At 34.1% G+C, this 144,179-nt stretch overlaps 2 protein-coding genes and 1 long non-coding RNA gene across 6 annotated transcripts in view; all 3 read right to left on the bottom strand.

Annotated features, from left to right (window-relative positions):
• Positions 1 to 13,608, bottom strand: part of LOC111055340 (splicing factor 1) — a 20,040-nt gene extending 6,432 nt beyond the window's left edge. The window contains 3 exon segments of the mRNA XM_039439329.1: positions 2,097 to 2,172; positions 7,849 to 7,983; positions 13,423 to 13,608. Of these exon segments, the coding sequence (XP_039295263.1) occupies positions 2,097 to 2,172; positions 7,849 to 7,983; positions 13,423 to 13,462 (251 nt within the window). The 5' untranslated portion in view covers positions 13,463 to 13,608.
• A 17,791-nt stretch (positions 13,609 to 31,399) lies between these two features.
• Positions 31,400 to 124,520, bottom strand: LOC111055337 (terminal nucleotidyltransferase 5C). Of its 4 annotated transcripts, none has more exons than XM_039439290.1 (2): positions 124,110 to 124,520; positions 31,400 to 37,323 (listed from the first exon to the last, which is right to left on the bottom strand). In XM_039439290.1, the coding sequence occupies exons 1-2, from the start codon at positions 124,257 to 124,259 to the stop codon at positions 36,007 to 36,009; spliced, it is 1,467 nt and encodes a 488-aa protein (XP_039295224.1). In that variant the 5' UTR covers positions 124,260 to 124,520; the 3' UTR covers positions 31,400 to 36,006. The 4 variants fall into 4 exon arrangements, with proteins under 4 accessions (XP_039295224.1, XP_039295246.1, XP_039295228.1 ...); XM_039439312.1 differs by lacking the exon at positions 124,110 to 124,520 and adding an exon at positions 47,254 to 47,563; XM_039439294.1 differs by lacking the exon at positions 124,110 to 124,520 and adding an exon at positions 47,053 to 47,527.
• On the bottom strand, positions 53,287 to 90,469 carry LOC120353889. Its single transcript, XR_005572675.1, has 4 exons — positions 89,144 to 90,469; positions 88,676 to 88,731; positions 73,468 to 73,518; positions 53,287 to 55,972 (listed from the first exon to the last, which is right to left on the bottom strand). It is a non-coding gene; the product is annotated as an uncharacterized LOC120353889 (long non-coding RNA).
• Positions 124,521 to 144,179: the final 19,659 nt, after the last annotated feature.

The raw sequence follows: 144,179 nt of genomic DNA, 5'->3' as shown, positions 1-144,179 counted from the left end.
CTTGGAAGAAATGCATCATTGGAATAAATTATACTAGCAATTATTGACTGATATCTTGCCAATTATGAAGCTAATGAACAAAAAGGATAACATCATATCTCAATAGCAGAACTTCATGGTGATTAATGGCTCATGTTGTTAGTCATAACCGAATAATCTCCCAATGCATAAGCAATACTAGTACTGTACATAAAAATGAAAAATGAATACAGAAGATACATTTCATGCTAACTAAAGATATTTCATCATTAATATTTTTAAAACATCTTTAAAATCATAATTCATTAATGTTCATCATGTACATTTGGTAGGTCAATCCTTCAACATGCAAGTAACAATGTTCTTTTAAATGTTTCCAATAATAAAATAAAATATTCAATGCCTGAGAAAATAAGAAATAAGATTAGTTTGGAACTACAAATAAACACAAAAACTTCATGAAAACTCATTACCAAATAATAACTTGTTGATTTTACAAAGAACAAATTATAATATTCTACACTGATGTCGTTTGATGTAACATTGTACAAGTAATACAACATTACATGAAACATTTGCTCATTGAATGAGAATTATTGATAGAAAAATCAACAACGGGAGCATGAAATGAATTTTTAATTAGTCTGGAATAAATGTTTTCACTAATAATTACTTAGAAGTTTTTTAATTTTGCATCAGTGCTGGAAAAACGAATAATAGTTTATTTTTTTCAAAAAAATACCATCTGCATTACATGGAATATTTCGACTTTATAATTGCAAAACTTTTCTATGAAGAAGTTGAGGGTTGTCTACAAAATAGATTAAACCTTATGACAAGTGTCCAATTTGTTTTGTAATAGAATGCTGTAAAAAAATTGAATAATCGACAATGAGCTGCAAAAAAGTATTCATAAATTCCATTACAGTGGAGGAACAGTAGAATTTAATCAAATTCCAGTGATCAAAACACGAGTGATTAAAATAATATTATCAAGCTAATAAGAATGGAATAAAGAAATACAAATGTAGGCGGAATAAAGATGGACGCAGAGCTATAGATGACATTCTAAATTGCTAATTCACGTTTCAGCATGGACAAAACAGTTGCAATTTCAATTCATCTCAAAATATCAGCTTTCCCAATGAATAGCTGTGAAATCTAAACTAAAAAATTTACTGCATTAATACTTCCAAGTTGATTAGCCTAAATTGGGCTACATTTAGAGGGAATGAATTTCGTAAGAACAACGAACTGGAAGACAAGTAGTTATAAAATCACTTCAGAATTGACTAATCGAGATGAAATATTGATCAAGAAAGTTAAAATTTATTGGAAATTATGACGAGCAAGTGTAATAGAAATCTTCAAGAAAAACAAACTTTGACCAGTTTAACCCCTTCACCTCTTCATACATCTATGATATTCATTTCGAGGTTGCCGTGGGATTTAGCCAGAGCTCGAATGTATCAAATAGTGCAAACGAGTGCGAATAGATGCAGTTTGAACTTTCCTCAGCCACTCGGTTTGACGGTAACTTACTTGGATAAGAAGTTTGTCTCAAAGCAGAATAGAATTTCAATAAGTTGCTACAATTTCTAAGAATTAGACTTAGAATTTTTAAGTCGCTACATACAGATAGGAAATAAGTGAGTTTTCTCGCTTAAAGATTGCCATAGAGTACACCTGGAAAATAATTTGAAGGATTGGCAAAGCCATTAATTGGACATTAAAACATAGAACAAACTTCAAGGTAGTAATAATAATAGTAGTTGAACTGAAACAGATATGAAAAAATACACAGAGCAAGTCAATAGTAGAGTAGGTTTGGAAAACCTTATAGATGCGTGAAAACTGAATGAATTTGTAAGAATATCCTGGAATGATTGAATTGAAGATCTAGGTAAGTATTGAATATCATCAAAAGTACGGTAAGCTGTTTGACTATTGAAAAACGTTGAGTAATAGAAACATGAATTTTGAGAAATTTTGTATGAAAAATATACCGAAATACCATAATTAATTCAGTCTTGAAGAGCTTGCGAACCTAGGATGTAGTTTACTAGAGATGAAATCAAATGAACGATAGATTTAGATAGATTAGTTAGTTATCACACCTGTCCTCAGGATTCGGTGGAATTCCCAATTCTCCAGTCCTAAGCTTCCTGCTCACTTCCTCAATCTGCAGTTGTACTGTAATTGAAACGGGTTAGAGAAGGGCACAAAGCCCAACAATTAATTACAAAGTAATATCAACTGACATTATGATGCTATAACAAGGGTGTAAAATTTTTCAAGTGCAACAAACTATTCATTTTTAAAGATAGGATACACTAATAAATTGCATTAAGTATTGACAACTATTTTTAAGTTAGTGAACAAATGTAAATCTAATAAACACAACAGATCAAGTTTCAAAAATGGACTTATGACAAAATATCAAGTAGTATAATTCGTAATTAGTAATATGTTTTTGTTTATAAAACATCAAAAATATGAATTTTGAGAGATTGATAGTTCTCATAGAATAATAATGATGACACAGTCGAGTATAAAAAATGAGCATTTTTGCCACAATTAGATTTGCGCCATCTTTGCAACTTGCAACTACCTATATCATTCTAAGCTTGATTGCATGAAACGAGATCGATCTCAATCTGTGATTAATTCATGGTAAAGTCGATTGAAGATAAATTGATCACAGTTGATGCAACCCAGCATAAGAAAATGAGCTAAAAAATATATTTTTAGAATTCAAACATGAAAATTTCTAGTAAAGGATACCTAATCCACCATAAGAAGCAGTGATAAGAGGGTTAATGATACTTGAGGTTTTAAAAAACTTGTGTTAATGGAGGACCGAGTAATTGAGAACAATATCAACGATTTGTACTGCAATTATTACCAGGCATAATAAGCTAAAAATTAAATTTTCAGATTTAAACTAACATAGGTTTTATTCTATTCAATTAACATCTAATATGATATTTGAATTGATATTTCAAAAGAAAATCATGAGTTAGTTATCTGCACAAGGATTAACAAGTAGAAGTTGCAATGCAATTTCACAAAATTAGATGCCTATCATTCAATAAGAATAAGGGTCACAGAATTACTCTTTTCAATCATATACTTCAGAGTTACTGCAATTAAAAGTATATTTCAAGGATTTAGTATAGAATTGTGAATTTACAAATTTGGAGATTCACAATTTATAAATATGAGGACACCAGTTCATTTAGACGTGATGGAAATATATGTTATGTCCTTGTCAATGTCAAGAGCAAACCGAAAAGAGGGTCAATGAGAATTAATTGTTGATTGATGAGAATATTTTATATACGGTATGTAACATAACATTCAATTTCATCAACAAAAATATCAATCTTGACTAATAACGTTCTGTAATTTAAAAAACTTGCATATAAATTATTATGCTCAACACTCGTTCCCCATAGCTTGAAAAATTGACAATTATGACCTATTATCATTTTATATGAAGTGAGAGCTTACATAATTATTATCATGATGATTTAGTTCAATTGCATATAATTTAGTTCAATAGTTTAGTTTAGTTCAATAAGATGATTTAGTTTTATTATTTATTTACTATGCGAAAGTTTTGAGATTTCAAGACTTGTGTTGTTGTGTATTATACAGAGGCCACCGTGCTGCAGTGGTTAGTGTGTGTTGTTTACTGCTAAATGCGAATATCTTTTGAATATGGTCTAATTTCAACAAATACATACATAGCACAAAACAAACTTATTATCAACGTGTAGCACGGTCGACACCCTACAGTACAAAAGTGAGGAATATTCACACAAACTCTAGCTATTCAAAAGCAGAACATACCTTACCTTGATGACTGAAAATTAAAATGTAATGTTCAATTTGATTGGGACAAACATATTCTACACTGGAGCGGTTGATATTAGTGGCGGATTGGGTAGGAGTTTAGGATTTAGGATTTTTTGGTTAATTTGTTAAAATTACATACAGGCTATGTATATAATTCAGGATTATATTCAACTGATAAGATAATAAGTTCAACTGACAGACCTTGGAAAGAGAACCCTCCCAAATGAACATCTCTCTGCTCCTTTCACTGTGGATGATGTAAAAAGCGCTCTGAGAGGCTTGAGGCCTGGCAAAGCCCCTGCATTTGATGGCATCCACCCAGAGTTCTTTTTGCTTGCAGGGAAAACTACCAGTTCTATACTGGCTCTACTGAGCCAGTTCTATACTAGCATGCTAATCACTGGGAAAATTCCTCAGGAGTTGAAGAGATCCAGGATTGTTGCCTGGGAAGCCAGGCGACTGTCCTGGTAGCTACTCCCAAACATAGTCTATAAATTGCTAGAAAGACTACTTTTCAGCAGAATAAGCCAAGCAATTCTCAATGTGATCCCATTAGACCAAGCGGGGTTCAGGCCAGAGCGCAGGTGTGAGGACCAGGTCTTGGCTCTCACAACTTACATTAAGGCTGGGTACCAGAGGCAGGAGAAAACATCTATTGCATTTGTTTAAAATGCAAGCCTCTCTCTGGAGAGAGGGGCTCATTTAAATTGCAATAGTCATTCAATATCAACCGATAGACTCATGAACAACGTGCTGAAAAATAGATCATTCCAGGTCTCAATGGGACATAAGATGAGCAGAACTAGAATACGGGATAATAGCCTGCCTCAAGGCTCTGTTCTGGCTCCTCTTTTCTTCAACCTATATTTTTCAGGCCTTCCTTGTTTAAATGGAGACTGAGCACCAGCATGGGAATAACTGAAGTGTCAGCCTTGAATAATAAAATGGCAAATGCCTAGCTGAAGGTGACAATGAGCTGAACTGCGCTACAATAATTTCCCAAAATACCTTGGTGTTACCCTTGATAGAACTCTCTCCTTAAAGCAACATATGAGAAACATGGAAGCCAAGGTGAAGACAAAGAATAATTTAATACAAAAATTATGTGGCTATACTCTGCTGAAGAGTATTTTGCTTCATCCTGGATGAGCAGCTATCACATTAAGTTGTTGAATGTGCAACCAACAACACAATGCGCATTATCACTGGAGCACTGAGAACAACACCAGTACCCTGGCTACCTGTACTTAGTGGCATAACACCGCCCAATCTGCGCAGGTGTCAGGCCCTCCTGCGAATGCACAACATGATATGCTCCAACCAGCTGCTTCTAATTCATCAGGATATCCCAGACCTAGACATGAGGAACCTCAAGTCCAGAAGGCCAACAATAAAGCTGACAGAGCACCTCAAGAGTGAGAATTTTTGTCTGATGGAGAGAGGAGGCATCCCCTACAATTCCAGATGCTCTCAGACAGTGGACCGGGCCACAGGATTTGACCTTCCTCGACACGCATGGGTCGCACTGAACCGAATCCGGACATTACACGGTAGATGCAAACAAAGCATCTCTTTTCTAATGAAACTTGATGAATGAAACTCTCCAGGATGCGATTGTGATCTCCATTGCAGACAATGAAACACATTGTTTATGAATGTGACAGACCTACCTGGATGACAGTAATGACTTTACTGTGACTCAGGCAATTCAGTACATTATTGATTAGGACCTGCACCTGTAACAGTGCGAATTTACAAGGACTTACAAAAAAAGGAAATGCCATACGCTATATATATTTATAAAGGTTTATATTTTCAGGTTTACCAGCGTAACGCGTGCGTGCAAGACTAAGGAACAGCTTTCGATTAATGATAGATATTGTCTTAAAAACGGCTTCGCCAACGAAAAAATAAAAATCAAGGAACAATGTAGTTAGATTTAGTTTATTGATGACAAAATTATATTATTTCTTTACAACAAAAACTATTTTCCGCAGACTCCAAAAAACTGTTAACTTGAAGTGCTCTTAAGGGCCCTATACACCTACGGATTTGGCTCGCGGATTTGGCCTGTGTTGGCTCGTGTCCTTGAACGACTCGGAGCAAAATCACTACACACTAGTAGTAAGCAACGCGAGCCCGGCCTGCCCTACTAACAAAACGCTATCCTCTCCACCAAAATCTAAATCGTCCAATAATGGAGATAGAGGAATTTTGATTTCAGATTTGAATTCAGCGACCTCAAATTCTTTAAAGAGTAAATCCCATTTTCGAAAATACCCGAAAACAAGGAAGTTATGGCTGTTTTTAATATAACTTTCTATTATCACAGTAAAAACGTACTAGGTTAATAAGATAATAGTTTTTTTTTGCTCACAAAAGGAAAGGTTTTTAGAAGTGTTTGAACACTTAAAAGTTTAGGTCTAACATGAACATTTTTAAAACTTTTTTTTTAATTTTAAACTTTGAAAAGATGAATCCAAATATGAAATCAGGAAATCAAAAATCAACTATGATATGAAAAGATTTGAATATGAATTCAACTCTGACCATTTTCACTTCCATTTCCTCCTTATTGTTATCTCATCTGCCACTCTCTACACACACACACTCTCTCTCTCTCTCTCTCTCTCTCTCTCTCTCTCTCTCTCTCTCTGACGGATGTGAATTCATTAAGCTTTTTGAGGTCCGCTGAAGTGCAGTTTCATTAACAGATCTTTCAACGCCACTTAAAAGTAATTGTGCTTCATTTGTAGTTTCTTTTTATATATGTTTTACTTTTATTCTTCATCTCTTCTCCCTGTCCCCTTATTTTTCTCTATTCTCTCTTCCTCCTGGACAGAGCTTTCTGCTATCTTATAATTATAACAATTAATCTGTCATTTTCCAATTATCTACTAATTTATCTTTTTCTTAATTGCATTAATACCACTTTGTTCATGTTACTATCGTTTATTTTGTTTAATTATCTGGATGTATATTTTGTAATGCTGTTTTTGTGCAATGGGTCTGTCGAGACCTAGCACACCATCAATAAAATCAATCAATCAATCTCTCTCTCTCTCTTTCTCACACAGACACACACCAACTCTAAATTCACACAGCGTAGCAGTAGATAGAGAATTGAACCCTCTATACTTAAAATATTGTAAAGTCTCAACCAGCTCCCAATAAGTACGGTATAGAACTCGTTACATCTTATGTAAGATAGTATTTAAAATACTATGGCAATTCATTGATCGAAAAAGGTTGTAATACTCAATATAAACCTGTTGAAAATAGGGACAAAAAAATTGTGATTCATTTTCAGCTTCCTCAATAAAATTTCCCACAAGTAAAAATTGAAATATGTTTGTTTTACAGCTATTTTTTTGGGGGGGAAACACTGGTATTATTATTTTACAGTACTAGTACTTTCTTGCTATAAGTTCAACCAAATTCTTCATAGAAATAGAATTCTTCATTAATAACATTAAAGTGCTCATAGAGTTTTCATTTTCGACTATTTTAGAGCTCCCGCGAACCATTTTACTAATTCGAGGGCGCTGAATCCGAATCTGAAATCAAAATTTTGCTATCTCGATTTTTAGGCGATTTAGATTTTTGGTAACTACACGCGCCCGGCCGGGAGAGCCTACACACTCACGGATTTCGCCCGAGCCGAGCCGCGCCAGTAGCCCTGGACGGATTTGGCTCGGCTCGGCTCGCAATAAAATCGCCTACACACTCACGGATTTCTCCCGAGCCGAGCCAAGACAGGCCAAATCCGCGAGCCAAATCCGTAGGTGTGTAGGGCCCTTTACCCATAATATTATGTTGTTTTGATTGAGAACTGAAAAATAACTCACAGGTGACGCAGAATAAAAAAAGATATCAAGCAGTGAACAAATAATTAAACATCTATAAAACAAATAAAAATAACTTCTAGACTGCATTGTATTCTATTGAGTTGTCCATTTTAAAATGCTATACTGATTTATCATAATATTCAAGAAAAAATCAACTTACAAAGATATGCTTCCTCCTGCTCTTTGCTGAGATTTGTAGGAAGCACAGTTGGCATTCCAAGAATGAAAGCTTTATCTTTCTCATCTCCTCCCCATCTCGATCTCCGTCTTTTTCTCCTTTCCTCTCTATCAGCTGCTGAAAATTATTCAAATGCCAATATAACTAGATTGATTATTCAACAAAAGCTCAATCACATCATTTGGTTAACAGGTTTAACAGAGTAAGAAATTGACTATAAGGTTATCGCAGTTCAAGTAACTTACTCAATTTCTATATTTATAAAAAATGAATAACTTACTCTATTCATGATAATTAAAAAATCTAACTTCACTTTTTAAAATGATGAATTCTTCTCAATCTAGCCTAATATTACCTTATTCAACTAAGGACAGATTCCTAATAGCATAGTGTTTCTTCAAGGACGTAATCCAAAGTTAAATGACAAAATTAATTGCACTACATAGTAATTAAGGTATACATAAGTTTTTTATGATAATTAGTGATGTAAAATTCCCGGGAATTCAAGATTGAGGAAATATTCCCAGGAAATTTAAGGGAAATATTCCCAAAAATCATAAATTCCCGGGAATTTATGGGAACTTAAGGAAAATTATGATTTCTTTCATAAAAAATGACCGAAAAAGACGTTTTTTGTTACACATGGTCTCAATCACCTGTTATACAACAGATTAATGTAAGAAATATAAGGATGAATAATTTATAAATTCTAGTAAGTTCAAAGAAAACAGTAATTTGAAGTTCATAGACTAAAAGGAGAAATGAGCACTCAATAAATCATTTAATTGCACTAATATTATCATGCTACTTTCATGTCTTACAAGTTGAATAAGATTTTTTACTTAGGCCTACTAATAAATGCCTGTAAATAAGGTAAACAAATTGAACAAAGTATTGAGTGTAATAACTTTCATTGCATGATTTTATTCAATTTCTCCGCACAAAAATAATTGACCCCCTCGATAAAGATTAGAGTAGATTATAAATCAAAAAATTTGAAATTATAAAATACAGCAAAATAGGCTAAACTAAAACAAGGAGCATACTCGAGTTTAATTCAATATTAAAAAGGAAATAATTCCACAGCTCACAACCTTTCAAGAGTCATTGAGGCTAACTCAACTTGTAATAAGATATAGTCCAGGCAACGAATGCTTAAAACGATATAGAGGGAAAAGTTTAAAACACAATTTTTGACCTCGCAGTCATTTTAAGGATAGTGAGGGGGTAAGCATATAAAAAGTCCTCACTCCTACCACACTCAACACTAAAACTGCTATAAAAATAGTTGATGGAAAACATAAAATGATGAAATAATACATCACATTGAAGATAATTGAATGCTCTACAACTCACTGTATTTTTAATACTCCTATAGTCCAGTCAATGAAATATTATAGAGGAAAAATTTTGGAACACAATTTTTGACCCCGTAGCTCTTCTTTTAAGGATAGTGAAGGAGTGATCATATTAAAAGTCCTCACTCCTAACCCCTGTGTAAAAAACTACATTTCCTCGATGCATTGTTGTTAATTATTAATAAGCACTGGAAGTGCAACAAGTTGGAAGAATAACTGTCTTTTCAAAGATTTTACACTTTTAAAAGTGAATTTCTCAAAAACTAAAGATGATATCACAAAACTCCACTGTACAAAAAAACTTGTTGGAAATTTATTTAGCTTCATTTTTACATTGTTTCCTAGCTTCATGTGTGTCAGCCCGAAATGAAAAAATACAACTTTTAAACTACCCTCATCCCTTAAGTTCAAGTAGTAAGGATGAGGACTTTTGATAATATGTTCACCTTCTAACTAGTTCAAACAAAGCTGCGAAGTGAAATATTGTGTTCCAAACATTCCCTCCCAACTTCCCTGACAATTGATCTATTGTTGTTAAACTGAAGATTTCACACTCAACACTATAACGGCTGCAACAATCGTAAAATAATGAGACCATAGATGAAATTGAAAAGAATAATAATACTCTATAAGCCCATGATGAGCACGGATTTTTTCAATGAATCGTCAAAAAGTTATAAGACCAAAAAGATGAAAAATTCGGAGCCGGAAGGGTTTTTCTTCAAAATGTGATACCTTAGAGAGCTCATACCTAGAAAACTATGAGAGATATGGAAAAATGTTAGAAATGAAACTTGTAGGATAATTTGTGAGCTTCAATATTATGATTGTGTTCGATAAAAATTTCCGATAGGCGCATATTGTCCGAGATATATGCAAATAACAAAATATGGCACAAACCACCCCCACCACCTTAGCACAGGGGGTAGGAGTGAGGACTTTTGATATGTTTACCCCCTTACTACCCTTGAAAGAGCTACGGGGTCACAAATTGTGTTCCAAAATTTTCCCTCTATAATGTTTCATTGACAGGACTATTATACAAGTAAGGCCCGGTTCCCGAGCTCGGGATTTAGCAGAGTTCTGCACTTACAGAGTCCACCACTCAAATAAGCTCTCGGGTCTAAATTGACTTTCTCAGTCACGATTTTATCTTCTAAACTCCGGAGTCTATCAATTTCTCGACTTATTTGAGTCCAGGACTTTAACGCAGTAGACATGAGGGAAATTCACAATATTTTGCTGTTGTATTGTTGGCATTATAGCAAAACCAAACAGCTGATTGCAGCGGGACAATTCAAATGAGTAAGCTCTCCAAACTATTTTGTAAAAATACGTTTCGATTTCTCTGTAGGCCTATTCAAAGCAAAACCTTTGAAAGGTAAATGAATAAACATTTTATTTTACGTTATGCTTTTATTGATCATTGATCCTAACCAGTGATTTTGGAATAAAAATTCATTAGGCTATTTAGTTTGAAAACGTATTTGTTTTGAAATAACTGGAGTAATAATTAATTATTGTTATTATTAATATGTTGAATATAACATTGATTAATAACATTCAGATTGGAACATAAATTCCAAGGCAATCCTTGTATTATTTTGCTTGAACATTTTTAGGTTATGTCATAAAATGAGGTTAGTTTTTTACGCATGATTCTGATACAATTATATTCCAAAATAAACTTGCAAACTATAAATTATGAATTTAGATTGACTAACACAAATAATTTAGGTATTCCATGACATCTATTTGGCTTTTTATCTACTCTAAAAAAAAATGAATTGTGTTTGCTCAGTTAAGTCTAGAACTTGAATTTAAACCCTACCCCAGTCGAGGGTTTAAAATCACGCAGTTTCAAGTCCTGGACTTTACGATTTTTGATAAATCCTTGACTCGGAAAAAGGCGAGAATCTAATTCAAGTCCTGGACTTAGCCCTTCACTCGGAAAGCGAAATTATAAACTCCAGGGTATAATATGATCTCTAAACTCCAGAGTCTATTTAAGTCCACAACTACGTTAACGCTCTGACTCGGAAAGCCAATTTTCTGACTCCAGAGTTTAAAGCCAGTTAAAGTCTAGAACTTAGCTAAATCCCGAGCTCGGAAACCGGCCCTAAAAGACAGTGAGTGAGTGAGCAAAAACAGGCTCAAAGATTTTTTTTTTTTGAATTTTTGAATTGAATTTATTGCCAAAATTACAAATACATATTTGTACAATATTAATCACAAGAGTATACGATACAAATAGACATTGATTTTAACTTGAGTACAACAATATTATCAATGCAATATTTGGCACTGCCAACATAAGAAAACTTGTGTGTTGGCAGTGAGTTGCAGTTCACTTATTCTGCTTCAAGTACTTTATATACAATTCAAATTTTATAATGTTGAAGAAAGTATTACAGTAATTTACAAAAATCGCAAAAGCTTGAAAAAAAAACAAAACTTAAGAATACTACATATTATATGATAAAGTGATATCCAATTAATTATTGTGACGTCTTGAGGCCATCATGACAGTTAATCTTTCAATAAATACAATAAAACTAATCTCCTGCAAGATACGTGGGACAATTACATACCTGGTTCAAGAACCTCTGAAACCGAAATACCATCGTTCACAGTTTCTAGTAACAATGCTTGTTGGGTACAATACTCTACTTCATACAACTATTTTGAAGAATCTATTCTGCTCAATCCAATATTCTATACTTTTAAGTAAATTACGTGAGATTTTTTTATCTATAAAATCGTTTAGAATCTTATTTATAATGTAGTTACAATAATATGTAAATTGGTGCCTGCATATGGTTAGCTTGATGAGTTCTGTGTTAAATCTATTGTTAGGACGTGTATTATGGGGTGAAATATGTGTAGCAAAATTCGATTTATTCTTATTGATATAGAGTATTATGTTTTTCATATAATTCTGTCTTATTGTCGGGACCTTAAATTCAAGAAAAATTTCCCTACTAGGGTAGAGTCGTGGCTTTCCTAATGCAGCTCTTATAATATGTTTTTGTACTGTGGCCTCTCTGAATGATGATTTATTGATTATATCAATGTAAAATGTAGCTGAGCTTGATCAATATCAAATAGAATGGTGATTTATTGATTATATTGATGTAAAATATAAGTGGGATTGATTAATTTCAATCAATTTTATAAATTCCCTTAAATGCCCATGAATTCCCAAAATTTCTTGGCCTCGGAAATATTCCCGATCCACATCACTAATGATAATAGTTCTAGTATTTGATAATTCCCCTAGCTTGTGGTAACAACCGTCAGTTCTGTATTTTTTAAATTCCTATTTTATTAGGACAGTTGATTAATATTGTTAGACCAGACGGCAGGTTGTGCGCTAAGTGCGTCTAATTTGTGGGGCAGCCAGTTCTTAATTTTTTAGTTTTATGAAAATTGGTCGAGCCATTTTTAAAAAAATGAGTTAGAAAAGATACAAAATTCATTTATTTGAAAATATGATTCAGCTATTTTACCAGAAACTATTGAGAGTATCAATTAGAAAAGAAATTCATAGTAGAGGGAATCTAACTAACCTAAAATTGTCAGAATCCTATACAGTACCTACAGTGCATTAATTATAACTTAGCCTAGCCTATATAGTGCATTTAGACTGGCTTATCAACTATTTTAATTTGGGAGAGGAATAGTTTTGAATTATTTCTGTTATTTCTCTCCTAATAAATGTTTTGATTTTGTGCAGGTTTTAATTAAATGAATAAATAACCAATAAAACATAGCAGTCGAAAGACAGTCTATAGTAGCCTCTTAGATAGTCACTTTAGCGTATATCGTATAATAGCAGTGACAAATAGATTATTACGTTGGTCTAAAGTATAAAACACCTTCCTAGGAAAATGACTGTTCTGTTAATGAAAATAGCAAAATACATTTAATAACATATTAGGACCTGTTCTTTAATCGAACTTAGCTGACATTCACAATCGTAGTACTGTAGCCTACACGGTAACTCTGAATGTTCCGTTCATAATAAAAAATCAGCAACTCAACCCATTACCTGGACAAGTTTCTAAATTATGTATTAATTAAACAAAAATGCGAATAATTACTTACATTTAGTAATAATAATAAATTAAAGCAATTTAAATGGGAATACATTTTTTAAAGTGGTCTGCGTATAACCATAACGTGAAATTATACTTACAGTCGCTCTCTCGTTTATAACTGTCTCTACTTTCAGGCATTTTTATTAAGCACTACACAAAATGAGTATAAGAATCATTAAGCAATAATAACTTCAGAGAAAATATATCATAACTTTTTCACAAAATTACACTCAAACAGAACAGGGTAACAAGCACAAATAGGAAATATCAAAATGGCGTCAATGTCAGTGTTATTTTTGGGGATGGGTATCGATTAATCCGTGTAATCGATACTTTGGAGAACAAAATTGCTAAACAATGTTGAACAGATTCGATTAATCGCATCATCGACTATTTCAGATCGATTAGTCGACTAGTGAGATTTGTAAAATATTGATCCGCTATTATTAACTATAAAAAATATTTATTATTGTGTTATCATTGTTTTAATAGATTAAAATTATTTCATGTTTTTTCATGGTTCTTGGTCTATTGAGAGTTTCCTAAACAATAATTTTTGTTTTCTTTTATTAAACTCTGCTAAAAGTGTTTATTGGAAAATAAAGTTGAATAGTATTGATTTGATTTTTTCCATTGTCAAATGTCAAAATGCCTCGAAAAGACATTGGGAGCAGCGGAGCACTTTGTGGATTAATAGGTAACTAAACTATGGTATTGTTCGATGATGTTTTCTGTACGATTAGTCAACGTATCGATTAATCACTTACAAAAGATGATTGTGCCAATAGTCGATGTTTTTAGTTCGATACCCATTACTCAGTTCGATACTCAGTGAATCAACAAAAAGCCGTTATGCGCATGCGTAGAGTAGTATTTTTGGTTAGCTGCCTTGTTCAGTCAATGCAGGCTGCCATTTTCAAAAAGGTAAATATTGTCCCGCTACATTGGCAAGCGTTTTTGGCGCATCATTTTGAAAAAGCGGATGCAGCTATCACATTTTTGTGGTCGCTTTAAAACACTCTTGCCTAAATCATATCTGTATTATTTGCTGAAATTACAATTCTGTATGATTTCATAAAATTGTTATTCTGTGTCTCATTACAATTTATAACAGGAAAACGAATTACAGAGGATTCACCCATATTACAGGCACATTTTACTTTCCTTGCCCTAGCCCTTTCCTTTTTTTGGTACATGTTGCTTTCCAAAAAAAAATTAAGGTACAATAACTTCTAATTTTCTATACGTTTCTAGGCCCCCTGAGTCCAAAAAAAAATGTTTTTTGGGTATTGGTCTGTTTGTGTGTGTATGTCTGTGTACACGATATGTCATCTCCTAATTAACGGAATGACTTGAAATTTAAAACTTAAGGTCCTTACACTATGAGGATCCGACACGAACAATTTCCATCAAATGCAATTCTAGATGGCGGCTAAAATAGCGAAAATGTCAAAAACAGGGGTTTTCGCGATTTCCTCAAAAAACGGATCCATCGATTTTGATCAAATTCATATCTGAAATAGTTATTGATAAGTTCTACGAACTGCTACAAGTCTAATATCTGTAAAAATTTCAGGAGCTAAAATCTATACCCATCTATACAAAGTTTGATTTTAGATCTCCAATTATCAGGCTTCAGAAACAATTTAAACAATAAAAAATGAATGCAAAAGATTGAGCATGAAAAATGCAAAATACAATTGATAAGCAATAACATTTTTACCTAAAATAAAAAATAAGCTCGAAATCCGAGAAAAAGTAATTGACCGAGCGAAGTGAGGTCTAAGATTCAAGTCGACGGTTTGGCATTTCTCTTAATGTTTAAATGTTTATATGTTGCGCATTTACGGCAAAACGCGGTAACAGATTTTCATAAAATTTGACAGGTATGTTCCTTTTTTAATTCGCATCGACTTATATACAAGGTTTTTGGAAATTTTGCATTTCAAGGATTAATTAAATTAAAAAGGAGCCTCCTTCATATGCCAGTATTAGAGTAAAAATAAGACTATAGAATTATTCATCATGGATCAGCTGACAAGTGATTACACAGATGTGTGGAGAAGCCAGTCTATTGCTGTATTCCCATAAGGTCTATAGTTTCAATCAGGTACTTGTGGATGAAAATACTGCGTGAGGACTACTGTTCACAGAACTACTAGTTATTCAAATGCAAACTTAATGAGAGAGGCAACTGTTGATTATATTTAATCATTCACTGGTAGAAATAGCAGAATAGATCTCCTCAGCTGATCAATTTTTAGACATCAGCCTTCTCAGTAGATAGACAATGCAGCTGAGACTGGAGCACACTATGTCTATTATGAGGTTCCCAGAGTAACTTGGCATCAAGAGTGAACCCCAATAATCGGACCGGCTGCAAATACTCACTGACATCTGATAGAGAGAACAATATACTTTGGGTTTTTGCCTCATTCAGAGACAATCTGTTTAGTGAGAACCGATCACGAGCTTTATCATACAGCTCCATCACATCTGCTTTGGCCTGGGTGACACTCTTATTTGCAGAGAACAAGGAAGTGTCATCCGCATAGAACAGCACATTTCCCTCTATAGTGACATCCACGTTATAATGACAGTATTTGATCTACTTTAGTTTTGCTATCATTGTCTATCATTTGACAAAGCCGGTGGTACTACCCTTTTCTGGGTCCTCAACGATGCCAATTATGTTTTTCATAGTGTAGAAATATAATTAATTAATGCAGAGAATCGGCATCACTATTCTTCTATCTCTCTCCACTGCCATTATAACGTGGACCTCACTATAGATAGTAGTGCAAATCATTATTATTTTATTGCTACAAGAAAGAGTATTGGGCCCAACAATGAGCCCTGTGGCACACCCACCCCGTTTTACCAGAAGAGGAAGTGAGCACTAATCATTCCAATGCACAATCTGTTTTCTCCCAGAAAGGTGAGACTCAAACACCCGAGTTGCACAATCCTGTAAGCCATAATGCTCCAATTTCTTTATTAGAACTGTATGAGGGATAGAGTCAAATGCTCGTGAGAGATCACATAGCATTGAAAAAGTTGATTTCCGCTCCTCAAAAGAATCAGTTGAAAAATTATCAAAAACATACTACAGAATTATTCTGGAAGGTTGCAGTCATTGAAATGATCAATATTTGCTTAACACTAAGAATAATAAGAGAGCGTGTCAGCTACTGGGAGGGGTATCAGCTTCTGGTTCCTTTACTCGTTCACGATGTTTTCAATTTCATCAAAAAAAATTTTTCTCTTTAATCTTTAAACCCTTTTTTGAAGGTTTTGCGAAACTATTACAGCACTACTGGAATATCAGGGATGATATTCTACATCCAATTCTGAGGTTGTTAAATAAGAAATTTGGAAAGGTTTCAATCTTTACACGATTTGGCAACCCTTTAATTTCTTCGTATGGAGGGCCAAGTTTCAACTTATTTTATACAAAACGATGGACCACATAATACCTCATATTCCTTTTTAAATTCCTGAACCCCCATTTAAATATCATAGAGAACTGTTCTCCTTAGTTTTCAGTTTAAAGTTAGCATGTCATTCTATTAATTAGGTATTGTATTTCATTATTTGTAGGCACATGCTGTAAAATCTATTCAGGCTTAGCGGGACCAATTTTTTAAGGAATTTTTATTGAATAAATTGATTGATATATTCAAAGATAACAGATTTTCAGAAAATATTATCATTAGATCAATTAGTTCATGATAACAGATTTATTAATATTACTCTACAATGGTCACTTTTACTAAAGCTTGGGGCTTTCACTCAAGTAATGGGATAATGATGATGATAACCTTAGTTTTAGAATGATTCAAACCACACGTAGCTTATATGTTGAAGATCAAAACTAATAATTAGAGGAACTTGTCTTAACCCCTCCGACTGGAGTAGGCCTACCTACCAAGCGATCATGAGTTTTGAACCAACTACCAACCATTTCTTTTTCAGCTTATACTAATAAAAAGAATGATTTTATAGTATTTGTCTATTGCCAATCAATTATTCCTGTGTGTCTAAAATGAAAAATGAACGTGATTTCTCTCCGTAATCTTCGCTGTACACTGCAGACTGCACTGTCCGATATGCGCTCCCATTTTTTAGAAACTGTACAAAACTAAGAGAAGCCATTCAAAAGAACATAACACTATAATCTCCAAAATGTGTTTGATTTACAGCAATGTAATAGCTTCTTTGTAGTCTCACCCAATTACTCCGAAACACTAGAAAGAAAATGGATATGAATTATTATGAACATGTCTGAAGTGACACAATCTACCTACATTTGGACTATTGTATAAATTAGAATTTGAACCGTTTTGGGCGTAAGCCTGTGGTACTCTTCTGAAAATTCTGTGATTCTGAATGATTAAATAAATAAATACAAACATGGAGAGTTTAAAATTTAAATTACAATCAATCTGATACCACATTTTTTATATTAGATATACTGTATACATTAAAAAGGTCACATCAAACTATTTGACTATTTTTTACGTAAAACGTACTTTTTTAAGTACAGTTGAATGATGATAAATTCAACTAACAGTTTCGGCAAGTTCTACAACTGTACAACATGTCACTTTTGGCAAGAACAAGGATTAAGTGAAGCGACCCATGATGTAATCGCGCATCTCATTTGTTATTCAATTAGCATCCAAACTCGTTCTATCAAGTGCATTGCGAGAAGTCCCCGACGGACATTTAAATCTCCATAATGTAAATATAAGTTTATAACACATACGGTAACTTTCCTACAGTATGGCCATCGAAAGTTCTAATTAGTCCACTTTGGTGGAACATGAGATATTGTTAGTAGGTACCGTACTGTATTTCTCTCGCCTTCATATATTTACTGTCTTCTTGATAAGGAAACATTAATTGGGCCAATTACTGCTTAGGAGCAAAGCAAGAACATATATACAGTACTTGACCGTATTTTTGAATGGCTTCTGATGGTTTTATGAGCTCTTGGAATAGACGTTCAGGTCTTTCTCCATTTAGAAATAATTTCAAGTGTAAAAATAATCAATTAAAGGGACTAATTGTCAAATTCTTTAGTTAACAGAATATTAAGCTCATATTGTGTTAGCACTGCAGTTCAATTTAATACATCTGAGGCATCAGAATCAATTATATAGTGGAATATTGTTTTTTATCAATATTATGGCTATAGCATAAGGTTTAGTTTGAATTCTCTCATGACTGGTGAAGTGATGTTAGATCATTGTTAGAATTATGTATTTTTAAATACCTATATTCTAGTATTGAAAAATTATTAGATTACAGGGCTTAGGTTCAAGTTTCAAGTTTTTATTGGGCCAGTTGAACATAGAAGTTACATATAGCCAAGTCACAATTCACATTTAAGAAACATACAATAAATTGCACAGGTACAATACATACAATAGACAATAATAAATAAAACAGATCAGTTAAAGCAAATTTACAATTGGATCAGATAATTTAGTGGCTTCCTGTACTTGGGTATTAATAGACAAAAAAATCTGGTGTGGCGCACTCACACAACTTTCCTTGCCGTTATGAAAATTGATCACCTGGCGCTAGTGTTCCCGCACATCTCAAGTCTACTATTTGAGCCAGCTGGTGACAGGGCAATAACGCTGGAGACACACATGAGGTCTGCTATCTCTTCATAGTGACTGATTTAATAGAATCAACAATAATTTGCAATTGAATAATCACATTTTCTCGAATTTAAAGCTTATTTTCAATTTTAGGTGAAAATGTTACTGAACATTAATTGTAGAGATTTTCATGCTCAATCTACTGCACTTGATTTTTTTTGTTTAAATTGTTTCTGAAGGCTGATAATTTGGAATATAAAATCGAACTTTGCATTGATGGGGCGGAGCTCCTGAGATTTTTAAAGATATGGGACTTGTGGCAGTTGATAGAGTTTATCGATGACTATTATAGGTATGAATTTGATCAAAATCGTTGGAGCCGTTTCCGAGAAAATCACGAAAAACCCTGTTTTTGACAACATTTTCGCCATTTTAGCCGCCATCTTGAATTGCATTTGATCGAAATTGTTCGTGTCGGAACCTTATAGTGAAAGGACCTTAAGTTCCAAATTTCAAGTCATTCCGTTATTTGGGAGATGAGATATCGTGTACACACACACACACACACACACACACACACACACACACACACACATACAGACCAATACCCAAAAACCACTTTTTTGGACTCAGGGGACCTTGAAACGTATAGAAATTTGGAAATTGGGGTACCTTAATTTTTTTCGGAAAGCAATACTTTCCTTACCTATGGTAATAGGGCAAGGAAAGTAAAAAGCATTATATTAAATTGACTAGTGTGTTGTGATCAGCAGTAATGAATTCCTCTACTGAGTAAAATGGATTCACAATCAACCAGGATCTAAGTACTTGGAGAAAACGTTTATTTGGCAAGGATCTAACTTGAGTTGATAGCAAGTTATGGAATTTGTGGCCTATCACAGGGTAGTTCGACTTGGACTTTTCAAGTCTGCATCTTGGTATATATATATATATATATATATATATATATATATATATATATATATATATATATATATATATATGACATTCACAGTCACTTCACAAGAAACCGTGAGAGTATATATATATACTTTTCAAGTCTAAAATGCAGACTTGAAAAGTATATATACTCTCACGGTTTCTCGTGAAGTGACTGTGAATGTCATTGCTTTTTGGTAGCCTATATCCTGCATCTGATGTATATCCTTCAAACATTGGTGGATGAACTCATTAATGACGGATAGAATGCCATTTTTAGAAAGAATGGGCTTACAGTGATCGAGATAGCCCGCACCAGAAATCACCCGGACCGCTCTCTTCTAAATTAACAGCACTTTAGAAGTGCTAGATGCATGACCCCACAATTTCAAACAATAACTCATCCTCGAATGAAAAAAGCAAAATAGGCCTGTCTGACCACCGAAATTGGCAGTTCAGACATCAGCCTTCTCAGTAGACAATGCTGCTGAGACTGGAGCACACCATGTCTATTATGAGGTTCCCAGAGTAACTTGGCATCAAGAGTGAACCCCAATAATCGGACCGGCTGCAAATACTCACTGACATCTGATAGAGAGAACAATATACTTTGGGTTTTTGCCTGATTCAGAGACAATCTGTTTAGTGAGAGCCGATCACGAGCTTTATCATACAGCTCCATCACATCTGCTTTAGCCTGGGTGACACTCTTATTTGCAGAGAACAAGGAAGTGTCATCCGCATAGAAAAGCACATTTTCCTCTATAGTGAGGTCCACGTTATAATGACAGTATTTGATCTACTTTGGTTTTGCTATCATTGTCTATCATTTGACAAAGCCGGTGGTACTACCCTTTTCTGGGTCCTCAACGATGCCAATTATGTTTTTCATAGTGTAGAAATAGAATTAATTAATGCAGAGAATCGGCATCGCTATTCTTCTATCTTTCTCCACTGCCATTATAACGTGGACCTCACTATAGATAGTAGTGCATCATTATTTATTGCTACAAGAAAGAGTATTGGGCCCAACAATTAGCCCTGTGGCACATCCACCCCGTTTTACCAGAAGAGGAAGTGAGCACTGATCATTCCATTGCACAATCTGTTTTCTCCCATAAAGGTAAGACTCAAACACCCGAATTGCACAATCTTGTAAGCCATAATGCTCCAATTTCTTTATTAGAACTGTTTGAGGGATAGAGTTAAATGCTCGTGAGAGATCACATAGCATTGAAAAAGTTGATTTCCGCTCCTCAAAAGAATTGATAATCGATTCTAACAGTGATTCCACAGCCATGACAGTAGATTTTCCCTTCCTGAAACCAAACTGAGAAGGAGCTAGGAGGTCATGCTCCTCAAGGTATTCATACAGTTGTGCAAATATGATTGCCTCAAATATCTTAGCAAAAACAGGAATTATAGAAATTGGTCTGAAACTTGAGGTGTCACAATAGGGACCCTTCTTGTAGACTGGGACTGCTCTGGAGATTTTGAGTTGTTCAGGGAAAGTACCGCTAGCTAAACTGTTGTTTATACACAATGCTAATATGGGTGCAATAATAACTATCATCTGCTTGAGCAAATTTGGGGTCATGCCATAAATATCCTTACAATTGGAACTCCTGAAACCTAAAACCGCTTCAATTACATCTTGAGCACATACAGGACTCCAGGTGAATTCAGAAACTATGGCAGGCATGTGAGTAAACTGAATAGGTTCACCGTCCTTTGGTATATCATTCACAATCTTCTCAACTGACTCAAGAAAATAGTAATTGTTGAAGTCATCTGCTGTGGCAAATGAGTTGTTGGTCTCTTTTGATGATAGTCTTATTTTGTTTTTAAGGGTCCACGCAGCTTTTATTTTATTACTAGACTCCATAATGAGTTTTGCGTTTGCTTCCAATTTTGTTTCCCTAATTTTATTGCGATACCCATGTCTAAGATTCTTCAATACAATGTTCAGATTAGGGTTTGTTTTACACATGTCACTTACCAACAGAATAAACTCTCTCAGTTCTTCAAGTTCTGGAGTGAACCAATCGCAACTTGGACGGGTTGGACCACCCCCCAGTCGACCAGCATCCCTCCCCAATGATGAGAAAACCCTTTTAGTCTTCACAGGAAACAAAGAATCAAAAAGTTCCTTAAATCTACAAAAGAAAAACTAAAACCCCTCCCTTGCTGACAACGTTGAAATCATATAAAACCAGGGCTCAATTCGATCCTGTAGTGAAGCACAAAAAATCTGAAGACAATTCTCATTAAATGATCGATATTTGATCCTTGATAACATTCACAGTGAAACAATCCGGATCTAAGTTTGTTACAACTGAATCAAGAGCTGAGCATCCTCTTCTTGCCTCACTTATTAAACTTGTCAGCCCAAACCCCTGCAAAATATATATTAAGAAACACCCTGGCATCCCTTGCTGAATAAATTGCATTGACATTATGGTCAGTTCCAATCAACACATAATGACCCACAGACACTGCATAAGAAATACAAAGCTACAACTTATCAAAAAACAGGTTTGCATCCCCTCTAGGAGACCTATACATCGATATCACTATGAGTGATAGCTCAACAATATAAAAACCTGCAAATTCCGCCGAAACTTCCACACAGTAAGTTGACAAGTCAAGTGGTTTAATAGTAAAATTATTTTCATTGTTAAAATATACAGCTACACCGCCCCAAGGTGACTGTCTACAGAAACTGCCAGTAAGTGCCAGCCTATCAATATTCTGGTAGAATGGTAACTCTTGTTCAACCAGCCAATGCTCTTTGATACACAATATGTCAACATTCTGTGATTTACATAAGATTTCAAGTTCATTCAATTTGTTTCTTGAACACTGCACATCTATGGAGCATAAATTCAATTGGAATTTTTTATTATTATTTCTAGACGACTCTAAATAATTAGGGCTTGACTCATTTACATGCATATCAAAACTTAGATCACTCTTAGGGGCGCCAGGTCGAATCCTAAAAAAGGCTGACTCGAATCAGACAATGATTGCTGACCTCCAGAAACATTCAGACAATCCCTTCCATCCTCAAGCAGAGTGTCCACACTTACATGATTCGCCAGATCGAACCCTAGAAAAGGCTGGCTCACATCAGACAGAGAATGCTGATCTCCAAATACATTGAGATGATCCTCCACACCAGGGCACAAGGAACAGCCAACTGCCAAACCATCATCATTTAAACCAGGAGAGACTGAAACACTTGACTGCATTGCCTTGGAAGAAAATGAGGACGTATAGGCCTACATACGGTTTTTTGAAATTTTGCATTTTAAGGATAATACAAAAGGAAAAGGAGTCTCCTTTGAACGCCAATATTACCGTAAAAATCAGATTTTAGAATTATTCATCATAAATCAGCTGTCTAGTGGACTATAATACTACCCGTTCAAAAACATCGAACATCTTGAAAATGTATCTTTCCATCAACGTTGTAGACAGTTATCTGCAGCCAGACCTGATAACAGCGCTCACACTCACATTCCGGGACGACACGTCACAGTACGATAGGACAGAAAGCTCTATCTATGTTTATAGGATTTTTTATAGAAAAAATAAATTGATAAATTATTTATTAATTTTTGAGAAAACATAACAACAGGTCAATGTAACTTACTGAGCGCGAGGTCTACTGTTCACAGAACTACTAGTGTAAATAATTAAATTCTTTATATACAGCTGCTCAACCGTCAAACATTTAATTCATTAAAAATACTGTCACTTGGAAATCGTTTAGGTTTGCTCAGTATAAGGCAAATAAGGCTTTAGTAAAAGGCTTAGTAAAAGGCTTCAGTAAAAGCCTTCAGTAAAAGGCTTTCTGGATGGTGAATATCTATCTATCTTATTGAAGTGATTCGAATAAGATGCACCTCAAATTCTTATACCTTACTGGAGATGAGATTGAATGTAGGCGAAATAAAGGTCACTACTTGTTTTTCAGCAGATACAGGTTATAAAAAATTATTCGATCGAAAACATAAAATTATAGCTGAACACAGCTTCGTATTATGAATATGGCATTCAAATTCCATGAGAAAATGAATTGAGAGCTCCGTTGACAACCTATATTGATTCTGCCCATGGATCCGTATGCAACACCGAATATATAATAATCGCTATTATTATGATACCAAGTACGCTGTTTGAATCCTGTTTTATTTATAAGGAATAGTTTATAGTTATTAATATTATATATTTTTGTACTGACACTACTTCAGCATTGCATCATAAGGTCTTTTACTAATTTACAGAAACAAGTAATGTGGACTCTACCAATTTCTAGCTTCAGATATCATGAACAGGATAGAAATAAAATATTATTAATATGTGTGCATTGTGGAATGTTAGATATCGTATAAGACTGACAAGCTATATGAATGTGAATAGAATATAAATACCTACATTTCTCCTTCTGATAAGGCAGACTATTAAAACGTGCTCAACAATGTAATAGACTAGGCATTCTCTCGAGAAGACAATACAATAGAAATTGAGACCATTGATGTCGCTATCAATCAATAAGAGCGAATTTGTTGGAGCGATAAATGATTCATTGGTCGCCTCAGTAAAATATAGAGTTGGTCGAGCTTCATCAAAGGTATTCCGATGTTTTTATCGTGATATTTCACTTGTTATGAATGATGTAATTTACATCAACTCCAGTATAGTCTTTCCCACTCTTCGCGCAATATTTTTATTTATAAGAGTCGGTCATCAAAAGAAGCTAATAATATTTTATTTATTCCCTTTTTAAGTTGTAATCTCATTATCCATACCGTTGAGATTGACAAAAACATAATAGCAGCAGCCAGCAGGTGAATTATATGAGGAAAAATATTAAGCTTCAAATAATAAAAGTGCAAATGCAAATGGTAAATTATAACAATAGATTTTTATCGATAGGTACTGCTAATTGTTCACTGTTTCCAATGAAAAAGGGAGTACTTCAAAAGTGTGAATCTTCTTGAATCCTTAAGATTTGATGATAAAATTAAGATGTTTTAATGCTAGGCACTTACTTATTTAGAATAGAATTTAATACTGCACTAAATAGCCTTACTTTATTTTGTGTAAAACAAAACCCTCGGAAAAATTCCTTTCATGAGCTAAGCTAGCCCAGTGTAAGTTATAATATTCCTTATTAGTCTTGTTTCATAGACCGTATAGCCAATACAAATCCTGAAACATGATCTAACTATATATCACCATAGAGAAACAATAGCATAGCATAAACAATAGCTATTGTTTCTCTATGATATCACTTAGCTAAATGATCTTATTCACTTTCTCCGGGTGTCTCTATAGGTCTATCATCATAAAGTGATTAGACGTTAAGGGACGTCACAAACAAAATTCTAATTTGTTTCTTCAGTTGGAGATTCCGGTTGCTGGTGTAGATAAAAGGCAATTACGAGCTTCCGAAAGTGCAATAGGGCCTAGACTTAAACAGAATATAGATTACAAGAATAAACCAGAGGCAGTTAACAATAATTAATCTGTTTTGAGAGCTATCTATCATTAGAGAGATTTGGAGACAAAAATACAGCTGTAGGTACAGATTTAATAGAAATGGATGAATCACTTAGGATTTTCTGTCTACTGAGTTCAAGGTTAATGATCATCTTTGATCTTTCATATAGGCTATCCTCTAAAAAAATTTTCTATACGGTAAAGTCACAGATTGAAATTATATATTAGGCTACTGTATTTAAAGTGAGGAATTTTTATTATCAATAAATGAATAATCTATTTTTGTCAAAGAACAATAATTATTACAAAATTGCATTAGACAATGTCAGAGTATTTGAAAGAAACATTACATTAATAAAATGTGGGTGGAGACCCACTCAATACAAATTTATACCATATAGGTAACTCATAATAATAACAAATATAATCTTACTAGCCGTCAGGCTCGCTTCGCTCGCCATATCCGTCTAGCCAGGGGCTCACTCCGCCCCCTGGACCCCCGACTGGATCGTCCAAGAATGAGATCAGCAGGCTCGCGTTCGTTTGAGCATTTTCATCATATGTTAGGACGATCCAGTCGGGGGTCCAGACTAAACATCTGGCTAAACGGATATGGCGAGCGAAGCGAGCCTGACGGCTAGTAATATAATATTCCCAGGAATAGCTCTGATTGAAGTAGCAGTGCCCAATCATTTTTTCCGCGATAAATGCATTTCAATCTTCAACTTGGTGCCAACCTAACAAAGTCAACTCAACTTAATGCCAATTTGACAAAATTATTAATTTAGTTACCAGTTAACAACTGTTTCGAAGAGGTAGATTATAGTTCTATATTAACATATGGTATGGACATTTTTCAAATATAATTAAGAGAATAAGAAGAATATACATGCTAATAGACGAACTTTGAACCCTTAAAAAACCACCCTTAGAGTTAAAATATTGCCAAAAGATTTCTTAGTGCGCCTCTAAAGGGCCAACTGAACATACCTACCAAATTTGAACGTTTTTGGTCCGGTAGATTTTTAGTTCTGCGAGTGAGTGAGTGAGTCAGTCAGTGAGTGTGTGCCATTTCGCTTTTATATATATATATATATATATATATATATATATATATATATTATATATATATATATATATATATATATATATAATATATATATATATAGATACACATATTAGTATAATATACAGTATTTTATAAGACAAACATTAACTGAAGGAGTTTTCATAAAATTCAGTCAAACTATGAAATGGGTTGTCACTTAGGAATTTTGTTTATTGCCTTTTTAAAACTAGTAGTTCTGTGAACAGTAGACCTCGCGCTCAGTAAGTTACATTGACCTGTTGTTATGTTTTCTCAAAAATTAATAAATAATCTATCAATTTGATTGATTTTTTTTTTAATTTATTTTTTCAAGAAAAAATCCTAAATAAACATAGAGCTTTCTCTTTCTGTCCTATCGTACCGTGACGTGTCGTCCAGGAATGTGAGTGTGAGCGCTGTTATCAGGTCTCTGGCTGCAACTGTCTACAACGTTGATGGAAAGATACATTTTCAAGATGTTTGATGTTTTTGAACGGGTAGTATTATAGTCCATTAAACAGCTGATTTATGATGAATAATTCTATAGTCTGATCTTTACTATAATATTGGCGTATGAAGGAGGCTCCTTTTATATTATCCTTGAAATGCAAAATTTCCAAAAACCTCGTATAGGCTATACTTCGACGCGCAATTTAAAAAGGAACATAGGTAGACGCTCCATGGAATCTCTTGCAGTAGCCTGCGGCTGCTCGATGCCATCTTTAGCCTCCTGGACGGATGATGCGTAATACATGCTGAAAAGATCTGGTGAAATCTCAATATTTGTGCGTTTTGATCACTTTTGTTCACCAGAGTCCACGCAGCTTTTGATTTGTTATCCGACTCTTCGATACAGTTGGCATTAACAGGGCTTCGCTCCATTTATTTCCTGTTTATAAATTTGTTTACTCCTTCTATAAGCCAGTTGCGCATCATTGTTCTGTCTTATAAAAAAAATGGAACGGAATGTCGTCCAGAGTCAATGAAGATGTCTCTGATAGTCAATATTTACTGAATAGGCTATTATATTTATTATTTACCATGTTGGAAACAGCTAACAATTGAAATCTGCTTAGGTACCCATACAAAAATAAATATATTCTCAGAAATTACTATATTATTTTATTATATACACATTACTGAGTATTATAGGCTCTAAAAATTAAAAGTTTTGAATGTTAATGGAAGCAACAATAAAGTGGAGGTTTTGTGGTTCTGTCCTTGCAACATTGTAATAGAATCAAAGCAAATGAGAAACATTCATAATGTCCAGAGCTTTCCTCATCTCTATATATATAATCAGGATGAAATTTGAGATCCAGGTTTCTGATAGGTGACCCATGATTAACCCTATTCAACTCCTACGTAATAGCTAAAAACTATAAAAATTTCATAACCAGGAAGACAACTAAGTTGAATCTTCAGTTTAGTGAATAAATATAGTTATAGTTGAGAGTTGTATAGAAAGAGTTTCACAAAGTTATGAGTGAAAATAAGGAGCTATTAAGCGAAATTTCTAGAATCTTTTTGGGGACAGAAAAAACAATTCCAAGATTATAGCTGAGCGATAAGAAGCCAAAAGGTGAATTAGGAGAATCTCGGTCACAGCGCCCCTTCCATCAGACACACATAGGCCTAATACTCATCTCTTCCTACCGCTTGCTTGTTTTCAAAGCCAAGCCAACCAAAGCTAGTCGGTCAACAAAATGTTATTGCATCATAGACACACTTCTACGAATTATCTTACAACAGAAAATAATTGTGTTCCACCTATAATAGCATTTATTGCAAAAAAAAACTAACAAACACTCCTCTTGTAGACCTACATGATTATCAAATGTGTACCAGTATCTGAATTATTCTATTGAATTTGGTTTACAGTAGGTACACATATTTCAAGTACAGCTTCTATTGAAAAGTATCTTCCTGATTGGTGATTGATTGCTAGCTATTAATGAACATAATTTATTTCAAAAATAAAATTTTTACACAAAGTTTTGTGATTTGTAGACGATTGATAATCATGATAATATCTTGATTATTTTATTGATTGATTATCAGTTGAGGCCACAGAAGGCAGGCACAAAATATTTTTAAGTCTTTCTTGTTTACAAAAATATGAATATTAATAATAGTTATTAACAGTAGTAGATGTTATTTAAAAGTATATGACTTGTTTAGGGCTTTAGTTTATACTAAATGTGTATTCTTATCAAGTATCTCTGCCTGATAGGTATATGGTACCGTACCAATCTTTTTGATGGTATTTTGACGTCCAATGAGAAGTTACTAAAACATATATAGGTATTAAAAAAGTTGTAGTTTTCAACTAATTTCCTTTGAGTCGGTAGGCTACTATATGATAAATTTATTCCCAATATTTATAAGTTATTTTATATATTATAACTTATTTTATAAGTTGAACTATCCAAGTTTACATTGAAAAATCGTTGTTACTTTCGATTGAAACGTTTTCGTTTCGTTCTTACATTTGTTTTAGATTGAGGTAAGTTAGGTGGGCTACATACAAAACCTCACTACCCAGATCTAGCACTACCTCAACATTTATTTCTGTTTTCAATAGTGATACAGAATACTACCTATCTGATTAATGAACATTTAGATTGGCAGACCGCTTAGTGATATACATTATGGTAGCTACTGTGTATTTGCTTGTAACTAGTAATATGTAAAAGACTCAAAAAACATGTAAACTTGTTTTCTGAAGAGTGGTAAATAGTTGTTGTTGAGGCATAAGCAATGTGCATTGGCAAGGCATAAGGTTGTCTGGCAGTTGGCAGAGCGAAGTAAACACTCTGTTTTCAACAAGCATCTAGACGTTATCAGTGACTCTATTGATTTTGAAACCTTAAGGGCGCTGAGAAAGACAGAGATTGCTTATGTGAGTGTGGAACGTAAAAAGGCGAAGAATTCTCTTCAAGGTTGCTGTTACGGTATGTTTTTGACGGAGTTTTTTAGCGCCTAGAGCCAGCAGCAGCGGCAGCGGACAGGGAGATTGTGAAAGTAAATGTGTATCCCAAGGTAACTGCGGCCAAGTCGTCACAGGCGGATCCTTCTCCAGTCACGTAGACCAAATAGTCCCAACACACCAATAAAACGAATAAGGAGACTCGCACTTACATTTTCAAGCACAATTTAACATGTCTTTTTTTTATTTCATAATTAGTGTAGGAACTTGCCAAAAACTTGTCAGCTAATAAACGTTTTGGGAAAGTCCTTTGTTCCATTTATTTAGTGTATTATGCGGTGTACATGACAATGACCCTAGGGGAAATTCTAAAGTAAATATTATTAATGTCTAAAGGGCACTGAGTTGCCCTAATAGCAAGGTAAGGAGCGAACCTGCATCAACTTTCTAATTATTTATTTCTCAAATCAGAATTCATACAGATAAATTCACGCTCATAATAATTATGTAAAATTAAAATAGGTACTATAAATGTAGAATAAAATTACTATTTTTTCAATAAATCTGTAGGCCTAATCATAAAATCAACCAACAGAGAATCAGGTCAGTAGTTTGGTCTTGAATATCAAGCTCAGCAACAAAATCTGCGTTCGAGAAGTCCTTGGTACTGGGGAGAAGGCTCTCCATCAAATATAAAAAGCGAAATGAACAAGTAGGCTAGGCCTACTAGAGTATTGAGTACCATGATACTTAATCTCAAATTCAGGAATTTCAATTTCATTACTTGAGAGTGCTCCCAAGTCAACTTCAAATTTGAAACTGATATTGTAAAGACATAATTGAACGAGCCTTAGCGAAGTTCTCACTTTTGACTTACTAGAGCCCAAAGTAGTTTTCTGTCTGTTTGTATGTTCGACAAGAATTTTAGAGAGAATTGATCAATCAGATTCAAATGTTTAACATTCTTCGAACTTTTTTACAGGTGAAGTTCGTTAGACAACAGAAGTGACTCACTCCTTCCTTTTTCAGGATATAAAAATAACATCGAAAGTGCATAAGAAAAAAAATGCAGCTTCATAATGAAGCTGCAGAAAGTTTTTTTTCAATTGGAATAGGATTCCCATGGAACCAACTACTGTAATATCATACTTGTAAAATATATATTTAGCTGTTTCCATAATAATTCTCACCAACTCTGTAGAGATCAATAAAACAGTTCATGAGCGAGTTCTTCAACCCAGGGGGTCTCTAGTCTTATACATTTACCATATACTAGACTCCACTCCCTGCAATAATTTGCAATTTCGCGAGTGATGCAACCCCATTTCGTTCATTGGAAATTGCTAGGGCTTGGGATTAGTTACTACTGTAAGTTATATCTCTTTTATCCGTAGGTCTAATATTATTTATTGTAGGTACCGTACTGTAGAATACTATTCCAACTGGGTAAGTACTAGTCAGGTATATAGTACTTATGGTACAATAATGCTGAAGATCATTATCCTTCTATTCTATTGTGGGTGGAGAGAATTTTATTAATCTCATAATTTCATCCTTACTTTCAACTCAATTCCTGTGTATGGAAGATGAAGCATGAATATGCTAATGTTTTCGTCAACCAAAACCTTCCACAATTTTTTGACAAAGTTAACTAACTTCAGTTAAGTCGATGAAATTGGAGATACTCTATCACGGATTCTACTGTACTCAATTTTAGTAGAAAATTTCAAACGTTCTATGGAACAAAATGGTATCAACTTTTATTGTAATGACTTGGTTGGGGAATTACAAAGACCAAATAGTTTGAGAACTCCACCAATTGTAAAAAATCTTGGAATACTCCATAAGTAAAGCCCGCATTCAGGGGGCAACTGATAAGAAGAATCAAAGAACTTTCTCAAGATATTGAAAACATCAAAGTGCTCAACTCTGATCTCAACTCTTATGCTGATCATTAGGATGAAATTGGGTTTCAAGGTGGAGGAAATAAAAAAAAACAGTTTCATGTTGTTTACATTATTTATTTTGTTTTTAAACAACATTTATAATAATGGTACTTATACATGAGCAGGCCGATTAAAAGTTAAAATGAAGGTCTTCTTCAATACAATCCTTACATTTGGCTCTATGCCTCATAGTATAATAAACTTCCAGGTCGATACTGAAAATAATCTCTTCTTGAGTGGAACAATTATTGCTTCAACACATCTTGAAGCTGGGCTTAATCTGAATGTGGACAAGACCAGCATTGATAAATGAACCTCCAAATCGACCAAATTAAGAAAGGGGATTTATAAATCACGACACAGGCTATGAAAGTGCAGTATTGGTACCTGTGAGATCAATCATAAAAATAAGTATCTGATACGATTCTAAATTATACAACACATAACATAAACTGGAATTTTAAAATTGTTGCAGTAAAGAGAACTGTTTGATAATTAAATGGTCAACTAAATGGTCCTCACAATGGACTCACTCTGTCCCACGTGCTACTGAAAATATTATTTTAATGACTTCAATGTTAACATAAAAAACCTAAATAAGTGAAGCAGTGTATATTTTTTATTCCTTATAGAGAATTCTCAAATGAATGAACTTATCTAACAAGAATTCTTCTATAAAGATACCAATACAAAAGCATTGTTATAGCTGGAAATAACCAAAATCAGGACTAGAATTTGAGTGGATTATATTCCTCGAACAAGGGATCACAGCGAAACAAAATAATTCCTTATGTTGAAAGTTATTAAGTCTAAGACATTAAGCAAGCTACAAAAACATTTTGTTCAACTGCGTTTATTGTATAATTCAATCACAAATATTATTTATAAGCTTCTTGGATGGAGCTCATACAAATGCATAATGTTAAATTTTACGTTCTGGACAAATTTCTGAATATAGAAAAATAAAACTTCAAGCCCATGCTAATCAGCTCACTAATGTACAGTATAGCTTCATTGGCTATCTATTTCTTCTTATATCTATGAACAATAGTAATCTATTCTAAAACTATATTCTTGTCTAAGTTTCCAATTTCACAAAAGGAGCAGTCGATATAAAATTAATTTAATATGACACAATTCCTCATTCTACACAAGAATAATCGGAATCTACATTATTTCATAATGTATAGTTTGGCGAGTGAAATTATAATATAATTATACCTATTGCTTGTCAAGTTCATTAACATAGTTGACAACATATAGCTAGCCTAGGATTTCAATATTTGTAAATATTTCCAAGAGCACAATCTTGGCTACAAATAAATTTTTATCAATTATCTGTAGATTACATCACTTTTTTGTTCATACTACTGTATTACTTACTGTATTTATATGTTACCCCTAAAAAATTTACCTCGGAAGATAATCGAAATGAAGATGTAACAATAAAATTTCTAGTCAGTAAGTCAATTGACATAATTAAATTTAACAAAGTTGTTGGAACATTGACATGTAGGATAACTTTAATTTTTCATTTCTTGATTGATAGTTTGACACAAATGTAGAAAATTACCGTAATTGAACTAGTAAACACATCAAGTTATTGAAAAACGTATAAAATATCAAGAGTAATAATTTATTTATTCAATTTTAATAATTTTGTCATTTTTTTTTAATAACAATGTAATTAAGTCTAATGATTTAATATTTGTGATAAAATCTTTTTTTGAGTTGTAAATTGATGAAAAAATTAAACAGCAAATTCTTTCAAGTCACGTTAAAACAGGAAGTGATTGTCGCTCTTATTCTAATAATATTAATTACTATATCAGACAATAATTTTAATGTGTTTCCTCTGTATAAATGATTTATAATATTATTTAATATTGAATATAAGCAAGTAAGTGTTGAAATTAAGTTGATATTAAACTTTTATTACAGTACATAACAGCAAAAACAGTAGTTATCTACAAATTTCCTAACGATCAGATATTATTTTTGTTGATTATTATTATTATGGTGTTGGTAATTATTTGACTGATCCTCATCAAGAATATAAAAGCAGAATTATTTACGTGTAATAAAAACGCAATGATCAATAACAATACATAATGTAATGCTATAATTTACTGGTCTAGTGCAAAATGTTTACTCCATGATGTTTACCTATATTAAATATTTGTTATATATTTAAGTAAAATATTTCGTTACTAATCAATATAACTGGAAAAATTAGAAATTCATTCATTTTCCAATCAAAATTATTCCATTATAATGTGAATGATTTAAATCAATTATTGATGTTTGATATAGAAAATTCAAATCAATTGATTTTTAATTTTTCGATTCAAATAACAATGATTTTTCTAGTGCATTATGGGATCCAAGTTTCATTTTGTAAATCAAAATTATTATTGAAAATTAAAATATTCGAAAACGTTTCATGATGACCAACTCAATAAAATGAGTTCATGATTGGTTAATGATCATTGAAGTCAGTTTTTGAAAATTATTATTTGATACATTTAACATTCAGCAAGTAATCGCCTACAATACAGTACTTCTGATTTTTCATTGTATAACACATCTTGTAGCACACTTACCAATGCATGTGACTTGAATGATAGAAAAATCTACTGCATTCAATATTATACAATAACGGTTGGCTATTTCAATTGAATGGAAACAAATACCGTATTGTACATTATAAGTGGAAAATACAAAATCTCAGTCTAAATGAATTAAAGAAACAGTCAAACTGCATGCACATTTCCTTGTTGAGCATACGCATCAATTCAATTTCAATTCGAAAAATACAAAACTAAGAACCTAATTTACCTCATAGCACTAATCTTATAAAAGGCAGATAAATAAAATTAACCTGATGTGACTAGCTTAATTAATAACAAAAGTAGTTTCCCAATAATTATTGTGTAAAAATAAATTCGCATTTTTGGAAAAAACTATAACTGAAGCCAATCTTCAACAAATTGTGACTTATCATGTTAATCCGCCTTAAAAATACATATTATAAATTACTGTGAGTTGTTTTGGTATTCTTACAAAATAATAATTTTTCTGATATAAAGCAAAATAACAATAAGATCGAATGGAATTGGAAAATTTGATACGATTACTTATAATTAAAAAGATGGAATTGCGATGAGCTGCTTCTTAAAGTAAAATAAATTAATTATAACACAGGAAACAAGCCTGTTCCAACCCTCCACCTCTTTCGATTTGAATAAATAAATCTAAAACTAAGATAAATGAATGGAATCACTACATTGTGTCATTAATCAAATAGAAATATTTCCACTGTGACCATACTGTAAGGCCTAGAACAAAATTAATTACCATCCGATAATATAGATTGGTAGAAGAATAGTTACATGCTTCCAATATACAATGTTTTATTTTTATTAGGTCTATTTCTGAAAACTTATCCTACTGGTCTTCAGACCGTTTCGGATGCGTAGAATGTACATATATATTTTTCTGATTAAAAAAAATCTAATTGTATTGACTTGGATATTTTTGAAACTTAAAGAAACCAAAATAATATAATTTCTGTACGTTACAATTGAAACGAATTGTAGAGTTGGCAAGACTATCTACTAACACTTTGTGGAAAAATTACATTCTCAATGATGATTTGTATCTAAGCAAACATAATTTTATTTGAATAGTTGGACTTATCAACAGAAAATGATGTCAATTATTACTATTACCGGACTGTTGCAACATTCAGTACAAATATGTATGGATACTCATACACTTCTTATCAAATTGTAAAAAATATCAGTCATTGTATAACAGTTTTATTACAAGTGATGAAATAAAAATGTATCTTGTAAACATACTATCGAACTGTTATATTATATGATCAAATTTGAAATAATGAATCTATTTGAATTGGTAACAATATACAGTAGGCTATCTATAAGTTCAAAAACAACATTAAAAGTCGAGAGATCACAACACTCTGATGATGGTACCTTAAGTTTACCATTTTAACATAAGTCTATTATTACTAGATGAAGAATCAAGTTAGACCCTATTCAGACATGTATTTAATTTGAAATATTACAGTATGGCTAATTGATTAACTCCAACACTGCTCAATATATATATCACAAAATTCGACAGTTTGTATGATTTTATTCACTTTTTACTCTGTCCACAATGCTGCGTTGGTGGCCACAATCCATGAGAGACAATAAATTAATTCATCATAACACATTTTGCATGAAACACAGACTGGTATACAGATAAATAACATATTATCATAGATAAGTGTGATTTATCACGAGTCTAGACGTCTCATTCAAATGTTACCAGTAACTAAATCAACAGAGAGGTTGAAATGATATTTCATTACAGTTGTTTAAAAACTTTCGTACAGTTCTTACTACATATCATTGTCTGAAACAATAACAGCCAATCATGAAGAATAAGATTTATTGATAAACTTGCTGCATGAAAATAAGTTAGCAGATGCACAAATATGATAAATGAGTGTGATTGTTGAGACCAAACGGCAAGTAATTCTAATGTAGAATTAGCATTGGTATATGTGGTAGTGGGGAGGGGGGATTGCAGCCATGAGCAGTGGAATGTGTCGTCAGGGCGTGGGGGGGGGGTTTAGGGCATTAGAGCGATCACGACGAGCAGGTGGTGGTGGTGTAGGCTGATGCAGTGGCACAGGGACAGGCAGCGGCCGCGGCGGGGATGAGCGGCGTGTAGTAATAGCCGCCGCCACTGGTCGTGTAGATGATGGTGGCGGTGGGCTGGTGCTGTGCGTAGAGGCGCTGCTGCTCTTGGTAGAGCACCTGACAGCCGAGCTCCTCAATCAGACTGAGCGTCTGACGTCGCTCGTGGCCCATCAGGCAGACGGTCGACTCCTCGACCACGTGGTGCAGCAGAAGCAGGTACTGGTACTTGAGCGACTCTTCGTCGGCTCCCACAAAGTGGTTCCACAGGTAGTTCTCCAGCTTGGCTCGCTGCTGGTTGATGTCGGGGAAGTCGATGAAGAAGCGCGAGCACATGTAGCGTTCGAGCGTTTTGATGTGGTCTGGCCTCGCCGGCCGGTAGGAGCGCACCAACAGGTTGCAGTACTTGAGCAGTCCTCCACCTCGGATCTCTTCCGGATGCCTGGTGGCGATCAGCTTTTTGTGCAGGTGATACAGTGCTTCCTGAAAGTCGCCATACACAGATTCGCCTACCACAGTCGGATAAAAGGTCTCCTCTATAGAGAGCTTGCTGCACTCGTAGAACAGCAACAAAGAGTCTAGGATTATTTGGAAGGAGTCGACCGAGAACTCGAACGGTCGTTTCATAGAGTCGACGAACTTGAGTTCGACGTTCCTGTGGCCGCGAGAGTTGCCCAACGAGATGAGCGACCAGCGGTCGCCGTCATGGTTGACCTTGACCATCTTGCCGACGTAGGCCTCCTTGAGGCTGCAGGTGGTGATGCGCTTGCGACTGACGCCATCAGGCAGGAGGTCGAGCAGCGAGCCGAGCACAGCCGTCTTGACGCGATCGAAGTCGCGGCCACCGGCGCCTGACAACTCGACGCCGAAGATGAGGTCGAGATCATTGTAGGGCTGCGACGAGGTGGCCAGGACGTGCGACGCTGCGCCTCCGTTCAGGCGGATGTCGCGCACTCGCATGCCGGCACCACCCGCACCCGCTTCCGCCTCCAGCTTGGCCTTGACCACGGTGACCAGGTCTCGCAGGCGCACCTCCAGTGTGGGGAAGTTGCCGCGCCCGTGGATGCTCACAACCTCGTCCATCACATCGTTGAGTCGTCGCACCTGCTCGTAGCTCAACACAGCCAGGCGCTGCTCGCCGCCCCCACTCACCACCCCCTTGTTGCTGCCGCCTCCACCGCCGCCCCCGTCGCCGCCTGCCACCATCAGGCTATCCATCATGGCGACCCGACGACGCCGCTCCTCTCCCACTTCCAACGAACCGCACTGCAACACACAACACACCACAACCACCTTAGTCAATCTCATTTATTGCCAACATACATACATACATACACATACATGCACGAGCAAAAATAAATATAAAATGTTCATAATACTATTACAATTAAAATACACTTAAATTACAATTAAACATCGACAGTTTTTCAAGAATATACGAGATACTGCACAAGCAATAGACATAAATATAAATACTGTGCCATCATAATATGCTGTTTGAAAAGTGAACCATTGCAGGTGCAATTCAATTGAGTTTTGGAAATTGGGAGGGCATCGACTTCCACGAACCAAGTTCGGTTGAGAGTCATGTTATATCTTGCGGCCTCTTTTTGCACGATATATCAATATAACAAGTCAATTATGTCATATTTTTATAAATCAAATCAAATAATTTATTTCGCCATTTAAAAAAAATATTTTTTTCATTTATGGCTATAGGTTGTAGGGTAGCTCTGCAAACTTCTTATATACCTATATGACAAAGTGTTTCGAGAGTCTAGACTAGAAAATAACTACCGAATTCCTTAACATTGAAACTTGGTTTTGAATAATAGTAAATTCAACGTATTCCTCTCCAGTTCGTATGATAAAAAGTATTTTTTCACGTCAATTCTTCCCCTCTTTTCATCAGAACTTTCCTTGAATGATTCTTGCCTCTGTCTCTATTGTTATTTCTCAATAGATTATTTTCTTCTTCTAATCATAAAAAGTGTCAAGTTGCTATCAATAATAATTATTTACAACTAGATTTAAAATCAAAAACATGATAATCCTAAAATTAGAATAGAAAATATTAATGCAAACTGATTGTTTATATAAATGGACTATAAATACGTCATAAAGCATTGGTACGAATGATTGTTTTTGAAAACTGTATTAATTTAGATTATCAGTAACAAGTATTAGATTACTGTATCATATGTAGCACCGTGGGTACGTTCGGATAGAATATAAATCTGTTGATAAAACGAATCCTGACGTCTGTAGCAAAAAAATAATTGATTGCTATCGCAGCGAACCGCTAATAATGTCGCACTCAGTGCCAATAACTGTCTGAAAGAAAATTACTACCTGATTAGTACGGGATCATTAAAAATATATGTTCTCATAATCTCCTGATTTCTTTGCTATTACCGCATTATCAGGTAATTAGAATCGATTGTTGCCAGTGACGTGGAAAATTAGTAATACGGTAATGTGTAATCAAAACGACTATATTGCCGAGAAAAAACAAGGTAAAGAATAAACCGATAACACAAGCTTCTATCGGCATTCTGTTACTCTACATATTAACAAGGTTTTCTGATATATTTTTTAGATAGGCTCATGAAAATAACATTTTACTTTCCTTGCCCTACCATAAGTAATAGAAAACAAGGGTGGTATATCAATATTGTGATCGATTTTTGAAATATGAAACGGTTCAATAAGAATCTAAAATTCGAATAAACATGAGCATGTTAGGAAGTTCCAAGTAAGGTCGTCTGCTTAAAACAAAAGAAAATCATTTCAAGCTACAATATTTCAAATACATTACAGATATTGATTGAATTGCATATTGGTTCATTTATTAATAAAACAGAATAAAACTTGTAGCACCCTTTATTTATTAAAAAACTTAAAAAATTTAAAAGCATTTAATGCTTTTATTTTGTTTTATTAATTTAAAAGCAGCCCATTTCAATAAGTGGTTCATTTATTATATAAATATAACCTTGCATACAATAATAATAGATTTATGGAGAATTTGCAATCGCGAATTGAATTGAAAGTGATTCTTCAAATTACATAGTCTAGCTTTAAAATTAAAGCTCAACAACCATGACAAGATAACTATTTCATCCAAGTAACACACACTCATTCCTTTTCATAGCGTCAAAATCTTTCTTGAGATGTTTTATCATTTCCAGCAAACAGTTTTTAAAAAAAAAGTTGGCAGTGAACAGTAGCAGCGGTATCAGAGTTGAAATTATAAATTGTGAGCGGATTAAATTTCGTCGGCCACATATAGTCAGCCAAGTGGAACATGAAAAGAGGTCCACAAGATGAAAGAAAAAAAACAGCTGTCAATCTGAAGGTCATCAAGCTGTATTTGTCAGAGTGGCTGCTGCGGCGAGTGCAGTGTGCAATAATACTACACAACTTTACGAGGATAAAATGAAAGTAAAAGTGGTCCGCGTTCGTAAACCAGTTTCCCGGGTCGACTTCGAAAAGCGGCATTCCTTGGACTGCCTATTTTCAGTCCTCTCACTCAACAAATCGCCATCGCTGGAAACTAGCAAACCAGCAGACACCATCTCAACAGTTATTATCACTTTCAATGCTATTCAGATTATTAAATAATACTTTCAAGTTTTTTGAGGAGTCCAAACGGTTGATTATTACATCCCAGCATAATCATATGCAAAACAGGATTATCTCAATTTGAAATTGAACGTCTTAATGAATAGGAATTTTAACTGGTTTGATCAAGAACAGTAATGATAATTTATAATACTAGCATTAATTGATTGATAGTATCTCACAGCAATCTCAGGTATCCGATAGGATGACTTGGAAAATATATTTTCATGGGGATTACTCTGCCCGACCAATATTACAAAGTTCAAATAATATTATAGACTATAAGTAGTGATGTGGATCGGGAATATTCCCAGTGGGAAGGAACTTATGATTTGGGAATATTTCCGAGGCCAAGAAATTTCGGGAATTTAAGGGAACTCAAGGGAATTTATAAAATTGTTCTAAAAATGATTGAAATTTTTCTATCCCACTCATATTTTACATCAATTTAATCAATAAATCATCATTCTATGTTTGATATTGATCAAGCTCAGCCACATTTCACATTGATATAATCAATAAATCATCATTCTTTGAACCTGTTTTTGCTCACTCACTCACTCACTGTCTTCACTATACTCGTATAGTCCAGTCAATGAAATATTATAGAGGGAAAATTTTGGAACACAATTTTTGAACCCGTAGCTCTTTTAAGGATAGTAAGGGCTCTATAAGTTAATTTCTATATGATTCCTATATTTTCATGTAATAGACTAGTTGTAAATAAACAAAATGCAGCTTGATTCAAGTTCATAGAACGACTGACTATCCAACATCTTTATTTGAAAACTATTTTTTGTTATAATCTTTAGTAGTTTATGGCTTTTGAACTTTTATTCTGGTATCATAGATTATCATGTCAACTACGGGGGGTAGACGACACTTGTGATGAATAGCGTAATTATCATTACAAGTGACAAGAGATTTCAAGTTGATGTTATGAAGATTCTAAGTACCTACTACGTATCGAAGCTTGATAGGAGATACATATTAGTGAATCCAAGCAATGTTCAGGAAATGACAATACTTGTCACAGAAATAAAACTATTTTCACCAATAAACATGTTTTTATAAATAATTAATCATCACCCAGATATAATTGAGACATTTGGTGTAATATTACACGTCAAACAAGATAATCTATTTCCAACAAAATTCACAGAGTTTTGGAAAACTTTTCTCGTGAATAGAATAGGAAATAAGAATAACTCATTCTTGTCAGGTCAGACAAATGATGTCAGGGGACTTCGATTTTCCGCTCATAAACAATTGAGGAATGAAAGAAGGGGGCAGGAGTTGTGACCGACTATTAAGTTGGCGCGATTAAAGATGAAGACAGCGTTGAGGACAGTCAAGGTGGTTAGTGGCTCATCAAATATTAACGACCACTGCGTTTCGCGTTCGTGTCCCAGTGCTGGAATTTGACACGATTACCGGCTAATTTCCAACGGCGGACCCCGAAATTTTCTGCTCATCGTTTGATAATTCCCGAAATTCGACGAAATTGATTTTGGCCCCCAATAATATATTTAGCCTATCATCTCGTGCATTTTTCAATGGAAGCGCGGCTCTAATGGCCGGGTTCTTGCGGCGTTCGTCCTAACGCCTAATTAACAATGACAAGAGACTGACAGTGAAGAGAGCGATCCAACCCGGTTCACTGATAACAGCAAACAACCATCTGGGCTTTTTAACAGTGAATTACAGCTATTACTGAACGGAAACACAGTTCAACTTGACTGCAGCCTAATTGGTGCATCGGTCAATATTGCTGAAGCTTGGAATATTGTTCACTTATATCGGATTCTATATCAAATAATGTCGATGCATTCATATGGTTTATATGAAATCGATTTTCACAAACAATGATTCAATTTTCATAATTATTCACTCCAAACTCCAAATAAAACGTTCAACACTGTTGATTCCTAAATTTCCTTGGAAATCGATATCACAGAATGTTGTAGGAGTAAGAATACCAGAAATGCAACTGTAAATACTGGTCTGTAATTCAAAAAGGTATTTAATAAGTTTCAAGAGCCCCAAGCTAATTCTAAGCTAAGAGCTAGCGGGCTCAGATGGCAAATAATATTAATCTTAATAATTTCAATTTGAATCTGCAATTTTAATCAACCCATAGTGAGAGAGAATCCACGGTAGAAATAATGACATGAGAACTGACAATAAACTGAAACAGACGGAAACAACTCACCTAACTGTTCTATTCATTATGCTATCAAAATGTATTGTTCATAGCAATAATGAGAGGAGAACTGATAGAGGAAACCAACTGATTTATCTCTAAATTTTATCATTCAAAAATTGAAACTGCAATCTTTATCAGAGTAACTGACTAGAAGATGGAACACGATTGAAATTGAATAAAATATGATCTTCACAGTTAAAATTACAGTGCCTGCAAGAGATAAATTAATAGATTACTGTACATACTTTTGACAAACAAAAGTCGAGCTGTTCTAGAAACTCAACTTACTATAGACCAATAATTATAAAAAGGACCTGGAACAAAAGAAGAGTAAGATCTGTGAAACCATCAGAATTTCAGTCTGAATGTTACAGAGTGATAAAGAATAAACTTATTCGAGGTATGAAAAAAACGGTTTTTTTAATACGTCTTCTTAGGTAAAAATCAGTATTACGACACCCATAATCCGCTTATCACCATAATAAAAAAAACTTAATTCATATAAAAGAGGAGAAGAAAAGGCTGACAACGTAAATTTCTGCTGTTAAAATAAACAAATAATCTAGAATATTTTAGACCATCGTTAAATAGTTCAGAATCTATAAAAAAGTCGTATACTATCTACAATAAACCACAAGTGATAAACAATCGACAGAGTACAATACGAATACTTGATAGAATAGGATTAACACTTGATAGATGAAATACTTGATAGAACAAATGAAGAATAGAAACCACAACAATATGACGAGCATCACTCAAGTTACCCCATGATTGTTAACGTTATCAAACTATGCTTGATAATAATAGCTTGTAATTTAGTGCTACCGACTACCGATTTTCCAAAATATAGTAGTAATCGTTGACTATAAAAATAAGGTAGGCCTAAAGGGACTTAAAGTCGTATCACTATTAAGTGGCAACTTAATTGATTATATAAAAATACTACAGTTCATGGGTTAGAACTGTAGAAGAAGAAAGAAAAAATTACAACGGTACAAGCTGTTATAAAATTTTACGGTTCAGCGTTGTAATAGACGAAAAACCAGCAGTAAACAGGTTTGTAACGGGCATTTGGACTGTACTTAGAGGAGCGTATAGCGTAACAGCTGGATCCTAATAAGGAAGATCTCAAATGGAGCTCAAAGATGCTGTACATTTCTGTATGAGTCATTTGACTGAAGGTAATTTCCTATTCGATTTTCAAGCGTATTTAATATAATGTATGAACGACAGAATTTAAAAGGATTAGAGAGGGAACACATTAATCACAGATGACAGAAAAATTCAATGGCACCAAAAACATGAATTTACAAATTACCTAAAAAAATAAATCTATCTAGTCTCTCCTATTCGGAATAAACATGATCTATAATATAGTTGCATGTTAATCTAGATTAGAAACGAAATAGATGTTTGTGTCATTCATTTGCACAATTCAAGATTATAAGTTTGGTAGAGCCGTGGGTGAAAAGTTGAGTCATCCAACCTCTTCCACTCTTCTACTAGGTAGGCCTACAGAGAAGAAAACAGAAGCCTGGCAAGAGAATGCAACATTACAATGAAAAGATCCTGTCACACGTAAATAGGCTACATGATCCCTAAGTAACTGTATTCAGTCGAAATTAATTAGCCTCAGAAATAGCAAATTAGGTTCGGTGGTTAGCTTCTATGGCGATAGTTTTTTTTCTTTACAACCTTATTCCGAAGAAGACGCAATAAATCCATGCTATAGAGTTGTCTTAGTTGTTTGTAAGTGTTAATAATCATACACGATTGTACTAGTACATAACACTGTCCGTCTGTACACAACCTACGTAATGAGCTCATCGGGCTTTATGAGAGGCACTCTGCCATCAATGGAAGTGCAGCACATGAACAAAATAGACAATAAAGAAGAATGATGAACGCTTTGCAATTGTGGGCTAACTGTTGAAGGTGTAGGTCGCCCGTAGCCTGCGGTACAAGCAAAGCATGAATGAAACTACAAAACGCGACACGTAATTCGCTCGCTCGTTCTGTCATTACAATGTAATGGAGAATAATAGTAACAATTCCAAGTAACAATAGCAAAAGATGAGAAAGGATAGTAGAATATGCAAGACCCCATGCAATAGGAAGGACTGTGAACGCAAGATTTTTGTGATTCAAATAATGCTAATCACTAATACAGTACCGTAATTCAAAACTGGAAATCTAGACTCACGTCCATGGTCGTAAAATAATAAGTGTTACATGAAATTTCATAAACTTATCAATTTAAAATTTAAACTGAATGGATCTATTCATTCTCTTTCCAATCATTTATGATGTATTTTTGTTTCTGTTAAATAAATATTTTATTAATAGAGAAAACAGGTTGAAACTCATTTTGAAATACCTTTCTCTCTCTCAACCCATTATAATGCAGTAAATGTACGAAATAATGATTTGCAGTGTCTTGTTAATAATACATTTTATAAATTTTGGTGGACATACAAAATTAAATGATTTTTTTACTTTTTCAGAAATGCATGCATTGTGTATTTCCTAGATAAGTAAGCTGCGTGACTTTCCATACCTAGATATTTCTTATTCAATGCTACTGTATTGGAATTATAGGCTGTGAGCAGATAAAATCAGATAGAAAGTCTATAGGGACCGTAAAAACTCAAGTTTTTAGTGAACGCAAGAGTATGAGTATTTTTTTATCCAATTCATTACAAAAACTCAAGAACGAGTGAACCAACCCAGTATTCAAAATTCCTTAAAAATGAACTATTTTTGTGAAGACTCTACATTTTTGAGATGATTTTAAAGTAGCAAATGTATTTGTGGAGTAATAGCTCTTATCCGTCTGCTAAAGGTGAAGGGTTGTCTGGCGAGACTAGTACTCATATGAAGATGAATACAAATGAGCGGAGACAGATGCCGAGCGGAGATTGCCCTTTCTTGCTGTGCAGACTATCAGGTTACAACACTCATCATAACAGCGATTATTGGTGCTCTGTGCTCTCACATTGAAGTAAAGTTGAATGAATCAAATTATGATAAAAACAACTAGGCCAATGCAATGCTATGACATTCAATGGAAGTTAACCGGCTACTTTTTGATAAAGCTGAATTTGGTGAAAGAGGAGAATTACATAAATTCGATTTAATGTGAAGTAATATTTCAAATGAATAGAAAATATAGATAAAAATATTATGAAGTAAAAACTGGTGAGATAGACGTAAATTACAATACCGGTATTCTAAAATTCGTAATTGAAATAAATTAATAGACCTAAAAAAGTATATTTATAAAAGAAAATTCAAAAATGCTATAGGTAGAAATTTCTCTTGCGAGGCTATGTCTTCATATTCTATGTTGAATTTTGAGCTACATTGTATTACCAGAGACAAGAAATATATGTTTATGCTTATGCTTATCCTTTATCTACGGTATTACATACAGGTTTAACTTTTTTTCAACTTTGCATTGAGTTAAATGCAAATTTTAATTAAAACTTAATATTTCTTGTTGAATTCGCCTACTGAATAGTAAAAATGAATCTTCAACGCCAGATACATCAGCAATATAAAAAATCATCTCCAACAAATTGAATTCATCAAATCGAAGATAGCTCAAGATACGGTAATTCAAATTCCAGATGGAGTGGCTGATACGTTCAACATGCAGAGTGGCTGATCACATGTTTACATGCATTGTAGTGACGACAAAATTAAGCAACATCATGCAACTAGAAGCTGCTACACCAAAGTAGAAAACAACATAGCACCTCTACGCGTTGTATCGATATTTAGAACCATCAACATTTTTTTATAGCGACATAAAATATTAAATCTTAAACTTGATTAAATAGGCCTGTAACAAGTTATGAGAGTCAATTTGGAGAGTATTAAAAAAATCGCCCAAGCCAAGGCCTATATTATTATATTATTTGCTAAATCAAATAAGTGGATCAGCTAAAATTCATATTTCCAATTTATCTACATTAGTTTTAAGGTAAAACTATTAGCAGTCTAGTAAAAGCCATAAATTGAATTGGCTCATGTCAAGTGGTCAGTAGTGAGTTAAGTAAGGTTTTGATTGACTGAAAAATTATTCATTTCAGTGTTCTTCATCAGCGACGACACATTTATTACATAATTAGCTTATTATTATAAAACAAAACACATGACCTTGACCTCTAATTATATTAATAATCACATTGAAAATAATTATCATCTTCATGAATATTATGAATTATGAACAAGGAGTACCGTAGGCTAAAACAACAGTAATATGGAAAATGAAAAAGCATGATAATACGGTACGAATACAGTAGGTAATCAGAAAAACAATACAGGAGTAATGCGATGACACTTGTTGAATGCCAAGTACTACCAATAAGTAAGAAATTCATTACAACTAAATGTCTTTGGTTGGGCAAAGTTACGGTGACAACCGTAATGTAAAATAATGTATTACGGTATTGTTCTGGCTAAATTTGCTGAACAGGAAATTTTACATAAGGATGTTCAACTAAAGACAGCTATCTGGATTTTAGGCTAGTTAACTTAGCTTTGAAGTACCTAGGATATTTTCTCTATATAAATTTATCAATACTGGGAACAGGAACACCAATAATTAACTAGATTATTATATATTTATATAGCCAAGGCCTAATTGACAATAAAAGAGATCTAGTTTTAGGCCTATTTTAAAATGCAATTTAATAAAAAAACATTAACATCAAACTTGATAACTTTTTGGTTCGAAACTTGAATTGAGAATTTAATAATACTTACGAACTTGAATTTCCAGTCAGAATTTCAAGTGTTCCGTAACATAATTGTTTAATCCTTGAAACTTCAAGATAGTCCTGAAGGCAATATTATCAGTTGTTAGCCCTGATTTATTTTCAAAACTTTTGGGAAGAGCATCATAGATAGGAGCTTGTTTGATGAATGCTCGCCGTTAGAAATTCAAAATTTAACGGTCAAGGTTTCTCCGACCAATCGAATCACGCAAATTAAGTTTATACTGTATATTAGCAAAACAATCTTTGAAAGAATAACACTGTTCAAGTTTTGTTTTCATAAATGAACACAATGAACAGTCATTGCCTGTCAACATACATTGTTTCCAAAAATATAAGAGTAGTTTTTATAACGAAATAGTGATCATTAACTGAACATACGGTTGAGAAAGACAGCGTGTGCTAGCGCATAACGATCCCATTGAACAGCTCAACGAAATACATCAGTCACTTGCATATTATAATATTTTTTGACGAATTTCATAAACTACTGAACAAAACGAATTGTTTCCAAAGATAAGATAAACAGGATAACACACAACACACTATCATCGAAGATAAACAACAACCGTTTGTACCGACCTGATTGACTAGCAACGTGGAAATTGAAAGAGAAGTCGAGATCCAAGTAGCACTAATACTTTTTCAGTTGAATAAAATTATAATTTTTATAAGATGCACTGGTTACAACACCTTGGCAGATTCAATCGTACAAGCACTGCGCGTCACTCTCTGCCAAAACACTCCCTCGATCAAACAACAACCGACCCAACAGAACAACACCGACTGACTGTCAACTGCGACTACTGCGACTGATCGTCCAACACAAGCCAACACTGTTCCAGAACTTTCCAGTCCTGTTCCTGTTGCTACGCTACGGCGACTTGTGAAAGGACTGCGCAGGTTGGTGGCGCTGTCTGGCGGCCAAACTACCAACTAGCATCGCAGCTCTGACGTCATCACAAGGCACAATCCATTCATGAAGTGAGTGGGTGGGCACTTCTCACTATCCAGATGGCAGATGTAGCTTACTGTATTTCAAATTCAAATGATAATGTACTACTGATAATGAATCATTCTCATGTCAAATTCCAACTCTTATCCTTTCATCGTTTCAATCAAATAAAAATTCACTTACAATTTTTTACAGTAATTGTAGCATTATTTTGTTGTTCCAAGAAACAATAACCACTTGTAATTTTATTTTATTTTCATTATTAAAATTGAATTGATTCACATCTTAACGCTTATCGCTCACTTATTTGAGTCAATTTAATATTGATAAGCTGTTTCTTTTTTGATTGGAATCAGCTTGTATTTTTATTTTTTGATAAATTACACCTTTTTATGATATTTTTAATATGATTATGAAGAATATGATATTTTCATAATGATCAAACGTATAATCTATTACAGTAAAATTGTATCGTGTGGAAATTAAATGAACGTGAATGGTAAATGAAAATTGTCTAGGCTTCCGGTTCGATTACAATGTTGATCAATCAAAGAAATCTTCAAGCTGCAGCATTGCAATATGAAATCTTCAACAGTTTAATAATAGTTTATTTATATTCATGTTCCAATTCTGTGCCAGCGAATTTTGAGTCACTATCATGAATCAGAGTCCGAACTGTTAACTTGTGTCCTTACTATATACGTCAGGCAAAATATGACATGATCACTATACCAGAGTCCAGATGTGTATACTATTTTTTTTTCATTTATCAGAATGTTATAATAAAACCTTTATTCTATTTGGCAAGGAACAGTAATTTATTACATGAAAAATTGGCTAATTAGTCCACATTCCTGCTAAATCTTGAAAAATTATCAATATTATTTGTTTAGTAGACCTATCTCATAAAGAAAAAACTTGATGAAATGTCAAGAGGTCAACTTGGTTATCATTGGACAAAACTTTGATAGCCATCATTGTTTATAATTTTTATTCAAAAGTTTCTTCCATTCTTTCTAATTTTCATAATAGACTAATAATTATTCAATCCTAATTATTAATACCGATATTTTAATGAGAAGCTGTGGATAGTAGCCTGATATCTTCTGTTTTTATCTGTAAATTAAGTAGCATGACTATCTCTTTTATCTGTAAATTAAGTCGCATGACTATCTCTTTTATCTGTAAATTAAGTCGCATGACTATCTCTTTGACAAACGAGAATTTGGATCAAACTTCATTTAGAAGAGTTTTCATTTATTTGATTTGCTGGTAAGGTAGCCGATATACCTATAGAAAAAGTATATTTTCTATTTAAACGCCATTTTATCAAATAAATATTGATTTAAGAAATCGATCATAAGTTTCTATAAATATCAGATCTCCAAAAATGTAGGATAGAATATGAAGATTGAATTTAAAAAAAAAATCGATCGTAAGTTACTAATGGTAAGAATCGGATCACCAAAAATGTGGAATAGAATATGACGATCGAATTTTTAGTTCGTATTACGGAACGTTCTCGAGACCAGGTGTTTTGAACAGGTAAACGACAACGTGCTAAAAGACAGCTGTGCCTTTCTTTCTATTGGTTGTTGCCTCACTACCGTTCCGTCAAAGCTCCAGAACTCTCTAGGCCTCGAGTACAATGGTTGCTGAATTCAATTCCAACTTCCTTTAAGACAGATTCGTTTCACAAACAGTTCTCTCACCTAAGAAGACTCAATGGGTTTTTTCGAGAAAAGTAAATGGAGCAACCATTCAAGCCATCCAAAAAACGCGGGGAATATTACACTTCAAAGTGATATTATCTGCCACTAATTTGAGTGCATTATTCTATCAATTACAAATGATTGAGCACAAATTCTAGTAACATTAGTCAAATCTGATAGGTATCATTTTAATTATCTGGAAGTTGATATTTATTGAAGGTTATTATTGATGATTGATCAATCAATATACTGTACAGTAAAAAATTATGTAATTAATCATTGATATTATATATTATGATAAGCTTTTTCTTTTACAGTTTAACTCATTCCAGTTTTTCACATTCTAAAATTATTGAGGTAGAAAAGTAAGCAAGAGTGATTCGATTGACGAGCGATATAAATAAAATGTGCAATAAGGAAATCAGAGAGAGAAATTGTGAGATTCATGGGGGATGCGTCGTAGTAAGCGAGTACAATCACCGTACCTATCACAATAATCGAGCTACGTTGATTTATCAACAAAACAGAGAGCAAGGTCTAAATTTAGAGGTAACGCTCGTAGTGGAACGCGTAGTATTCTAAAAATATGAAGCGCAAAAGTTAGAACAACGCTTGGATGGGGTTGGAGGGTGAAACTGCGTCGTAGCAAATCCGTGGGTGGATATGCGCGGCTCTGGCCTCAGGGATGAAGTCCATTTCACCACCTACCCCTCCACACTACTAGATCCACTCCCCCCCGCAACCACCTGCCCCGGACGACAAAGTTCGTATTGATTTCAACCCGCTACTCCATTCATCGCCCACGCACTCATCTCACACACACTAATTCCAGCATTGAATTTGTGTGAGGTTAGTACTAAAATACAGAAACATCTTTCTCCGGGTCAGTAATGCGCTTCAACCCCACCAAGTGAGGGGGGCGGTCTTCATTACCCACTCACATCCGGCTCCACTTCACATTCGAAATTCAGAGCAACAGATCGGTTAGCATCGCTATCGCCAGAAATTGCGTAACCAACTGTAACCTCAGGAGTTCCTGTGCAGCTGCTCCCCCGCACATTTCCACATTTCATGCCATATATATCATTCTACTTCCATTTGCAACAAGTGTTTGTTGTTTATACACCCACCAATATACGGCGATATGCCACCTAATATAAGTATTAAAATTGATCGTTGTTTGTCATAAATTGCTGAAAGAATGAAATATCTAGTCCACCCACCGACTTCATTAACCATTATCACAGAATTCAGGATCACAGTAATGAAAATCTATATTTAGAATATTTAGAATCGATGAGACCTACCTCTATAAACAGTCATATTTTTTATACTGCATTATCAATGGTCAGTTGGACACATACGTGTAATACAAATAACAAACTTCTTCCAAATAACACAGTCACAAAGCTTCAATCACTCATGTATTTCTCTTTTGATATATTTATTTTTGTAATTCACAATTTTACAATGGAATACATTTCTCTTTTTGTATAGTTGAGAAGTTGATATTGTAGTAATTATTCATATTGGAAAAAAATACCAAGAAATTGTCAAAATCTGTGTAATCTTTTCATTTAATATGAATACATTTCTAATATTGTAGTCTACTTTCTGCTTGTTATCTCATATCTCATATCTCATTATCCACTGTTTCGTTATTATCATAAATTATAATTGCTCCTCATGTTGGGTTCTTGACTAGCACATTCTTATTCTTTAGTTTGTCAAGAATCTTCTGCTTTGAAGCTAGTAATGGTTGACAAGCTCTTGTATCCAGCTTTTATAATCTAGATATAAAGTACAGTTCAGTTTCTGCTCGAACCTTCTGTCATTATGATTGGCGATTTACTTTTCTCAGGTAATTTTATAATAACGTTTGTATGTGTGTGTGCGTGTGTGTATGAGTGGTTTAAATCCTTTGTTTATTACATCAACTATGTATTGATTAGCTCGACTCTTGCCTTCATGTGCCCTGGCTCTTGGTCTTGTCATCATTCTCATGAGTGTAGCTCCAGATGATAGTGCAGCCGCGCCAAGCACAAAGGGCTTGATTGAACAAGCTTTTTCGCCTCATAAGAATTTTTTAAAAATATGTCATGTGAATGCGCAGTCACTGCAGTGTCACATTGATGAATTCCGTGATTTGTTTGGCACACAGATCTGTGATGTGATGTTGGTCTCTGAAACATGGCTGAAGCCTTCAATTTCGTCAAAGGCTATTCAGATTGATAATTTTAGCATATTCAGGAATGATAGGCTTCATAAGAATGGTGGGGGAGTTGCTGTTTTTGCAAAGGAAGATTTGAAAGCCAAAGTTTTATTCCAGTCCGACAATTCCAGACCGAACAGGCCTGAGTTTATGTTTATTGAAATAGTTGCGGCGAATTCCAAAGTGTTGATTGGAGTTTGTTACCGCCCTCCACACATAGGATATATGTGTGAATTCGAGGACGCTCTCCTGCAGTGTATGCCGGCTTACAGTCATGTCATTGTTATGGGTGACTTTAACACAGACTTGCTTGGACGTGACACTTTTGACTTGACACAACTAAAGACAATATTTTTTACTTGCAATATGACAATACTTCCGCTACAGGCTACACACCACACAGCCACTTCCCACACTTTGTTGGATCTTGTCTCTGTTTGTGATGCTGATGCTGTGAAGAGTCATGGACAGGTGCCAGTGCCGGGTCTCTCAGCTCATGATCTGGTTTATTGCATTTATGCTGTGAAAGCCCCCAAGTCACAAGCAAGAATCATAAGATACCGTGATTATAAGAATATTAACTACTCGGAGTTGTTTGCTGACCTTTTCACTGTTCCTTGGCATCATGTTGTCATGGCTGCTACTATTGATGAGAAGCTGGAAGTATTCCAACAAATTATGTGCGAGCTGTTCAATAAACATGTGCCGTTGAGGTGCAAAAAGGTAACTAGGAGACCAGCTCCCTGGATAACACCGGACATACGTCAGCTTATGAACGAGCGTGACAAAAAATTCCGCTTGGCTAAAAGATGTGGGTGCCCAATGATGTTTGCAGAGTACAAAAGGCTTAGGAATCGCTGTAAGCTGAGGATACGAAATTCGAAATCCCATTACTTTCGAGCCCTACTGACAGAAAATCGTTCCTCTGCAAGTGTCTGGAGAACCGTGAAAAGTATGGGGTTGGGTAAAGAGAAGAAACTGCCTAACATTACTCATAGCCTTGAAGAGCTCAACTCTTTTTTCTGCAATGTCCCAGTCAGTGATGAGGGTGCCCGTGCATATGCAGACACTCTCCGAGTAAACGCTCTAGAAAATGAGTTCGAATTTTCTGAAGTTTCGGAACTTCAAGTTTTCCACTGCCTAAACAGGATCAGAAGCAATGCAGTTGGTGAGGACTCTCTTACTGTACAGTAAAAAATTATGTAATTAATCATTGATATTATATTATGATAAGCTTTTTCTTTTACAGTTTAACTCATTCCAGTTTTTCACATTCTAAAATTATTGAGGTAGAAAAGTAAGCAAGAGTGATTCGATTGACGAGCGATATAAATAAAATGTGCAATAAGGAAATCAGAGAGAGAAATTGTGAGATTCATGGGGGATGCGTCGTAGTAAGCGAGTACAATCACCGTACCTATCACAATAATCGAGCTACGTTGATTTATCAACAAAACAGAGAGCAAGGTCTAAATTTAGAGGTAACGCTCGTAGTGGAACGCGTAGTATTCTAAAAATATGAAGCGCAAAAGTTAGAACAACGCTTGGATGGGGTTGGAGGGTGAAACTGCGTCGTAGCAAATCCGTGGGTGGATATGCGCGGCTCTGGCCTCAGGGATGAAGTCCATTTCACCACCTGCCCCTCCACACTACTAGATCCACTCCCCCCCGCAACCACCTGCCCCGGACGACAAAGTTCGTATTGATTTCAACCCGCTACTCCATTCATCGCCCACGCACTCATCTAACACACACTAATTCCAGCATTGAATTTGTGTGAGGTTAGTACTAAAATACAGAAACATCTTTCTCCGGGTCAGTAATGCGCTTCAACCCCACCAAGTGAGGGGGGCGGTCTTCATTACCCACTCACACCCGGCTCCACTTCACATTCGAAATTCAGAGCAACAGATCGGTTAGCATCGCTATCGCCAGAAATTGCGTAACCAACTGTAACCTCAGGAGTTCCTGTGCAGCTGCTCCCCCGCACATTTCCACATTTCATGCCATATATATCATTCTACTTCCATTTGCAACAAGTGTTTGTTGTTTATACACCCACCAATATACGGCGATATGCCACCTAATATAAGTATTAAAATTGATCGTTGTTTGTCATAAATTGCTGAAAGAATGAAATATCTAGTCCACCCACCGACTTCATTAACCATTATCACAGAATTCAGGATCACAGTAATGAAAATCTATATTTAGAATATTTAGAATCGATGAGACCTACCTCTATAAACAGTCATATTTTTTATACTGCATTATCAATGGTCAGTTGGACACATACGTGTAATACAAATAACAAACTTCTTCCAAATAACACAGTCACAAAGCTTCAATCACTCATGTATTTCTCTTTTGATATATTTATTTTTGTAATTCACAATTTTACAATGGAATACATTTCTCTTTTTGAATAGTTGAGAAGTTGATATTGTAGTAATTATTCATATTGAAAAAAAATACCAAGAAATTGTCAAAATCTGTGTAATCTTTTCATTTAATATGAATACATTTCTAATATTGTAGTCTACTTTCTGCTTGTTATCTAATCAAATTCACTCATATCTCTGTTTGGAATTGAACGTCTATTGTGGGAAGAGACTGGTTTTCTCCTGGTTCACCACATACAATAATAAATATTATTCAATAACTATGCGTGGCATGAAGATAGAAAACGGTCGATAACATCAATTCTGGAGTGCTGCATAATAGAAATCTTGTTCGAGATTAGAATCCAGCAATGCACTATGATGAGTTGGGCAGATACTACAAGAAGGTAAGAAGCCAGCATGTTGCTTGCAAGAATAATTGCGGAAATAAATGTGAATGAACTGCTTTATGGCAGAGAGACACTCATGAACTTATTATAGGCCTACAAGGAGTTATGAAGTCTATCACTATTACGATTGTGAAGGAAAGAGCCAATTGTTTGGAATTTGCATACTACGACTAGTATGAGTATTATGAGACTTCATTTGAAGTAAGAGATCATTTCAGATCATTCTTAAAAGGAATTGGAAGATAATATTCCAGCTTGATACGTTTTCCTGTGGGATATCGAAATAGATCGCTGACTGCTTATTGTTTCTTGTATTATTCAATCACATTTTTAGCAGTTTCAAAATAGTTTAGAATTAATTAATTAGTGTGATGATGTAGAATCTGATTCTTCGAGGAGTGAAAGTGAAGATTATTTTGAATGTTTTCAAGATTACAATGAATTGTTAGTGGAATATTATCTGAGACTACAGAATCACGAGCAAAAGCAAAATGAAGACACATGGGTTATGAAATAACGAACAACTACATACAAAATTAGCTTGGGAATCAGTGATTAGCTCAAGCTTCAACGAGCAAGTATGAACCAAGTATGAACTATGAATTTTACTTTTGTAAGTGAACACAAATAAGTAAGTAAAATAAGTGATATTACTAAATAAACCGGCTTCTAGTGAGATATTGGATTTACAAATTACGCATATAAAATAGAATCAAATTATCAATTTAATTTATTTGATAGCTCAAGACACATAGGTTAAATGAAACCGGTCGAGTAATGAAAATAACTGACACACGGACTTCCAACCACTATCGAAATATTTAATTTCCAGTAATAATGAAGTACTGAGCATGTAATACTGATCCTAGTAGCGGAGTCTTCAGTTCACCCCCCCCCCACCCAGCCATTATGGAATAAAGTTTCAAAGATGTTCCTCCTTTCACTTGTTGGGCACATTGCAGATGTAACTAATGTGCGGATCAGAGTTCATTGAGGTCGGGTGTTTATGTAATAAGTAACTCCTCCCATTCAATAAGATTTTTATTATCAATAATTTGCAACATCCTATCAAATTGCAGTAGTTTATGAAATTGTCAGTTTTACAGTTTTTACGAAATTCATAATTTTTGTTCATAATATTGATTTGTTAATGTTTAGGTTGATTTATTTCGAATAATAAATATTGCAGTATGGAGTAGTAGTAGCCTATAGGGAGCAGCATCAGTCACCCATCAAGGGAAGAAGTAAACGGCTTTCGATTGGATAATTATCAATTATCATCATTGTTGAGACCGAGGATCGTAAATGAAGGTTGTGATGCAGTTAGGAACGGTGAAAGGCTAATGTAAAGGCAAAGCAGCGACTGTTCGGTTGTAATTGGCAAAGGACAAAGACGTTGGTCTACCTGTGTATGAAACTAACACGTCTCTCAGTAGACATGTCAGAGTTGAAACGGCTGCAAGCGTGCAGTTGTGCTTGTAGTTATTACTCTGCTGACTAGAACTGGTCGTCGTCTGTCTACCCAGCAGAAGATTTGACGAAATACCATTGGAAAGTTGTTTCTTATCCAGAGCGAAGCGGCTGTAGCTGTAGTAAGCCACCAGCATTAACCCATTAGCAATTGCGCAATCCTAAAATAATAATGGTGATTAGACAAATTCAGACGACATCTTATTGTTAACACGCACAGCTCCACTTCCCTAAACACCCCGTTTCAACATTATGTTTGCTTTACCAAGCGAAAGGCAGGAGATTTGAATAAATCATCGTGAAAGAGCTGAAACTATTCCAAGGTTGAGTACAAAATTGAGAGAACATGAGCATTCTCAAGACTACCAGCATCATAAAAAGATTTGAAATTTTTCCACAGAAGCCAAGCCAGAACAATAATCTGTCACTCTACATATCCACGTTAATCCGTAAATTATAATGCAAGAAGTGCATTTTTTGTTGTCAGTTGTCATGTTAGAGGTACAGTGTTCAGATTGGATGAGACAATAATAAATTGTTCGAAAAATCTTGTATTTAATTTGGCCTATCATTTATAATTCTAAATATTCCAAGTTTCTTTACTATGAAAATTTCAACGAGATATAAGCAGAGAGTATAGAATGTAATACTCTCTGGATATGATTCTTGTAGATGGCAGACTGCATACGATTTGCAACGGTCATGCATGAAAATGCCAATAAGTTGTGTATTCAATCAATCCATAAATCTTTATTGTCATAAAACACAAGGTGTTGCAACAAACGTCAAATATACAATAAAATAAAAACAATCAGAGGAATTAATACAACAGAATTGGCAATAGTAATAAACAGCAGTATTAAAATCAATAGTAATTATTGAAACAGGGTCCACTTAATAAAATAATATATTATGAGCCTAAAGGTAGGCTATATCAGTATTTCCGATGCATAAGTCACAACAAATAAGCTCTTAAACAGAAGAAGACTAAAACTTTCAAAAAACTCTTTAGCAGAATAAAGGCATTTTTACTTTTTACTTTTTACAAAAAAAAATTAAGGTACCCCAATTTCATGTTTTATATACGTTTCAAGATCCCTTGAGTCCAAAAACATGATTTTTGGGTGTTGGTCTGTGTGTGTGTATGTGTGTGTGTGTGTGTGTGTGGTGTGTGTGTGTGTGTGTGTGTGTGTGTGTGGTGTGTGTGTGTGTGTGTTGTGTGTGTGTGTGTATGTCTGTGAACACGATAACTCCATTCCTAATTAACTGATTGACTTGAAATTTCAAACTTAAGGTCCTTATACCATGAGGATCCGACAATAAGAAATTCAATGAAATCAAGCCGGTAAACAGCTGATTGTAGAACGAATAAACATATGATTCTCATTACAGCATACTATATACTTTAATAAAATCATATGTTTTCTTTACAGTCGAGTATGTTTCCTAGTTCCGAATTTATTAGGAACAGCAAAACTGGTACAGAAAACAAACCGTCTTTTATCGCTTCAGGAGGAAGTTTTGTCAACTACAAACAAGAAATTCCTAATTCGAAACTTGTAAACTATGTTATGTTTATAGAATGCATGTAGTAATGTTAGCACAAGCAGGTAATGTTTTCTGTTTCTCAATATTATTCTTTTCTAGAATAATGTCAAAAAATAGTGTAAGTTACTTGGAATGGATGTGAATGTCTTTTGCAGTGCTCGAATGAAATTTTAGTCTCAGCTAACGCCTCGACTAGAAACATCATTCTCGCCTGCAAAAGGCTCCTTCCCGTCCTTGTGACTTAAGATACTATTTTTGATAAGTAAGTCTTTTATGTGTATTTTGAATAGTGATATACTCAACAGTCTCACTTCATGGGCAAGCTCATTAAATAACCTAATAGACATATTTCTCCAATTCCTACACTTGCATATTGGTGAGAATCAATTCTAACATTCTAACTTCCTCTAGTTGGATAATATTATGAATGTCACCATTCAGACTATATTCATTCAGGTTCCTTTTCATGTACATCGAACAGGAGAATACATTGGAACTATTCTTAATTCATTTCAATCAATTTAGAGAAGACTCATCAATTGACAACACCATTCAATCTATTGACACCTGTTATAGGCTTGTCACAAATTAAGACGCAACGTGACATGACATGATGACGTGACGTCAGTCTGCTAAATGAGTTAATATTATATATGGTCATATTACAATGTTCATACGTGCTAGCTTTGTCTCAATGTGAACATTATAATAAAATCATATAATATTATAAAATGATATTAACCCATCTGGCAGACTCACGTCACGTCATGTCACGTGAGTGTCGCAATTTGCGACAAGTCTTTATCACAGTTTCTGATTTTATCACAGTTGAGCTTCATATTTGTCGAGAACGAGAGGACTCTTGAACATTAGTTCATGATTGTGAGAAGTGGTTTCATGCTGATATAATGATAAATACTTCTATATTCCAAGTCTTTTAAAGGATTCAAGAAATATACACGAAGTTTTTCATTCATTAGTTAAAGAGTAATAAAAGAAGCTGGGAGAATAGGATGAAATAGATTGAAGTACCAGTAACCACTAATAGCCAGCTTAATTTCAACCTTGGTTTTAAGCTAACTTGAGTTAGCATTGAGTTATCCTTTCAAGTAAGAGTAAAGTTAGCATGAATTTTTGGCAGTATTTCTATGCTTTTCTCGAAACCCATTCACAGAATTCAGAAAACTGATCAGGCACTATAAGCAATGAATGTACTATCTACAGTTTATCAGAAAATTGAGTTCTTGATTAAAATGTTATCGTAATAGAAGACAATGAAAATGAACTTTTTTAATGAACTACGAAATTAGAAAAACGGGCATTATAAAATATATTTTTAAAATTGCTGTTCAAACTATAAGTGGAGGTAACATAGCAAGCGAATGAACGATTTATGGTGTAACACGATAACCGAAAAGAAGTCTATAACAGCCAAAAGAGGTTGATAAGCGCTTGTCGATAAGAGATAATTAGCAGCAAGCAGAAATAGATAAATTTCAGGAACATAGGTAAGCTTGAAAATAAGTGATAAACTTTAAAACGAATAAATTCTGCTTCATTTCTATAGTACAAATGTGTATACATTTAAGTTCAAGCTTTGGGAGAAACGAAGTTCGATAGAAAATTCACAATATCTAACACAGAATTTTAATGTCCGTATGAAAATGGGTAAGTGGAATACAAAAATAGAGTTCACTATGGTTAAATAGCGATGGGTAGATGAATATAGATGAGGAGAATAAGGTAATTGTACAGAATCAAGTTGAATAAACGACAGATACATTGGCTCCTGCTGTGCTAACAACACAAATATGTTGTCAAATTCTACACTGTTTTGTTTGGTACACTTGAACAGTGTAGAATTTGACAACATATTTGTGTTTTTATTCAATTTGGGAACGGTTCTACAATATTGACAATGACTCAGTCGAACTCAAACTTTCTTTACAGTTTCTCCGATTTCTGTTCTAGTAGCCTAAATTAAATTTCAATAAAAATCCTATCCAATGATCACCAATAAAATACTTGAATGTGTTTTGGATGATGACATTCATTCAGAATAGATCAGCCGTGGCCCGAATAACAACTGGATGACGATGATAATAATAGCTTCCATGAATTTACAAATGACTGGCTTATCCCAACAAATTATCACGTCGACTAATATCCCTCTAGTTTAATCTCCAGACAAAAGAAATAGTTTAAACAATTTTTCCACTAAGTTATAGAAACGCTGACGACAAAAGATATATAGGAAATCATTATAATTCGATAGCTCCGAATGGATCAGTTTCAAATATACTGTCAAATATTGATTGTGCTAGCTACATTGCAAAATGTAAGGCTGGAGTTATGCATCACATCTAGGCAGCTAAAGCAAAAGAACTGCACTTGCACAGCGCCTAATCTGAGACATAAAGGCAACCAAGCATGAATGCAACGACGATAAAAAATATTTTTCACGTGTGAGAGTTTAAATTTTTCACAAGAGGTAAATGGCGACTGTGAGTTATCAAATTTAAGGTTGTTCAACTCCTCGTAAAAAATGTTATAATATATAGAATATGTACAGAGAGTATGTGATAAAACATAAAGAGAAAATTGAATGAAAAAGACTAAGAAATTGTCAAAAAACCACAGATTTATTGATACATATAAAGACCGGAATGGTTATTACACCATTGTCAATCTCTGATAAACAGTTTATCAGAGATTGACAATGGTGTAATAACCGAAACTGGTCTTTCTAAGTATCAAGAAATCTGTGGTTTTTTGACGATTTCTTAGTCTTTTTCATTCAATATGAATAATTATCAAAATATCAACTTCTCAACTACACAAAAAGTGAAAAAATACAGAGAAATACAGTTCCTCATTTTTGTAAGTAATGAGCTATTGTAGCCTATATGGCCATTCTGTATATTTTCCATCTTATTTCTCAAGGTTTTCTGGTACATAATATTATAATGTAACCAATTATATAGGACTGTTGTATTGAATTTAGGACATTGGAATTCAACTCATTTCTATCATTGAAATTTGTGTTAAACTTTATTTTGCTGTAATTTTAAAGGTTTGAAATATAACCTTTCAAGTAAATTTTTTCTCAAATAGCCTATAGATTGTCAAGCCAAATACCAAAGACATGATGGACAGTCTCCAAGTCAGAGACAGAGTAACAGACCAGCTGTATAGAGTGGTCATAAAAAAAAATTAATAAATAAAAATAAAAATTTATCCCTTTCACTAAAAGAAAATTTAATTTTACCTAGAGAATAATTACAAAGGTGTATATATTTTGATATCATGTATAATATTCATTACTTTCATTACTTTAGTTATTGCCACCCAATTATTTAGGAGCTCTAGACTACCAAGATTAGGTTAAGAATGTTTCTGTATCCTCATTCTTCAGTACAGCTGATGATGCGTTGGTTAACTACGTGAAACCATGGTTCTGTTTTAAAGTTTTTAATAAATTTTTGGTGAAATTCGACAATATCTTTGTTTTCTTATTAAAATACAGAGAAAATGTAAATAGGGCATATAACACGGATTGGATCAAATGAAGCATTAATTGGAGCTTAAGGAACATAATATATTGAAAACATAGTTAGGCTAGGTAATGATTGCGAGTGACATGTCTCACTTGTGAATTATTGGTGAGTTGTAGCAATGAATGCGTACACATGTCTACAGCAGCGACGAAGCACACATTTGCAATTTGAAGTGCATTTATTATCAGCAAGTCAGTCCATTAAATCCTTATCCAGATACTAACTCTCACAACCGAAAATGGGATGAGGTTGACGTAGGTCCCGGAAAACCTCTCATGAATGAAACCCAAATATATTGATCCTGCTACACTGCTTACGTCATAGCTCCACAGACGTCATTCCCACACCAACCCTTTTCCCCATTTCACTCACCCCACAAAATGAGCCTCTCATGTCAAATTTCCCCCACTCCTGTCCTGTTGCATTTAGTGAATGGGTTTTGTGTAGGCGTGAAAATTTCAGATAAAGTCTCAAGAGGATAAATGTTTACAGGGATTTCAATTTGAACGTAATTCAGAGTTACCTTTATGAAAAAGATTCACTTTCATCAAAGTAACTTACTTCACAAAAGTAAGGAGGATGATAGTGATTGATTTAATATAGACTCAACTCAGCATTTGAAAGCCTTACATTTCCATCTACAGCAATTTTGATAGAATATTCCTATCCAACTTTGTTTAAAAATGACAGGGGATAATGCTGAGAGGAGAAGAACAAGAAATAAACTCATTCATATTATAGGAAACCTCATGAGAAAACCAAGAGACGAATATACTACAAAGTTTTCCTTGACACTGCTCAATAATCATGAAATCCTTATGATAGATGAAAATATGCAATCAGTTTTATTCAAACAATAAATAGATTAAAGTAAACAGGGGAAATCAGGTTTTGTAAAATGACCTTATGTCTTATTATTGTCATTTGTGGAGTACCCCAAGGGCGAAAATAGAAACATTAGTACAATCACTTACCTATAATTTCATCAAACAGCTCATTGAAATTGCTATTATTTTTTATATTTATGCAACTCACAGGTTGATTCCATCGAAGAAATAATATTTCATCCAATCTTACAATAATTGAACTTCATGTAAGAAATGCTGCTTAATAACGTGATACGATAACTTAGTTCGTCATTGATATTAATACATTCGAAAGTTTAAGAGTTTGGAAATGATTAGATTTAAGCACGCTTTTTGATCATGACATTTCATAGGTATTATTATATACATGGCCACATAAAATCGAAACCAAGTGTACAAAAAGCAGACTGAGACCCTATGTCAGAGGAAACAGAGAAAAACGATCAGTTTTCCACGATTCCATTGGTATGCAAAACGCAGGCAAACGATAAAATCACTTCACTCAAGCTTTTCGTATTAAGAAGTGGAAATCGAAAAGCGGCACAAGAAAAATCATATTGCCTGTACGGTACTGTATTATTTGCTTTTCATTTGAAAGAGTCAAAAGCCATTAGAGAACATCTCGCTACTCCATGAAAATCCTATTTAGATTTAGTCAGAATTTAATTGAACATAGATAACAATGGGAAATTAGTTACTCGTTCAATATCCTGATAAAAATGAATGCTTCTAATCCAAAGTACAATTTGTATCAAGAAACTTCAGTTTTTTTAGAGAAAATTTCAACCAAATTATTTGATAAGAACAAACTATGAAAAGGAAATTATTCAGGAGAATAAACTCAAACTAGACATTTTCATGAACCATACAACTGATAATGTTGATTTAGTAAAAGAAAATTGTCCAACTAAAATTTCTCTATAAATAGAATGGAATCGAAACTAATTTTTGAAATTTCAATTCCAAAAACTAATGAAAGTGAGACTAATTTCTAGAATGATAATTCCAAACTTTTCAAGTCTCGTTACGATACGATTGCACATCTTGGAAGTGATCATTGCTGATTGGAAACATTCGTTATGCAATATCTTCTAACAGACTAGTGAAGCGTGAGTTGCCCAGGTTAATCAGCAAGGTCGAATACTCTTGAAAGATTTATGAGCCATCATTTCAATCGGATGATCATTCAATCCCCTTCAAAAATAAATGCAAACAGATATTTAAATGTGTAATTATACAAAAGTCTACTTGGTAGACTAGACAGGCAATGGCCCATAACATTATTCAGCAGAGAGGCTGTTGAATAAAGTTACATAACTGTCTGGATGCTAGGGATACCTGTTTCTTGGAAAAACACTAGAGAGAGGAGAATACTGTCAACTACTGTCTTCTGCTGTAATTTACTGCGAATGCTGGACAAACATTGAATAAGATAGAGCCTAATTTGCAATGAATACTCGAGGGGTTGACGTATAGTGAACGTGCGTGCCCACGCAACTAGCACACAAACATTCACTTGATCTAGGTTAGAAAGCCTGTAACTCAAATTTTTATAGGCCTTTGTCATCGAATTGTAGATTATCTGTTTTCTATAGTAATACTACAGACACATTTGGAATACAGTGTCACATAGCGCCTCGAGTATGATGTTCATAATTATCAGAACACTCATGGAATATATTTTCAATTCACTATTCACTACATTTATAGAGGCTTCTGATGTACTAACTGGTTGAAATTACTTAGAATATATATTTATTTAAAATTCAAGAACATTAACGAATTGTCATTTTAATGCCCTGAAGATGTTCAATAATCAGAGGAAATGCAGTTTTCAGTGACAACATCCATTTTCTATGATCTAGGTCTGGATGAATAGGTCTAGTTTATTGAAAAGTTGCTGTTTCATAGAGCAATATAAAATTTCATATTTCGTTAATATTGTTTATTCTGAGCTGTATTAATAAGAGGAAAATATTTGAGCGAAAGCCTGTTGTTTATAAAGAGGTTCGTACACGCGCATTCAATTTTTCATCTGCTGATGCTATTCTAATTATATCTGTATTTGTACCAAAACAGTAAGAATACAGTTATAATAAGCATATCATCATCTTATGCACGTGCACGTGCTCGTTGCGCATAAGGCTGTACGGTGTACGCACCTTTATAGTGTATATTGTTATATTATATTATATTATATACCTTTATTATACTGTATTGTCATTGTCACACTAGTAATATCAATATTATCAGCTGCTGGAAATATAAATGCATATTTATTTATTAATTAATTTATTTATGTATTCGTAGAAACAATCACAAATCATATAAATGTGATTAGGAAGGAACAACAGGCTAGGCCCAAAACTATTCCATTCCCAAATTTTGATATTGTATGTATAATTTGTTTTTATATGAATCAAATATTTGTTAATATGAATATTTATTTGATAGGATCAACATTGTACCAATCATTCCAGAGGATGAGGCTGATTTATACTAATCAAAGATTCTTTGGAGAGAATTATATGAAACCGATCAATGAATACTCATTTATAGAGAATGTTTACATATAAAGTTTTATAAATTAATACAAAATTCTACAATCTATTTTTGTAGAATATATTTTTCAATATTACATCGAAATGTAAGTGGAGTTGTTGAAATCAAAGCGCGAATACGCATTCTCATTTCCTAATAGAAATTATTTGATTTATTCAGTAGCATCCCATCATCAGTCATCACTCCATTCATCTTGACAGAAGTTTGAGAAATGATCAATAGACATTCAAGACAAGCCAGACGTTGATAGGTGATAATTTTACACGGATTCCTTTTAAATGAACTTCCTGGTAGGTGCTAATAACAGAGAGCTCAACAACAAGCATTGTTATTACACTGATGTAATGTGGTTGCGATGCGACAGCTAAATTAGCCAAACTGAAATTCCTGACAATCGCTAATACATTGTTTTCTCAATTGTCGGAATGAGAAAGACTATTTTACAGAGAGGAATCTATATATTTAGAGTGTTGTTAGATTCATCAGAACATTACGATCGGCTATGGGCTGAACTCACAGGAGACAAGTACTTCCAGTTAATCAAAGTTTTCATCAGGTAATTCGTTATAAATCTATATATATATAAAAGCGAAATGGCACTCACTCACTGACTGATTCACTCACTCACTCACTCACTCACTCACTCACTCACTCGCATAACTAAAAATCTACCGGACCAAAAACGTTCAAATTTGGTAGGTATGTTCAGTTGGCCCTTTAGAGGCGCACTAAGAAATCTTTTGGCAATATTTTAACTCTAAGGGTTGTTTTTAAGGGTTTAAAGTTCGTCTTTTAGCATGTATATTCTTCTTCTCCCAATCTCTTAATTATAATTGAAATTTCCATATCATATGCTACTATAGAACTATAATCTAGATAGAGTACCTCTTCGAAACAGTTGTTAACTGGCAACTAAATTAATAATTTTGTCAGGTTGGCATTAAGTTGAGTTGTCTTTGTTAGGTTGGCACCAAGTTGAAGATTGATTGAAGAAATTGATTGGGCACTGCTACTTCAATCCTGGGAATATTATATTACTAGCAGTCAGGCTCGATTCGCTCGCCATATCCGTTTAGTCTGGACCCCCGACTGGATTGTCCTAACATATTATGATAAAAATGCTCAAATGAAAAATGCAGGTGAGCGAAGCGAGCCTGCTGATTTCATTCTTGGACGATCCAGTCAGGGGTCCAGGGGGCGGAGCCCCCTGGCTAGACGGATATGGCGAGCGAAGCGAGCCTGACGGCTAGTTAATTATATATTGGTATTTGACTTGGGGGTGATTGACCAAAGTGATTAGGCAAGAACTTGAACAATTTTGGAAATATATTGCAAAAAGTTGACCAATAAAATATTTCAAATGTCCTTTACAAATTCAATGACTCCAATTATAATCATAATGAATGAAAAAGACTAAGAAATTGTCAAAAAACCACTAATAATAATCCACTATAATCATAATCTCCAGTAAATACGAAAACGGTGATTGGTTATACATTAACGAATAGACTTGAATTGAAAAAGTTGAACCACAAAATAGAATACAAATACGCTATGTATGGATGAAAAAATTTTATTAATTGTGATAGAAATTGATGAGGTAGAAAATCAGTTTGTGATAGAAATGCTGTATTGCAAAACCGATGAAGCTTTTGTGTTTTCCCTTCTATTCGCAAACAACAAGAGTTTCAACAGTTAGATAAAATTTGCTAAATTTGAAATATTCTCGAAATTCGAAGTCGATTATATTCAATAATAATAATACAAATAAACGAAAATTGGTAATGAAAAATAGTAAATTAAAATTTAGGAAAAACGAACAGGTAATCACCCGAAACTCTTATTCCTCGATCAATTACATTTCAAAATACATTTGATATATCAATTTTATTTTCCACCAAATAATTATTGATAAGTCAAATCGTAATTTTGACTCTCTGGTGATTGTTTATTAGTATTTTTTTTTATCTCTCATAATTTTTTCTTTGTGATTGGAAAACATAATAAATAGCTGTATCGTCTACGTTGGTAAGTCACGATTCTGTTCTATGCATACGTTTCAGAGTTCGATGCATGATTTAATTGAACTGATGAAGAAAATCTTTTTGGAAAATAGTTTGCAATGGGACCTGGACATTCAAATTTCATCAGTGTAACAAATTGAAGTCTGAATCAGAACCTACCTACCTGAAGTGTGGGCAATTCATTCCATATCAAACCGGACATTATTATTCAAATCTGCTTCTAAGACATACTAATGCTATTCAAATATTACTGTATCATCGGTTAGCTAATTCTCATTCACCATCGGCTAGCGGCCAGCCCATCAGATATGCACGTATTCAAACGTTCCCCGTTCTCTTAATCTATCAGTTCACTTTCGATGGAACGTCTTTGTGATTTAGCCAGAGTGGAATAATAAAATTACTTCATAAGCGGAGGAAAGTAATAGCGAGAGGAAATGTCAAGGTCGGCTTGAATCCAAGGTCGTCGACTGACCCTCCGGCACCACCATCACTCCTCACTCTCACTCAATTATCACTCACTCACTCGCTCTCCATGTAATATGACTGTATCACACACTCTCTCGCTCTTCATGTAAGTTGGTATCACCATCTCTCATCGTGCAGAGCAGCTCTTGTTCTCCCCTCCAAAAAGTTCAACGGTGGATTTTCTCTGGCTGAAAGATCTTGTTACTTATTTCCACTTCAACTTTTCGAATTCTATCAGCTCTTTTTGTTCTCCACACACTCGAGCATGATCAGGTACTCTTTTTATTTGCCATGTTTTTCTTCCTTCACTCTTTCACTCGACCTCACCCTTCACACTTCAAGTTTTTCAATAAAGACTATTGCGTTTCACCTTTTCAAGTTACCAAACCAATTCGCATCATGCATTTATAAGAAGCTCATACAATATGCAACATGAATATTCCTTTTATACATACCAATGTGCAACTCAGTTAGTCTTAAAAATGTTTGTGCAAACCTCAAGTTTAGAATAAAGCATGTTAAGCAAATGAACAAATAACGCAGAACATATTTGTTCAGGGTTGATAAAGTTTACTTAGATCGGGTCGAAATGAATATTAAAAATTCTTGCATAGCGATTATATAGATTTAGAGATTATTGATACTACACATAAGAGTCCGAGTAAACCTATTAATTCATCACAATATTCAATATTAAAAGCGAATGCTGCTATCTCAATTGATTGGATTCTCAATATTATTTTATGAAGTATTAATTTTTGAGTATTTTGATCAAATCTAACCAGTGGATTTTTCCCTATTAAGTGATGTCTATTCTGCTTTTGTGTTGGTTGACAGACAAAAGATATTTATTTAAAAAAAATCACTTTAATAATCTTATGTACTCATTATCATTATAAAACAACACCAAAGAATAAAAACAACCTCATGAATACACTTTATTAGATAAATCTTTAGAAAATGGTCTGCATGGGCAAAAAATGCCTGTGCGCAAATCAGAGTTGCATATTATAAGTTTGATAAAGAGAAAGGAAACAGTAATTTTGATGCATTCAGAATCTTATTTATTATAATTATTACATACAGAGGATTATTGGATAGCTCAAAAAATAATAAAAAAAGGTTAATTAGTGTAATGGTGCCTACAGATTTCAAGAACAGTAGACAGGTTGTCACCACCAACGAATTTATCGATCAAGGTGGGTATTATAATCTGTTGTGATGATGTTTTCTGCTCTGTCCACTCCCAGCTGTATTAATTTCAATTTAAATAAGGATTTTGAGACGTCCTAACTATGTGATGTGGGAAGTGACGAGCCAAGTTACGATACAGAACACATGAAATATAGAAGTAATTGGTTTGCGTAAGGGATCTCTGGAGGGGTATAGCTGTAATACCATGTTGTGTTTATAGCATACCGCGTTTGATGCATAATTATGTGTAATGGGCCCAAGAATATTCATGTTGGAGAATAAATGTATTGATTTAGGCTAGCCCTACGTGGATATCATGTGAGCACGGTTGCCAAGGTGACTGTTTTAGCAATGAACGTTTACAAGTAAATAACTAGTTAGAGTTTTATAAGAGATGTTAGAAGATGATGTTGTATTTTTATTTTTATCTTGTTCCTAAATGTAAACTTTTAATGAATTAAGTGTCAATAAAATAAGCACATTTACAACATTGGTGTCAGAAGTGGGATTTAATCATTAGAAAATAATTGTGCTAAAAGTTTGTTACACAAAAAAGTTTTATATCAGAACAAGAGCAAGATCAAAACTGTTGGTAAGATCAAAATTGGTAAAATAAATTAATGTACATTAAGGTACAATGCATATGTAGAAATATAATAATTTCAAAATGGACTGACATGAGTAAATATGATGAATGCCTCAAGTTCGAAATATTGAAAGGATAGCTCTGAATTACTTAAAAATTCAAATAGAATTTTCTTAGAAAGAAGTTGCGCATTGTTTAACCTAGTTGCATATCGAATTCATACGCATATTACCACATAAGATCACAATAAGAATGATAAGACGTTTCCTTATTGGCTACTTACTGTAACCAACCAAGTCCATCTATCATCAGCTTCTGAATAGCATAGGGACGTAAATGAGTATCTACGACGGGAGTAATTGGCTGTTTGTATGTAAATTGTTATATGATATGCAAGTACAACATTGTATTCAGTCTAATAGGCTATGACTAGACTCTGGACATTCATGGTTACACAGTATTATAACTGACATGGTTACAAATTACACGAGAGTGATCCCAGGCATTAAACAAGGAATTAAACAAGTTACATGAGGAGAACTACATCAATGATTCAAACCTGTGATATTGCCAGTCATATCATAATCATTATACGAGTATAATAGATAACAGCTGTTAAGGATTTTTACATTTCAAGGAAATGAGGTTTAAACTGTATAAACTTTTTCAAGTAGTATGAAATCTATCAAGGATTCCGTCATTGTGATTTTACTGATACTCTTCCAAAAATTTTGCTGCAACTTGAGTAGTGTTGGATAAAACTTGATAAATATAAATTATTAAGAAAGTACATTTTTTAAGGTTAAGTAGAACTGCTAGAATCTCAATTTCAAATTTTTATAGAACAAAATACCTTTGAGAAGCGGTGTAATTTTATCTGGAGGAAAAATAGTTATCTACCCTCTTCCCTCTAGCCTACTCGATAGGTATCCACTCAAATTATCGAAAAATTACTACTGTCTATGTCTATTGAATATGCTTGTAAAAAATAAGACGAATAATGATTCCTATGAAATCTAATATTAAAATGATTGAAATCAATTGATATGTTGTCAATTCCAGGAGAAAGATTTTGTAGCAATGTTTAACGAAACTAAAAATTTGAGGTAATAACACATATGGAATTGCCATCACAGCATCCCATTCAAATGGAATTGAGTATTGATTAGTGTAATAGCACTAATACAAGGCCCCGGCCTACGATATTGCAACGTCGCAGTGTAGGCCTAGAATCTAATACATGATTGGTGATTTCACCAATGGTAATGGTAATATGGTAATTCTAGTATAATATCAATGTAGTAAGTATAATATCAGAGTCAGTTCTACTCCTAACATACCGAACTATGACATCTGAACGAGTTGAATTATATGAGCTAGTCAGATTTGGAGCTTATCAGCTTATTATGCTCACTGAGCGAATACTACTTGAAGACTTGATATTGACAAAACCACTAATTTATTTCAATAATTAGAGATAATTTCAATTGTTACACAATAATCAATCTTTAGTAAATTCTTACTTGAGTTTGAGATTGAATTATGGTGTAACAACCGACACTAGTATTTTAAACTGTTCTAATGTATTATATTGGTTTGTCAATATCAAGTCGTTTTCTTGAAATTTCGTATTGAAATTATGTATCACATGACTACCTTTCTATTCAAAAAAAAAAAGTTGCATTTAAAATGGCGGATCCAAGATGGCGAACCAGATTTTTAAAGTCATAGTAAAGTAGTATTTTCAATTTGAGTAGGATCCTCAATCACACCCACCTTGAAATCACATTGTTTTACGATATACTAAACCGTTCTCATACTTTTTTCTTTCCATTCTGCTTTGAATAGTATTGATTAATAATGTGAATATCTTCGAAACTGTTTCGAGATATCGATATGCGGTTTTCGCCATTAATTTTGTCTTAAAATTCCGAATCGGAATAAAGTATCGCATGACCGCCTTCCTATTAGAATAAAATAAAGTTGCATTCAAAATGACAGATTCATGATGGCGGACCAGATTTTCAAGTCATAGTAAAGTAGTATTTTGAATTAGAGTAGGATCCCCAACAACACCCACCCCCACCCCCATCTTAGATTGATTTGATTTTCTTCACTACTACCGTAATAGAAAACAACAAAACAACGTTCATAGTGTGATAGACAGACATAGTGTGATAGCCAGTTACACAAACATCGATTTTTTGCCATCCTTACAAATCCTACCAGATTGAACGGATTTTCGCAAACACATGATCTGTGCAGATGCACATCATGTGTTTGCCAATTAAATAAATCTAATAGAAAGTGTAAGTACGTTAAAAGATCGGATGTCAAAAGATCTATGTATGTGTCACTACACTTAATTGTCAAACCAACCTAGTTAGATAGATGCTACGATAGATAGATAGAAATATCCTATTTCAGATATTATTGAACAATCATCAGTCTTCAGTATCTTACTTGATTCAAGAGACTGAAAGATGGAGTCAAATGATCATTGGTCACCTTTAATCATATATCACTTCCATGCGTTTCAAATATTTTTACCACAAATATCACAGATTTGTAACATAACACGACAACATTTAGTTTTTAGATCGTTTGAACAACTTGGATACAAATAAAATACTACCTACTCAAGCTAATGCCTTTAGAATAGCCGATTGTACTTGAGATTAAAGAGCGAATAGGTTCAGACTATTAGAGAGTCTATTATTCGTTTAATGGGTAGTAAATGCAGCAGCAATGGTAGGATGAATAGTATGTGTGACTCAAAGCAGAGAAAGAGAGAGATAGAGAGAGAGAGAGAGTGAGAGAGAAAGAGAACTGGGTTGAGTCTGCCTCCGGTCCAGCATCCAGCATCCAGCAGGCGAATGACACAGGAAACGGGGCTCCATTCGCGTCCGCCCCGGTCCAGCATTACTCAACTTCCAATGCACTTGATGCAAATCAACCACCCTCCATTGCCACAATCTCTATGGACATCATCTATTCAGCGGTGTTGATTTACTTAATACATCGGAAAAATCTCATCCTTGTTCCAAACTGTACTAAATGTTATGTAATGAATGACTTTTTATTTCTGGGACAATTTACATAAAAATTTGTGAAAGGGACAGTTTTGGGCTGATTGACCCTTCCCCAATTTGTTAATATGATATGTTTTTATAAAATGTAAAATGAACTACAGATACGGTAATTGATTCAGGTATGGGAACTATTGTATAGATGATACTACAGATTGTGTGAATATAAGACAATGACTTTATACTGTAAAAAAATGAGATGCAATATATATCAATACATTAAATACATTATTGATAGATAACATTTTCAATAAGCTATTTAGGCGAAATTAGGAGTTTCTGAGAAGATTCTGTTGGAAAGTTTTTTCTGGCCGTCAAACAAATTAAGATACAGACTATGACTGTAATTTGTCTGATTCCGAAACGAAATTATTCATATGCATTGAATGTAAATTCATACATAACTAACGTAATCTCAAGAAAATATAAAATTGCGATTATCAATGAAAAAATTGGCAGAAAAGTAATATTACTAAAAATATTTGCAAGTTATCTCAAAGAGTTCAGTGATATCCTGTAGAATTGAGAAGTAGACTAATTAGTAGAGTTGAGAATTGTAATGAAATAGCGCAAATCTGAACCAAAAATAACACCAATTTTGGAACTTGCACTTGAGATTGTTGAACTTTTGGAGTGCTTTAATTTTAGTCATAGAGATTTGACTGACAATAAGTCTGACACTAATACTAAGCATCCACAGAGAAGGGATGTTTCAATTTTATTGAGTTCTGAGACTAATATCACTGGATAGGCTACTATTAGTGCGATAGTTATTTCCAAAAGTTGTATAGTATAGCCTAAAATTGAAAGTGTATTACGAGTCTATTGATCAATGTTCGATTCCTGTACAGGCTTATACTAAATCTGTTTACATCACTCCTAAAAATCAAAGGCCATACGATAATATCAACTTGTATTTAGAAACATTAAGGTGATATTCTCAACACATGTTGATTAAATTGTCTATATAATACTAGAACGAGTAAAATGTCCGTTTAAATACAGAATAACATATCTGAAGAGTTCTAGTTCAAATTGTTTCTCGATTAGAATTTACCTGATCGGTGTTTCTACATGCGCAGAACATAACTCAATTGCTTGGTGTTTGAATTTTAAACCACATGAATAATAAAGGAAGAAAATTTATAGCGAAATAACCGTAGCTGGTTTTCCACACAGCCAGGTATTTGGCCTCTAAATAAAGCAGCAAACAGGATCTCGTTGGACAATGTGTGACAGATAGCGTGACACAGCGGTGTGTTATTAGCCTATGCTGTGCTTATTATACAATGGGCAGTCTGTTGACCTTGCTCCGTCACTATTGTACTTGAATCTAGCCTACTGATACATTTTAGTGCAGTTATTGAATGAAAAACAAGAGTGTTTCATTTGTATTTTCGTCATAAATCAGTACAAAGTTTTTGCTGAGCTATTGGAAATTTTACTTATCAAATGTGGAACCAGTAGGTAGACTGCAGAGGTAAAGAACTACGAAAAAGAGCTTCTTAACAACTCCTTAGAGCCTAGAAAGACTGAAATAAGTCGGACTCACACAATAATTTCAAATGTTAGGCCTATACTCGAAGTGGAAGACCCCGGCTTCAATATCTGAAGCATGTTACGAGAGATCTGGGGATCCAGAGCTACATCCAACTGAAAACTTTAGCTCTGGACGACTGGACAGAAAACGATGGGAAGCTGCCTAGCAATCGAATAATTGAAGCTAAATAAGAAGATACTCAAAGTAATTTCAGTAACTCACCGATTAAGGATAGTAAAATGCTTGTCCGGGATATATGGAAGGAATATTCACCTGAAAACATAAAAAATAAATTAATATAGAAAAGAAACCATAAAATAGTAGGATGAAATGGAAACTACATTACATTTCTTGAGGAAATGTTTTGTGTTGTGGGCTTCAACTTTCAGTACGGTACCTACTTTTGACCTTCAGTATAATGTTTTACGCCTTCTATATTTTTATTATATAAATTTAGTTCACTTTACATTAGGTACATATTGAACTGCACATGAATGAACATTATGATAGGATAGGGTAGAAGTGAATAATAGTCCAAATAATATTGAAATTATGGAAGAAAATTATTCTATTCTTTAAATAAAAATAATAGTGCAGTTATTCTTATGTTGAATTCTGGATTTCTGGATTACTAGATTATTTGAAAAATGAAATGATGAGAATATGAGTACGTAACACTACCTCTGTATATACTAGTAGTTGACCCTTATATATCCAAAACTGCTAGCATAATACGGCTTTCTATAATAGAATACATCTGTGGAACATAAATGTTATTGCAATAACAATAGAAAAGAAAAAAGAAAAAGCAAAGTTCAGGGTGATATGATAATTTCTATTTCGTAGTAATTATTATGGTTTTGTGTTTGTGATGCAATCGTTCATGAGCCAGGAGCAGTGAGTATAGAATGTAATTCTACATTCTATAGTCTATACTCTCTGGCCAGGAGAGATCCCGGCAAAAATAGAAACAATTATTCGAAATAAGAAGTAACTTTTTTCAAAAAATGTTCCATACTGAAACAACCTTTCCCATTTTGGTGGCAAAAAGGGGCTACTGTTTAATGCAAGTAGCTACGGAAATTAAATCTTCAGCGCTGTGATACTTCTACTGTACTAAATTCGATTTGTTGTCGCTTGATCAATAGCTGAACTGTTCATCAATAAGTTACGATGCAAGTGGAGCATAAATCCTGAATTGTACTGTTATGTTCCAGAATACCATCTATACCGGATGACAATATATGACATCATGCTTTTTAAATGTCATTGTAGAATGAAAAAACCTATAGCTCGAGAGTATAGGATATTGATATTTACTGGAATATTGCAATTACTACAGTATTCAAGAAACCCAATAAATAATTGTCGATTTTTGCTATTGGTGAAGAAGTACTTTGCGATAAACTAGTTATAATTCATACCATTAAAAATGTTTCAAAAATAATCAGAAAGAACTGCGATCATACGAGCCTTACCTAGTAACTGCTGGTCCTTTTTTCACTACAAATCAAATCAAATATCTATAGATTGTTCAATCTTTATATTCGGGAATTTGTAGCAAGCAAGCTAAATCCCTGGTCCTGCGCGATACACATTACCAAAGCTCCATTTTTGTATACAAATTATTATAAAACTCAGTGTATAGAATGAAATTACATGATTGGATGGGAACTTGTGTTGAATGTTTACACTGATGAAGGGTTCCAATGAAGTAATTGGAGCTTTTAACGAGACCAATTTGTAATCCTGCCATGTTAACAATTCTCTTGGGATCTTTTTTTTTCAAGAATAATTGTCTATTCATTGACAATGATGAGAAATCGGTCTGGACGTCTAGACAAGCTGTATATGAAGCTGTTTACAATATGAAAGTGCATTAAAGAAGGGTTAAGATGGGTGGAGAAGAGGAATTGACAAAAAAATCATTGCTAAAAAGCATCAATCTGTCCTAGGAGTTTTCCTGAAAAACCTAATGAGAGACATTTACCACCAGTGATATTCTCTTCAAACCATCAACATGGTTGAATGGAGTGCATTATCATTTTTGATAGATGCTGACAGTTTGAAATGTATCTCACGGTAGAGAAGACCACCCTGAAAGTAGAACAAAGTAAACATAACAGAACATAATCTCCCTTGCATCAGAAGGAAATTCTGCTGCAAAAATTGTTAAATATTATTGAATAATGTTATCTTCTATTTGAAAACGATTGATAAAATTGAATGATTGGGAACGTAGAATAAAGAAAGTGTTCAATATTAATTTTTTTTTCATGAGTTGAAATACATTTCCTGGTGATTTCATTGTACTGTATCAGACAATTGCATGTGATAAGAATGTACGCTTTTAACACCAAACCACAGGTCAATCACCCCAGAAAACATCATCGCACAAGTATAATAAAATGTCAGCGTTCCATGGTCACCTCAGCAAAGCTCACGATAATTAATTATGTGTAATAAAATTGAATATGTATGATGGATGAATGCAAATTGAAGAGAAACCAAATTGAATTTAACCCAAGCCAAGACAAATCCAACAGTTTTTGAATGTAACAGAAATACAAAAGGAGATATGACGGAAAATATCAAAATGAAAATTGTTTTAAAAAAGAGAGAAAACTCAATTCCACGAGATCACAACTTTTTTTTCTCAATAAAGAAGTAAAGAAAGATTGCATTCTAAAGATTCATTTTCAGTACATATATACTATATCAATATGTTGATTCAGCTAAATGATTTTCAACATAACTGGAGGGCGTTATGAAGTGAGTTTTCATTCGAAAATTTCACTATACAATTTTTAAGAGCTTCAGACACTTGGAAATTTTTAATTCTTTTCTCTTTGAAGTAGTTGACGAGAATAAGAATTTGCTACTTCGAAGTTTCAAGGCTGGAAGTTGGAGAATTGAGACTGACATTACAAGCTATCACAACTTAATAGAGGATTTTCTTGAATGTTAACAAATAAACAGAAAATCACGTTCAAATGGATTGTTACAAATAAGAAGAAGAGATGAGAGACTGTTGCGAACAGGGAGAAAGCGAATCCCTACAAAGGCATGCTTAGAGGGCTTCTGCTAACTATGTTTCTTTCCGGAAAAACTTTCAACTAACGTCACAGCGAACGTCATTTGTTTATTCCGGAGTTTATTTTCATCTAATTTCCATCAAAATCAAATTGAAACTACAAGCGCAAGGTTGGACTTTCCCATGAAAATCAGTGAAGTAGTCCTGGCAAGTTTCTATGAGATTGTGCGTTGTGATAATAAGAAAATTTCATGAAAATGATGTAGTAGAAATTATATTCATTGCTATTATTGATATCCTTGAGTAAATTGCAATCATAGAAGCATCACCATTCAACATCTACACATCATTCTATATTTTAAAAACATCTACTTTCAGTTGGAAAATCTTAAAAAACCAAGTAGATCATTTAAATAACTGAACACTCATGACTGATGATTTCAAAATCAATACCACCCGTATATCATCAGTATCAATAACAACCAAGAAAAATTTCTGGAAAAAAACTCGAAACATTATGCGAAAATTCAATGAAATGAATCTCATTGGATTGAATGATCAACTTCAAGCATTTTCTATATTTTTAGGATATTTCAATCAAACAATAAAGGATATATTGTTAACGTGAATTTATGATACTAAGTCGATTTCACCTTTCATCATTGATTCCATTCCTTATAATTGACTTTTAGATCAGGTGCGCTCATTTTGATTTAGTACAGAAGTAACTGAAACACAACTTCAATAGAGTAAGTATCACATCCAGGTCTATTGAATGGCTGAAACTGTAAAACCCAACGAAACTTCCTGTACAACAGAAGTGTAAATTCCTAGTTTGAGGCTCGAAGTGGTGAGAGTGAAGATATGCTTGAAGAATTATGAAGCAGTAATGAAAATATTCCTTATTACGCGAAGTTCGGACCAAATTACGGAGTATCAGATCAAAATATAATATGAAGAGCTTGATGTAGAAGAGTTTAATGATGAAGTGCTAGATACGACTGGAAAAAGTAATAAATGTATGCTTGGAAAACTATAAAACCAGTAAATAGCAAAGTTTTACATGTATTGGGATATTCTCTTTCTCCACCACATAAAAATTGAATTTCACAAAGAGCAGGTGTTCGAAATTGCGCAAGTTGAGTGTTTCTCTACAAAACATAGTCCATCATCCTTGAAAGTAAAACATTCATGACAATGAGATAGATAGATAATAATGAGATTCAATAACAGTAAAGGTATTATTCAACCAGCGCTCTGGACAAAGTTTTATTTTGTTTTATTGGATGTGGAGACCCTCCTTTTCCAAGCAGTTAAATCACCTACAATAATTGAAGTTAGAAAAACAGTGAGCTTGTCGCAAGGACGTTCTGCTTGTAACGGCCTTGCCAGCAATACAACTTTCGTAACAAGCACTGCGCTTACTGGAATCGATCCTGAAGACCGCCACCGCCAGTGAGACCTTACTTTCCAAAAGGCCTACATTCAACGCAACGGCCACTTGCACTCACTTCTATTGGGACACACCGCACTGCAATTGCAAATCGGATACATACATAAATTCATGCTTCGAATTAACATCAATTATTGTTTCTTGTTTTGTAGAAGAGCCGTATTTACATGAGTTCGCAAGTAATTCACACTTGAATCACACACGACTTCTTCTCGGGAGGCAACAGATATTCCGATAAAGGTTGATTAAGAAATACATAAATTTCTATTACAACATTTTTCATGTTGTATTATGTTTCATAAAAATCAGAGATACGTAGTAAACTTGCTTTAGAATTGAAATTTATATGAATCCTAGAATAGGAACTATTCTATATTATAAAATGGTAATATCAAGAGCTACCGGTAATCCATAAAAATAGACAATGAAGAATAACGAGTTCATGGTTCTTCCATAAAATTAGTTGAAATTCATCTACAGATCTGTGGAAGTATTGTTTTAAAGCTGCATTACGAACTGTATTGCCTATCCAGTTGGTTCACTCCCTGCAAGCTCTTGTCTTTATAGTAATCCTTACCAACGTATCACAACGAATCTCGATTCGATTCGAGAACATACGGGATAGTACCTTTGATAACTTTGATTATGGATACGTTAAGTAACCATAATCAAATATCCTTAACGTATACATAATCAAAGATAGAACTCTACCACTTACCTTCCCCCACCACCGCTTCTCACTCTACTCTACCACTACTTTGCTAATGAAAACAGTAAAGTACAGTCGTGCCGTAGGCTATCAAGAGTAAGAACATATTAATTATGTTTAAAAACATATTAAACTATAATTTTAAGCATAATTATATATCAATGCTTTTTGTAAAACTTTTGTGGCTGAATGGCGATAATGAATGTTCCGTATTGACATTTTAAGGTTAGTTATGTTCACTAGACAACACCCTTCATCTACTTTTCTCAATTATAGTGAAAACAGCTTGTCGACCAAGTAATAAGATTAGAGCTAGCTCGGTTGAGTTAGTATGCCAGTTACCACCAACTCTACAAGTGAAAACCTGGCTTAACGAATGGCAATATGAACAATCATCACAGCGACGCTGGAAAACTTTAGCCAGTCCAGATGCAGTCATGCAGTAGTTTGAAATGAACATAAATACAATGCTCAAGTTACTAAAAATGTTTGAGCTACTATTTCTTCCAGCAAACAAGGCAACAGCTGGGTGGGTCTCTGTTGGAAGTAGTGTGACGAAATTAATAATAGTTTCACAAGAGATCAGTGACTCGCGTTGTAGGAATTTGAATTTTTGATGAAACTCAGAATAGGAACAAGCATCATCGTCGTCGACGGTTTGGTTTCCTGTCCAGCAGAAGCGAGATATTGGAATGCGCATGCGCAGTAGACAGTTGAGTAGCTGCGGCTACTAGCAGACTGGCACTGGGTCAAAAAGGTCGTTAATTAACGACAGAGAGCAGCCAGCTCATGCCAATTAAACACCACGCCGCGACGCCGACATTCCACAGGTGCAATACGAGTATTTACTTCTCCTCCATGCAATTAAAACCTGCCGCTTGCAGTTTTTATTCCGCCCTGCCTAATTTCTGTTGTAGTCGAACAATTATTAGATTGTAACCGTAGAAAGTTGAGCACTGGGTGCAACGTCTTCACTTGCTTCTCTGTGTCATCACGTGACCAGACGTAACAATGTTTAAAACACATTGATTACGGTCTGATGGTTTTGGGCAATCAAATTCGTTTTCAGTGGAACATATTTATAAAACTGATGGTGACACACTTACAGAAATAGAGAGACTTTTTCAGAAGAGAAACAAACTGCAATCAGTTTTAATTTTTTAAATCGATGATAGCCATACAATATTATTTCAATTAGAAACTATGATTCTCATTCATCACGAGTCAAATTCATGATTACTGATGATTGCTTTTGAAATAAAAATAATAAAGTACAGAGAAAATTATACCAGCAAACTGTGTGGCTTATTTTTAATAAAAAACGTTTCATTATTATTTCTTAAATTGTGAGAAGATTGAAAGAAACGATTTATGTCATTTTACAGAAACATTCCAGGAAATGGAATTTCAGTTATAGGTACCTTCGAAATTATTTTTAGCTTACAATCACCAAATTATCGAAGATGAAATTAATGAGTTTCTTTGTACATAATTATTATCTCACAATGGTGGAAATTCATCAGCGAATTCCGTCGAAAACAAGCTTCGGGACTTCGAGTCGTATTCCTGTCAAAGTTTGACAAAGAAAAAGTTAGATAGGTAAGTTATATCATAAGTTTACTTATGATAGTAATATAGTAACACAATAATAATTATAAAGCTATGGTTTCAATTGTTCAAAATATTTGAAACTGTAGACAATATTGAGAAATGTAAGTAAATTTTGAAATGGATGTAATTTCACAAGATTTCACATCATATTATGATCCAAAATTCTTATTTGTTGAGGTAGACTAATGTTGAAGCAAAATGTATCTATTTTGGGAGAATATATTTACTATCAATAAAGTCAATATCCATGCCGTTCATGAAGAAGTTGAATAAGAGAGAGTAAGGAGGAATAAAGAGAGAGTTGTAGAATAAGTTCACAGTTTCATTTCCGCTCCAGTTCAATGCTGACATTGAAGTTTAGTTGTAATTAGCATTTTCTCAAGTATAGTTTAGATAGAAATATGAAATTCTATTCTAATATTGGAACTGTTGTAAGAAAATTCAAGTCAAGTCTTTTAGATATGGATTCAGCGTAATTTATATTAAAACGAGGAAGCATTATAAAAGTCTTCAAACCGAAGGATAATTCAACTGAGTAATGTGGAAAAAAACTTTTTCTATCCAACGAGGTAAGAGTGGAATAAGATTTCATAAGATATAGTTATTTTTGGTGCTTAGTTTTTGACTTAATTTATTCTAAATGTGTTTTCAAATAATTTGCTTCCCAGTTTATTGACGACTCAGTTTACAGTTCAGACGAATTGAGAATATTAGTAGAATAAGGCGTGATTGAATACGGAATGCCTGTATATTGTTTGAAATATTTAAAATGGATTATTGTGGACACTAGAAACAATAATTACTGATAAATAATCAAATTGTTAACTCAAACATAATAATTGTAGTCCATAGACTTTTCCAGTGTGAACGTGCCTATATAACTTATCATGAGCCATATAAAATTTTAGCTGTAACATAAAGTCATCTCAATTGATATTTGACATTGTAATTAATAATGTATAGGAATGTTTGGTGGAATTATCTTGTTAGAATGTGTAAATTGACATCACTCGATGATCCACAAATTTTTCCTGAATAGCAAATAAATTGGAGTGAGATAATAACTGAACTGCGTCTCAACCTCATAATATGAATGGCGAATAATTAAGGATGACGAGTAGAGCATAACAGAAAGGTCAATTTCCATTATGAAGTGAACATGAAAATTGCAGCCAAAAACAATGGACATATTGCGCAGCACGCATCACTGCATTTATTCATGAACGTGAACATTAATTTGAATGGTATTTCTGAGTAATCCAGTCCGAGTAATAGGCCTACCTCTGTGATTGTGCTGTAGAGCGTAATGATGATGCTGGTGTTGTGGCAAGTACGATTGTCGAAAATTACCCTCACTTCACTGTATCTTTTCAACTGTCGTTTTCTCGGAGGCAACTGAGATAATGTTCTACAAAATATTATGTGTTTTCAAGTTCCTAGCCTAAGATACTTAGAAAATAATAAATGCCATCCAGAGATTTTCCAAGCCAGTAAACCTGTGGTGAAAATAATTTTCTGCTCGTCTGAAATGATTTATTGAGAAGCCATTTCACGATTTGTGATAAGAAGACATCTGTTTAATGTAAAACAACGTGAACTGTGTGATTGAATGAGCTCTAAAATTCTGTCTACAGACAAATTTTTATGAACGGGGAAATTTTATTTCAGAGACGGAAATAGTTACGAAAAAACATCAATATTTCACACATTTCCACAATTGATGTAATCAAGTATCACACATCATTTTATGGTTGTTTGAGATTCTACTTCAAATGCTTCAAAATTGGAGTTTCGGAATAAATGAATATTTAGAAAATTGAATGAAGAAGGCGATCTTTCGAATAAAACTTTCGGTTAAATGATACAAAAAATTGAGCAATGCAAGAAAGTATGAGATGATGCAACAATGCACATACTATTTTTACAAATTCAACATTCCGAGATGGAATTGTTATCTACTTTATTGCGATTACTGGGAGTTTGTAGTTCAAAAACGATTTTACGAATTCAAAAAATATTGTTGAGCAGAGATATGCTTCACCTCTTGACATGTAAAATGGCTGAGACAAAACTTTGATTGATAATATAAATTATGAAATAGAGCGTCTACAATAGTTTGATTCACACGTCAGCCTTGAATCAAGTAGAGAACAGTAAGCATGATCAAGTAATTAATTATATCAATACCGTTCTTGTTTTTCTTGCAATCTTGCAATCTCGATCCAAATACATTATTGACACATTCCAATTAGGACTTCAATGGAGATTTTGATACCAAGCTGCAGGTTCTGTGCTACCAATCGTTAATTGAAATAAAAAAGTGTGTGGGAAAATGAAGTTATTTGTAGAGAATTCTGCAATTAACGTTCCTTCACTGGGCTGCATAATTGACAAGTTCATTGATGCAATAATATAGCTGATTACTATTTAACTTGTTAAGAATAGCAGACAACTGTTAGATCATTCGAAAATATAGAACTATACCTCAAACCATAAAAATACAAGAGTAGGAGTAGGGGAGTAGAAAAATGTATTCATCAAAGAGTTCTTCTCTGATCAAAGAATTGATCTTCAAATGGTAGAGCAGTTTTTAAGCATATGGCAGAACAAATTTATTGTCATAGAGAATTTTCTTGTATTTTTCAAATACAAATTACAGGAACAATAGATGGAATTCTAATCGGATATACTGTCAAGATTGGTGAGAAATTGAGGATGCTTTCATTCCAAGTGTTCGTTTTTGTAGTCAGTTAATACAAATCCTTTCCTGTCTGATAACAATACAAATGGAGCTAGATATAGTATTTGGAGAAGATTATGATTTTCTTGTTATTATTCTATACATTAAGAAGTGTCAACTTAAAAGTATTAGAATCCTTCTACAACAATGCATCTGAAATAATAGAGATACTTTCATTTTCGCGAATATCCTTTTCCTGACTCCTGACATACGATATTTTTCAATAGCCACATTGGAATATAATGGAGTTAAATATTGATAAAACTGTACAAGGTTTTGAAGATTAGCAAGTGAATTGAATACACTTCAACCATATTTATGTGTTTATTCTATGGAATTATTCTACAAATAGTTCTTGAATATGATAGTTTTGGAGCAACATAACAGATGAGTAAGTGATAAAATTTGTTTTATTCAGAAGACAAAGATGCTGAATTTATTATATTGTAAACCTTGGACTACTTAGACGGGAAGAGAGTGAATTTGTCAAAAACAAAAATTGGCTTTGGAATATACTTCAACAAACTTGTAGCCGAAAGGTCATATTTTAGAAGTCATTCATCCAGCAAGCAGTAGTAACCGTGCAGAAGAGTAGTGGCGATAGAAGTGAAATATCACAAAAGCTGATTTATATGAACTTGATGGAGAGCTATATAAAAGAGAACAAAGTACTCAGTTCTTCAAGTGGCTTCTGTTATGAATGAACAGCTTAAAAAGCGATATCTCTTCTCTAGAGATCACTCTATTGTGATAAGATCCTCACATTGGAAGCTATAAAAATATTCTCTCTCTGTAACAAAATTTAATACGCGCATACGCTAGTTTGAATTGCACAATTCCATTGTCATGAAAGATTTTTTATTGAATACAGTTGACTCATTGATAGAATTTCATGCTGTCAAGAGAATACACAATTATAGTACACTGCATGGAATAACGTATTGTGATAATATTGATCAGAATGTATTCGATCTTTGATTGTAATAATGAATAGGTAAGCTATCAATTAACACGGAATTTATTCAAATGCAAAAATTATAATATTATTTAGATACAAAAATGAAGACAAAAACGTTTGCTTTCTCAAGTTGTACAATAAATTGTTGCAGTACACCTCAAGTGATGGACGTCGGAAAAAGATTGATGATTCTTCAGATAATTCATTCTCCCAAACATACCTCATACCTTTTTAATAATTTTGTATGAAGCTATTCATAACTGCTCAGTGGACTTTCTTTTTAATAAACTATTCATTGAATGTTTTTTCTTCTTTCAATGTTAATTTATTTAAAGATCTTACATGAATGTATAAATTAATATAGCAATAATTGTTAAGATATCTGAGTTTGACTCAAATCTTCCTTCCTTTAAATCAAGCAAGTCATCCAATACTCAAACAATTAATATCGTCTATCATAGATCTTGTTACTGAGATCTTCTATCTGGATGTAATAGAATCCTGAACCAGATCCAATTATTGGAATGAGAGCAGTTGTGAGTTTCTCTGTGGGGGAGCAATGTTGAATGAGTTATACTTACAAATCAATATGGCGAATCGATTCTTTGAACAGTTGGTGCTAAGTTCAACAACCAGTCGCGAGTCGCGTTGTGTGACCACATGCATGGATCGCTACTAAAAATAAACAAGATGGATTTGGCTGGGGCGAAGGCAGAGGACTGAATTTTTCGCAGAGGTGAGATGAAATGGAGATCGCTAGTAAGCTGTATAAATCTTGTTAGCGCTTGCTTAGTCAGCCACAATTATCTGGCATTAGCCCCACATTCTAACGACCTTGTCAATGATTTAGGACTCTACAAAATAGTAAATTGTTTAATAGAATTTCAAGTTTTTATTTGATGAAACTATGTGCATTAGTGTTATGCAACAACCGTTTCACATTCTAATTTTATTTGTTCTTCTTAATAACATTGTGTCATTGGAACACATGAGTCAGGACGAAATTTGCCTCGAAACAAGGACTTAACAATTTTCTCGATTTGCCAAAAACGATCATTCACGATTCTCTGCAAATATGAACTACGCATCACATAAAACGTCAATCTTTGTTATTTTGACCATTTGTTTTCTATTTTGAACACACAATCAAACATATCTGTCTCTTCTAAATCTACATCCTCGTGAAATTCAACCAGTATTCCGAATTATAAGCACAGTGTAAGATTGAAATATCACAATCACAATCTTAGATATTTTATTAATTGTATTCAAGAATCACTTCGAAGATATGAATTCCAAATAATTATAGTATTTTCACCATGAGAATGTAGATGCTAAACAAAATGACATGAATCAATTCAAGCCGACTTAGCCTAGTGCTCTGGAGCGTTGCAACTCTAGTTTAATACGACGATGCTTGTTGCTTGTTGCGTCGACGTCTGTTAATTGCTTCACCTGATTCTGGGTTCCTATTAAACGGAGAATTAGATAACAAATACAAAACCCTAATGAAATTATTTTAAAGAGCAGAACTCTGTCCATCAATATTAGTGTCAGAGGGGTTCAAACAGGTAAAATAGTGAGCCTATAGAAATCAGGAGATTCATCTATGGTCTATGCAGAACTTTTAGACATGATGCTCAATTCAATTCAAATCAAATTATTCCACAGAATGTTATATGAAAAACTGAGACACTGAAAAACTGATTACATTTGTGAATAAGGTATATAAGGAAAATTCACTGAACAAATAATTATCAATGCTTGGAAATAAATAATCACTATTTTTGCAATTCACTTTCAAACATAAACATTTCAACATGGACCAATACTGGGAGCAAGCTTGCTTTTTTACAGCAAAATATTATTTAATTTGGATTGATAGAACAATGAATAAATGAACAAAAGGTTACATTTGATCCCCAAGCAAGTCAGTCTTTAGTAACCCAGCTCGGTGAATGAACGGTGTGAGAAGACGAGAGTGTGGACAGTCTAATGATATTCATTAATTACATGAACGGCTGCCAGTCTCTACACGTCAACCAACATTAAATTTATCGATTAATACGTCGCAAGTGATTGATGATACCGCCACCGCCGCCTTTAGCATTAGGCCTAAGCACTGAAAGTGAAACCTGCTACTTGAACAATATTGATAATAGAAGACGTGTATTCACTTTTATCTCCACTTGTGTTATTTTTTATCGTGAATCTTTCAATTTTCCTGAATAACTCATTCCTACTTATCAATGAAAATGTTGTGTGATATCTATTATAACTGGTGTTGAGACGTGAATGAAAATAAAAAATATAAAGAATTTCACAGCATTCCAACAGTATACAATGTTGAATAAGAGTACTGTAGTCGCAAATAAAAAATTTTGTGAATAAAGAAAGTTCGATTTTATGCGCAATGACTGACTACTAGCAGAGAATATCTATACAGCTATAATACGTTGTTTATTCTATGCTACTAGCTATTGAATGATTATGATCATTGTTCATTTCTGCAAATACAGGAAGAGCATTTCCTTGTCATCCAACAGGTATTAATAGGTGATATAGCTCTCTATAATCATATACGCTACACATGCACTATAGTGAGGTACACGTTATAATGACAGTATTTGATTAACATTGGTGTTGCTATCCTTGTCTATCATTCGACAAAGCAGGTAGCACTATCCTTTTCTAGCCAAATCTGTTCTTGACAGTGTAGAAATATAATTAATTGAGGCAGAGAATCGGCAACGCTGTTCTTTTATCTTTATCCATTGTCATTATAACATGGACCTCACTATAGAGTTTCCATGTTTGCACACCTTTCAATTAACTAGAGGGTTTCATAATATGAAACATATTATGCTTTAAAAAGAACAGTTGAACGAATATTATTTTCAAATTTGTTAAAAAAGTACGATTATCTGATTTAGAAAGAATTATCTCATTCACTATAAACAACAAGGTCACTGAAAACAATTTTAAATAGATATCGTTATAGAATTATTATTACAGCGTCATAATTACGTCATCATTACGTACATTCTATATCAAATTGATGAATGTAATCAATATTTCAATTTCCTATTCATCATGAACTCATTTTTATGACTTTTCTTGATGGAATTACCTGTCTGCAGATATTTTACTTGTCAAATACATTCATCCATCAAACAAAATCCAACTATTGAACAAGCTTGACTTTTCAAAATGGTTTTAATCCAAGTGTGATAGACGGCTACAAGAACAGGTTTGCTGTATCAATCTAATCAAATTGTAATGGCTCATAATAAAAAATAGCTGTAGCCCACGCTCCGTGAAAATATAATTATTGCGATATCAAGGACATCTTTATTTGGATCGTGGATAGTCCAACTAGCCAATAAACAATGATCGATGAATCAAGAAATGCTTCCTGGGTTACTAAAACGATCAGCTGCTTATTAATATAGGTCTACTTGGAAAAAATCAAGGCTGTATTTTTCAAATATCAATAGGCTTTGTAGCATGAAGTCTTTTGAATGTGAGTTACACTGGCTGTTAGAATTTGAAAATTATTACTCACTAGTAGGTTTTCAATTCATAATGACAAAATTACTGGGTACACCACTAAGCTATAATTCAATCTTCCTGCATTAGATAGCTAGTTGCGTTCTGTATTTTCACATATAGGCTATACAATTACTGAGAATTTGATCTTTAAGTTGGTTCTGAGCTCAGTCTATTTAGACCTAAACATATATTACTGCTCTGATCGAAACCGCTCGGTTGACTGAAGACAATGTGTACACTCTCATGCCTGCTCTAGTATATCGAGCCGCCCGACAACCGAGCGGTTGTAGTCTGAGACTACAACCGCCGCGATTCGCAGGCGACTACTAAGAGCCTGTTCACATGACAGCGATTTACGTTCGGTTGTCGCGCGGTGTACGGCACCATGTGTTTCCCTATACCTGGCAATCGCTCGGTTTGTCAACCGCGCGACAACCGAACGTAAATCGCTGTCATGTGAACAGGCTCTAAGGCATTGGAAACATGAATTTGGAAGTACTGTATTATTACTCTATTGTTAGCGAATCATGGACTTCGGAATATTTCAGAATTAAAATAGAAAATTGATTTTTTTTATTGAGATAGAATGATGCAGAAAACTTTTAAAAAATCAAAAACTAACAGTTTTATAAGGCTACTTGAAAAATCTGATTAAATGCTTTAAAAACACAAAGATAAATTAATGAAATGAAATTCTCGAAACTCTTAGCTCCATCCTGCAGTTCAGTTGTTCTTGGAATAAATAAATTGTATTTTGATTGCATTCTTATCGTTGAATATACTTCTCAGAGCAATAACATGTAATTTATGTAGGAGTGGCTGAAGTATCCACGAACCCAAACCAAGTAGCTGCCTGATTGGTCAATGAGTTGATTACCAATAGGAAGCAAGGAGCTTGAGAAAGTCATTGTCCAATGAGCTTGTTCGTTAAATTAGGGATGGCTTACATCAGTGTACAGCCTACCACTTAACTACTGACCACTATCATATATTTTTTGGTGTATTGAGTTAGTTATGCCTTTCTCCGCTAGAATAATTTTTCTATATAATTATTGAATTCAACAAATCAGAATATTCTCAAAAAAAGCATTACAATAATTTGTGATGTTGCATCGTGATATGTTGTTCAAGCAATAATTAACATAATAGCCCTGCTATAGATTTGAAAAATATGTTTCAGGAGAGTAACTCCAAGTACAGTGAGTGCGGATAAAATATCGGGTAGGGTCTAGGGGCATCAAATTGCTGAATTCGGCTCCAATAAGAATTTAAATATGTTAATATATGATGTAATTGGCGAAAAACAGAATACTAACAAGTCCATAGATAATAGAATAATTGATCCACCAATAATAAATAAGAGAAAAACTTACCATGGACTGATTTGCACATTTGAACTAATCTAGAGTAGAGAGTGATGTTCACCGACCTGCAAAATAAAAATATCAGTCTTAATAAGTTTAAATTATTTACAAGAATAACAGAATGTTCAACGATTTTTATCAAGAAACTTGAAGTAGTGTCGTCTCTAAATATCATACTGAATCGAATCACTCTACAGTCCTGTCTTATAATTTGTACCACAAGTAAGAGAACATGAACTACTATCAAGGATCTCATGAGGCTCAGATCTATTAAATTGAAATATATACAGAAGCTTTACTTTGTGGTAGTTTTCTCAACACAAACCCTTAAAACACACATTTACACTTTCACTCTCTATTACTTCAAAAACAACACAATTATTTCCTTCAAAAAATATTTAATACTTCAGTATACAATCGATATAGTATTCTACAGCAATTACTGGAAAAACGCCGGTGAAGTAATATGATACGCACATTATTCCAACGCCAATTCCAAACACAGTTCCAATTTTCTCACATTGTATAAAAAATCGTACATCTCACTAATTTACAAGAATGTTTACCCTGAATAAAGGGTGCTCCTAATCAAACTGTGCTCGACTACAAAATGTAGCCACTTTCAACAGGTATCATAAATAAATTTCCCATTTAGTTCCTAGCCGGGAAAACTTATCAGAGCCGCACTAATGGCATTAATAAGGAAATCGATTTTCGTGTCCCATTTATTGTAGACAACGCATGAAACGTGCGGTACTCGTTGTGGAAGGTAATGAAGACGCCGACACTGACTGACGCCAAGTGGTGCCACAGGGGTACGGGTTGGGAGGGGTGAAGGGTCAGCTGAATGTCTGAGTGGTGAGCAATAGAAGCATCAGTCCATTATTGGCCAGAGAGCGATGCCCAGAATAAACCAACGTCGGGACGCCGCGGGTCGCCTTTAAACACCCCCCTCCGTTTCTGGCCTCCCACCGTCCCTCTTGGTGACGTCACTGCCAGTCAGACATGAGGGCAATGACGAGCTGTCGCTTTCGACGCCATGCCGATCACGTCGCTGTGCTTGGTGAATAGAAGATGCAGCCCAGAAAGCAAGAGTGACTGTTGACAAATTATCAGGATCAGGACCGATCTTGATGCTCATAAGAGGCGTAGGCGCGAATCCAATTTACAAGCACTTCCATCCCATCAAACATTAATTTAAAAGAATGGGGGAGGATGTTAATCTTCAGAGAACTTTCAATTTACAATATTTCCATAAATGGATAAGGAAAATGTTGCTTAGGATTATAGAAGGGATAAGAAAAATGTAGCACTTCTTAAACTTATTCAACTCTAGAATGATTAGTTTTGTCGGAAAGAAGGTCTTCAACTCCTTGCAGAACTTGATGAATTTTATCAATGAATCTGATATTGAGACAATTTTTTTATTATAAATCTCATATCAACTGAATGATGTAAGCTTTCTGTCCTTCACTTTCATGTACTCTACCGTCTTTTTCAGAACAAACGTCGATTTTTCTCCGTTTAAGAATCGGAGAAATAAGACTACTTTTTTCTTCATTTTCATGATCTACCCTATTTCATCCAATTTCTTACACAAAATGTGTTCCGGAAGTGTGTGTATTGTAAGTGTGTGTGTGTAAGTATCAATTCTCATGATTTAGCTTCATGAGACAATATTTTCATTGATAGAATAGCAATTATGTATGCAGATGAAGAGACGTATTCATTTCAACAACATTGTGAAAAAATCCAGGAACCTCAAAAATGGAAACTCCTTTATGATAAGTGTATTTGATGATATATTTTGTCACCTTTCGACAAACTAGAACAATGAATTAGATGCGCTGCTATTGTTGGGCGGGGGTCGGGGGTTTTGACTGCGACGCCAGATCAACGTCCTATTGATCTCCAGCTCCAGCTGCTATGTTGCAACTGCACTCTGTCTCCTTCTCTGCCCTTGCCGCGGCTACGACCCACATCCTAACCATTTACATTAACATAACATGTAAGTGGTGTGTGTTCGTCGAACAAACATGTACTACTGGGTGTCAAGAAAAAGTACAACAGGGTGGGGGGTACTACAGGAAACAGTAAGAGGTACCTACATTGAAAACCAATGGTTCTGATAGTACAAAGTTGATTCCAGTCACTCAAATATCATAACTGTATGATAATATGATTCCGGTTCTTTTGATACCAACGCAATATGATATCAATTTTTTAATTTTAGTAATTCCCAGACTCCCAGGCTCCAGGCTTGTGGGTGGGTAATGGGACAGATGATGATGCTGATGATGATGAAAGATGAGATAGGTCCTCTCCTAGCCACAGCCTGCAGCCTGGTGGTTCGAACCACCAGGAAACGTTTTGTAAACTGATAAAAGATATTCAGAGGATTCGGTTCTCCAAGTGGTCACCCTTACAACCGGAGTAGCTGGCGCATGGATCTTAGCTTAGCAGCTCGACCACAGACCTAATCGCTTCCAAATTTAATTCAACTGTGGTTCAATGAAGTTCAACTTTCTGTTGAGTTTTTAAGAAATAATGTTGAGAAATTGTTTTTTTTTCAAATACGTAAGATAGGAACAGATTAACGAATAAAATCAGACAGACATTATTCATTATTTTTATGAAACAAAAATTATCCAGATCAAAATTGGAGACGTTCAGTAATGGATCAGCACTTGGAATCAATTGAATCAATTAGGAATGGAAGCTCAGAATATCAGATACTCTACTCAACCACTCTACACAGCTCGCTATCACCATTGATTAATTGGCCAATAATCGATCGATATCTTGAACATTCCAGGAATATGAAGATATCTTCAAGTACTATATGAAATTAAATATTGAATTGGAAATTTTCTGAAATTAGTCAAGAGAAAACTGTCAGGGTGTCGGACCTTTATCAACCGTATGCACTGTGAATGAGTTTTTCTGGTGAAATGGTTTCAAGGATGACAAGATAACAAAATTCTGATTCATAAAAATTGATTGATTATGGATTTTCAGTATTAGTTACCCAGTAAAGTGCTAGATGTTGGACAAGATACGTAACCTTGGCCGGTATTGGCGTTAATGAGAGTGAATCTTCAGCAATGAAGTTTGTGAATGACGCTGTTTGAAATTGTAGTTGACGTGTAGTTATTATGTTTACCTTTGAATGACGTATTCATGTTATCATAGGTTGTCATTTCGAGTGAATCCTATTCATTACGGTTGACAATGAGTGGCGAGTTCTATGAGAGCAATTATTTTATGTTCCGCAATTTCAGCAAATGCTACCAATTCGGCCATCTTCTGATTAGAATGAAATAGGTTGATATGTCCTGTCTGTATCAAGTTTATTTATTTTTTGAATTGATTGATGATATTAAATACATCAGAAATAATTTTTCAGATAATTATTATATAATCAGATAATACAGTAGAAAACTAATTTACTGTAGACCTAATATAGATGTTGTATAAATACAATAGGCTTGCGCAATTCTTTAAAATAAAAGGTGAATTGAAATTAACATTTAATGCGCACGTCGATCATTTGTTGATGTTACATTTACGTTTTATGATTTTCTATTGAAAAAAATCACCCATGTCATGCAAGTGGGAGGTAATATTTATTGCTCAATTCATTAGATTGAGCTCTTTAAGAGTGATATTGGCTAGTACTAATTTGAAATAGAATGAGTTCATAGAGAATAGATAAAATGGCAATGGTGTTTTGTATTTTTCATTACAGAGTTCTATTAACAGAGAATTAACATTTCAAATTACTAAGGAGCATCTAGTGCCTTGGAATGAAACATTCTCAAAATAAGGTTAGCCTAATCACAGATCAACATCATAAAATGTCACATTGGCTTCCATATATATTTCGAATAAACATAAAAAATGTTCAGTGCACTAGGAAAAACTTGACCCACACAACTGTAAGTACAATGATGTACACTGAATCAATGATAAAGATGAGGTGAAGCATCCTCAGCTTCTTTGGCAACAAACAAGGAAAGTGATACCGGATAGGCAACCTTCAATAGGGTGAAGTTTTAAAATAAGAAAAGCTATTTATCCAGAGGGTATGTCACGTTTATCAACAGCTTATTCAGTCAAGGTGGAAGGTGCTGCTGTTTTTAAGGCCTGCTGTCAAGTTCACACTGAGAGACCTTGCCCTCAAAATATTCCTCCAAGATATTATATCCTCATTCTACCTTACCTCTCTTTTATCAACGCACTTCCGTCCTTTGATGTTTGTGAGGTGAAGAACAGCTCGGATTATTTTGCCGGAATTGTATATAAAAACAAAATGGTAACTTTAAAAATAGCGACCGCCACGCCTTCTACTGAACTAGTTTTTGACCTTTTCCTTCTTCCGTTTAATCATATATTCTATATCATACACTGGAATTGTGGTTCAAGCATAATATAAAAAATGTCTATAAATTTAGAAACCATTCTACAGTCATTTTTGGAGATGTTTCTCGTCGATTATGAGAGCAATCTGTCGAATTGAAAATTTTTATATGAATGGCAGATAATATTAAAATTCTTTACTTGCCCAGTTATAGAATTCAGAATTATTTCGTCTCAAAACAAATTTGAGCTTTAATCACACTAAGAGATATATATGATACAAATAAAAATAACCTCAACAATTATGAAAAGAGAGAAAACACACTGAACAATGTGGAGAGAAGAAATAAGACTTGGTACCGCAACAAAAAAGGGGTACTGACTGCCAGCTTATTAAATTTAAATTGTAGTTCCAAATTGTGATGACATTTGTAGATTGGCATTCAAGATCGTGAGTCTATCTCTATTCATCACTTCAGTCTCCATTAGAATAGGTAGAAAAGAAATTAAATTCAATTCACTTGAATAATTTTTTTGCTTGTTTGGACATTTAATTATAGGATAATATGATATGAATGTTGCAATTTTGTTGAGGAACGATTTTTATCAAAAGAATAGGAAATTTTAATTCTTCCAACATAAAGAAAAGTTTCGAAATATTATAAACTGAAGTTTCTCTGTTTACGAATGGTATGATTGGAGACTGCAAGTTCATGTTAACAGTATCAATATTATCTATTAAAATCTAACAATATAATTACGATAGAAATTTTACTCAGTTCCCCTACTCATCAAAGTTTAATTCCAGTAAAGTCTTGAATGCTAACCAACATAATATTGAGCTGCTCATGTGTTTTAACCTGTACTTGCATGATAACACTTACTTTTTGTTTTTTTTAAGCTATATGGTTTATGGTATCACAAAAGTGGAGATATCTTTACGTTTGAATTCAAAAGATGCATCAGATATCGTAGGTTGATTTGTAACAGAAGAACTTGAAATAGGGCAATGGATGCCATTGAGCTACTTTCACAGATCGCGATGGGGTGAAGTAATTTAGGATTTCATAATTTCAACAGTATATTAGATGTACTATCAGCTAGCCTTTCGATAGATGAAAGATTTCTTGGAAAGTCGAGATTCATGGGTTGAATCGATAGTTGAGAGAATGTACATTTTAATAATTCTTAACGAACCTATTAATCGTTAGGGAATAATATAGAAATAATTCAATTGTTAGATGAACTCTGAACTATAATATTATCAGATGGGAGGTAGGGCCTATATGTGAGAGGTCGGCGACTTTCCCAGCTCTCAACATCTGAACAACCTTCGATGAGAATCGGCCAAATCGTGAGGAGCCAGTTGGCAAATTGGTTGACCTTGAACTTCAACTATTCGAATATGCTGGATTAGCTACTAAAAATACACCAGAATGGGCACCAGCATACCTTTCTACTTGGCATCATTATTCATTCTCCTCTCAATTATAAGCTTCATTTGAATAGACCGCTGCATTCTAATTGCAAAGAAAAACATCAGGCGCCAGCCGTAATAAGTAAATTTGATGGACAACGTCAATATTGAAACTAAAAATGCAACCAACATAATTGCTATCCACTCATTCAAAAAATAGACCATATAAAAATTTGTAAAAGATAAATCTTTCTAGCGAATAATCGCAGCCGATTTTCCTGCCTAGATAAATGACTGATATCGATCAGTTCTGTAAAAATTACGAATTTTGCATGTTCTTTAAAAAAAAAGAGTTATTTTGGGATCTTTATGTACTGTATATCGAGAGTGGCAGTAAGCCATCAGTGAGAACATATAAGTGTATGGAACATATAACCTTCTTTCTGGACTATTTATAGTGTATAAATCAAAATTCGGGAAAGAAACAGTTTTGGGCTGTGCCTGTTAGTACTTCCCCAATCATTTTAAAGAATTGTGTTCGGTTTATCAAAAGTCAATAAATAAATAAATAACGAGCGAAGCTCGATGCACCGATATTAAATAGAGTAGGTGATATACAAAAACTTTGTCTAAGCCCTTTGTTTATGCCAATGGCATCAGTCAACTGTCAAACCCCCCTTCACTTGCAGACGAATTGTAGTATCCACGTAGAAGCTCTGTAGAGATTGAATGATATGTTTGGGATGATGAACCTCTTATCAGAATAATTCTCAGCCGTCAAGTTTGAATCAATCAAAAGAAATCCAAACGACTGGAAACGGGAGCTAGGAGCTCCGAAGTGGTGATTCTTCAATAAATCGGAATAATAACTATATTTCCTTCCAACAGGTTTCCGAGTAATTGTGTATATTGTCTCTGAAAATGAAAAATATTTTTTTGATATGACCATATAAACTTGATTCAACTCCAAAAATTGAGAGATCTTATCTCAACTTCTGCTACCTTTGAGCTCTTCTTCTCATATCATCTTCATTTTCTTCCATCATTCTTTAAACTTTTAACAATGCTTTTTCCACATAAGCTTCTTAGTATAAACAACAATGATTTTCTTCTTGAACTCATATATTTCTGCAGAGATCTTGAGCATAAGATATTATTCTAATCAACAGCAGAATACCGGTCTACGGTTCACTATGGAAGACACCTATATAGACAACAGCAGAGACCAAAACTGCTGCTTGAATATGGTAGGTTACTTTGGGCTTTCAACAGCAATATCATACTCGTAAAAATTTTCCTGCATAAGAGTCAAAATAATATTTTATAATTTGAGAATAATATAAATAATTTCCCATGTTGTCAGATCATGGAGTTAGGTTTAGTATTCCAAACAGAAATGTAACTATTGAGCAAGTTCACTTTACTTAGTGACAGCCAACTTGTCGACCTTGTTACTAACCATGTGACCCACTTTCGGACTTAATTATTGCACTTACTTTTTTAGTGCGAATTTTTAATGTATGTATATCGCGCAATTTTTGATAAGCTGAGGACGTTATGTTGTATACATTATGCTATTTGAATTTAGAAAATCTGAAGAAGTCATTGTTTGATCCTTTCAATTGGAATTTAACAAAAGATGACAAAGCTTTGATTAATGGTGTGAATGAGGAGTAGTACTGTACTGTATCTTATGGATGAGTTTTTAATAATTTGCAATCTGGCTCTTCATCATAACAGGTTCGTTTCTCACGATGAAAAAGAATTAAATTGATACTCTGGAGTTTATGACGGTGATGATAAAGTAAGTGCTGATTAAGATTTATGAGAAGCTATACAGTTACGGAGTATCTAAAAAAACTGTCAGTTTCAAGCTCTATGCTGAGTAGTAAAAGTGACTGAAGAATCAAGGGAGCATTGACAGATCTGTTATGAAATCAATTAATCAAGCAATCAATCAATTCTTGAGAAAAGCTAAATTACTAGCGCTACATGTGAAAAATACTTAATTTTATGTATTTTTTATAAATTGAAAGTTCTTAACAGAAGTTCTTCCCCACACACGGATTAATAATCTAAGTGGGGAAATATATTTTCTTGATTTGTTTTTGTTCAACTATATTGAATATTGTGGCTGGATATATTGATATCCTTGTTGGGTGATATTATTACAAGAAATAGTATATTGGATATATACTGGAGCGGTTGCTAAAATCCCTAGTTTGCAAATAAATTTGCAAAAAGTTAAGGCCGTCCGGCTCGCAAATATGCTGGGTTCAGACCACAGCTCTAGCTCAGTAGTAGACGCATGAATATTCCAAATAAATAATGAATCACCATAGGGTTCAATAACTGGTGATCAATAACTCTTACCGTTGCTTCCGTGAAGTTATTGAAGAATACCAATAAGGAAGTCAAAAAGATAGTTGGTGACTGATTATCAGTAACCATGTATTCAATCGAGAATAATGAAAATCAACTATGGTTTTTCCAGTTGATCCTTAAAACGCTCGTCATGAATACAGGTATGCACCAATTTATCCTTTCGAAATTCCTTGAAACTTACAACGCCAGTTCTTGAAGTTCTCTGGATCCTTATTTGATGTACTGTAGACTTATTAATGTAAATATCAGTAAGATTTTGCTGGCTGAATAGTGTTGCTATCATCAAAGGATGATAAGTAATAGATGCTCTGAATAATATCAATATTAATTGATTCACTAATTATATATGTTGCAGAATAATAATGCTTGGTACCAAGACAGCTCAAACTGTATATCACGAGATGAACTAGGAAATAATAAAAACTTCTAAGATCTTGTATGCTGACATAAAACATAAAATATATTCCCATAAAATAATATATATAAAATATTTCTTGATAATTACAATTTTCTTTGAATAAATAAGTTCTCTAATATTCTAATAATTATCACAGGGTTCGTTAGCATTCACAGTATTGTGAGCTGTAAAAATATATATTTTATTAATACTGATATATGGAGTCGGTTCAGAATTAGACAAATTGGAACCTTTTCAGTTTATAGATTTAATAGAACATACTTTGATCAATGAATAATAAATAATAAAGATAATAATTTAAAATCTCAGGGTATGTGTGTTCGTGCCGTGCATGGAAATAAGCTTCCTACATATATCAAATAAATTCATAAAAAGGGTTCTTATAACTTATATGATAGTGGTCGACACATTGCGAATTTCTTAAATTTGAATAAAAATTTATATAGCCCTTTGATTAATTCCCCAATTCACTGACAAAGGCCTTAGTATTAAATGAGCTCATTTAAGATAATTTGCACACTCACTATAATGATGTTCTTGAAGTTCTCGTAGAATAATTAATTATCTCCAATAATTAATTAGCCGGATCCTTTCGTCTCTGCAGGGCTCATGTATGGTCCAGATTTCTTACAGGTTTCTATCAGTATTAAAGATATATTTACGGGAATAAGTTACAGTTAAGAACTCTTTAACACACACTGAGTTCACAAATAATCAAACATTAATTACATATACTTGACATTTAAAAAAGGGATTGGCTTGATGCTTTTAAAAATTAATTGGAAAAAAGACCCTATTCTCCATGTGCTCCGCTTAGGTCGAGATCACAAGCCAGAGAGAGCAATTCTCAGAAAAATTTCATCTCTTCCTTTAACGATTTATAAGCTTTCCTCTGATTGGCTTTCTAATCTTAGTAAGACGTGATGTAATTGGTTACTTAAGATTCAGGGTTTTTCCAACTTTGTTATACAAAGATAAATAAAAGTTTAAAAATAAATAACTAAGATAATAGCCTGAGAACATTCCAATAAATAAATCTCAGTATATGAAGCTATAATGCGATATACATTTAATTTTTTATGTGAGCTTTGTGTACTCTTGGTTTTCATACTTTTTTAGATTTCAATGAATATTCAAGTAACAATAATAATCGTTGTTATCTTATTACATAAACCTTCCCTAATATATAGTATATACATTTTGTGAGTAAAAATTATAATTTAATTCATATTAGTTGATTGAGCAATCAGCTGATTTATTCGATATCGATTCAATAAATTGTCGATTGATCAAAGATCGATTGATGTATTAAATCAAAATAGAGGATTCTAACCTCAAATTGTACAAGCAATCTTTTTTTTATAATCTGCCAATAATAAACAAGCCGCTTTATAATTTTATTTTCTGCCAAAGAATTCTCATTATTGTTTAATTACAATTTTGCATGGTTCTCTTATCGCTTTAGATAATATGATTACTCTTTATCATAAATAATATTCGATTTTATTTGAGTGGTACCTTGACTAGGCTATCTATTCTTTTAATTCTATTCTTTCACAACTCTACTAGAGCTCAGTTATTTACTTCAAAGTTATTTTATGGTGTTAAGACACGACGTCATAATATGTATATGATTTTTTTGTGGAAATAAATAAATTGAATTGAGATATGAATCAGGTTCGATATCTTCTATTTCTGAAGGTTTCAATTCAAGATGGAATTTGTCATTTATTTTTTGTATGGCTTCTGTTGATGGAGAGACCCGAAGGTTATTTTATCTGAGATCTCACCGTGTAACCAATTATAGCTAATTTTTGAGGAAAATTGTATTGGACTGTTGGTGATAATTCAAACTATATGGAATATTTCAATGATCTATATATCTGCTATGTTCAGCAGTATCAATGAAGAGATGTTGATGTTGTTAAGCATTTTGGGAATACTGAGTTTGGGAACATTATAAATAGAACATGAAATTCGAATTCACTTCTTCTCTTTCAACTATCTTAGAGCATCTCTCAAAGATGGACAAATATAAAAGATCATCAAGTATATTTGATTACAGTATATAGTAAAAATCCTCCAATGCCCCTTTCTACACTTGAACGTAATCCATTATACTTACACAATCAAGCGTTGCACAATGAACAGAATGGATCCATTTTTTGTCTTTGAATTTATTATCGATTCTCTAATCATTTCCAGTTACTCGTCCGGTAATTACAGTATATCTTTATGAGCACTATTCACCCTCTTGTGAATATAAACTGTGCAATTTTCATTTCATCTTTGACAGGAGAATAGGTTGCACATTCATTTTCGAACTGATGATGCAATTTACCGTCATAGACTTGCGTCTGTAATGTTGTTTCGATGTCTAGACGTGAACTTCAGACGATGGCTGAGGCTGAGAGCTGAGGACTGAACACTGAGTTCAACTCTTCGCAGATGGCATGCAATCGATGTCATGCCGTTGTCCTCCACATCAACACTGTAATCATTTTTTATAATTATTATGCTACAGAATGTCATATTGCATGCTACACTGAAACATCAATGATTAGTTGCAGTCTGGTTATTTTTCATGCCTTGCAGCATCAGCCTTGCTAACCTTTCAGTTCCTGAAGTTGAGTTATAAAACTGGCTCTTTATTTGCAAAATTAGTCAAATTATACTTGAGAGAATTGTGAATATCTATATATGGTAACGCTGAGTATTTTATCATCAACTGTAATTCTGTATTCGATCCTTTCACATCGTCAAACTACGGAATTAACTCAAATAATTTTATGATAGTCTTATTTGTTAACTGTGCAGTATCATCTACTTGAAACAGCCATATCCAAAACTTCACCATACTTTTGAAAATAATGGATTGAAAAATACTTTGTGTATGAGAGTGAAAAGTGAAAATTTGAAGCTCGGAGTTACAGTCAAGCTCGGAATACAGTCAATAACCAGTTTTATTCTCTAATATACACAGATAAATAGCAGATTCAGTGATTACCAATGCTGCTAACAACGCAGGGAATTAAAATTGATTCTAATAGTGTTCGTTATTCTGATGATCCATCCAAGAGACAGTGATTAGTGATTGATTGGTTGATTGATCATCTCGGTAATTAGAAGTGTTGGAGCTTCATCAATAGCTTGCTAAACTGGAATGGGAGACAGGATCCTGATTTTCATTTCCGGTTTGATCAAGACTTGCTGAACAACCACTACCTACCTCAACAAAAAATACACTTATACATACACTCTTATTCTAAAAATATTCTTATTCGCGAATGTCGATTTCTACCTAAGTTCAGCGAACTTTAGGCTACATATTTCATTGATGAAGTAAGTGATTTTGCCGCGACATGAGGTCAGTGAAGTGGCTGATTTTATAACAGATTATAAGGTTCTATTCTTCCTTAGAGCATTTCCACTCCAGGTGAAACGTTTCAATGTAGTGTTCATGAGTTTAATGATTTCAACTTACAGGATTGCAAACATGGAACTAGAGAAATTTCCAGATTTCATTTTCTCGGCCTAGTAACTCTACACATACACACATTGTCACTAGAAACCTTCTTCCTCTTTGACCTCAATAGATATGTGTTGAAGGATAATTTTTTGCTAACGTAATGCTCCGTTGCGAATGATTCCAAAGCGAGATCAAAGATCAACTACTTAATTCTAAATCCTTCATAAACGATGAGCCAAATACAGTCACAGAGGATCCCAATGGAACAACTTTTTATGTAGGTACTCAAGATTCCAATGAGCTCTGTGATGATATTCTAATGATTTTAAGATGATAGCTTATGCGATACTATAGTGAAGTTTGACATGTAATCGAAGTAACAGAATATATGTTTTTCTGGATATCGAATTTCTATACCTACTTGTCGGAGCGACAAAAAGTTCAAGTTCACATTTCAGAGGCACTGACAGCAAGAATTACAGTTGATTGGTAACAATTAACTCCATGGGTTAAAGACAGGTTGTGGGTGATAAATTAATAACATGAAAATTACCTATAACCAACGACGGACAACTGCAACGATCAAGGTTCCAAGTTGTTTCCCTTCAAAAATAATTTTAGCTTGGAACTCAAGCAAGTGTTACATACTAGCACACCACAATCGCAATGGGTTTGGTAGGGCGCCGAAGTGTGTGGGAGAAGGTTGTTAGCTCCAAGGTTGTAATAAGATTAGTGCAGCATAACCGAACTATGCTTAAATAATAAGTGCTATTCGAAATTATTGTTGAACAGGCAAATGTGACCTCATTCCTCGACGTCCTTAGACAAGTCAGATTTCGTACGTGTCAGAATTCCTCCACGACGCTGGCTATTTCAAACTTATCATGGCATTTGCCGATATACAATGTTCGGAAACGCAAGGTGAAGGAATTGTTTATTCATTGTGAAAGCAATAATTACCATTTCTAACAAATCAATAATTTGGTTGAAATAACAAGGATGATCAGACAATTCAATCATGACAAAATAATATTTAGCAATAGAATATATAACTTTTTTATTAGTAGATTCAAGAAAAGTGATGGGTTTATCTTCTGTGGTGTGTTATCCCAAACGTCCCGGGCTCGTTCTCTCTGTCAAAGGCGATGAAACTACTCAAGTTCAGCCTGAAAACACTGATACCAGACCAGACCTGATCCAAGCAGATCTCACTATATATATTCTCACTTATATCATTGTTATTCATTTCTTGTAATGCAAAAGCATGACGATACAAGTGCCTTTATTATATACCTCATTCTTTCAAATTTCTTTTGTGATAGTTTATGGTTGAGAAAAATACATAGAAATTGTTTCACCATATTTCCTGACTAATAAACAGTACCTTTATGCACAATGAATACACAAATTGTCTTTATGGACAATTTTCTTTGAAATGAACCATATTATATGGGATGTTATAAAAATTATATCGTGGATATTGTAGGTAATGTTAGACCTAAAAGAAAATTCCTAAATGTAATGAATTATACCTGATTTTTTCTATTCACATTGAGTAATGATATTTTTCAGCTATAGCCACAAGATCAGGCTGGAATTCATAGCCCAGCATACCTGTGACCTGTAATCCACGCTTTATTTCTTCTATTTATTTGTTTTAAACTAAAAAGATCCGGGGTGAATTGTCCGAATTATAAAAAACAAATTCAATCAATTTTATTAAGTCTAACACGATGGTCCAGTGAGAGTTATCGCCTTTGTTGAGAGGAAGCCGAGCATGGAACTATGTTTAAGTATAGCTCACTATCCAAGAGCTTTATTAATAAAAAAGGAGAATGAATATGTAATATCAAAGTATATTAATAAATTAAGATAACTCAAGATTCTTATTGTTACCATGCAACTAGTAGTCAACATCCTTTTTTTATCCTTTGGTTGAGCTTGTAGGCTATAATATTAGGTAATAACGAGTGGTGAATTGGTGAATAGGATAGAAATATTTTTGAGCCACGCCTTAACTGAAAAATCCAACTTGAATAAGTGGAGCGCATGTTGCATCGACCTTGAACGTTGTTATTTTTCCAACGCAAGTATAGCAGCGACGGCGTCCGGTGCTGCGTAATAATTAATACGCGATCGGCCGCCGCCGCGGATAATAATAGCTGGCGATTAGTTCCGTTTGCGGTGGACAAAGCAGCAGAACCCGGCTGCGAAATTTATTGAAAATCGTTTGTGTGTGCGATACAGGATAGGACAGGTGCAGCCTTGAGGAATTCCCTGGTGGAGAGAACAGCAGTACTACTACATACATTTACAGTATGGTTAACCCTTAGGATAAGATAGGAGAGCAGAGGTCCGGGCATAGTACCGTGCACCGCCCACCCGGTATCCCCTTTCAGAGAGAGTACCCCCTCTAAAGACTGATAGCTCTACTGGAAGCAACAACGTCCTTGCCGACGGCCGCTGGGCCACACTGCCCACGACACGACGATTCGCGAGTTTGCCAGTTTGAGAATGAAAAGAATAACGCAAACGACTGATTAAGGTGAATGCTGTTGAAGGTGTGGCTAACCCTCACCCTAACCCAGCATCGACCACAAGAAAGTCCTATTGCACACACTTTCAGCCAATATATGCAATAGGCTTTTGGCAAAGGAAATGTTCAAGAAAAACCTGTTCGACTCTGATAAGACATTTTCATCCAGCAGAATTGTGTGAGAGCAGAGAATGCATTCAAGTAGGGAAAATAATGTTGTAGAGGTGGCTTCGCATGACAATTTATTGAGTGGAGAATGAAATATGATTCTCTTCCATAATCACAGTATTGGGTTTGTGGATGCTTTAACATTAAGCCGAAAAAACGGCTTATTCGGGAAGAGATGCGCTCAATGCAAAGAGGTGGAGGCGATTGTGTTTTAATTGTTCTCATAGATTTGTGAGACTTTTGGATTTTGACCTAAGGGTCCCTTTTACTAGTTTTCCATAAGGAACGGACTCACCGGTTTTAGTTTAAGTATCGTCCCCAGACAGCAATCCTCAGTCGGTAGAGCATTAGGTGGTAGTCTTCCGTCCGCCAGCCTTCTTTCACACGCGTATTCACTAAAAAACTAAATCACTTCGATTCTCCGCACACCTTCACGTTTGCAAGTCCCGAGGAGTCTAGGAGAAGAGTGACGAAAACACAGGCGGAGTTCCTTCTCAGTTGCCGGGAGAGAGTCCCGTTACTCTAGCAGATAACGCCGATATTTCCCCAAAGTTATGGAGGTGGGGGTAAACACCCTCAATTGTAAAAGAGGAATAGATAATGAACATGGAGGTAGAGATAATTTGAGGAACATCTTTCCGAGAGAGGGTAAATAATAATAATTAAAAATATAACTTGACAAACATTTATAATATCACAGTATTGGAATGAATTTTTATTATAATTAAAGCTGTATGAACCGAAGAAATAGCAGGCTGGCATCTTATCTAATCGATATTGCTGCTCGCTACTATCAATTTCAGCTATGCCAGCCCGCTTATGAAATGTGATGTCACATAAAAGCCCCAAATTTGCAAGAGGTTGAGTCTCAAGGTCTTGCCAATTTCTCACCCATACAGCACATTTCAGCCCTCACATCGGGTCAACTGCAGCAAGACTAGCCAAGCATCTCTAGCACTACACTGTTATATTTTAAGATTATGGTAGTACCCAATGGGAAACAATCAACCATCAGTACAAAATTGATATGAGTCTGGATCCAAGCCCTTCGACTTTACAAGTGGAATTCTCTCCACAACAATTACAATAATCAGTGAAGTGGGCAACAAGCCCCACTCACCTAAAAAAAAAAGAAAAGAAAATCCCAAATAATAATCTGGCCCGGAGGACCAAAGAAGATGCAATACTAAGTTTGCTGGCCTGCCATACTCCAATATCTCCAACATGACAACATCTGTGATGCCACATAAGTTTGCAAATAGCAATTCCTACAAACTGAATACAATTAGAGCATTATGTCACATTTCTGACTCACTTAATTTGTCCTTGATTTCTCCAATTTCAATTATAACTGTTTCCAAATTTTATATCTGTGTTCATTATTCATTCTGTAGACAAACTTGTCTTTTCAATTGATTATTTCTCCCTCTTGGATGTGTTCATTTTGTGTTGGGCTCTATTCTTTCATTTCTATTTCATGATTAATCTTTCTCTACTCGATTTTTTCTTGTTTGTTGGCTGTGCATTGTTTTCTGTTACTATACTCTACTTCCTCCTATTCAACTTGATAATTACTTATTGACTATGTTTAGCTTTGAATCTAATAACTTTCTCATTTTCCTTACAGTGGGGCATGCTGATAATAACAAATAATATACATTTAAATAACATCTAACAAATATAATAATAATCTTAACAATGATACTAATCTTAATGCTAATAACAATAATAATACTGAGTTAGTTTACAATATATCACAGACATTTTTCTTTGGTTAATTTTTATTTTATTTATTTTTTTTTTTTTTGCTTTGTTCTGTTATTTCATTTTATTACTTGATGTTTTATTATTACAGCACATTGCTGCTATTGATTTAGTAATTTTTCTCCAACTTTTAATTTAATTTTTTTTTTTGTCTGTGTTGATAATATTATTCAATCAGTGTAAATACAAGATCAGTTAGTATCAAAATTGTCCTTTCATGCGACTATGTGCATTGCATGTTAATTTAACATTTTGTGCAGTTATCCAATGCAAAACTGTATAGTTTAATTTGAAAATTCAAGTTCCGAATTTGGAATATAGCTTCAAAATATTTCGTGTTGAAGACCAGAAGGGCTACTCCTAACAGTGGAGCGCACTTAAGGTGCTGATAACTGCACTGGTACATGAAGAAAGACATATAATATTTTACATAAATGTTCACAAAATTTATCACATTGTCCTGCTGCACCATCTCATAACATTTAAAGAACATAAAAATCGAGAATAGAGTACATTAGGCTCTGCTTCAATTGAGAAAAATATTCTCGAATAGTGAATATTATGATATTCAAGTTCACAGAAAATATATCACAATTAATTATTGTATTATACATTTAAATGGGCAGCAGGAGACACAACACACAACTTGACTATTTTCAAGTTGGTGACATAGAAATATAACATAAATTCGCCTTTGGGATACATTTACATACAGGCTTACAATATAATGCAACTATAATTAAATACTTGAATTATAATAATGGTAATATGAGCATACTGTATGACAGCAATAAAAAAAATAAATAATAAACAATTTGACTATAATAAACGTGAGCATATTATGTGACAATAATGAACAGATAAATTCAAAAGTATATGCATTTAATATTATTGTTATTACAGTTTACTATGTGTTCCATGAGGGTCATAGATTGACAATAACCCTTGAACCATGGAGGACTATGACCATGAAGACATCAAATTAAGTAAATTTTCGACATAGTGAGAAACGATGTGAATTTCTTAAGTTGAATGACGAGTTGGCATCATCTTCTACTTCTTTCCTTGATTCAAATCTTTGAAAGCTGATAGATCGGCATAAGATACTTGAAGCAAGAGTTATCATCCACTGATGGAGAAAGAGCCTCGTGAAAAAAGTCCAACCGCTCACAGACAGCTTGGCTCGGCCTACATCACCTTGGCTTGAGATTTGATGAACAGTGTATGGCCCAGTACAGAGATGAAAGAATCCCTTCGTGAATCTCTGAATAGCAGCACAGGCATGATGGAATTTCATGCAAATCTTATGACCAAGTATAAATCCTCGGAGAAAAATCGAAGTTCTGCCTTGCGATCGGCCCGTCAAGTTGAATTTACGCGGTTTTCGACCTCCATCATTGTTTTTCACATTCAACAAGCTCTGGTTCAAAACATAAGGCAGGATGGTAGTGTTTGAATCTCCAGAGTTGGGAGTGGGATTTACAAGTTGTTTCGAACAATTGTCCATTGATGTGCCGCTCAGATCAACCAAATTGTTATCGATCTCACATAGTTGATCTTTTTGTGTTTGAGCTACTTCAATAGTGAGTTCTGAACTGGTGAATGCAGTCGGATGATTGTTTATCAGCATCTCAATTTCATTGATTCCATTGACATTGTTCTTGGTGACAACATTTTTGTACTCTATCTTCTCCAGCTTCAGATCGGTGACCAGGCTGCAATCGGCGACAGTGGAATCAAGTTCAACTTCAACAACATTCTGAAGGACGGGTAGGTTGTCCTTTGGATCAGGAGTTTGTGACTCTGTTATTGCTTGAGTCAATATCACTGAGTCACTATAAGTCATCTCACTGTAAGTCTGCATCTCAATATCTGCATTGTCCTCACTTTCCTCAATCATCTCCTTCTGTGAACCTCCAGCAATGTTTAATACGTTTAATTGAAAATTCTCCTGCATTCTATCTAGTTTCAAATTCATGTTCACGTGTGCTTCTTCTAATATTCCTATCAGACGTTTTTCGAGATTTTTTTGATGCGCTCTCCTTTCCTCACGAAGTTGTTTCAGAAAATCCAGCATAGTATCTTCCATGACCGATGAAGGTGGTGTTTGATTATACTGATGACCTCCTATATCGGCAACTTTGGTAAGAGAAGGCGAGTTTCCATCATCTTCACTGCTTGGCTGTGTTGAGATGGCTTCATCTGTGATAGTCGTCTGCTGAGCAACGGATTCTGAAGTTATCGGTTTGGTGGGTGACGCTCCCTTCTGCCGTACCTCTGTCGCGTTGAGATGTGTGGATGGCAAATCATGTTGCACCACTTGAGAGAAAGCCTCGGACGTCAGGCTGCTTGACCGCCGATGTCCGCTGGGTGAATTGTCGGTGGCGGTATTGGAATCGGTTGTCAACCCATTTCCCATATTTTCACAAAGGAGAAATCAGAGCAAAGATCACAGCAAAATATAACCGAAGAAAATAACGAAGAAGTTTCCAACTGCAGTGGAGTGAGATAGCTGATAAGATAATGATCAGTCAACGGAGATTATAACGCGTGACGGAAACATCGGAAACTACCTGGTTATTACTCATTACTTGAAAACTTGAATAAAATAACCGAAAACACGTAGTCTTCTGCTCAAATGAAACACAAGTAATATGACCTACTCAAAAAATAATATACTATTGAACAATAAATTAATAACATAATATGCTCAATCACTGTTTGCAATATTCGGCTCCTCAAATAATTCCTAGCTTATTGAAGTATGTAGGGCATGGCATTAGATACCGTATTCAGTAATCAAAGATGATCAATATCGACATTAATCAATAAGATTTTCAATGAAATATTATCATCAATTTTATATAAAAAATTGCATTATATGTCAATAATGACAGCATGAATATAAAACATTAACTTTACTTGCAAAATATGATTATTAAAATTATTCCAAACTTGTTGTAATATGATCTTATAAAAATAATATAACATCAAACAATAGAACCTCCAATAGAATATTGCAATTAGTTCTGATAATTAATATTATTCCTTAATATGCCATTAATATTAGCATAAACAATAATTATTAACTCAATCTGCAACATTTGTTTTTTCGGATAAACGATACTTGAAATGTTGAAGCATGTAAAACAAGAGATTTAATAGTTGATTGTAGTACTAGGCCATACGCATAACAATTATTATCATATTATATTCAATGAAAATATCATCTCTCTGATAATATATGATTCCATTATATGCCAGTAACCAAGCTTCAATAAAATATACCTTAGTTTGCAAATGAATATTATTTAGGCATTCCATGTAATATCATATTGACGTAAAATGCCAATGTAGAGGATAAAGCTAAAAAACTTTTTTGGCATGCATATTACGTTATATATGACGTGAATATAACTTTTTTGTAATATGCCTCATATTAAATATTTTACATAATGCCTCAACAAATATTATCTTAATTTGTAATATAGAGCTGCTCAACATGAAATAATTATCAAGGCTATTTATATAATAATATCCTTATAATACTGAATAGACTACATTATTATTTTATAAATTTCTCCAAGGAACTCTCCATAAACTTTCCAATGGATGATAAAAAATAATAATTTATAATATGATGTTTACTCCTAATAATTATTTTATAAAAGGCTTATCGCAGTTGAGTTCAGTATGCTCTTCATAAATCCTTGAGATCACATTGAAACTATCAATATTGCTTGCTTTTGCAGGACAAGATCTGCGATAATCATGTCTCATCATAGAACTATGATTTATCGATAATGAAAATAATATATTTTCCTTGGGATGTTCAATTCAAATTCAATTCAATGTGACTAGAATAGGTATTATTATGATTTTTCTAATATTAACAATAGCAGGCTTTTGTGGGATATGACCTGCGATAATAATTTATTGATTGTAGAGCTCTGCTAGTGTCTATCACAATACTGTATAAGAATAGTGATTAAATTAACATGAATATCACAGAAATAGCCTAATACATCTATCCCAAAGGCATAAACTTCTCTCTCGGTAAGGTGTGCTCTATAAATCATTCTAATAAATTCAATAATTTTTGAATGGTGAATTTTATCTCAGGTAACTTAATCTTTAATTAATCTAAATGAATACTGAATCGTGATAAATTAATATGCTGATAGTATTTCTAAATGAAAAATTTACTAAGAAAATACTGAAGGCTTTTTCAACTAGAAATTATTTTTCATTGATAATATTATTCACAGTGAGCCCCCTCCTAAAGTCCATGTTCGCGGGTCGCCATTTTGTGAGACTTTTGGATTTTGACCTAAGGGTCCCTTTTACTAGTTTTCCATAAGGAACGGACTCACCGGTTTTAGTTTAAGTATCGTCCCCAGACAGCAATCCTCAGTCGGTAGAGCATTAGGTGGTAGTCTTCCGTCCGCCAGCCTTCTTTCACACGCGTATTCACTAAAAAACTAAATCACTTCGATTCTCCGCACACCTTCACGTTTGCAAGTCCCGAGGAGTCTAGGAGAAGAGTGACGAAAACACAGGCGGAGTTCCTTCTCAGTTGCCGGGAGAGAGTCCCGTTACTCTAGCAGATAACGCCGATATTTCCCCAAAGTTATGGAGGTGGGGGTAAACACCCTCAATTGTAAAAGAGGAATAGATAATGAACATGGAGGTAGAGATAATTTGAGGAACATCTTTCCGAGAGAGGGTAAATAATAATAATTAAAAATATAACTTGACAAACATTTATAATATCACAGTATTGGAATGAATTTTTATTATAATTAAAGCTGTATGAACCGAAGAAATAGCAGGCTGGCATCTTATCTAATCGATATTGCTGCTCGCTACTATCAATTTCAGCTATGCCAGCCCGCTTATGAAATGTGATGTCACAAGTTGTATATCTGTATGGCTATATGAAGTTACAATAGAGCCTACATCTATTGTCTCATGTATCAAGTTAATTAACTAACTCAGATTTCAACCTGGTATCATAGTACCAGCACATAATTAACACATTTCACTCAAAATAGATCATAGTTCTGTCGCCATTCAATCTTTCATAATCCTATTATATTAAGCGAGCAATTTCTGTATATATTTTTATATTTATATATTGGTTATTTATGTACAACGGATCTCGAAAACGGCTCTAACGATTTTCACGAAATTTGGAACTTAGTAGGTTTATGATATAAAAATTCAATTGCACTAGGTCTCATCCCTGGGAAAACTCGCTGAAGGACATTAAAAGGTTAATTCATCCTTGAAAAATAGCTGAGACTTTCGTCGTGTGTGGATAAAAAAAGTGTGAGCGAGTGCGTCTGTGGAAAATCAAAATATCTCATCCCCGAAATTCATAAACTTACGTATAGCCAGCTGTAAATATAAACACGACCTAAAAGAAACCTTAAGGGTTTGAATGGTAAAATTATCTATTACTGATCAAAAATAATTATTATAATTAAAATAAAAACATATTTTTACGATGTTTCCAAATTCATCAAGAAAGTTAATTTTTCTTTTAATCCTTCAACCATAAAACTTTTTTAGCAGATGCACTCAGCTGCTGGGGGCTCTTAATCAATCAGCTTATCTCATGAGAAATATTATCTAGAAAGTTCAATCAACTTGATCAAAATATCTGATTTTTTGACATAACATTGTATATCATTCTAAACTAGTAGTTCTGTGAACAGTAGACCTCGCGCTCAGTAAGTTACATTGACCTGTTGTTATGTTTTCTCAAAAATTAATAAATAATTTATCAATTTAAAATGTCTAGAAAAAATCCTAAATAAACATAGAGCTTTCTCACTTTCTGTCCTATCGTACCGTGACGTGTCGTCCCGGAATGTGAGTGTGAGCGCTGTTATCAGGTCTGGCTGCAACTGTCTACAACGTTGATGGAAAGATACATGTTCAAGATGTTCGATGTTTTTGAACGGGTAGTATTTTAGTCAAATGTCCAGCAACGTTGATTGAAAGATACATTTTCAAGATGTTAGATGTTTTTGAACGGGTAGTATTATAGTCCACTAGACAGCTGATTTATGATGAATAATTCTATAGTCTGAATTTTACTCCAATATTGGCGTATGAAGGAGGCTCCTTTTTCCTTTTATATTATCCTTGAAATGCAAAAATTCCAAAAACCTTGTATATACGTCGACGCGCAATTTAAAAAGGAACATACCTGTCAAATTTCATGAAAATCTATTACCGCGTTTCGCCGTAAATGCGCAACATATAAACATGTAAACATTCAAACATTTAAACATTAAGGTCCGGTTTCCGAGCTCGGGATTTAGCAAAGTCCTAGACTTTAAACAGCTGGAGTCAGAAAATTGGTTTTCCAAAACGGGGCGTAGTCGCAGTCACGTTTCAATTAAATTTTGAAAAACTAGAAAATTGAACACAAAATAAAATAAAGAGAAAATAGTGTAAAGTTTCAGCAATTTTGAATTATTTAGGAATGTCTAAATTCGTCAAGGAAAAATTAATCCAATTATAGAAATGAAAAAAAAAAGAAAAAGCCCCGTTTTGGAAAGCCAATTTTCTGACTCGAGCTGTTTAAAGTCTAGGACTTAGCTAAATCCCGAGCTCGGAAACCGGCCCTAAGAGAAATGCCAAACCGTCGACTTTAATCTTAGACTTCACTTCGCTCGGTCAATTAAAGTATATCAGAATTATTTTCAAAGTTAATCATTACAATTTTACAATTTTTAGTGATTAGTGAGTGTTATTTTGTTATTCAATTTGGTTTGTAAACAATCTAAATAGGAACTTTTCTGTTTTCAAATGTTTGGCCTGGAAATTGAACCTGAATTCAAGTGTATGGAATATAACCTACTTTTTGGATTATTTATAGTGTATAAATCAAAATCCGAGGAAGAAACAGTTTTGGGCTGTGCATATTAGACCTTCACCAATCATTTTAAAGAGTTGTGTTTTGCTTATCAATAAATAAATAACGAGCGAAGCTCGGTGCCCCGATATTGATTCATAATATAAACTATTTCACATTTTTTAATTTTAGGTTATTAGAGAATTTCGATCAAATATATTTTTCAAGTTCAACTCATTATTAATTTTCCGATTTAGATCTAGAGAATAAAGGCAGATACTGATAATCAGTTATTGAAGCATAAATTGTATACATGAAATTCTATCTCTTTTATCGGTAGCCTAAATTTGTCTCAGACCAATAATGTCAATGCGGGAAACGAATACAGAGGAAAGAACCCTTATCATCTCACGCTTATTATCTACATTTTTGTAACGGATATTCAAAATAATAGCATGAATAATTCTGAATTCAATGTTGAAAAAACTATTGCACTATTCGAGAGAAAACTTCAGCTTGTAATATCAATTTGCGCAAACTTTGAGGCATTTTCCAGGCCTTCTCCAACTGTATTTGAAATTTGAAAAAGTGTAAATTGTTGATAAGAAATCAAATGTATTTGAGAATAGTCATTTGTAATTGAGAAAACATCGGATGCAAATGAGTCAATTTTAACACTGCATTTGATTTAAAAAGTAATCACATGTAATTGAGACTTGTAATTATTGAGAAACAGTAAAATGTAAATGTATCAATTGAAAATGAGAAAATAATCAACTTGACTAATGTCATGTTTTCTATCAGTCCATCAGCAGTAATTTCAGCGAATCCTGTATTCTGTATTTTACAAGATTATCTCTAAGTTTTTAATCTCATTTCTTAAAAATTACAATAAATTGACATCCCAATTACAAGTATCATCATCTCAAATTGGAATGATTCACTATTTTGAAATACATGTGATAACTTATCCAATATAATGCAATGTTCTCATTTACATCTGACATTTTCTGAAATAGAAGTGACTATTCTCAAAAAAATAATAGATATATTATTTTCTCTAGTGATTAATATTGGGAATGGTGTAGTAGCATCCACAGTTGGTTGTGAAAATTATATTTTTATAGTGTTCAATATTACTGGTATTATTGATTTTTTTTATTATATTATATCATAAAACAATAAGATATTATAATTATTATAAAGATGCACATATCTTTTTTATATGAAATGAGGAATTAAATAAATTAATATTTCTAAAAGCAATTCAAGGCTACATCTCAGCGATTGTGACTTCCCTACTATTTTTCAAATATGCGCCCTTGTACCTCAGAAATGAGATTTTACAGAAGTCTATACTACCTTGAAATTCTAATCAACATCATGATGGAGAGTTGCATTATTCACAAGCTATATAGAGTACTCCCATTCGCCACTTGATTCTGAGTTTAGGGTGTATTAGATTGATGTTATCGAAATTGTTTGCAAACTGGCTTGCAAAGCCACTCCTTCAAGTAGCCAAGCAGTAAACGAGAGAACAGTTTACCTTGACCGACATTTCAATGGCAAAGTCGTGTTAAAGATTTATGTCGTGATCGGATCAATGTGAATTTGTTACAATTTTCAACTGCTTGCTATGCCAGCTGCTTATTTTTCGAATTAATTGCCTACTGAAGTCCTCGGAAATTGGATGATTGAGCTGACTGCAACCACTCCTACACTATCAGTATAGTATTGTTACAGTGGCAGTGGCTTTGATTATAGCAATGGAGGATTCAGTCCAACATAGACATGGAACAGGAATAAAGGAGTCAGTCCAATGGAGTCAATGGAGGATTCAGTCCAACATAGACATGGAACAGGAATAAAGGAGTCAGTCCAATGGAGACAATGGAGGATTCAGGCCAACATAGACATGGAACAGGAATAAAGCAAAGAATAAAACATTCAATCGGTAGAGGGTGATTACATATCGATTCCAAACCAATATTATATACTGTGTAATTATAATAAGATACTTGTAATCTGCAAAACATTTTTCAACGCACATTATAATACATCATTCAATAATGTAATACTGGTAGAATATTCTTACATCGATCATAATATTGTAGTGTATAGTGAGTATGAGTAGACTTGGAAGGGGTAGAATAAGATTAGTTTAGGCTGCAGGTTTTTCATGAATGTGAAAGCCTGTGGATTAAATAGATGCTTCATAATTTCCAATATTCTAACTAAAGAAATATTTGAAATTTTTAAAGTGAGAGATTCAACATAAATTTGAGAGAATGTGTATATTTCAGAAGGTGTAATCGGTGTGGACGAAGATCGAAGTTCTTAACTGATATAGTCATATATGGAATGGCAGATAAATGAAATGACGGATGTGACAAAAGCCCCCATAATAATCGAGAAATACTATACATACAATTTATTTTGTTCACATTCCATTTGAAAATTAATTAAACAGAAAAAATTTACTTTGCTCCACTTCTATTAGTTTTGGAATTGACTATGATGGATCAAATTCTAGTAGAGTTGTACAACTTGTGAATTATATCTGTGACTTTTTTAAATTCTAATCTATGAAGTCACTAGAATCATAAATGGAGCCTAATAGAATTTCATGGTTTACTTTTAAAAAAATGTTAAGGTTTACATTTACGTTATTGTTACGTTTTATAGTTTACATTGATTTTTTTTTATAAAGGCCTTCTGAATTCATTTCATAAGAGTGTTTTAAATTATTATTATTGTCCTGTTGATAATACTACAGTCGTATGCACACTTGAGTCGCGCTAGGGATCGTCGAATCTAGTCTTAATTGAAAATAATTTACGTAAATAAAGTGAGCTCAAAAACTCCAGCAAAGAAACTAGAGGAAAGAATGATTTCTTGTTGCAAATAATTGAAAAAAATTATTTGACCCTTCACACGGTTTTTGAAAATTATCAGATCCACTTTGCAAATCTTCTACGTACTTTACGTACTGCAGAAAATTAATCTACTATCTTCTTTGATCATTAGTAATTTTTTCAAGTCAATCACCTAATCACCATTCAATTGAAAGAGTAGCTCGCTACTCCCTTGTTTCATCGTCTTTAGTTTTTTGCTCTACAACCCATCACAATGAAAAATCGATTCTTAGCCAAGCCAGTCAAGTGAATGACAGCTATTTTTGAATACAATGGGCAATGTGTGATAGACAATGAGGCATTAGGTCATTAACCCTGATTAGATTGCTTTGAAGACTAGTATTCACCTGTTGTTATACTGATAACTTGGGCAAGTAAAAGTAATTATCTTAAAATTATTATCATTCAACACAAATCTTAAATTCATGCTAACGATAGCTTTTCAAAACTTATGTAACCACTAGGATAAAAGTTTGAAGTTCAAAAGTTCAGTGTTAATAAAGTTTTCCAAAGAGCAAAGAAAAGGGAATTGGAAAAGTTTGCTTCTTGCACTTGAACTATTCAATTTCTTCTAATAGAGAATTTCTATTCCCTTTACGATCAGGTTGTTCTATTTTCTAGTAGGAAGATGCTATTTCAATTGAAAACATGAGCAGGAGCATTCCCCATCATATGAGTTTACGATGAGTAGGCTATGCACTAGTCCGTACTAGGACATTGTAAAAATATATTTCATTTTTTATGACGTTTGATGCTCGTATATAGCACACAACAGAAAACACTTTAAAGTTTTATAATATAAATAGAAACAGGATACACACGACACGGATAGATTAAAAACACTTAAAAACTTACATTATAAACGGAAATTTTCGGGAACTGAGTTCCCTTTCTCAACCGAGCAGAGAGTGGTACAGTTTGAAATCCCAAATATATATATAATCCTAAATATATATTTTTGTATTATATTATTATATATTTTACAACTGTGTAGAAATATTGATACTAAAAGACTCCTAGACATTTCTGATATTTTCAATGACTGGGGAATGACATCAATCAAAGAGCCAAATCAACTTTTCTACAATAAAATTCTTAATTGCACTTATAGTATGTGATTGAGCTATAGATTGCTGTAAATAGAATAAATGGCAAAGGCGAGTATTTAATATTTTTAGGGCTTGATATGAATTATCAAGATCATTGTGAAGCACTATATTGTGAAAGATAATCGTGCAAGTACCAGCAGAAAATTCAGTCATATCATCAGCCGAGGTGAGAAGACGGATCTGAATAACGTTTTCAGTCGAGAGCCAAGGCCAAATCACGTCACGAGATAGCTGCTTACTACATCGACGGTTCAATGCGGTAATATAATCAACAGTACGTTACAGTACTCAAATACAGCTGATCGAACATAGCGGACGAGTTGAGATGTATGTCTGGCTTGGATAGTGTACCTGAACGTAACTCACAATAGTTAGTTTTTGCTCAATACAAGTAGCTTAATCAAATCATGAACGATTGATGAGCAAATGAGCATGCTGCTATTATAAGTAAGTAGTATTTACTAGATTTCATTATAATGTAGCATAATCAAGTAAACATCGTTTTAGATTAGATATTCCTGACTTGTATGTTCTTTCACCAATGTAACCTAAGACAATGATAGGATGGAGAGACAAAAAGATGGTTGCCAGTATGAATACATCATTTCTTCAGGATATAACAAAATATATATAATTGACAACATACATAGTAGGCTATAGTGTTTGAAAAAGTTTAAGATTAACAATATGGATGACTATCTTGATGCACCAAAGAGTAAAGAGGAATAGAAGAGGAGTGTATCTTTCTAGAGTTTCTAGTATCCAATAATAGTACTGGTACAGATAAAACAGGAGTTACTAATCGGTTGAGTCTATAGTAATGTCCATAAAAAGAGCTCTTACTTCCGATTATTAATATCAAATACAAATTAATAATATATTATGAATAATGTATTAAATTTAGAGGCATCAAAGATCTTAATCTTTGTTCAGATAATAACACAATATATAAATAATAGAGTTCAACACAAAATCTTCGAGTGATATTAATTCTTCCATGACTTTTATATGAAAAATCAAATGATAAATTGCCAGTGGAGAAATTCTATGTGGATTATTGCTCGTGATTTTCACATGTGTTCACTTGGTGAAGACGGGACTTTATGACCGAAGTAGTAATAACCGACCATTATCAATACTGATAATGATGAGGGAAGTAGCATTCCCTGATCAACCACGCTACAGTGAGCAGTGACTGTATATTTTGTTTAGGGTGACCTGTTGAACCCCAACCCCTTCAAACTCGATCTCACAGCGTGTCAAATAGTAAGGAATCAAGAAATCTTAGAAATGTGTTGGAAAACATTAATTTATTCTTTTCCTTTTATCGAAGTTTATGAAATTTATCATTCCTTCTACTTCATCTATATCCACTACTACTAAATTATATTACTATTGTTTCAACAAGTATCAGCTTATCAATATAGAGTAACACAACTAAAAGAAATATACCCAGATTTACCTTATCTGATATCACGAGGACGTCACACAGAGCTACTAAAAAATAGAATAGACTGCAGACATGAATGGGGAAGACGCGTTGAGTTCTAATTATAGTTCAGTCTACCTACATTCTTTCAGGCAAAAGGTGACAGTTGACTCCACCATTCGTATCCATTCATACATCACATATACAAACTGAATACAAAACTTTGATGGGAAATTGTTTTAAAAAACTGGAATGGAACTAGAGGTTTAGTTTCACAACACAGATAAATAGTTATGAATGAAACTTTTGGTTAGAATTGAGATGCCACTGTATATTAAAATTTAAGGCAACTTGGAAATGGGATTTTCCAAGTAAATAGAATTTTTCTGAAATAATTGTCTGTCTGATTCGCTGCCAAATCAAAACAAGTTCACAGTGTCATTAGAAAACACAACAATGTTTTAGAAAAGGAACAAGAACTATTTATCATGGTATACTCTCTATGAAGGTCATTAAACGTCATTTGTGATTTCGCTAATTATGGCAAATTCCATCACCTTCCTGCTCTTCAAAAAATAATGGCTATGATTCCTGCCACACTAGTTCTCCGAATAGAATATTCGTGTCTTGAGAGTGTGTTCAGTTATTATTTGAGACATCCTGTAGTATTTACAATGACACATATTGAACCATTGAAAGTACTAAATCAAATAATAGGATCTCAAATGAAAATAATAATAATAATAGCAAATACTTAGATTGCAGTCATGCATTTATTGCAAGACTCAAGAAATATTGTGAGTCAAATATTGAAATGCTATTTTTGTTGATGAGAGCTCATAATAAGGAAGCAAGTTTTTTTTTCAAATTCATTCAAGATACTGGATAGAAGATGGAATACTAAAGCTTAGTTTTACGAGCAAGGCTTTACGAATTTGACCCTGGTAGAATAAAAATGGAAGAGGAATACAGACATCAGTAAATACTCTCAAGTTTCATTTCGTTACAATAAGAGAGTTTACAGAACTGGTGCTTAAATTACCATTAGAGCATGCACACAGAATTGATATTTCGCTTTCAACACAAACAAATTTTTATTGAAATGTTGGATACCCATAAGCATGCTTCGTAATACTAATATGAAACTCACAGGACGTGCTATACGATCTATAGGAATTTCAAATTTGGTTTTCAACTTCAATTACACTGCATTAGGAAATTAGAATTGAAGAAAAGTTTATTGGCTATTAACATATAGGTGTTGATAGGGAATAATGCTTTCTAGCTGATATTAATTTTAAAAGATCTATTAAAAACAATTTCAAACGGCTTCCAATTTCTTCCCAATATTTCAATATTGTCGCCAACAAAGTTGGATTCAAGATTGAAATGGAGTGAGTGACGGTAGCTAGAAGCTACTAGCTAGCCTACAGCTTGCCATGACCGAGTGTGGACTAGCGCCAGAGCCAGACTGTAGAATAGCATGGAGATGATGATAGAGCGTCAGACAGGCACGGATAAGAAGAGCCTTGCCAAACTAGGTCCAAAGGAATACTGAGCCAGCTGCTTCATGGGACACAAGCCAACTCCACATTTGGATTCACTCAAAGAGCGGGGCACTAAGTAATGGGCAACTATGCAGTAAAAGTGGAAATGTACGCGCGGTAATGAACCACATACAGCTCAATCTAGTCTATCAACTAAAAATACGAGTATAAAATATTTGTTGTGTAATCAGTCAAAATTACAGACTAGGTCAGATTAAAATAGCGCGACAGGACTGCTGGTTGGAGAATAGGAGTCCACACAAAATTGACAATCAGATTTTTGATCTACAATCTTTAATAAATTGAGTTATTTAAGATATTGATGTTATTTAATATTGTATGATCTGTGTTGGCTCATTTTTCAGGTACTAGAGATACTCAACATTTTTCAAGTACAAGAACACAAAATTCAAGTACCAAAATAAGGTTTCAAGTTGATCAGAGATGAATGAATTCGAAGTTTGAGAAACTCTCATGCTGAGGAAGGAGATAACACTGTGATATCATCCACTGGAATGAGAATACAATATTACGTTATTCATTATTGTGCTTGAAAGCTGAGAATAAAGGTACCTAAAATATATCGTGGAAATATAAAACCCGGGTAACGTGGAATTGTACTGCGAACACCGATTCCACGGGTTTCATGAAAATAATTGGAACTTGTCAACAGCAAAAACATAATAGCAGTTCGCACATAGTGTAATTCAATCAGTCTCCGGTGACGGCGACGCCCCTCGAAACCCTTCTCCCTCTTGCCTGCTGTACAGGGAAGATCCTTTCCACCTTGTGACAGCAACCCTATTATTTCTAGTCTTAAGATCCTGTTTCCACAGATTGTGATTTGCATAGGGTAGGAAGTTCTATAAAAGCTCAATTAGTACAAATGTAGGAGTAATATTACCATCAGTTGAAGTGAGATTCATTATTTTATACTGTAATCTTGAAAATGTTTGAGATTTGAATATCTCTGGATTAATACAAATGCATAATAGAAGATTTGTAATAGTTAAATCTTCAAAAGTCTTCTAATTAAGTCTTCAAAATACGAGCTGCATAAATCAAAATACAGTCAAACCTCTCTATAACGAACCTCCTCCACTTAACGAAATCCTCTACACAACGAATTTTTACCTGGTCCCATGACATTTTTGAGTTTTAGGTTTTAGCTGCTTATTTACCTCTATGTAAAGAATTTCGGACCTCTCAACAACAAATTTTTCTCTTGACTTCAACATACAAAGTGTAGTGTGTATTGGAAGCAGACGGTTATTTCCAAGGAATTGTTTAGTTTCAGCAGAAAGGTCAAAAGACTAAAAATAGTAGCAATTCAGGTAGGAAGAAGATAGGGTAGTAGACAGTTAATAGAGGGTGAAACACATGTCGGAAATTGAATACAAGTTACTGGATATTGAATTCCAAGATCTTGACATTATTGTAGACCAGGCAGGTGAACGACTGGACTTCCCCATTCTTGCTTTTGTCACACATTTCAATTCTTTGAACTGACTATGATGATGATAGCTGTGTCAGAACCTGAGGAGAAGAATCCGTCAGATCAAGAAGTTGTAGAGGCTTGCAAAATTATCAGGCTAGGATTAAAACTGGAAAATAGTGTACCAGACATGTCTGACTGAATAGATGTGAGACGTTTATCAAACATGATTTTTTATTCAAATGCATAATTGAACCGAAAATTACTCACTTTTTCAAATATGAAACATTAAAAAATAGGAAAGTTGATATTTATAGTGAAGTTATTGACAAAATAACCGTATTTTGCGTTCCATCTAATGGTAGTGTAAAGAGTTGAAAAATATTGCTACAGAATATGTACTATGATTAAACTCCACTAAAAGTAGAAAATCAAGCTTTCTGAAAATAAATTGGTGAGTTTACTTACTTATTACATTCTATTAATATTCAAAAAACATGTTTTTTTTCCAAACAGCATGAATTTTCAAATTTCCATATTAATATTGCCCTAAATATCGTATCACGGCAGTAAATAAATGAATATGGTACAAATAACATAATTATCATCGCGAACGTAGGTAGATAAGGTATTTATCTGAATAACACATACAAAAGGCATGTTTTTATGCCCTGCAATTTATAGTGACGATACCTTACAAATTCTTTGGAAGGGCTTTAGAATAATATATCTTGGGGGGTCCCAAAAAAAGTGTTTAATATGACTACTGATGACATTTTGACATTTTTTGGGTATCCAATTCAAGGAGGGAAGTAGCTGCTGAACATTTTTTTCTAATTTCAGAAGAGATACGTCCATGGGCTTGTTGGTTAACCTCCTGGCCTTTTGTATGTGTTATTCAGATAAATACCTTATCTACCTACGTTCGCGATGATAATTATGTTCTTTGTACCATATTCATTTATTTACTGCCGTGATACGATATTATAAGAACCATAGGATCGTGGCAGATTTCTTGACAGAACCTCTCAATAACGAATACCTCTCTGTACCTCTCCGGATTTTTTCTCGGGATAATCGACAGCGTTATACAGAGGTTCGACTGTAGTTTTAATTTTAATCAAAATTTTACGTTCAACTGAGAGTAGAGATTCATTAATCAACTGTTATCATAACTGATAGAATTGCATAAGAGTGATTGCCAATCTTAATAATGAATTGGCATCTTCATTATCAGAAAGAGTTAATCCAATTTACATGTTTTGATGTTTCGATTGCGGTAATTGCTTCAAATGCATTTTCTTTACTAATGAAAACATGTTTTTCAAATTGATAATTCAGCATGAGTAGCAGAAACAAAGTCTTTATGAAAAACACTAATGTAATGCAAACTATGTCATGAACATGTTACAGTAGCAGCAGTTCAACCTTGCAATCAACTATCGACCTTGATAGAAGAAGTTCACAGTTGTGATCAAGTTTGATCCTAACTGCATCTTATCAAAGATCAAGTAACGTCCAGGCTACCAACTGTAGTTTAGACAAGGAAAATTTCGTCGATGAGGATCTTTCAACTAATCACTCATCAACAACGAAAGCTCATTGTACTTACATGATCATATCAACAAAGAGAGTTCATCTCTATGAATATACTATGAGAAGGAATTTACTTTAAAAATTAGTTTCTCTGGTTATTTTGATAGTGATAACATAATCAACGAAATTTTACATGAAAAGTAATGTCGATAACATTGAGTTTTAAGAGATAAATTTTACCGTTTCTTTTCACCACGAATACTTGCTTGTTGATAGAAAATACTTCAGAACCAGCATAATTGTACATGCTAAATGGAAAATGGAAGATAATATAATAATTATCAGTGCAATTTATAGTGACGATACCTTACAAATTCTTTGGAAGGGCTTTAGAATAATATATCTTGGGGGGTCCCAAAAAAAGTGTTTAATATGACTACTGATGACATTTTGACATTTTTTGGGTATCCAATTCAAGGAGGGAAGTAGCTGCTGAACATTTTTTTCTAATTTCAGGAGAGATACGTCCATGGGCTTGTTGGTTAACCTCCTGGCCTTTTGTATGTGTTATTCAGATAAATAAATACTTGTCTGTTCAATTCAGTTGAATAGAGTTTCAACTCGCAACTGAAATATCACATTTCATTCGTATAGAATCAAGCTGAAGGGCTGAAGCTCAGGAAATCGTTCATGATCAAGATAAATATTAATAAAGCACTTAAATTTTTTCAATGGAGGCAAAAGTGTGTAATTTTAAAATGATTATTGATAAAACGACTAATAACTGCCAGTTAACAATTGCGGATATAGGCCTACTTCAAGCTACAATCCCAAACCTCTAATGAAAAAACTGAATGAGCAATTTGGTAAGAGAGTGGAGAGTTATAAGCAAACTACACAGCCAGAATTCAGTAAGATAATCAATGCTCCAGATCTAGATCTCTGGATCAACATGTTGCACTGTTTCTAATGATCACATTGCTAATTAATGTTCAGAACAAATCTATCATGAAATAATCGTTAATGAAGCTTTACAACAGTCAATAATAATTAATACAAACTTATCTAGTTTATAGCTTCTATTTGAGAGAGGGGCGTATCTAAGGGCATAACAAGAGAAAAAGGGAGCTGTCTCAGGCTCCCATGAAAAAATAAATATAAATTGAGATAATTTGGAATACTAAGAAAATATTCTCAATATGTGAGATGGAAATATATATAATATTTGCATTTTGTATGTAAATTATATTTGCAAGTACACGGCAGATGAGAGAAGTGATACTTCAGCTTAGATAAAAACTTTATCTGGTGGTGGGGAGGGGTTTAATACTTTAGGTCCCCGAAATTATTCTCAAAACTCGACACTGAACTATAGGCTAGTGCCTCTAATATTAATTTGTAGAACACGGTTCAAACCCTGTCAGTGTCATCAGTATGAAATTCACTATATTTTACCATCATGCGAGTAAAGTATAATTAGAAAAGCTGCCAGATTAAATGAATGACGCATATGCAATGCAATTGAGAATGCAATGGTAGTTCACTAATCGTTAATACATATTTATTGTACAATGTTGTTGCTTTATTAGATTGATTAAAACTTATAAATTCGAAAAAACTGAAAATTCACTTGTCTATGAAATAGGCTAGATTTTCCTCTCCAACTAGTTGATCAATACCAAAGATGTAGGAATGTGTTCCTAGCAATCCAATGGTATATGTATTATATTTTTTCATATTAGGATCAATGAGCTACCTAGATACGGTACTAAAATCTATACTAGTAGGCTATTCAGATCTCATCACTTGCTGTGTAGTGGTGAAGGTGTTATTGTGGAAATAGGTAACCATATTGAATGGTAGCTTTAATTGGGTTTACTAGAGATTGAAAATGGTGTACAATGGTTTAAAAACTAGTTTGTAGATTCTCGTTATTGCATTAAATATGCTAATATCGGTTCCACAAATCTAAGTTTTTTCATTCAATATGAAGTCGCCACTATAATAATTGTACTCATTGAAATACTGCATTTATTGAATAGAACTCTCCAAAATGATTAGGCTAATTTTTTATGTGGAAAAGCCTACCTGCATGAGTGGGAGACCCACGCTGCCGTCAGCTGGAGCCAGGAGCTTGACAATGGGTGTATCTTCCTCTGGTCTGTCACAGCTGTTAGCATACTTTTCACCTTTGACGGTCACTGTTTCGACAACGACTTTGGCATCCTCTTTTTCCATGCTACGTCGACTAATCTCGTCTTTCAGTCGGTACACGGGTTGATAATAAAATTTAAATCCGGTGATTGTGGAAAGCCGGTCGCTAAATTTGGATATTTGGAGGTTATGTCGATGGGAAACTGCAGAGCAGAGGAGAGTCGTGGTCGTGGTTGTGGTAAGTCACACACGCGCTAGATTCGCTGTAGTCGAACTCACACAGACACCGAGCACACAACACGCCGATCGCCTGACCCGTTCCACTGCGCGGAAGGAAAGAAAAAACAAAATCGGAACTGAAAAGACGTGCTCTGTGACACAAGTCGGTAGCTGCGCAGTGCCACCGCGCATCCCCTACCGGTCGACAGTTCACTCTCAAGCCATCCCGCGTCTTTCAAAATACCGGACCACTCTGCTGTCAATCATGACATCATCACTCATCAAGCCAATTATTATTGAACTCCTTAGTTATGCAGCTCATTGCAGTTGTTACTAATCTACAATTATAATTGAATATTAACTTAATCCGCTGATGTGAATTCAAAAACATGCGGCTGAAATAATAAATTATGTTATGCTCTTCTATTTCGTATTAGATTAACGTCACAGTTTATTTCACACTGATATTCATGCGTTTAACACGTCATATTATATCAGTAGAATACACTCTTGAATATTGTTGAAAAATAAATGGATAATATAATAATATAAGACATAGTCTTGTTGAATACTAATTTGAATTAACAAGTATCAAGAATGATCAAGTATAATAACAGAGTAACAATATAATCATATAATATGTAAATAGTTGTTTGAAGATCATCAATGTACGTATTATTGTGCTCTTTAGTAGGTTTTACAGTACTAGTTGCACTGTATACTGTTTTAGAAATGTATAGAAGCCTATGCCTTTGTAGGTCTATTTGTCCCAGTTCAAATATTGTATTTCTGTTTCAAAATAGAATTTAATAATATTAAGATTTGAAATTGATTCCAATCATATTATCATCGATCATTATATTAACAGAATACGTGGAATAGATATAAATACTTTATAAACAATAATTACCTGCCAGTACTCTTTTTCAAGCCTTCTATATTTATTTTATTTACATATTTTATATGTTATCTCTATATGTTGATCTTTTATCCAATAGTCTTTAAATTGTCAGGAACAGGGAACACACCTATTGTAGAACGAAATCAGTCCAGAACTTCTATAAAAAAACTGCAGTATATTTGTTTACGGGCAACTCTTTGTTCAGCATTTGCAATATAATAATATGATATATGAATATTATTGATTTCATTTAGATTCTAATTTGACATGAATAGGTTTCAATAAAATAAATAATAAAAAATATAAATGCTTTGAACCGCACCAATTAATTTTTTAGTTCAAAAATCCAAAGTGTTCGAAGTTCAAATACGTTAATCAAATTTGGCACTACTGATTTGGAAATAATTTATATTTAAAAAATAAATTATATAAAAATTCAAAGTCCTTCTAATCCAACAACTCTTGATACTCTGCTAATTCATAAAAAATGTGTATTGATAGAAAATAGAATAAGTTGAATTATTTAATCAATTGAGAAAAATTAAACATCAAACAACGTATTTTTTCAAATACTTTTATTAACAAGAACAGTGTAGATTTCATACTAGCAAACATGGCAGTTTTAAATTCTTCAACTCCAAAAAGGAGCTTCATCAAAATTGAAAAAAACGATTATTGATTCTTTAAAACTATCTCCAATTTTAATTAAGAGGTATATTAATAAGGTGAATTACAAGCCGCTCCTATATTTTATGATTGAAACCTACTTCAATCTCACAGATAAATCAGTTAGTTGATCCGTAAAATAATCTCCATTGTGAATTATGCTAAAGGTAGCCTACACTGCTGTTCATTTTTATCTGCTTAACTACATGAAATTGAAATACAGTATGAAAATATCTTGAAACTTCCAATTGATTGGATTTCTGATAAATGGATTTGAAATTTTTACGCGAATTTTTCAAAATGTCATGCTCCAAATTCGGACTATCACTCTTAGGATGAAATTAATGACTGAATAATGATTATCTCGCAATTGACCTGAATTGGATAACAGTTTGCAATAAATTTGTTTGATTCTGATTTATTCAGATGAGGGAATGTTGTACAGTTGAAGAATATTATGTGATTTATTTGAACAGGATAAGCTACTGTATCAGAAATTGCAGTATCAAATTATTTGTGAGAAATAAATAACCTAAATATAGCCTATTACAGACCAATATAAATAAAATAAAAATCTAAGTAGGATACTCTTTATAAAATTTCTAGTCACAACAAAAGGAAGAAAGAAAGAAATACAATTTGGTGGCGAATCAACTTACAATTTTCTGTCGTAAATTTGTCAAACTCTTTAAATAAGGATGATAATACACATCAATAATATGGAGACGAAGTGTCATACAAACACTTACTATTGTGAATTGAAACATTCTTAGTTATATTCTTAATCAATAAGATCATCATCAATTATTATTATTATTATTATTATCAATATACAAGTTTCTGTATTTCATAAAATTAGTATAATGTATTAGCAAAATATTGAAATAAATCTAAATGCAGTAGGCCTACAATGTATACTATTTGATAGGACCATACACCACATTTTATGAATGTACCGCACTAAATTTATTACATTTTATAATAAATTGTTCAAATAATTTTTCAAACTCGATTATCCTAATTCTGCTTCAAATTATAATCTCTCAAAATAATTAAAACACTTGTTGAGTACGGTATAATACAAAGTATATTTTGGAATATAATTTCTACATCCTATCTAATAAAAAACATTATTTCAAATTTGATTTTCAATATTTATAAGGCCAATAGCAGAATGTAAAATCTGTTAATCATTCTAATTATCGACATAATTCGAGTAGAGAATAGAGTATACCAGTTTCATATAATTTACATAAATTAATATACTCGTATTAAATAAAAAATGTAGTCTTTCATGACAATTTTTTATATGTTTTCAAGAATTGATCTAAAATTCATTGAATGAGTGAGTTAAAATACGGGTGCAATACAACTCAACTTTATATTGTTAAGCTAAAACCTTATTACACACCCCCTGAAAATTAAAACTATCAATTTTTGGAAAAATGGAAATCTCATCATTTTCTCTGGTGGCGTAAGCTATAACCACTCATTTATCTGGTTTATCATGTCACATACTAGAGGATATCATTCTTATGGAAAAAGATCGTTGTACCACTAATGAAATTGTAGGTATCAAGAACCAGATGCATCATAAATATTATTTAAAAGCAGAATTTTCCAATTCAGGATTCAGATAATATCTGAATATTATTCTATTTTGTGTAGTATATTTCCCGGTATTTGAAAGGAAACAAACATACAATGAAACCAACAATATAAAATTAACATTTCCGTGCAATCATTCACAAAACCGCATGCAGTTTTTTCATTTCTGTTTCAAGTTAACATTTCTGTATTCAATAATTCAAGGGAAAAATTAAATAGGTTATCAAAAATTATCATTTTTTATTATTATAAATTTTTATAATTATCATTATTATCATTTGTGGAGCTGTGGATATTGTGTATTTAACGTCATTTATATAGGAATGTTAGTTATAGAACGGTTTTGGCAACAGCTCACAAATTATTTTTATCATGAATATCATCCTAAATATATAATTTTTAAACAGTATACCTAAGTATAAAATAAGACCAATGTGAACCTGATTTTTCAAGAACATTATTGGTTAGAGCTCTTTATACAAGAATTGTACCGCTCTTCTAAACATTCAATGTTTTCAAAAGGTGGATAATCCTGAAATTTAATAAAAGTGAATTGCTTTTATATTGCAGCTGAAAAATTGATAAACAACAAGCTTAATAATGATCATTGTTTGACGCCAGTTGTGCTGCACAAAGATGAAGCCTATCAATTTTTGTAAAAGTGTGTTAATTAATACTGAACATCCAGTTTTTTTCCTAGCATCAGTCATTGATAGTGTCGAAAAATAGTCGGATGATTGTAGAAAAATGTCTGTCAAGCCGTTGAACTCAGCAATCGGACAAAGTTTTTCATTATGCTTGCCGTAATCAGTAATTTCGATAGACTGAGTTCAAATAATAATTAGGTTCCGCGATTAAATTTATAATTCTATGATATTTATATTATATGACGTTCATTTTTGAAAGAAACAGTACCCTCTGAAATATTACAGTACATAGCCTACTATTAGATATTAACATTAACGCGTATTCCATCCACTCTGTTCTAATACCGTGCCATTCCTGGCCGGAAATTAATAAACAGGAACAATGCATAATGGGCTCTTACTTCAGAAACTCTCCACTAGATTTTAGTAAGGTAGGTACAATAAAAATTATTCATTCAACCTGACTGAAATTGTAATCAAACAATGAATAACTATTTTACAATACATTATTCAGGAATAATATTGTGGTAACATTGTCTGGATGAAGGTTGTTGAAGACCAAACTTATTTTTCCTCTTCATAGACTACATTTCATGTAATTCATGGAAGAATTATATACCCGTACCTCTAGAACACCACAAGGCTTGTTGGTATCATTAACAATCAGTTTATCATTTTCAACAAATCCTCAATAGACAAAAACAGATTTTCCAGATTGCCGCTGTCATTTCTTTTATAAGTGACTAACTGACATGATATAATTCTTATTAATATCAATATCATTTCTAATGTATTGGACAGTTATGGGATGTACAAACAGTAGCGTATTACGTTATAAGTTTCCTCAATTTTAAATTATAATAATATGGTTTTCAATTAAATTTTTGTCATCCTAAGCAAGAGCAGGTTCTGGTCACATCGTAGATCGGACTTGTCTTTTTGTAGGGAGTTGAAAAACTGGTTCTGAGAGCAAAACTTGAAGACATTTCGCTTGCAAGCTTGGTGTATCTCTCAACGCCAAGAAACGTTTCGGTCTTTTTTTCAGCGGTAGAATATAAATGTGGGTGCTCCTTCAATCTGGTCCTGGCAGCAGCAAAGCAGTTTTCTCCAACTAGAAAAATACTCTTACTGTCGTTTCATTTGGAAGACACATATAAGGTGTTATACCAAGATAAATTATTTCTGGACTGATCAAGAGTAAATTTATTCAAATTCAGGTTCATTAGGGAACTCGAATATATTTCTAAGCCTCAATGATCTATTTTTCGAATCAGCTAATGAGTTGTACGACGTATTGAGTGAGTCCTACGGAGATTTAGATAAGAAGTGCATCGATTTCCGTGAGACTAGTAGGCTATCTGGTATTAAACGTATTATGATGAGTATTGAGGTCAAAATAGGCTTATAATATGCTATAGCAGAAGCCTTTATGATTTCAAAAGAGATAGACATGAGTATAACTGAATTAATCAATCAATCAAATCAATTTATTCACACATCAAAGACAATACAATTAAAAATGAAAAAAAAATACATAATACATTATTATTGCAAATTTTCAATTCACAGAAGAGGTAAGTTAGGATGGAAGAGGAGATTAACCCTTTGCGCTCTTATATCCAGAAGCTGGATACTGCATTTCTCACTACAGCTCTGAACATAAAAGACGGGTGCCTGCACGTCAGCTCTCATATCCGGCATCGCTGGCTAACCTCTTTTTCTGCTACAGCTCTCTTCAGAATTTCCATAATTTTTCGTACAGCTCTGGCACAGTAGAAACTCTCAAAATCTATCAAACTGCAGTATTTTGTATTCAAATGTCAAATTGTTATGTTGAATTTACAAAGCTCAATTTTACTTCATCGTATTGTTCATTTCATCTATTTCATGTTTTTTGATAAGCCAATACAAAAAATCCCTATTTTATTAATAAACTTACCTCTTATAAAATACCTCTTATTAAGCTCATAGGTACAAAATTTTCATTTTCTGGATTGAAAAGGTGTTTATAATAATTTATAATGAATTTTTCTGATTACTAAATCATTATTTATTCAAATTGCACATATTTTTATGGAAATCTTCAATAATAGAGGTCGATTTGAATTAAAAAAGCCTCATAGTTCTTCCTCAAGTCATCACTTGCTCAATTTCATCACTCTTATTTGGTAGCTATTATCACTCTAAAATAGTCTCAAAGGAAAATTGGAAAAAAATATATTTTCTAGTGACTAGTGATTGATTAAATTAATCAAACTCTTCTACATAAAAGAATAATTCACTATGTTGGGAAAAATTGTGTGTTTGTATGAACTGAAGTAGGCATTGCTGTGCTACTGCACAACTGTTTGCTCAATCTTTCAGTTTTTTTTAATCACTAAATTAATAAAATAATATCATTAATATGAAAAATTACGTTTATTTGCAATTATGTCAAAGCAATGGTTATCATGAGCTGGAAAAAGCTTTTTTTCAAACACATTAACAACATTTTACAATGAAAGAATTGATTGTATTGATTTATGTAGTTGTTCTGAACAAAAATCACAACTGATGTCATCTTTCCCTTTCTCTTACATGTACATAAAAAAGTAAATTAATTTTTACTATCTGTGTCACTCTAAGGATATAATAGACTTCATAGTATCATCCGTAAAAACGTAGGGTGATACAACGATGTTTAAAAACATCGATGTTTGAAAACATCGATGGTTACTGTTCGATGTTTTTCACTTATCGATGTTTAAGGTGAAAAAACATCGATGTTCGAAACATCGATGTTTTGCCTTTCGATACCCATCCCTAATATTAACGCGTATTCCATCCACTCTGTTCTAATACCGTGCCATTCCTGGCCGGAAATTAATAAACAGGAACAATGCATAATGGGCTCTTACTTCAGAAACTCTCCACTAGATTTTAGTAAGGTAGGTACAATAAAAATTATTCATTCAACTTGACTGAAATTGTAATCAAACAATGAATAACTATTTTACAATACATTATTCAGGAATAATATTGTGGTAACATTGTCTGGATGAAGGTTGTTGAAGACCAAACTTATTTTTCCTCTTCATAGACTACATTTCATGTAATTCATGGAAGAATTATATACCCGTACCTCTAGAACACCACAAGGCTTGTTGGTATCATTAACAATCAGTTTATCATTTTCAACAAATCCTCAATAGACAAAAACAGATTTTCCAGATTGCCGCTGTCATTTCTTTTATAAGTGACTAACTGACATGATATAATTCTTATTAATATCAATATCATTTCTAATGTATTGGACAGTTATGGGATGTACAAACAGTAGCGTATTACGTTATAAGTTTCCTCAATTTTAAATTATAATAATATGGTTTTCAATTAAATTTTTGTCATCCTAAGCAAGAGCAGGTTCTGGTCACATCGTAGATCGGACTTGTCTTTTTGTAGGGAGTTGAAAAACTGGTTCTGAGAGCAAAACTTGAAGACATTTCGCTTGCAAGCTTGGTGTATCTCTCAACGCCAAGAAACGTTTCGGTCTTTTTTTCAGCGGTAGAATATAAATGTGGGTGCTCCTTCAATCTGGTCCTGGCAGCAGCAAAGCAGTTTTCTCCAACTAGAAAAATACTCTTACTGTCGTTTCATTTGGAAGACACATATAAGGTGTTATACCAAGATAAATTATTTCTGGACTGATCAAGAGTAAATTTATTCAAATTCAGGTTCATTAGGGAACTCGAATATATTTCTAAGCCTCAATGATCTATTTTTCGAATCAGCTAATGAGTTGTACGACGTATTGAGTGAGACCTACGGAGATTTAGATAAGAAGTGCATCGATTTCCGTGAGACTAGTAGGCTATCTGGTATTAAACGTATTATGATGAGTATTGAGGTCAAAATAGGCTTATAATATGCTATAGCAGAAGCCTTTATGATTTCAAAAGAGATAGACATGAGTATAACTGAATTAATCAATCAATCAAATCAATTTATTCACACATCAAAGACAATACAATTGAAAATGAAAAAAAAATACACAAAACAAAATTATGAATTTTCACCATATATTATAGAAGAATCTGTGTGTAGGTAATAATTACCTTTTATCATTGTTTTATTATTGTTTCATACAATCCTTTTTATGAGGTGGCTAGTGTCGAATTGCACTGCTTATATATTAAACTAGCAAGAACCCGTGCTTCGCAAGGATCTATTTTAAAACTTGACAAAATGGAAACTTGACGTAATGAAATTTTGAAGAATTGAGAATAGGCCTATAACCATCCTTGGTTATTTAAGAATCTATAAGCAAAATTTCAAGTTAATTAGTCCAGTAGTTCAGACGTGATGATGCGTCAAACATAATTTTCCTATCCCGTACGTGCATAAGCCAGCTATTTACTTTATATAATTATTATAGATATAGTTAACGACTGCAAGAGATAGGACTGTGGAACAGAATAGTGGTGAAACTATGATAGCGCCAGAAGTGTCTCAAACACAATAGTAGGTACTACATGAACTTTTTGAAAGTGATTTGAAAAAATGTTAAAACAAAAAACTGAATCCTTATCATTCTATTTTCATTTAGAGAGGCTTTTGTTTGAGCCGAATGGAAATCTATTTATAAAATAATGAATGTCTGTTTGTGTGTTTGTTTGTTCCCTGTAGACTTGAAAACTACTTGACATAACGGCATGAAACTTTGGGAATATGTTGTGGGATGGTTTCGGAACAGAAATTTTAATAGGGGGGCTAATAATAATTATTTATTAATCCATTTTACAGACATATGTTTTCGAAATTTTCGGCCGAGCGGCTACTGAAGAACGAAAAGATGATCATGATTCAAGATCATATTGTGATAATATGATTTAGCATCTAAAGTTACCAGCTGTAATAAGCATATCACCCTGTGATAAATTATTGTGTACTGGTATTAAAACGGTAGTTTGGAGTTGAAGTGTAGTTGATTGGTACCAGCTGTTGATAATGGTTCCTTAGAAGACCTATACAAATAATTATCACTCCCCTATCATTGAGAAACTGGAAAATGTTGAAAAAAATTATCACCTAATGAAAGAGAGTATATATATATATATTATATATATATATATATTGTATAGTACATATGTATAGTATTCATATTGCATTCATTAATTACTGAAGAATGAAAGAATAATTTACAATTTTTTGAATTTAGCTTAGCTTATATTCATCCTAAAATGGAAAGAATATGGAATTCTGTGTGATTCATCGTACATCGCATATTTCCTGGACCATATATCGACAATCTACAGCTATGAAAACATTGAATATTTTTCTTTGAAACACTGATATAACTTTTTTTTTTCAATTGAAAACTTTACTGACAGATATTACTACCAATTGATTGAGAAGAATAATATGCTTCCAGAATAATGAATGCTGCATGACTAAGCACATAGGAAGTCCGTATTGAGATGAACATGTTGATTGTCAGATAAATTTCATGATTCACCAAATAGAGTCAAGTGTAACATGATATACATTGGCGGTGCGAAGTTCGCTGGGTAAGCTAGTTGTAAATTAAGCTTTATTATTAATAGACAACGCTGAAAAAGACAGGCTCAATCACCAGGAATACTATAAATCTGTAGAACGTTTACCATGTAAAACACGTGGTAAGCTCGCGCTCTCAATCAATGCAAAATCAATTCGATCAGCTAATTGATGGAATTGTTTTAAGCTTTCCAATGATTACAACATATGTTAGAATATCATGTGTCAATTATCTCAGTTCCATATGGAGTTCACCTTACCATAAGCTTACTTAATAGGATCCTTTTTCATCCCTTAAACCCTTAGAGGAAAAATATCTCAAAATCCGTTCTTAGTGCGCGTCTAGCATGTTTGAAGAATATTTTTGCAAAATGTCAAGTCTGTAGACCAATTAGTTTAAGCTGTAGTGTGATTTTACATCAAAATTTTCGAAAAGTGCCCTCTCCTGAACCCCCTGTGCTCCTGATTGGAATTTTTCTGCATAGATCTGATTTTTTTCGTACCTGAACGAAAAAGTTCCTCATGACTTTGCTGTGCAATGAACGTTTAAAAAGTGAAAATTTTGTGGGGCCCAGCTCCCTCAGGGGAGGGGGGCAGATTTCTGAAAATCCTTTTGTAGTGGATGTTTTGAGGCTACAATAAACAATTGTGCGAAATTTCAAGTTTTTAGGCTTAGTAGTTTGGGCTGTGGTGTGATTTCAGTTTGCCTTTTAGATATAGGTAGAAGAAGAAGAAGAAGAAGAAGAAGAAGAAGAAGAAGAAGAAGAAGAAGAAGAAGAAGAAGAAGAAGAAGAAGAAGAAGAAGAAGAAGAAGAGAGAAGAAGAAGAAGAAGAAGAAGAAGACGAAGAAGAAGAAGAAGAAGAAGAAGAAGAAGAAGAAGAAGAAGAAGAAGAAGAAGAAGAAGAAGAAGAAGAAGAAGAAGAAGAAGAGAAGAAGAAGAAGAGAAGAAGAAGAAGAGAGAAGAAGAAGAAGAAGAAGAAGAAGAAGAAGAAGAAGAAGAAGAAGAAGAAGAAGAAGATGTGGAAGAAGAAGAAGAAGAAGAAGAAGAAAAAGAAGAAGAGAAGAGAAGAAGAAGAAGAAGAAGAAGAAGAAGAAGAAGAAGAAGAAGAGAAGAAGAAGAAGAAGAAGAAGAGAGAAGAAGAAGAAGAAGAAGAAGAAGAAGAAGAAGAAGAAGAGAAGAAGAAGAAGAAGAAGAAGAAGAAGAAGAAGAAGAAGAATAAGAAGAAGAAGAAGAAGAAAAAGAAGAAGAAGAAGAAGAAGAAGAAGAAAAAGAAGAAGAAGAAGAAGAAGAAGAAAAAGAAGAAGAAGAAGAAGAAGAAGAAGAAGAAGAAAAAGAAGAAGAAGAAGAAGAAAAAGAAGAAGAAGAAGAAGAAGAAGAAGAAGAAGAAAAAGAAGAAGAAGAAGAAGAAGAGAAGAAGAAGAAGAAGAAGAAGACGAAGAAGAAGAAAAAGAAGAAGAAGTTAGATTATTATGTTGCTTTGGCCTGTGATCTGTATAAATGTCCTGTAACAACTAAAGGTGCGTCCACACATGCCGAACCGAACCTCGAACCGCACAGCAAACCGTGCATTCCTCTGAACATCTTGCCTTTCAACGAACATGAGCATATGTTTCATAATGTTAAAAATCAGCTGTTAATCATTCGACGTACCGTACTCCGAACCATTCGCCGTGCCGCTTGCCTCTGTTCTAACTGCTCGCCTCACCTCACTCCGAACGCTGAACTTTTCAGCCAATCAGAGCCCTCGATTACAATTCGCCGTGCAGCTCGCTCCACAATATTTTGGCTATCCATCACAAGTGGAAAACATGCGAACATGAATACAGAAGTATGGGCATTTTTTTATTTGATTAAATTCATGTTTTGAAGAATTCATTGTTACGAATGATAAATTGATAGGAGCTTATAAATATTTTCTAATTCAAATGAAGTAACTTCTAAAAAAATAATGATTGGATAAATACCAATATTGAATTATTGTTGACCAAGAACTCAGTACATCGAAAATTCATTCAACTAATTCTGTATTGATGAAATTATAATCATTTTCTCTATTGATAATCAATTTCATCAACTAATCATCAACTAACTGAAAAAAGTACTTCAATTTCCATGAATTTATTAATAGAATTATTTAAATCTAAAGTGTAGGTCATATCTAAATTCACAAAGAGTTCGATTCTTGTTGGCAAGATAGATGTTATTCAATCCAGGGGGAGTTTTGACAATTATCATGTAGATATCAACACCTTTATTTAAAGACATATTAACTGCATGCGTTTTCATATTGACGATACAGCATTGATAAAACTGTAGACGTTTATTTAGCAGTCTCAAAAAACTGTTCTAGCTGAAAAATTAATAATACATGCCACGTGTAGGCTTATACATTCCATCAGGAAAACGAAGTTCAAAACTATGGTTCTCCTCAACATATGTTTTTGAGATAATTTCTTTGATGCAGCTGTTTCACATTCACCATTACAAATTATACAGAGTTTGTGAAAATAAAAATATTTATTGATTACCAAAACAATACTATTATTATATCAATGATAATAATTAATTATTAAAACAATACTTTTATTATATCAATAATAATAATATTATTAAACATATTTATCAATTATCAGAACAATATTATTGAGGTTGAGTGGAATCAAGTAGAAAGCAATAATAGAACAGATGTTCTTTTTTGAATTTCTATGATATTATTTTGTTATTTCCAATGATTACAACATATGTTAGAATATCACATGTCAATAAATAAATATTATCTCATTTCCATATGGCACTCACCTTACCATGTTCATAACCTTACTACTTAATAGGATCCTTTTTCATCCTTTGAAACCATTAGAGGCAAAATATCTCAAAATCCGTTCTTAGTGCGCGTCTAGCATGTTTAAAGAATATTTTTGCAAAATTTCAAGTCAGTAGGACAATTAGTTTGAGCTGTAGTGTGATTTTACATCAAAATTTTCGAAAAATGACCTCTCCTGGACCCCCCTGTGCTCCTGATCGAAATTTTTCTGCATAGATCTAATTTTTTTTCGTAGCTGAACAAAAAAGTTCCTCATGACTTTGCTGTGCAATGAGCGGTTGAAAAGTACAAAACTTTGGGGGGCCCCAGCTCCCTCAGGGGGGCAAATTTCTGAAAATCCTTTCTTAGTGGATGTTTTCAGGCTACCATAAACAATCGTGCAAAATCTCAAGTTTTTAGGCTCAGTAGTTTGGGCTGTGGTGTGATTTCAGTTTGCCTTTTAGATATAGGTAGCCTTTTATAAGTATAGAGAAGAAGATTTATGAAAACATGAATTTCTTTCATGATATTACAGATTTAAAATCAGTAAATGCATATGATTAATTCATTTTCCAAATCTTGTCCAGTTAATCGTTATCAATTTCTTGTGTTCAAAATTTAATATTATAGACTAATGGAACTTCTGAAATAGATTGCGAAGAATTCATCATGAATACAAAAAAATTGAAGGAATAAAAAAGATGGTGAAATGAAAATCATTCTTCAAATATTTAATCTATTTACTAATAACTTTTTTGTGGGTTTGGAAAATGAGATATAATACTTACTGTTCTATGATTTAGACACGAATAGAATTTCACTATATTTTCTACTATACGTGACAATAAAAAAAATATTATGATATTCTTGTAGACATCTATCAAGAATTCAATTCATTTCTCAAGATCTCAACAGCTATAAACCGACCACTTTACTGAGTGATATAGTACGGTAGCTGTTTCAAGTGAAGTGGATGGATCCATCTAATCAAGGCTTATCGTATTCTCCAATTAATCAGGACTTGGCGTTGTACTTAGCACAAAAGCTCTCACACTACGAAACTCATACTATCCCATGCAAAATCAGTTTTGTTGTGATTGTGACACTCTTGCTAAGCAAGAGAGAATTATTTCATCTCCTGATCATAGCCAACCTAAGACTAGATATAGCACTTATATTAATCATACCATATCAAGTAATTTTCTAATTAGGTACTGGCTGAAATTATTAGCGACAATAATCAAACTAGGCTACCGGTGATTGACATTGAGATAAGGATTCTCCAGATTTTTCGGTTCCGGATCATAGGGTACGTTCAAGTCAATAGTGTGGATCTCAGCTCGTTATCAACCTTCTATAACTATTTTATATCTATATCAATGACTCAAATAATGTTTCTATTGTTGCACAGCTCTTTAGTGGCATCGATCTTCACCGCGACTTACGGTACTTGTTCCAAACAACCTGTTCATTTCCGATTCGAGAATACATTAAATATACCATAGAGACTAACGTATAATTTATCAAGATTTGGAAAATATCCACATCATAGTGTAAAAAAAAATATTTTTATAAAAAATTGACAAAATTTTTCAAAGGATAACGTCATAGTACTTCAAACGCAATAAAAAATTGATATTCACAGGAAAGAGTGATTAGATCTTTGAATATTTTCTATACTTATATTCGACTGTATAGATTCTCTTTGAAATAATGAAATGTGTAATGAAAGATTTATTTCTCTGTCGGTGATGTTATTCACAACCATAGAATAAATTAATAAACTCAAAGCTATGGCAAATGACATTCAATTTCAAATATTTAATCAAGAATTTTTAATCAAGATAAGAGGTGTAGGTGTTGATAATGATAATGCATCTGCATTTTCTTAAATCCTACACTCTATTTCAGACTCGTTCTGTCATTAAATTTATTCTGTAAGCTATTTTTATGATTATATTCCTTGTCTCTATATTGAACACTTCTGATAATTTTTATTGAAAATTAAGATTTTATAACCATGAACAAATAAGTAGCTCTAAAAAATTCATCAACTTCAACATAATCAATAAAAACCTTGTATTATTGGTACAAACCAACAATATATTTTCATTGTTTTTTTTCGTATAGGCCTACTTTGGGAAAAATATTACCTATTGTTAATGTTAGAAAAATATTGCAGTTTTCGTTTCTTTATATTTTGTTTTTTATATGAATATATTTACTCACTGTTACATTTTCCGTGAATAGGCCTACATGGTGTGATACTATGTGTATCATATTATGCTGTTGCTGCGTAAAATATTATTGAAAGCTGACTGCAATACTTTGTTGTAGTTTCAGAAGGGCCTGCCCTAGATCGGCCACAAGGTTGTTCCAATTTTACAGCAGGGTTTGTTTCGGCTGCTTTATACCTAATCGAAGTGCGCTCATTTCAGCTCGTTGCACAGCAGGGTCGCTTCAAAATCACTATTAACGGCAATAGAATATTGTTAGCTGCTCGCAGGCAACACAATGAAATAACAACAGCCTACATCTTTCATAATGGTTCAACCACTCCCACAAGGCGTAATTTGGTCTACTTAGAGTATAAGTGGTCAGGTACAGCAACTTTTTACTTCGACTTGGCAGCATTAACACACCCACTTACACCACATAAAATGTTCTCAATATTTCATATACATGAACCAATTCTAACACATTCGAAACCTCCACTCTAAAACAAGTCATTTTCCTACTTGAATGGATCACTTTTCTTCACGTCCATGCAATGGAATTGGATGGCAAGTACAGTACTTGAATATCCTTGTGTGATGCTTTCAGAAATAAGTTTTACACTTTTAAAGAATAAAATATCCTTTATGACTCGATGAGTGACAATAAGTCAAGAACATGTCAGTAAATATGTAACATGTAAGTAACATATGTGAGTCAGTGTAATTCGAGTAACAAGATAAAAGTACACTTTTCTAGCCAAATACATTAGGCTTGATAAAAAAAACTCTAAATAAAAATATTTTTAAACAATAATTCAACAAAAACAATAAAATACTATGTCTTCCCCATTTATTACTTGAAACGGATCAGCACATACATATTCCAGCTGTGAGTTTTTCATTGATTTATGTATTCATATATCTATGAAACAGGCTACAATGAAAAGCAAAAACATCGATATAATAGTTCCGATAGAAGTAAAGGGTTGATCATAGCGACAATTTTTATTGGATTCTCCGTTCTCCACTTCAGTAACACAACCAATTAAGTGCTGCATTTAACCTCATCAGGTAATTGCAAGAGCACATTAGATTCAGGATTTCCAATGAGAAACAACCTACAACTTTAACAACAGAATCCTATTAGTTGACAACCGTACGCAGTTTATATCACTTAGAAAATTGACAAAATAAATGAATATAAATATAATGTGCACTTGGAATGAGATGCAGCTTGATAGTTGGTGGTCATGGTTGACTGTTATAATGCCAAGGTGGACAAGAACAGAGTTGTATACTGCATATAGATATAATTATACTGACTGCTCGCTCAGGTACAAAAGTGCTGCACATTCGTACAGCGCTGTGGGAATGTTCGTCGATTCTAGGGAGTGAGCAATGTTTTATTCATTGATTTTAGTACTTCATTATCCATTTTAGGAATCGACTTTGGCACGTGTATGTAGAACAGTAGACAAATACACCAAAACGAACTTATTTCAGAATAATGTACTGGTTATTGAATAAAATGTTGAATATTGAAAATAGAAAGGAAATTTTCTGAACATGTATACCATGTACATGTAGAACTTGTAGATTGCATCATTAATACTGATAAAACCATACCAGAAAGAATATTATTGAAATTCATAATCTTATTGGAGTTGAATATTAAACATCTTAGTTAATAGTGAAGTCTTAGGTAACCATTCCCAAGAAGAGTTTGGATTAAAATGTTAATATAAAAATAAAATTTGTTCCAAAATGATGGTTCGGAGAGAATCCAGGCTTTCAAAATCTGAATCCTCCATCAATAATGAAGGCTTGCTAACAAGATCCCATTATCAATAATTTCCATGACGCGTTTCTATTTGTAAAGAATACACCAAAAGCGGGTGAATACACCCGAATCAATTGAAATTTTCCATAATGAGGTCTGAATTTGGCCTGTAGTTCTTTTCGAGATTGAGATCTGATTACCCCGTACCTCGATAAAGTTTCTCACTTTTTATCTGTGTCTGATCTTCAATCACCCTAACATTCTTCACTGGTGGAAACATCCACCAGTTTCCAATCTCGCTTGGATGAAGTTTTTATTACATAAAGTGAATAGTGTATTAGTTACAGTATTTGTTAGGAGAATTTACATTATGTGAAATTCCAATCCTTTCCGTTTCTTCCTCAACCTCATTATAAAATCAATGTCAAACAAAGGGAATCCGATCAACTCTCTAACGTATGATATCAACTTTACGAGTTTCCATAGTCATTTCAAAGATAAGAACAGCATTTGGTTTGTCCATGCTGAGAGCTTCAATTGAGTGATAATTTGAAATCATCTCAATCATCTTGACTAATCATAGATAAATATTTCCAATGAAAAATCCAACTTATCTGGCTATTTTAAATATGGTACAAGAATTTGACTATGGTACATTATTTCCTAAAAACTTCCAACTACAGCAAGAACATCTAGGAAGTTGATGGAGGTCAATGTAATCCTTTGACTTGTAGTCCTAGCTGTCAATGTAATCCTTTCCAACTCCAATACCTTATACACCAATACTTTCACGAAATCCACCCACACTCAGCAGTACCTACACTTTGAGAGTTGCCATCCCTACCACATCAAAAGATCCCTCCCACGTTCCCTCTCAATCCGAGGCCAAAAAATTTGCAGTGATCCCCACCATCTTGACCAGTACCTCAAAAAACTCCACCAATCCCTCCTGAAATGTAACTATCCTGAAAGGTTGTTACAGAAACAAATCTCCTCCAAAACTGGCACTAATCCAACCACAAAAAATTCCCAAATCCCACAAACTCCAAAGCTCTGTACCACCTACTTCCCTGGAATTGAAGACATCAAACCTGTCCTTAAAGATCTGTTCCATGTCGTCTCCTCCAATACCTCTACCAAACACCTTTCCCAGCAACCACCCACGCTCATTTATAAGCAACCTCCCAACCTCAAGAAAATTTTCAGTAAAAACAAATCACTCACCTCTGATGGAATCCCAACTCCACCTGGTACCCTACCTTGCAAACGCCCCCACTGTAAAACCTGTACTATCACTGATTCTTCCATATCCTTTACCAGTCCTATCACCAACTACACCCACCAAATCCATCAATCAAGTAATTGCATCTCCAAAAATTGCATCTATCTCCTTTCCTGCAACTTCTGTCTTGCCTTCTACATAAGTGAAACCACTACTGCCCGAAGCCTCCGGATCAACAATCACAGGGCTTCCTTTGGAAAATAATACTTCCCTACCCATCCCTACCCATGGCTCTGAGCACAACAAGAACTTTGACCAATGCTTCAAAGTCAAAGTCCTTAAAGTCGAAGTTCCTCTTCTTCCTTCTTTGTGCCTTAGCTGGCATGAACAGCACATCCTGGTGCTTCTGATGGCGTGAAGGTCGCTCTCTACTCTGATGACACCACTTCAAGGTAATTTTGTATTGGCCTTACGGCCTCGGTTCCGCTCCAGTATAGAAGGAAAAGGAAGGATGGACAGGAGGGACAGCAGCCAACGGGCCGCTGTGCCCGGAGAGGATAGACAGTAAAGGACGGCAGCCAACGGGCCGCTGTGCCCTGGGAGGATGGAAGGATAGGGACGGCAGCCAATGGGCCGCTGTGCCCTGGGAGAATGGGAGTATAGGGATGGCAGCCAACGGGCCGCTGTGCCCTGGGAGAATGGAAGGATAGGGACAGCAGCCAACAGGCCGCTGTGCCCTGGGAGGATGGGAGGATAGGAACGGCAGCCAATGGGCCGCTGTGCCCTGGAGAATAGATGGAAAGGGACGGCATCCAACAGGCCGCTGTGCCCTGGGAGGATGGAAGGATAGGGACGGTAGCCAACGGGCTTCTGTGCCCTGGGGGGATGGATGGATAGGGACGGCAGCCAACGGGCCACCGTGCCCTGGAAGAATGGAAGAATAGGGACGGCAGCCAACAGGCCGCTGTGACCTGGGAGGATGGGAGGATAGGGACGTACGGCAGCCAACGGGCTCCTGTATCAGGAGAGGAGGACAGGGACTTACGGCAGCCAACAGGCCGCTGTACAAGGAGCAGGAAGGTTGAAAGCAGAATGCTGTGGTCTGGGGCTCGTCCAGCGTTTATATACTCTCCCAAAGTAGAGGGGGTGGAGTTGCACCACCGCCAGAGGCGGTAAGAGTCTTACGGCCTCGGTTCCACTCCAGTATAGTAGGAAAAGGAAGTATGGATGGCAGCCAACAAGCCGCTGTGCCTGGAGAGGATAGACAGTAAAGGACGGCATCCAACAGGCCGCTGTGCCCTGGGAGGATGGAAGGATAGGGACGGCAGCAAACGGGCTGCTGTGCCCTGGGGGGGATGGATGGATAGGGACAGCAGCTAACGGGCCGCTGTGCCCTGGGAGAATGGAAGGATAGGGACGGCAGCCAACAAGCCGCTGTGACCCGGGGGGATGGAAGTATAGGGACGGCAGCCAACGGGCCGCTGTGCCCTGGGAGGATGGAAGGATAGGGACAGCAGCCAATGGGCCGCTGTGCCCGGGGGGGATAAATGGATAGGGACGGCAGCCAATGGGCCGCTGTGCCCTGGGAGAATGAAAGGATAGGGACGGCAGCCAAAAGGCCGCTGTGCCCTGGGAGGATGGGTGGAAAGGGATGGCAGCCAATAGGCCGCTGTGCCCTGGGAGGATTGATGGCTAGGGATGGCAGCCAACGGGCCGCTGTGCCCTGGGAGGATGGGAGAATAGGGATGGCAGCCAACGGGCCGCTGTGCCCTGGAGAATAGGTGGAAAGTAATGGCAGCCAACGGGTCGCTGTGCCCTGGGAGGATGGAAGGATAGGGACAGCAGCCAACGGGCTGCTGTGCCCTGGGAGAATGGAAGGATAGGGACAGCAGTCAATGGGCCGCTGTGCCCTGGGGGGATGGATGGATAGGGACGGCAGCCAATGGGCCGCTGTGCCCTGGGAGAATGGAAGGATAGGGACAGCAGCCAACGAGCTGTTGTGCCCTGGGAGAAGGGATGGATAGGGACAGCAGCCATTGGCCGCTGTGCCCTGGGGAGATGGATGGATAGGGACGGCAGCCAATGGGCCGCTGTGCCCTGGGAGAATGGAAGGATAGGGACAGCAGCCAACGAGCTGTTGTGCCCTGGGAGAAGGGATGGATAGGGACAGCAGCCATTGGGCCGCTGTGCCCTGGGGAGATGGATGGATAGGGACGGCAGCCAATGGGCCGCTGTGCCCTGGGAGAATGAAAGGATAGGGATGGCAGCCAACAGGTCGCTGTGCTCTGGGAGGATGGGTTGATTGGGACGGCAGCCAATGGGCCGCTGTGCCCTGGGAGGATGGGTGGAAAGGGATGGCAGGCAATGGGCCACTGTGCCCTGGGAGGATGGATGGATAGGGATGG

The sequence above is a fragment of the Nilaparvata lugens genome, chromosome 1 (genome assembly GCF_014356525.2).
Source record: "Nilaparvata lugens isolate BPH chromosome 1, ASM1435652v1, whole genome shotgun sequence".
In the NCBI taxonomy this organism is placed as follows: domain Eukaryota; kingdom Metazoa; phylum Arthropoda; class Insecta; order Hemiptera; family Delphacidae; genus Nilaparvata; species Nilaparvata lugens.
Note: the sequence above shows the minus strand (reverse complement) of the source record. Positions and strands in the feature narration are given on the sequence as shown.

Excerpts from the sequence above, each read along its gene's own strand:
- LOC111055337 (XM_039439290.1), bottom strand. The coding sequence starts at position 124,259 with ATGGAAAAAGAGGATGCCAAAGTCGTTGTCGAAACAGTGACCGTCAAA. Across the intron at positions 37,324-124,109 it reads TGGGTCTCCCACTCATGCAG|TGCGGTTCGTTGGAAGTGGG; the intron begins GTAGGCTTTTCC and ends TGTGTGTTGCAG.